Genomic DNA, 121,896 nt, shown 5'->3' with positions numbered 1-121,896 from the left:
GTGACGTTACCGAATGGCCACTGTGGATGCCATCATTTGAAATGCATCGCAGAATGTCTTGAGGGGGCAAGACGTGACATGATGTGACAGACAGTGTGGATTAGCGTCTCAAACATTTAAGATCAACTAGTTTTGCTCTTCGTATAAAAGCCAATTCGCACTGGCAGTCACGTCGTGTCAGGATGTATTTACACAGTCTGTCTTGTCACTTGACGTCAATTTGCTTAGCCCTGTATGGGATGAATGAAGTGAGGTTACTAGTCACCTTCTGTGACACAAAAAGTTGGAGTATAGGATCGGAATTGAGAAACTAACAACGATAAAATTCATTAACAGCCAAAGCAAACTTTATAACATATGTTCTTGATCTATTTTTTTTTTTTGTGGTAAAGAGCTCAGAATTGACATAACATTTCAAAGCATTGCAGTCATTTGATAGAGATAATATATACATATAAACACAGCAAACAATATCTATAAAGGAATAATCTGGCCTATTAAATTTTTTTTTTTACGTAGTTAATGACATGATAGACAGCTGCATTCTTCTCCCTCATTAGAGCTCTTTAACTTGAAATGTTATTTAGTGAGAATTACATTATCAAATCATGTTCTTATTTATATACAGTCTGGTCGTTAGATCTGTTCTGTTATTTTAAAACCTTATTACTTTTCCGCTTTCATATATCTGGTCTCTCTCATGGAAGAACACTCAGTGGAAAAAACAGCCCAATTAGCCCCGAAAGTAAAGTATAATAATATAAATAGAGCTTGAGAAGGCACTGAACCACGAAATACGACATGCGTGAGAAGGCGAAAATGGGGTAACTCTTGATGTCAACAGATGACAGCACCGTCAAAACTTACTGCCCGAGAAACTTTGACGTGACGTGACGTAACGGTCCGTGGACGGCCTATGTGAATGCCACCATTTAGAATGCATTGTGGAATATTCTGACGTGACGTAATGTGACGTCCAGTGTGAATTGACCGTAATTTCCAATTCTAGAACAAAAGCATTAACCTCCTGACGTATTTTGCGTATTTCCATTCAATAATGTCTTACGTAATAATTTTCTGAGGTAACTCACCACATAGAAAGTACTGATTGCACATGAGGGAGCAGTAAGAATAATATGTGGTGTTCATAAACACAGACGTCATGTTGCCAGCTCTTCACGGAGCTAGACATTGTAAGTGCGCCGTCACGATGCATATATTCGCTAATGAAATTCGTCATAAATAATCCATTACGATTTTCGGTGAATAGCGATATCCTCGCCTACAATTTCATAGGAAAAATGATCTTCATTAGCTTTCATTAAAGCTGTCGGTGGCTCAGAAACGAGTTCTATATGCAGTAGCGAAAATCTTTTATCATTTGCCCAATAACCCAAAATGTCTGACAGTCAGCAAATCAAATTTTAGATTTAACCTAAAATCATTTCTCCCGAACAACTCCTTCTGTTACAGGGACAAAATGCTGTTTAAAACTGGTAGCCAGGAAAAAGAACTAAAAACTATGTAATTCTAGTGTTTACAGTGTAGTGACTTCGGTAAGACTAAAAAAATGTTAACGCTAATCATGTACCTGTCTACATGTATTCCGTAACCTGATCCGTTCCACATGATTTCGATCAAGGAACATGGGACATGTAACTGACTAACTAATTGGCGTATGGTTTTCTAAACTAACTTTTTGGTTATTTCATTCGAATTATTTACTTGGCTTGTACTAATGACATGCTGGTCTGCATTTAGGAGGGGACTGATGACCACAGATGTTAAGTCCCATAGTGCTCAGAACCATTTGAACCATTTTCTGCATTTAGGATGTTGCTACATTTCAGAAAATTGTGTGTAGCGTAAAATCTTTGACGGTACGTGACGTCCATTTGTTGTAAATGGGGGTCAATGCTAGTTACTGGTTATCTTTGGTGTGAAGTTAATAGTGTTGGGGTAGGAAAAGTGTTTGTTTTCGCTTTTCGGGAACAAATATCGTAGCGTGTCGGAGAATTTTTTTCGTCTTCAGATACGGCTCAAAATAAGTAGCAGTACATTGCATTTAAGGTGTGTTATTGGAGTGTGTCTTCATTTGATGCATATTTCTGAAGCATGTGATTAAAGCAACGGATAGCTGCCTACTAAAATGTGTTTTGTTTGCTTTTAAGATTTTATGTCCATTGCATTGCTTATCATCGTGTTCGTAAATGTTCAGTGATATGGGCTTTATGTTGATAGTAAGCGACTGATTAACATAACGTCAGGTACATTTCTTTCTCAATATGTTACAGGCGAAGTGCAAGCTGTAAAAATGACGGTGACGAAGCAATACAGGCCCCGCTGTTTCTTCGATATCGAAGTTGGGGGGTTGCCCATGGGCAGAATTGTTTTCGAGTTATTCTCTGATACATGCCCAATAACATGCGAGAACTTCAGAGCCCTTTGCACCGGAGAAAAAGGTGAAGGAAAAACTACTGGCAAACCTTTACATTACAAGGGAATTATCTTTCACAGAGTAGTGAAAGATTTCATGATTCAGGGAGGTGATTTTACAGTCGGAAATGGTACCGGTGGCGAATCTATTTATGGAGGAACATTTGCAGGTAACATGTCACTATTAGAAAAATCACTACATGTAGTGTTACTTCCTGATGATCTAGATATTTGAAGCCCCACAATGAGTATTGTTATGGTTTTTCAGATGAAAATTTCGAGCTGAAACATGATAAGCCGTTCTTGCTGTCCATGGCAAACAGGGGTAAAGATACAAATGGGTCTCAGTTTTTCATGTGAGTATAATTGGTGAAAGAAATTGAAAATACCGGAATTGTCAGTGGATGCCATTTGTTAATGCATTATTTACTTCATAATACTTCACTGTATAAGAAATTGAAAATAGTTTTACGTTGGAATTGGAGCTGATAATGTGAAATATGACTTGCATTTACTCTAGACTGTAAGATGTGTAAGTAAGAAAATGAGAGATTGTTGTTAAAAAAGAAAAAGAAAGTGAGGGTTGTCTCAAGAGGGTGTTATTTTATGCTTTACATTTCTGAACTACAGATATTTGATGGGCATGAAATAACTAAAGAGCAGTATGTGTACCATCATCTGGAGTAAGATTGGCCCCCTTCTTTTTTACGTTCTTGTAGAATCAGTTTCTATTCATGCTGGTTTTTATCATTATTTAGTATTATTGTACATTTTTATACAAACACCCGTAGCACATTATGTATGTTACTTTTTGCATAGGGTAGTAGAATAAAAGTAATTGAAGGGGGTCAGAGTCTTTCCCATGATTTTGGGTTGCAGTGATTCCTCAGATTTGTTTTACTATAAACACGTGTAGAATGGTTCTGGGATAAACGTTGTGCAGTATGAGTATGGCAATTGTTACACTAATTTAATTGGTTTTAGTCACTGAATGGGTTTGCATGTTTGCGTTCCTGCGGGTGTTAAGATCGATGTTTTGGTCACAGTGTTGGATACGCTCAAAATTGGGGTTTTCAGCATGGTGATAATGCCATTGGTAAAAGTAGACGAGTGGTATTCCAGTCTCCAGTAATTCAACAAAGTAACACAACCTCATTAAAATGTGTGAATTTGAACACAAAGGAATCTGATGATAGGATTAACCATTTCTTCTGGGCCAAGAAAGTGTTTCCCAATTGAATTTATAAGCGGATATGTATGATATGCTTGATTTTTTGAACTACAATATTTTAAAAAAATTATTTTAATGTGTGTGAGTTCAGGTCAACAAATTCCATTGTAATGTATGACAATTTTTGTTTTCAAGAAGATATACATTGACCCACAAATGGAAAGAAAACGATGAAATTGACCCTGGGATCAATGTTGCACCAATGGGGTCAGACTCATCCCAGTTGACAGTACTGTACTTTATATTCAATGGGAAATGGTTTGGGAGTGTCTAGTGTATTGAATGTAAAACTATCATGTGAATGGATAGAAATTTGAAGTTTTCAGCTAGAGATTTTTAGATTAAAGTGTGGTATTGGACCATTTGCCCTCACCTGAAATTTTTGGTGTGGCTACAGACTGATCTGCATGACAATCTGAGGTATAGGCTAGTCTGCAAAGTGATGATTTCGTTGTGACTTAGCAAAACAAACAAATTTGATAGCCAAGTAAAAGTTGCAGTGACAGGTTAACTGATAGTGCAGCTTAATGTTTGTGTCAATGCCATACTAAAAATCGCAAGGAGAGGGAGTTTCCAGTACGCTTGTGTGTGTGTGTGTGTGTGTGTGTGTGTGTGTGTGTGTGTGTCAGCACAGCATTTGTCGTGTGGTTTAAAGTACTGTATTTGCATAGTGTCCCAGTATAATGTTAGAACAGAAAGGTTAATATTCACGTAATTCCACAATCTTGCCATTGCCATGTAGCTGTCTTTAATTTGATGAGGAAATTTGACTACACTGATATCAGAAATATGATACTGTATCATAATTATGCAGTGTGGGTGTGGGGAATGTTAAGTGCTCTCCCTCTCTGACATTTATTAAATTAAGAGTGCAAGTTTGTGCAATTAATGTATACAAGACTTATGGTTACTTTGCAATAAGATAATTTTTTTCTTTTTGAGATGAGAGCTCATGCTTTTGATAAATACTTATCACTCTCTAGTTATTCAGTTGAAAGACTACAAATTAACTTTTTTGAAAACTATACAACCAGTGAAACAACTTTTTAAAAAATTTATTGTATAAATTTTAAGTTTGCATTGTTTTTATGTGGTATTGTGTTGTGAATCTTGTCCATAGACATATGCACTGCTGAAAACATATGTTTGTAATTATCTGTTGATTACTTGTGACTTGTAGAAAAGTCTTCTTCAGTTAATATTGATGGACACATTAGTGAGTCTGGCCATTTTCATGTTATATTGTGAGACTCCTTTTTTAATGATTAAACTCATCACTTGCGCTGTTTCACAACTTGAATGGTTTTCAACATTTATAAGTGACGCTCGAATTTTGTCATTGCCAGTTACTGCTGGAGTTGGTTCTGATTAGAGATATGTAGCTACAGTGCCAGATGTGAACTGCTGTTTTGTTTCTGTGTAGTTGAGATGAGGGCGCCACTGCGGGACCCGTTAGCCGTGGCCGACTTCTTGCTCTTTAATCATGTTTTGTTCTAGTACGACACAACCGGCGCCTCATCTCGACGGGTAAGTTGAATGTAGTTCTGTAATTATACAAATTTCTCATAATGAATGAGAAGTATTTTGTAAAGTTACAGTAATGTTTTAGTGTTATCTATTTGGAGTGGCTTAAACCTAGTGATACCAGGTATTGTCTTTGACTTGTAGCATGATGGTGATGTGGAATGTTCTCATACATACACAGAAAGAGAGAACAGAACAGCGGCAGTATTTATTTTGCTTCTTTATTATTTTCTGAAACAAATGTGAAGATGGTGTTAGTTGTTGTGACATAATTATCTGTAGATTTTTATGATGTGAGGAGGCAAAGTCAATGGGTGGTATCTACAGATTCAATGTTTCCTCATTATATACATTCAACAACAAAAATAGACAAAATGGAACAAAAATAGGGCCATTCATTTCGAGGGACACTATTGAGAAAATTTAGAGAACCTGTATTTGAAGCTGACGGCAGATCAGTTCTACTGCTTCCATTGTACATTGTGCGTTAATACCACAAAGAAAAGATTGTGCCACAAGGAACAGATTTGCGGAACTGTATCGAACGCCTTTCGGAAGTCAAGGAAAATGGTATCCACCTGGGAGCCTTTATCTAATATTTTCTGGGTCTCGTGAACAAATGAAGCGAGTTGGGTTTCACACGATCGCTGTTTCCGGGATCCATGTTGATTCCTACAGAGTAGATTCTGGGTTTCCAGAAATGATACACGAGCAAAAAACATGTTCTAAAATTCTACAACAGATTGATGTCAGATATATAGGCCTATAGTGTTGCACATCTGCTCGGCGACCCTTCTTGAAAACTGGGACTACCTGTGCTCTTTTCCAATCATTTGGAACCTTCCGTTGCTCTAGAGACTTGCGGTACACGGCTGTTAAAAGGAGGGCAAGGTCTTTCGTGTACTCTGTGTAGAATCGAATTGGTATCCCGTCAGGTCCAGTGGACTTTCCTCTGTTGAGTGATTTCAGTTGCTTTTCTATTTCTTGGACAGTTATTTTGATGTCAGCAATTTTTTCGTTCGTGCGAGGATTTAGAGAAGGAACTGCAGTGTGGTCTTCCTCTGTGAAACAGCTTTGGAAAAAGGTGTTTGGTATTTCAGCTTTACGTGTGTCATCCTCTGCTTCAATGCCATCATCATCATCATCATCAACATCATCATCATCATCCCAGAGTGTCTGGATATGCTGTTTCGATCCAATTACTGATTTAACGTAAGACCAGAACTTCCTAAGATTTTCTGTCAACTCGGTACATAGAATTTTACTTTCGAATTCACTGAACGCTTCACGCGTAGCCCTCCTTACGCTTACTTTGACATCGTTTAGCTTCTGTTTGTCTGAGAGGTTTTGGCTGCATTTAAACTTGGAGTGAAGCTCTCTTTGCTTTCGCAGTAGTTTCCTAACTTTGTTGTTGAACCACGGTGGGTTTTTCCCGTCCCTCACAGTTGGCAAGTACCTGTCTAAAACGCATTTTACGATTGCCTTGAACTTTTTCCATAAACACTCAACATTGTCAGTGTCAGAACAGAAATTTTTGTTTTGATCTGTTAGGTAGTCGGAAATCTGCCTCCTATTACTCTTGCTAAACAGATAAACCTTCCTCCCTTTTTTTATATTCCTATTAACTTCCATATTCAGGGATGCTGCAACGGCCTTATGATCACTGATTCCCTGTTCTGCACTTACAATCGAAAAGTTTGGGTCTGTTTGTTATCAGTAGGTCCAAGGTGTTATCTCCATGAGTCGGTTCTCTGTTAAATTGCTTGAGGTAATTTTCGGATAGTGCACTCAGTATAATGTCACTCGATGCTCTGTAGCAAAGGTCATAGCTCATTTTGGTGTTTGTGAAAGGAGACTCAACAATGGAGGCCATATCCAGATCACTGAGACTTCTTGTGCTGTCAGGTGAGGCACTGTGCTCTTCCGGCACTATGCTTCACACAATACTCCGTGTGCTCTTGGAATGGTTGACAACTGCCTTGTTCTTGTGACCAATGTGACACAGAGCCTAGCTTGTGTGGGGGAGGACAACTTCTGGCTTAGTCTACAGTACTGGCAACATCTTTTGTGATGAACGAACACTTGTCTTCCAAGACTAGAGGGCTCTACAGCAGGCTGTATACGTGTTTGTGTCTGAAGATGATAGCCTGTGATTATGGTCGTATTCATTGTGTACGACGTAGAACGTTGTTTTTATATATTTGGTATTCACCTTTCATTTTGCACCTATGCATTAGTGAAATTAACTCCGAAAGAGAATATTTGTAGTGTCACACAATGAGAGTTCGTGAAAAAAAAGTTTTAAGTGGGTTGAGTAAAGTTCGCAGTACTGCTGTTCTGTTTTTAGCAGTTATGTAACTGTTGGTGCTTTCTGTGAAGTAAAGGCTGTGGTGATACTGATCAGTAGTATAGCCCAAGGTATCAGTTAGTTGGGAAGGTCAGAGTTCGGTTAAGAGGTGGCGTAATAGCAATCTGTTTTTTAAGTATTACATTTTGAAGCTGTCTTTACATCCCCATTGAAAACCCCGTTTTTCTCACTGTGGTCTCATATTATCAAGTTTGAAAGAAAGTGAAAGGCATTAATAAGTGTCCCCATTCAGAACCTCCATATTCTCGCAGGTGTTAGAGTACTTCGATACTTAACATAGGTACGAAAAAAAATAAGTACTGTCTCAGTAGCAGTTTCGGTTATGTAGTGCTAACAGGTAGTTGTCTTGTTGATAGCTTAATTGTTCGAAACAGACTGTATTGTCCTTGTAAGTTATATGGTTTTTCCTCAAAATTTAACGTCTTGAGGCTGATCAACAATTGTTAAAAATACTGTGTAAGATTGTGCACTAGAATGCGAGAGGTAGCTAATTCGCAAATTGTTGAAAATAAGTTACTGGTATATTTAGATAGTACTATTATACAGGGTGTCCACAATGAGACTCCAACATTTGAACTCATAAAATCTGAGAGAAAACACAATTTACTGTCGAACAAATACAGGCAAATCATACAGCAGCTCATCAAGTTTTCATACACAGGTGGACGGTTCAGTACACTTGAACATGGGCGCCACAGGTAGCGCGAAGAATATCAAGTCTATAATCGATTCCGTGCCATGTGTTGCGGAGCAACTGTTCTTTGACACAGTTGATGACAATTCTTATGCACTGTTTGAAGTCTTGCAGGTCCTTTACTGGTGTAGCATATACCTGGTCTTTCACATAACCCCACAAGAAAAAATCGAGGGGGGGGGGGTATGTCAGGCGAATGTGGTGGCCAAGGAATTGGACCTCCACGGCCAATCCATCGTTGCGGGAACGTGTCATTTAAAATTTTTCGGGCATCAAGGCTCCAATGGGCTGGTGTACCATCCTGTTGAAACATCACATTTGGCTGCAGGTCTTTTATATGTGGCACGGCAAATTGTTCCAACATGCACGGGTAGATGGCTCCATCCACAGCCGGCTCCTGAAAGAAAAACTGCCCAACAATGCGATTTATCATCAAACTACACCACACATTAACTTTCGGACTGTCGCGCATGTGTTCCCTAGGTGCATGTGGATTTTCGGACCCCCAGATGCGCACATTGTGACGATTGACAGCCCCTGACACGTGAAAGATTGGCTCGTCAGTAAACATCACGCGTGATAAAAAGTCTCGTCCGCGGCAATGCGATATAACATGACACGTGCAAATTCTACTCGATTTGTTCGATCATCAGGCTTGATTTCTTGCACAACCTACACTTTATAAGCATACAAATGTAATTGCTGATGAAGCACTTTGTGCACTGTTGAACGTTTCATACGAAGTTCTGGTGCTGCCTGTCGCACTGACTTCTGTGGAGTTTGTTCGAATGACCGCCGCACTTGTTCCACATGATGTTCGCTGATCCTAGGCTTACCACCACCGTGCCCTTTCGCAACACTCCCAGTAGCCAAAAACTGATCACAGCACTTCTTTCTAGTCTTTGTTATAAACCCGACGAAAGTTTCTTTGCACTTGGGTCGCCGATTTTGTCTCTGCATACCACCAGATCACTTGTGCACGCTCCTTCATATCCTCCATTTTGCTAAAACAGTTGATTGCAGCTCCACTACGGCCACTTGGCGTATCAAATTTGCGCGCCACAAACTTGTTGAGTTGCTCTGCCTGCCCCTTCAGGATTCACAGGTCCACCATCTGAAATGAGAAAGATATAGGACATTAAAATGTTGGAGTCTCATTGTGGACACCCTGTGTATTTATTTTCTCATAAGAAATGAATAATTATTAGCCACATTTACTCTTCCATTTTAGAATAGTTCTGAATTGCAATAAAACTCAAAATATCTGTTCCTCGTCTGTGTGGGTTGGTTCCCTCTTGAATTCCAGTCCTGGGATGCTGCAAAAGTTGACATTTATATAGATTAATGTTAAATGCCACACTGCTCTCAGTTGTAAAGCTGTCTCCAGCAAAGGAGCTTGTGTAGTTTTCACTGTTGCAGTTGATTTGTTTTCCGCTGTTAGATTATTGTGTTATGTTGTGTTGCAGAGTACACGTGGTCTTTGGCCACGTGCTATCTGGCCAGCACGTCGTCTCTCACATCGAGGGCCTGCCGGTCGACCGCATGTGCCGCCCCCTGCAGGACGCACGCGTCACAAACTGTGGAGAGCTTGTTTTGAAGATCAGAGGCAAAGGTGAGGCTCACAGAGGGAATATTTTCATTTCAGGATAGTTTCCAGCTCGTAAGTACTCGAAAGAATGAGAGTTTGATTTCCAATGTCAGCAATTTACTGCATTTGTCATCTCGAGAGGAAATGCTATTACCTACATCTAAACCCCAGTGAAGTGCTCGGCAGAGGGTACTTGACACTGCACCTGTTATTAGGGTTTCTTCCCTTTCCATTCACATACGGAGCAGAGGCAGCGTGACTGTGTAAGTATCTCTGTACCTAGTGTAATTAATCTGATCTCATCCTTGTGAATTGACCGTTACTGGTGTGTGCATAAACTTACAGTGTTTTGGGCATTTGAAGGATGCCTAGACAGCTGCAAGTTAAGATCAAGTTGACAGAGTTTGTGACTGCCTCCTATGTACTGCACAGAAGTCACTGCAGAGAATTGACCAGTTATTGCAGTTACTGTCATAAGCAGCGAGATACTCAGACTTCACCGTAAATATCTCGTGAAGAGGCATGTGCTTTGTGAGAATTATGACCATTACTGAACAGTGTGTGTATTTGCTTTAGAGCGTCATTATGAGTAATGCTACTGCATTTCGTTTATCTGGAATTATTTGTAAGCACAGTGTCCAGAGCATCAGAGCAACAGTGTTATCATTGATTCAGATGTGGCAGCCCAAAAGTGAAGGCTAAAAGGAATGTTTAGTATGCCTATTTTATCTCCACGAAGAGAACTACAACTTCTGACACTAAAGTTGGGTGAATGAAGTCAGAACAGTCGATTGGGCAATACTGGTGACTCGCAACGCTGCATCTGTGTAGCAGCCGGAGTTGACGACCTGTCCCCGCTGTAGTTCAGCTGAGCATCGTATGTATTCTGTGCTAGACCTGTTGGACAATGAATGGACAGGACAATGAATGAGCAAAGGATCAATTTAAAGTTTTGTTTTAAGTTTGGCAAGACTGAAAGAAACGCATGCTATGTTGCTGCATCTTTATGGGAATTGAGCACTGTCCATGAAGTGTGTGTACGAGGGGTTCTCCCATTTCGATGAGGCCGGGAAAGTGTTTTTGACAATCCCCGTTTTGGACAACTGGCGACTGCTGTCAGTGACAAAACGTTGAGAAAGTGAGGACATTAGTCGTGAATGACTGTCGATTAACTGTGTGCGAGATAGCCAATGAACTGTGAATCTGTGCGAAAAATCCTTACGCAGGAGTTCGGGAAGAGGAAGACGTGTTGTCTTGTGCCATATCACTCAATTGACAATCAGAAGCAGGCACATTTAGAGGCTTCACAGAATTTTGTCAAAACGGTTGGTGCAACACCCTACTTCTTGAACCGTGTTGTCACTGAGGATGAAACCTGGTGTCTCCGGTATGACCGTGAAATGAAACGGCAAAACATGGAATGGCGTTCTTCGACATCACCTCGTCGGAAATAGGTCATAGCCGAAAAATTGTGGATCAAAACAATGCTCGTCACTTTTTCTGATAGTAAGGTATTATCCTCGAGGAATTTCTGCCTGAGGGAACGACGTTGAACGCTGCGCAGTAAGTTGAAATTTTGACCTGTTTCATGCAACGTCTACACAGGGTATGGCCCCAGTATTCACAACAAGGTTCCTGGTTTTTTGTTTACAACACCACTTGCCCACACAGCAATATCGTCAAACAGTTCCTGGCAGAAAAGGGGATGATGCAATTGGAATATCCACCATACTTGCCAGATCTCAATCCTCCAGGCTTCTACTTATTCCCTCGACTCGCTTTGAAAGGGGAGAGATTTGACGATATTGCTGACATCTGACAAAATGTGATGCGACTTCTGAACACCATCCCAAAAGGAGACTTTGTGCAAAGTTTCCAGGATATGCATCACAGAGCTCAGCAGTGCATGGTTATGGGAGGTGACTATTTTGAAGGACAGTAAGGTAACTGTAGTTCGTAGTTCATCTATGTTAATGTTACAGGACTATTCACCGAACTTTGTCAGAGGTTGTATTATACGATATGTTGGGACATTGACTGTACCACAACTGGTAAGTGTTGGTGGGAGAGGGATAGAGGTACATTTTTCAGCAAGAACAGCCCCACTGCATCCACGTACGAAAGCCTGGAATAACCAAATTTTAATGCTCGCCAGGCACTTTCACTGCAGACAACACCTTCTGTGTGCAGACCTCCAGTTCCAGATGGTCGGATCTTTGAAATTTCTTCTTTTCACTTTTCATCGCAATCAGTGTTAGCACTTATGACTCAAAGTTTCTGTGCTTGAATTATCGAGACTCAAAGCTGCTAACGTTTACCAATACATCAGTGTATTCTTTCAGAAGATTTCCTAAAAGCGAGACTGCTACTCAGGTTGGTTGTATTTAGAGATTTGACAAATTCACGGTCGCAATAAATGCATTACGAGTGCATGTTTTCATCTTTTGGCATGTACGGCATTATGCCATAATAAAAAACCAAACATGAGAGAAGACAGTACTGGTACTCCACGAAAATTTACTTCCGAATCTGGACATACGGATCTGCACTTTAAACCGAATTACGCATTTTTAGCATGGTTCGCAAAATGCTGATGCTCTTGGAGTATACTCTAATGTCTTGTTTCTTTTATTACATAATGTAAGATTTTTAATGTTTTACACATAGTAACATACGGGCTTCCTGCATTGTCATATCTGCGCAAGTGCGGTGACGCCCCTTATCTGGTGCTCTCTGGCAACTGCTGAAACAAATGTATTTCTAACAGGTTGTAAGAAAATATTGCGAATGGTTGTTTGAAAATCGTTACTTTCAAAGTAAATTTCCTTTTACGCAAGATGAACGGTGTGTGAGAATGTACAATGAACTTCTAAAATCACAGAGCCTTTGACTCTCATTTAAAAAGCAACTTTGACGACAACCGTTAGAAGAATTTCGCACCCAGAAGATCAGACATTCATGTCGTTAAAAATTTTACTGGCATATTTGTGTGATGTATCTTGAAATGTAACACGCGCAAAAAAGATAAACATTATATGTAATCAACATTATATGTAATCATGAACCATTATATGTAATCCATGAACCATGGACCTTGCCGTTGGTGGGGAGGCTTGCGTGCCTCAGCGATACAGATGGCCGTACCGTAGGTGCAACCACAACGGAGGGGTTATCTGTTGAGAGGCCAGACAAACATGTGGTTCCTGAAGAGGGGCAGCAGCCTTTTCAGTAGTTGCAGGGGCAACAGTCTGGATGATAGACTGATCTGGCCTTGTAACATCAACCAAAACAGCCTTGTTGTGCTGGTACTGCGAACGGCTGAAAGCAAGGGGAAACTACAGCTGTAAATTTTCCCGAGGACATGCAGCTTTACTGTATGATTAAATGATGATGGCATCCTCTTGGGTAAAATATTCCGGAGGTAAAATAGTCCCCCATTCGGATCTCCGGGCGGGGACTACTCAAGAGGACGTCGTTATCAGGAGAAAGAAAACTGGCGTTCTATGGATCGGAGCGTGGAATGTCAGGTCCCTTAATCGGGCAGGTAGGTTAGAAAATTTAAAAAGGGAAGTGGATAGGTTAAAGTTAGATATAGTGGGAATTAGTGAAGTTCAGTGGCAGGAGGAACAAGACTTTTGGTCAGGTGATTACAGCGTTATAAATACAAAATCAAATAGGGGTAATGCAGGAGTAGGTTTAATAATGAATAAAAAAATAGGAGTGTGGGTTAGCTACTACAAACAGCATAGTGAACGCATTATTGTGGCCAAGATAGACACAAAGCCTATGCCTACTACAGTAGTACAAGTTTATATGCCAACTAGCTCTGCAGATGATGAAGAAATTGATGAAATGTATGACGAGATAAAAGAAATTATTCAGGTAGTGAAGGGAGACGAAAATTTAATAGTCATGGGTGACTGGAATTCGTCAGTAGGAAAAGGGAGAGAAGGAAACATAGTAGGTGAATATGGATTGGGGGTAAGAAATGAAAGAGGAAGCCTCCTTGTAGAATTTTGCACAGAGCATAACTTAATCATAGCTAACACTTGGTTCAAGAATCATAAAAGAAGGTTGTATACCTGGAAGAATCCTGGAGATACTAAAAGGTATCAGATAGATTATATAATGGTAAGACAGAGATTTAGGAACCAGGTTTTAAATTGTAAGACATTTCCAGGAGCAGATGTGGATTCTGACCACAATCTATTGGTTATGAACTGCAGATTGAAACTGAAGAAACTGCAAAAAGGTGGGAATTTAAGGAGATGGGACCTGCATAAACTGAAAGAACGAGAGGTTGTAGAGAGTTTAAGGGAGAGCATGAGGGAACAATTGACAGGAACGGGGGAAAGAAATACAGTAGAGGAAGAATGGGTAGCTCTGAGGGATGAAGTAGTGAAGGCAGCAGAGGATCAAGTAGGTAAAAAGACGAGGGCTAATAGAAATCCTTGAGTAACAGAAGAAATATTGAATTTAATTGATGAAAGGAGAAAATATAAAAATGCAGTAAATGAAGCAGGCAAAAAGGAATACAAACGTCTCAAAAATGAGATCGACAGGAAGTGCAAAATGGCTAAGCAGGGATGGCTAGAGGACAAATGTAAGGATGTAGAGGCTTGTCTCACTAGGGGTAAGATAGATACTGCCTACAGGAAAATTAAAGAGACCTTTGGAGAAAAGAGAACCACTTGTATGAATATCAAGAGCTCAGATGGCAACCCAGTTCTAAGCAAAGAAGGGAAGGCAGAAAGGTGGAAGGAGTATATAGAGGGTTTATACAAGGGCGATGTACTTGAGGACAATATTATGGAAATGGAAGAGGATGTAGATGGAGACGACATGGGAGATAAGATATTGCGTGAAGAATTTGACAGAGCACTGAAAGACCTGAGTCAAAACAAGGCCCCGGGAGTAGACAACATTCCATTAGAACTACTTATGGCCTTGGGAGAGCCAGTCATGACAAAACTCTACCATCTGGTGAGCAAGATGTATGAGACAGGCGAAATACCCACAGAGTTCAAGAAGAATATAATAATTCCAATCCTAAAGAAAGCAGGTGTTGACAGATGTGAAAATTACCGAACTATCAGTTTAATAAGTCACAGCTGCAAAATACTAATGCGAATTCTTTACAGACGAATGGAAAAACTGGTGGAAGCGGACCTCGGGGAAGATCAGTTTGGATTCCGTAGAAATACTGGAACACGTGAGGCAATACTGACCTTACGACTTATCTTAGAAGAAAGATTAAGGAAAGGCAAACCTACGTTTCTAGCATTTGTAGACTTAGAGAAAGCTTTTGACAACGTTAACTGGAATACTCTCTTTCAAATTCTGAAAGTGGCAGGGGTAAAATACAGGGAGCGAAAGGCTATTTACAATTTGTACAGAAACCAGATGGCAGTTATGAGAGTCGAGGGGCATGAAAGGGAAGCAGTGGTTGGGAAAGGAGTGAGACAGCGTTGTAGCCTCTCCCCGATGTTATTCAATCTGTATATTGAGCAAGCAGTAAAGGAAACAAAAGAAAAATTCAGAGTAGGTATTAAAATTCATGGAGAAGAAGTAAAAACTTTGAGGTTCGCCGATGACATTGTAATTCTGTCAGAGACAGCAAAGGACTTGGAAGAGCAGTTGAACGGAATGGACAGTGTCTTGAAAGGAGGATATAAGATGAACATCAACAAAAGCAAAACGAGGATAATGGAATGTAGTCAAATTAAATCGGGTGATGCTGAGGGGATTAGAGTAGGAAATGAGACACTTAAAGTAGTAAAGGAGTTTTGCTATTTAGGGAGCAAAATAACTGATGATGGTCGAAGTAGAGAGGATATAAAATGTAGACTGGCAATGGCAAGGAAATCGTTTCTGAAGAAGAGAAATTTGTTAACATCGAGTATAGATTGAAGTGTCAGGAAGTCGTTTCTGAAAGTATTTGTATGGAGTGTAGCCATGTATGGAAGTGAAACATGGATGGTAAATAGTTTGGACAAGAAGAGAATAGAAGCTTTCGAAATGTGGTGCTACAGAAGAATGCTGAAGATAAGGTGGGTAGATCACATAACTAATGAGGAGGTATTGAATAGGATTGGGGAGAAGAGAAGTTTGTGGCACAACTTGACTAGAAGAAGGGATCGGTTGGTAGGACATGTTCTGAGGCATCAAGGGATCACCAGTTTAGTATTGGAGGGCAGCGTGGAGGGTAAAAATCGTAGAGGGAGACCAAGACATGAATACACTAAGAAGATTCAGAAGGATGTAGGTTGCAGTAGGTACTGGGAGATGAAGGTTGCACAGGATAGAGTAGCATGGAGAGCTGCATCAAACCAGTCTCAGGACTGAAGACCACAACAACAACAACAACATGTAATCAACATTATATGTGAAAGCTTAGCTTCTATTGCAGCTTATTAATCTTGCAGACCAATATTATATGTGAAAGCTTTTCTTTTCTTGTAGCAACAGTATATATACTAATTTAAACCATTAACTTTCTCTGTTTGTGTGTTAGCGCTACTTCACAGTGATGATGCTTTTGGCTGACATCATCACATGTCCATATTCTCTGAGTATCCACTGTCATTGGCTGGTTGTATCATGTGACATGAACTATGACAGGGTTACAAAAGAGCATTGCAATCTCGATTTCAATGCTTTGGAAAGTAACATGTGGTGTTTGGAGGAATTTGAATTTATACTTTTGTAATACAAAAATATGTACTGGATGTGTTGCTGCACATCAAAGATCTTTCCAAAACGTGTTTTTTTCCCTGAGTTTTGTTTTCTAAAGTGCTGGGAAATTCTACACCAGTGTATAAAACCATAATCAAAGCATTGATATGTTTTACAGTTTCAAGGAAAAGTATACTGTCACTTGACACGGAAAAAGTGTTTTTTCACCTGGGAGGAAGTGTATTTTTAACCGGAAAATCTGGGAAAAAGACAGGAATTATTTTTTCTTGTCCACATATACACCCTGTTATTGCATTAAACAGTTTTTGATGTTGCTGAGCAACAGTCATACAGTAATTTTTAAATGAAAACACTACCATTTGACTGTATTGTTGTTTATTTAATTATGGCCCAGGTTTTAGCCTTTTACGCCATTTTCAAGAGATTGAGTTTATGTCATTAATGTATGTTACAGGACATAAAGCTTAAAATTGGCTCCCCACCAAATACCAGATGTAAAATCATCATCTTGTGAAAAGGTCAGTAAATAAAAAAAGAGATGATGATTTTACACCTGGCATTTCATGAGGAATGAATATTTTTCTTAATTCATGGCCAATTTTAAGCTTGATGTCCTGCAATATATGTAAATGACATAAACTCTGTCACTTGAAAATGGCATAAAAGACCGAAACCTGGGTTGTAATTAAATAAACAACAATACAGTCTTATTCTATTCGTGACTCGGTCTCAGAATGTGTTCTGTCAACTGATCCCTTCCTTAAATCAACTTGTCATTACTTTCTTTGATCGATTCAGTACCATCTCATTGGTTATTTGACCTGCCCATCTAATTGTCTGCAATTTCCTGTGGCTCCACATTTCACTTCTATATCAGACTACATTCTGGACAAATATATTCAGAAAAGACTTGCTAACTCTTAAATTTATATTAGAGTTTAACAAATTCCTCATTTTCAAAACCACTTTTGCACTATAGCTAGTCTGCATTTTATATTGTGTTGTCTACTTCGGCTGTCGTCAGTTATTTGGCTGCCCAAATAGCGAAACTTATCTTCTAATTTTAGCATTTTATTTTCTTATGTAAGTCTTTCAAAATTGCCTTATTTAGTTTGCCTACATTCCATTAGCCTCATTTTATTTTTGTCTGTGTTCACCTCCAGACCTCTTTCCTTCAATTGCTCTTCCAAGTACTTTGCTATCACTCACAGATTTACAATACCTAACCTCATTTGTTTTTATTTCCTCTCCCTGAACTTAAATTCCTTCAAATTAGACCTCAGTTGTTTTTTTTTCCTTTTTTTTTCTCAGTGTGCAGATGAACGTTGGGAATAGGCTATGATACTCTCAATCCCCTTCTCAGACACTGCTTCCCTTTCACGTCCTTGACTCTTATAAGTACAGTCTGGTTCCTGTTCAAGTTGTAAATAACCTTCACTCACTGTGTTTTATCCCTGCTGTCTTTTGTACCGAGCGAGGTGGCGCAGTGGTTAGCACACTGGACTCGCATTCGGGAGGACGACGGTTCAATCCCGTCTCCGGCCATCCTGATTTAGGTTTTCCGTGATTTCCCTAAATCATTTCAGGCAAATGCCGGGATGGTTCCTTTGAAAGGGCACGGCCGATTTCCTTCCCCATCCCGAGCTTGCGCTCCGTCTCTAATGACCTCGTTGTCGACGGGACGTTAAACACCACTAACCTAACCTGTTGTCTTTAAAATTTCAAAGAGTGTGGTGAAGTCAACATTGTTAAAGGCTTTCCCTGCCTTAAACATAGGTTTGCCTTTCTTCAACCTATATTTTAAGATAAGTTGTAGGGTCAGTATTGCCTTGTATGTACCAACATTTCTCTGGAGCCCAATCTGATTTATCAGTTTTCCCATTCTTCTGTAATAATTTGGTAGTATGCTGCAGCTGTGGCTTACAAAACCGATGGTTCACTAATTTACACACCTCTCATCAGCTGCCTTCTTTGCAGGTGGAATTGTGTGACTGTTCTTGAAGTCTGGTGGTATTCACCTGTCTTATGTGTGTTTCCTATCAGGTGGAATAGTTTAGTCATGGCTGGCTCTCCTGAGTACCTAGAAGATTCTATGGGATTGCTGTCAGCTTCACCAGCTTCCTTTCAACCGACTGTATCTCGAGACTCGTTTTCACATACTTCATCTTCCCTTTCTATAATATTGCCTCAGAGTCCCATTCGTTGCCCCGTAGTATAATTGTGATTGGTTCGTGTGAGTGCGAATCCAAAATTTGCACTTAAAGGGCAGGGGGAAGGTACCTGACAGAGTTTTGTGGGAGGGGATGGGTGGAGGAAATGTATTCCAGTTTCTTACAAAATGCAACTAAAAGCCAATGAAAGCTGTTCATTGATCGCCAAATGTACTAATTCTTTGTAATGGTACCAACTAATCTTCAAAGTACTTATTTGAGAGAATGTATTTTGTAGGAGATTTGCAAATATTACTTTGCTATCAGGCAGCTAATGTTCAGGTACACAGAACTGTTTTCTGTGTTCGCCTTTTTTAAAACTTTTTGACATTGGCTGGTAACGCGAGAAAAGCGTTGCAAACAGAATGTACGACTTTACCGGAAACTTTTAGAACAGAGGGTTACCGCGCATTTTCAGTCGCGAGGAGAGTACCAGTGGGTTGCGGAAGTTAGTGAGTTCGCGATCGTGTTCCGGGTTTGTTTGTTACTATCGAACACAGATATTGTGTTCCCTTTTTTCTAACTGATACCGAATTGATACATCTGTCTGTGCAGTGAAGCCGGATGCGAGTTTTTTGCACCATACAGTTAAGTTGTCTAACAGTCGATGTACTCGGACACGAGATCGAAAACCTTGTGTATGTACACACTTGCACAGAACTACATTATTTTGTGTGTCTGTGTGTTTCTGTTCAGTTTCATAATTCGAACCCAGACTTTTGAGTGCAGTATTAATAGCAAGTATTAATACACTCCTGGAAATGGAAAAAAGAACACAGTGACACCGGTGTGTCAGACCCACCATACTTGCTCCGGACACTGCGAGAGGGCCGTACAAGCAATGATCACACGCACGGCACAGCGGACACACCAGGAACCGCGGTGTTGGCCGTCGAATGGCGCTAGCTGCGCAGCATTTGTGCACCGCCGCCGTCAGTGTCAGCCAGTTTGCCGTGGCATACGGAGCTCCATCGCAGCCTTTAACACTGGTAGCATGCCGCGACAGCGTGGACGTGAACCGTATGTGCAGCTGACGGACTTTGAGCGAGGGCATATAGTGGGCATGCGGGAGGCCGGGTGGACGTACCGCCGAATTGCTCAACACGTGGGGCGTGAGGTCTCCACAGTACATCGATGTTGTCGCCAGTGGTCGGCGGAAGGTGCACGTGCCCGTCGACCTGGGACCGGACCACAGCGACGCACGGATGCACGCCAAGACCGTAGGATCCTACGCAGTGCCGTAGGGAACCGCACTGCCACTTCCCAGCAAATTAGGGACACTGTTGCTCCTGGGGTATCGGCGAGGACCATTCGCAACCGTCTCCATGAAGCTGGGCTACGGTCCCGCACACCGTTAGGCCGTCTTCCGCTCACGTCCCAACGTCGTGCAGCCCGCCTCCAGTGGTGTCGCGACAGGCGTGAATGGAGGGACGAATGGAGACGTGTCGTCTTCAGCGATGAGAGTCGCTTCTGCCTTGGTGCCAATGATGGTCGTATGCGTGTTTGGCGCCGTGCAGGTGAGCGCCACAATCAGGACTGCATACGACCGAGGCACACAGGGCCAACACCCGGCATCATGGTGTGGGGAGCGATCTCCTACACTGGCCGTACACCACTGGTGATCGTCGAGGGGACACTGAATAGTGCACGGTACATCCAAACCGTCATCGAACCCATCGTTCTACCATTCCTAGACCGGCAAGGGAACTTGCTGTTCCAACAGGACAATGCACGTCCGCATGTATCCCGTGCCACCCAACGTGCTCTAGAAGGTGTAAGTCAACTACCCTGGCCAGCAAGATCTCCGGATCTGTCCCCCATTGAGCATGTTTGGGACTGGATGAAGCGTCGTCTCACGCGGTCTGCACGTCCAGCACGAACGCTGGTCCAACTGAGGCGCCAGGTGGAAATGGCATGGCAAGCCGTTCCACAGGACTACATCCAGCATCTCTACGATCGTCTCCATGGGAGAATAGCAGCCTGCATTGCTGCGAAAGGTGGATATACACTGTACTAGTGCCGACATTGTGCATGCTCTGTTGCCTGTGTCTATGTGCCTGTGGTTCTGTCAGTGTGATCATGTGATGTATCTGACCCCAGGAATGTGTCAATAAAGTTTCCCCTTCCTGGGACAATGAATTCACGGTGTTCTTATTTCAATTTCCAGGAGTGTATTTGGAGTATTGTAAGCTCGGCTCTCGTCGCCCTGTCCTCTGTCGAAGTATTGCTACAATCTGAGTGACAGGAGGAGGGACGTCTACCCAACCTGTCACCTTCCCGTGCTCTCACAGCACTGCCCACTTGTGTGCACCTGTCTGCTGTGTACAACTGATTCACGTGGATTGCCAGATGCCTGCAACTCTGCTGTGGTAGCAACATGCTTCAATTCCGTTGTTTCTGTACATTTTCTGGCCTTTGTCATATCGGTTATCCCCTTGCCTAGGCACATGAGGTACGGAAACTAGTGTGTTATTTTTGGTAAATGTTTTGTGCAAAATTTACAGAAATAAAAAGTTACAAATTATTCCTTGTGAAATATTTTTCAAAAAGTGCCGTTTAAGATACAGTTTATGCTGACGTAAAAATGAAGTCGTTGGTGCTCATAACCTAATATTCTTTTCAATTTTAAGTTGCATGAGTTAATGTTATCAAGGTCGTAGTATGGGAGTATATAACCACTTTAATATTTCTGTCATGTAGAATATGCTATTTGTAACTTGTAACTATTGTAGGACTTATTTCCCAATTTTTGAGAAATTAATTGTACTTGTTTCTCTGCTGCAGAGAAGAAGAAAAGGAAGAAGGTGTCAAGTAGTTCTGCTGAAACAGGTAGTGATTCTGATGCAGATAAGAAGAAAAAGAAGAAGAAAAGAAAGAAGCAAAAGAAAGAGAAAAGGTAGAGCTTACAAATACTTAGTTGCGAATGTCTGATAGTCTATTTTTGTCATTGTACGAAGTCACTTTAACTTCAGTGCCATTGGCAAATTGAAAGGTGACGATCTTTCATAACCTTTATGAATATTGTCTTAATGCTAAACCAGAATAGATTCAGTTTGAAGAATATTTTGAAACACGTTAGTGGCTTTGATGTGTCTTTATTAGGTACGACTAGGTTACTTTTTCAAGGTACCATTTGTCATCATTGCTGACAGGTATAATTTAGTGAAAAATATGCAGTTTGGTAATGTTTGGTATCAGAGAAGACTCAAATGAAAGGACATTATTGTTGCAGTAGTGCTTCTATCATAGATAGCAGCTGATCAGGTAGAATATTAAACACAAACCTATCTGATTACACACACCCATAGGGAGAACATCTGAAGTAAAAGTTAATTCTAGCAAAGAAGAAAACAGCAATCAGCTATTTTAATAGCGTTATTTGTTTACTCAAATAGTGCTGTTACTGGATAATTTTTGTACAGTTGCTCACTTTTATATTCCGTTTATCAGCTTTTACATTAGTTGTTGGCTATTTTTAACCCTTTTGGCAAATTTTCATTGAGTGATGGAGCCCTACATCAAAAAGTATAGGAGAAGTATCCTACTTAACTGTAATGGTACTTAATAACGGGTGAAAACAATGTAAAAAAAAAATCTCCAAGCCAATGTTATTTGCAGTTTAGGTTGCTTTCATTAAAATTCCCACTTCATTATGTTGCACACTGTTGATTGCTTGTGTTCACGAAATAGTAAAAAATATATAACGCAATTTTTTATATATTTATATAGCAGTGCAACATGAAGAAATGGGGAATTTCAACATAAGTAACCTAAAATGACATCAGTTCTATCTTAGAAATTTGTTGAAGCTGTTTTATTTATCACTTACCGTTTCAGTTAAATAGGAAATTTCACATATAGTGTTTTACTATAGGGCACCATCACCCAAACTACCTTGTGCAACAAGGGAGGGAAAAATGCCCAAAAACTGAGGTGTAACATGTCACTTTGCTCTTTCAAACCAATGAACATTGTCTGTGATTTTTAAAAGAATTTTCGTTGTAGTTTAGTAGACATTTACTTTCTGTGTGTGCAGTTTTTTTTCTTCTCTGTACGTGCCCCTCGTGCTGAGGGGAACGCAGTGTATTTCTGAAATGGGTAAGGGGACGGTAATATTACGTTGTGTTTGCAGCACTTGTTGCTGCGTGCAATTACTGTGCCACTTATGTTCCGCCTAGGAGATATGCTGTGGTCTACACAGCCCTCAGGAGTTGGAGACATTTCTGTTGTCTTTATGAACAAAGTTAGCCATCTGTCGAGAGCCCTGATGTACGAGAGACGTTGTAAGAGGCTGATGTTGTATGACTTGGGATTGTAAGCAGTTATTAAAAATGCAATGTGCACATTGTAATGGGATTTAAATACATCTATTTCAAGGAAGAATAGCCAAACTCATTCAGTAATAGCTAGCCTTTCAAGTAACTTTTCTGGCTGATGCAGGCATTGCAGTGGATGAGAAGGATTCTGAGACCGAGATATCTGGGCCATCAATAATCGAACTAGCTGTGGCGCTGTTCGTGTAAATGAGTAGTATCGTTAACATTGGCTGCTTGCTGTTTCTTCTTTGCAACAATCGGCTTGTGTTTTTTATGCACCCACAGTTTCAAAACGTCAGTTTTCAACAAAATAGATTATCTGAGGTTTTGACAGAGTAGCTAGTACGATTTGAGTTCTGAGAAACTGTTGAATGGTGTTGTAACTTTATTACTTACATAGTCTGTGGGAGACTAGGTACGTTTCCATCATAAAACAGCAGACGAGGTTTAAGTAATTGTCACAGGGCTTAACTGAAAACCACGGTCTTCTGGTTTCCCTCTCAAAGATACAGCCAAGTGAAGTCACATATTGTATGATTGAAGGTGGAGGGGGAAAGGGAGGGAACTATTAACTGCATCGGGACTTCAGGCAGAATCGGCAGCGAGTGAGAATGTGTGCCAGACAGGGACTCTAGCTCGGGTTCTCGTGCTTACTGGGCAGTTGTGTTAAGCACTGCGCCATTCGGACAGTGTGTGTAGTGCAAATACACTCTCCCCGGTCAACCCACATTCCCACCGATTGTCACCTATCCACAGTCCCCGTCCACGCCCTCTGTGCTCACTAATTTAGATTCCCGGCGGAGGTCTAACAGTATTGTGCATCTGCACTGAAGGTTGTCAATTCATTGCCCATCAAGGCATGTCCGAAACTGCGGCTGTGATACATATTATGTACATTGAAGATACGGGCGGGGGGGGGGGGGGGGGGGTGGCGCAGGGGAGGTTGCGGAGAGCGGCGACATGCCTGAAAGGAGAGACACCACACAGTCGTATAATTGATTTACCTCGATGGGAAATGAATTGACAACATTCAGTGCAAATGATATCATTAGACATCTGCCGGGAATCTAAAAACTGTGGAGGACATGGTTAGGTGGCACTAGGTGGGAATGTGGGTCAGCTGGGGAGTGTTCAGAGATAGTCCATGCATTTGTGCTGAGCACGGTGTCCAGATGGTGCAGTGGTTAATGCAGCTGTCTAGTAAGAAAAAGATCCCAGATTAGAGTCCCAGTCTGGCTCACATTTTGACTTGTCACCACCAATTCTGCAAAAAATCCTGATTCAATTGATATTGCCAATTCCTCTACTTTTCTTTCCTTTCTACCTCTCCACTTTCAGTCTACTTATGACCGCTGCGGATTCCATGATGTCTATTCTTTTGGATGTGTCCGAAAGAATACACACCACGCATTCATATAAATGAAGTCGCGTAGTTGTTACGCTCCTGATTTGGCGAGTTTGTTCATCAGCAGTTTCTCCTAAATCACTTCACATTAATGCCTCAAAACATTAAAAATGACAATGAGGATTTCCAAAATTAGTGGGGTTCATACAAATTGCCTTTCTTGTTTAAGAGGGCAAAGTTCATAGACTCTGCTACATATAGAAATAAAATGCAGACATAACGAATATAGAAAGAAACAATGTTTTGAAGCACATTTGCTGTAGGGAATGCTGGGATGATTCCTTTGGAAGTCGTGGCAGATTTTTCGTTCCCATACTTTGTCAACCTGAGCTTGTGTTCATCTCTAACGACCTCATTGTCAGTGGGATGTTAAACCCTGTCTTCCTTATTAATAAGAAACAGTATTGTATATTGATGACCATAGATGTTAAGTCCCATAGTGCTCAGAGCCAGTATTGTATATTATGTGGATAACCTCTTATAATTGATACAGTTTGCTTGTATCATAATCTGTAAGTGACTTCTGTGGGCTTCATGTTATTTCTGAATTTTATATTTTGCTGGCTACCTGATTATTGTATGTTTGTACACATAGTTTGGGTAAAGTTTTATTGACTAAAATTGTTTCGTTGTTGCCTGTCTTAACAAATGACAGTTGTGGATGTAGCACCATTTGTATTCGGGCTTCGTGAGTTGTCGTTGACTGTTTGTGTGCACCCTCAGGAAGAGCCACAGTTCCAGTTCGGAGGACAGCGACGCCAGCGCAGAGAAAGATGACATCTCCAGCCCGGAGGGGCAGCCGCACCCTCTGGTCACACTCACGAAGATCGATCCCGACGAGATACCGGACGTGCCACGCAACAAGTTTTTGTTTCGTGGTGGCAACGTGGCCGCCGACAAGGACAAGAAGGACAAAGAGAAGGACAAGGATAGAGACCGCGACCGTGAGAGACGGCGACGGAAGGCGCGCATACGTGGTATTACCAAGAGTGGCCGTCTCATCAAAGGCCGTGGAGTATTTGTAAGTGGAATCTGTGTGGGCCTCACTTGCGAGACACGCGTTGCAGTTCTTAGGACTTTCTTCGATGTTGTGATTATTTTTCATTTAAGGACATCGTAGAGTACTACTCCTGGCATTAACATTTTGTGTGATTATGAAATATGATTTTCAGGTTATAATATGCACATTGCTGATGAAGGGTTTCATGATAATTCTTTCTCGTACTTCTACTACAACCTCAATTATGTGTATAAGGAAAAAAGTGAAATGACAGCAATTCATACAAAGCTGATATATGTTATCAAGAATCACTGTTTCTACAGTTAAGAATAAGTATATGCATCCAGACAAGGCCGTATCTCTCTAAAAGATAATGTGTGGGAAAGATGTCTCGAAATTGCGTCATAAAAAATCCACTGAGAAAGTGCAGCATTTGTAGTAGTGTGATATTCTGTTGCTTCTTTACTCTGATGTTGGGTGGTGATGTACAGTCAGATTGGGGGCTAAGACTTTGTATTATTCAATCTTGCTCACCTTATTACAGGGTGTATACGACCCGGGACAACTGCGAGATCCGGGAAAAACCCAGGAATTTTTTCATACGGGAGAAAACCGGGAAAAACCCAGTAATGTTTCATTGTTTTATTTTTCAGTTAAATTTTTGTGATTTTTGACTGGTAAGAACCAATACTCCAACAAAGTATATTACTTTATCTCGCGTCTGCAGGATAATACTGCAGCAACAAAACATTAACAAGAGGAAGAAAAAACGAAAATAAAACTTAAGTCGCAAAGAAAGTCTGCCATACAAACCAACAAAACATAGTGCTCATATAAGCGTCTGCCAACAGCAAAGTGTGTCAAAGGTTTTAGAAAGACTGTGCAATGATTCATAACAACAAATTGCCTCCAATGAGCGTGACGTGACAGCTGTTGACATTAGATTCGTTTGAGCAGTCGCGGGCGGACTCTTGTGCATGTGCAGTTGAGTCGCGTATGGATAGTTCCTTCTCCCACTGCTGGCTACGGATGTGTGGCTGGGCACCACTATCTAGTATTGCCCCAGTTCGGATATATCATAGATCGGGGGCTGATGCACAGAGTTGTAGTGGGGAGGTGGGTAGTCTCCACATTAAAAATCAACTCTCCACGTGACGTGTGCTTACGTTTTGTAGATTTTGCTGTTTCCTCTTCATTTATTACTCTCACATCAAATGAAAACAAAACGGTTAGGTTAGGTTAAGATTTCTATGGCCAGGAGCTATCAAATGAATTAAAATACATTCGCATAATTACGGAAGGCTAAAATATTATTTTCAGGTTTTATTTCCACCTTTGACTTAAAGCATTAGTCCCCTTGCAGAACAATGAAGTTATTTTTGTTGCTTTGCTAAAGAGATTTGGCTTTTATTAATCTTTTGCACTGAGGCAGTCAATTTATCTGAAACGAAGTGTTTAATTTCACACTGTTGGCTAGTTTCAACTGTTCGCTGCATTTCAAATGCACATTTTCCATTTTCTAGCTCGCATGGCATTATGCCATAATAAAGAACCAAACATGAGATAATCCAGTACTGCTCCTCAAGAAAATTTACATCCGAATCTGGACATACAAATGTGCACTTTGAGCTGAATTATGCATTTTACTATGGTTCACGAAATTCCGATTAACTTGAAGTGTCCTCTGATGTCTTGTTTCTTTTGTGACATAGTACAAGATCTTTTAATGTTTTACATGTATGAACATACGGGTTTCCCGTGTCATTGTAGCTGCGCAAGAGTGGTGGCGCCTGTTATTTGGCAGTCTCTGGAAACTGCTGAAACGAATCAGTTTCTAACAGGTCATGGGAAAAGATTGCGGATGGTGGTTTGAAAAGCGTTAATTTCAAAGTAAATTTCCTTTTACACAAGATGTACTATATTCGAGAATGTACGAAGAATTTCTTAAATCTCAGAGCGTTTGACTCTCAATTAAAAATCAACTCTTTGAGGTTGACCATCTAGAAGAATTTCGAGCCCAGAAGATCAGGCATTTACGTCGTTAGTAAAAATTTTACTGGCACATTTGTGTGATGTATCTTAAAGTGTAACATGCGCAAAATAGATCAACATTATATGTGGAAGCTTAGCTTCTCTTGCAGCTTATTAATCTTCGATACCACGATTATATGTGAAACCTTGTTTTTCTTGTAGCAGCACTATGTATATTAATTTAAACCATTAACTTTTCTTATTTATGTGTTCGCACTACTTAAGAGTGATCTTGCTATTGGCTGACTACATCTCGTGCCCTATGCTGTTATCAGCTGGCGAGATCACATGACATGAGCTATGACTGGCTTACAAAAGCACGTCACAATCTCGATTTCAATGCTTTGGAAAGTAACATGCAGTGTTTGGTGGAATTCGGATTTATATCATCGTAACACGAAAATATGCAGCGTACATGTTGCTGCTGCACGTCGAAGAGCTTTGGCTGAGAGTCTGACAGAAGCAATGACTTATTTTCTGTGAGTGTCAGGAAGATGTTTTGAATGAAATGTTGAAAATCATTCTTTCTCATTTTTCCAGTTAAGATTTTTGTAACTAAACAGCCAGTTTTCAATTTTTGGTCCTAAATCATCAAGGTTCCTGAAGACAGATATGAAGCTGTGGAAAGAGCGATCCACTCGTACATATCACTGACGAATGTGTCATAGCATATTAAGTGTGGTGTTCGTGCAGGTCTCTCGTGGAACCCAACTGATCGGCATTGTAAACAACAGTTACAGGGGTAGCAGCAAGCTTCATCTTCACACTGTGGTGCATTGTCTCTCACGAGCAGCCCTAAAGTTTTCAGACTTTCTCGAGTTTCATTTTGTCGCATATTTTTTTAATTTGTGTCACTCTTTGTAATTCATGGTTAGATTTTACGAAACAAAATTCTTTGCACACTGCTTAGCTTCAAGCGTTTTGTCCCTTCTTTGTCTAACCAAAAATTAACAGCTTTTCCTTTGTCACTGAAAGCCATTGAAATATGGGTTTGATTTGGGCTAGGAAGGTATGCCAAAGTCATTCGAATGAATGTCCAAGAAACTACTAAATGACACACATGTTGGTCTTAGAGTTGTTTTCACAATATTGAGGACATTCCACATAAGTGGAACGTAGACAAAGGCAGATGCTATCAACAGCCATTTATTACAAAAATGAAATGAATGTTAATTCATTTTTACAGTGTTTCAGTTGCTAGCTCAAAGAGCTACTAACAGTTATTGTGGATCTTAAATGAATTAGAAATTTAAGAGAGTAGTAACTGTGAAGAATAGTGTCGGAGAAATGTAAACTGGAACTAAATCTTGCATTACAAATGATGATCGGGTTGTGTCATGTTGTGTCATGTTTTCTGTTTACGGATGTACCATCTACAGAGGCTGTACGCCTGCCTTGCAGTGCGTGCATAATTACTAAGCCTCCAGCTGACAGATTACGAATTTGGCATTGTTTTTACAATATTTGCCGTGCGTCTTATGAGCTAAAATTTTGACAGTGCATTCCTTTCGAAGTATTCTTCCTGCATAAAAAATTTCATAGCATGTTTCAACATGTCAGATTGGGCCCTTCCCTTGTGGGTTCTACACAAACTGATAAGACCAAGTGCACTTGGTCACTGCCAAATCATTAAAATAACATCTCAATAATCCCTCCAGTACTTTGGTAAGTGTGTCCATCATCACTGATGTTACGGCAGTACAGATCTGGTGCTTCAACTCTTGCAGTTTCCATGGTGGAGCTGGTGCATAAACATTGACCTTAATGAAACCCCACAGGAAGAAGTTACAGGGCAACAGATTTGATGACAATGGAGGTTAGCTGAGAAGTGCTGCGTTAAGAGCTGTTAGATGACCAATCCAGAGGCTCGATAGTTTCATTCAGTTATTCACGCACTTGGCGACTTCATTGAGGAGGTGCTCTGTCTTGTTAAAAAATGAAGTTGTCCTCTTTTAGCTTCAGAAATGAACAGTGTTGTGACATAGCAAGATACTGCTGACTGTTAACTGGATTTCCCTCAAAGAAATATCTTTGGGTGAATCTCGTACATGTTAAGTGTGTGCATGGGGGGTTATGAAGGCTCCAAATTCAGACATTCTGTTTGTTTGCTTTCCTACTTAGGTGGAAAGGTGTTTCATCGCTGAACACAATGTGTTGTGCGAAATTACTGTCACTGTCAACAGCATTCTGGATCTCACCAGAAAATGTGACAAGTTCGTGTTTGTCGTCGTGACATAGAGGCTGTAACTTGTATGGTTTCATAACTGACCGATGTCTCAAAATGCACCAAATTGTTATTATACTCAGTTGTAACACCAGACTGGCACGAGGGATTGATTTTATACGGCTATGTTGGAAGGCGGTTTGAATTTGTGCTGACATTTTCATCGGAAACAGAGGGTGGGTAAGAATCTTTCCTTTACATACGCATTTTGTGTCTACAAATCTGTCAATTCCATCTATTCAGAGTATCGGTTTGGTACCTCAGACTAAAACATCTTTGTCATGTAATCGCAGAATTACACTTCAGACTTGAAAACACAAAAGTATTTCTGCTGCGGAGTAGCCGTTTTGCAACATTGTGATAGTAAGCGAGCGAACAGAAGAAAACTGACATCTAGTGGCAATGTATATAAACTAGGCACTGTGTCTGTTACATAAGCTGGGCCGGGGTGCAGTGGTAGGTAGTTTTGACAGTATAATGCTTTGTAATATGTATATTCATTTTGAAACATTCTGTACTCTAAATGTGATGTTAGATACCACTACTCAGTGGATTGTCTGTAGAGCTGTAGAGGGAAGTGAGATACAGTTCTTCAATGCGCTCTCTCTCTCTCTCTCTCTCTCTCTCTCTCTCTCTCTCTCTCTCTCTCTCTCTCACCCCCCTCCCCCCTCTCTCCCCCTCCCAGTATCTGCGTGTGTGTAAGCAAAAAAGTTCATATATAAATATGGATATTTTTCATTTTCTTTCTTACACACAGTTTATTTTTGTATTCCTTTTTGTATTCAGATCTCCAGCTGGGTTCTTATTTTCAAATATTGTTTCCTGATGGCTAAATGAAATGTGCGGAATGCCTACCATTAACTCTAACACAAGCTCCTGAATTCCACATTTTGGGTTGTCTTACTTGCTCCCGTACCCCAGATGTCTGCTGTGTCTACTGAAATCCTCCTCGAACATGTTGTCGAAGAACATGAACATTCATTGTAAGTCCTTTAACGCCCCCAAAAAATGAAGGATCAGTGGAGTTGAGATCAGGAGATGGACCAGGACAAGATGTTACTGCTCCAAGATCTATCTGTTTATCTGGGAAACACCGTGTGTGTGAACCGCACCTTCTCACATAAGTGAAGTGAGACATCTTCCAGCAAAACATTTAAACATTTGGTTAAAAATTAACTGTACAATGCTCCAGTAGGCATTCCACAAAAGGGAATGGTCCTGCTAATCCCATGTGCAGTCATGCGAGCCTGTGCATTAATGCTTCTGGTTTCAAAAAACTGCATTACGTAAAAAAATGAGATATATTTGTTAGCCCCCTGATGTATTTATCCATTGGGGATTGTGAAGAAAAAATTGAGATTAATGACAGCATGCACAGACAAATTTCAGCAGTCGCTCATCTTGTACTCTGTATGTGATTGCGGGGGGAAGCTATCCTGACGTGTGGTATCGTGCTGAGTACCCTCTACTGTGCATGTCACATTGTCTTTTAGAGTGTGTGTGTAGTTGTAGAATCATTCTGTGTGACCAGTACAGAATCTCAAACATTTTGTAGCAGCACGTGCAGAGACTATACGTTCAGTCCTCATCACGGAACTTCCCTTTCTGGCATTCCTTAGCTCGCTCGGTTCCTGTGTCTCAGCTAACTTGTAACATATACTTGCAGTGTTTTGTTAACTGATACTATATACTATTGTTCCTATGTTGGGTTTACTTGCCAGTTCTTGCAACTGTAGCGGTGCTTGGAGTCTCTTGTTAGAGTGGCTCTTCACAAATGTATATAAGAAATGGATATTAAATGTGTGTATCAGTAAAGGGGGCAAGCAGGTACATTCGACCTGGCAGTATTGGCCTTTATAATAGTATTTCTGTGGGCTCACATACAAGAACTTGTTTGGTATGTAGTCACTTGCTCTAAAGCTCAGTGCATTTAGCACCAAACTGAACCAATAATTTTACATTCCTATGGGAAGGATGTGTGAATATATGGTAAAGTGAAGTGTTTCTTGTTTCTTACAGTGTACTTTCACCAGTACGTAAGTTCCTAAAGCTTCTGGTGTTTGTTTTATTTATTTATTTGGAAGTAGCATTAAATGGAAGCTAATTATTTTTAATAAAAGGTTTTCATTAAAGTTTTATTTCTGAAAGCACATAAAAGTGTATAATTTTTTTTATTTTAATAAAAGGATTTTAGTAAAGTTATATTCCTGTATGCATGAACATTTGTATAATTTTTATTTATTAGCATTTCAAACAGCAACTACCTTTAGTTTGCACACCAACCACCACACAAGTTGATCAGCAAATGAGTTTGCGACTGCCTTTTACATAAAGCGTATGGAAGTTACTTTTAACAATGTTTCTATCTACTGTATTTGGTGTTAGCCAGGTATTTGCCTACACGATAAAATGGGACCCGTAAATTCTGTAATCTAAACTACATATGTATAGAGGACACTGCACACCATTATGATGTACTTAAGCTTATACAACTACAGTCTGTTACGATTTGTATGTGTCTCTTGTTGTAATGTATTCTTATGTTTTTAGCACTGAGGATAGCCACACTGTGGTTGAAGTAGATCTGCGATAGATTACTAGTAACTGACTGCTGTACTTTTTCTCGACTTTAAATATTTCTGTTCTTTTCAGCGTTACAGGACACCATCTAGAAGCAGATCAAGGAGTGTGACTCCACCACACTGGAAACAAGCCCAGAACAGAATTATTAAGTACAGTGAGTACGAGGTGAGTGGATGTCGACATAAAGGGTCAGCCATTTCTGTCCGCAGCTGTATTGAAACATTCAGATTTCTTACAAACTTTGTGCTACCGGTAGTACAATATTTGTTAAATGTCGTGGGATTAGTTGTGCTGATAAAAGGAATCTCATCTGGAAATGTTTGCTCGGTGTTTATTTCCCTAATGTGCATGTCAGGAATAAGTAGTAAAAAGAGTCCAGCAGTTGATCTGTAACTTACGTATCTTGTTACATTGAGATGTGGCACGTCATTCGTAGAACAAGATTTTCCATACCCTCAATATCTAATGGCCGACAGAAGCTGTTTGTGGGATAATGTAGTCAGTTAGTAGGAAACACCCCACTTTCGGGAGGTTTTTTGATGATTTGTGCACTTCCGAATTGTACTGATCTTGTGCTGTCAGCGATGTGAGCGACGTACTGGCACTTCTGCCTGACGGATGTTGACATTTGCCCTGTGGGGCCGTGAGGAAAAGGTATGGAACACATGTGACTTCTGTGACAACAAAGACATCACACGGTGTCTATGTTCTGTTTTTATCGTTCTGCGTCTCGTATGAGATGGTCACATGACAGCATCCAGCTGGAATGTAAAGCATCTGTAGTTGATTCATTAAGAGAAGTTAGACTTGAGCATAATAGGAAATAAATCAGAGCTCAACTTCTCTGAATGTGTTATTCTAGTGAAATAACACACTTAGAGAAGCTGAATGCAATGTATTTTCTATAAAGTGCAAGTCTAACTTCTCTTAATGAATCAGCTACACATGCATTACATTCTAGGAAGATGCTGTCATGCATCAGTCTCACATGAGAGTCAGAACAGAGTATCAATGCCGTGATGATTTCTTTGGCTCCATACCTTTCCCTCACAACCCCACAGAGCGAATGGCACCAACCAGCAGATAGAAGCACCTGTTGGCAGCTCGCATCGCCGATTGCAGAGGATTGGTACAATTCTCATCTGCACAAACTGTCCAAAAACCTCCCGATAGTGGGGTGCTTCCTACTAACTGACTACATTATCCCACAAACAGCTTCTGTCGGCCAATGTATATAATGTCTGTGGAACATCAGTGAATGACGTGTTACACCTCATATTCTCTCACTGAGATGAAAGACTTAATGCTCATAAAATTAGTTCTAAAAGTTCCACACAATTGCAATGAATATAAATTTTCAAACACTTGTGTAATTTTACTACTCTACAAAATATTAAGGTTGTTTACAGTTAGTTTCCCTCTAGGACTTTGCATAATGTTCCACTCAACTCGTCTCATTTTCAACAGTTACTTCCCATCATTACTTTACCCAACACCAAGTAACATACAGCTCCGGTCCCTACGGGTCTCTTGTACAGTTTCCTTTTTCATTACAGTCTTTATCACAGTATAATTTCACCTCTGCTCTTACTCGAGCTACATGATCTGTGTAATGTTGGCAGTTAGCCAACACTAACACACTAATTGAGAGAGGAGGCCAAAATGCACGCGTTAAACTCAAGCAGGCTGGCGTGAGGTCTGAAACAGGATACGTAATGAATGCTATAAAGAAAAGTACGTAGCTGCTGGAATACTTAACTTTAATCCATCATTTGTATACATCGTTCTTGACGGTACGTTATAAAGAATATAAACTGTTAATGGCGCCTTGCTAGGTCGTAGCCATTGACTTAGCTGAAGGCTATTCTAACCATCTTCTTTGCAAATAAGCGAGGCTTCGTCAGTGTTGCATTGCTATCTAAGTCGTCCGTACAACTGGGGCAAGTGCTAGTAAGTCTCTCGAGACCTGCCGTGTGGTGGCGCTCGGTCTGCGATCACTGACAGTGGCGACACGCGGGTCCGACATGTACTAATGGACCGCGGCCGATTTAAAGCTACCACCTGGCAAGTGTCTGGCGGTGACACCACATTCCTCCCCCGCAAATCGGCGAACAGTTGTGTTATCCGCCCGCCGTGGGGAGGACTCCATGTTGACGCATGCGATGAGGTGGGAAGCCTAACAACAGGCGAGGCTGTGCCACCTGCACCCTGCCATTCGGTCCGAGGGGAGCTAGGAAACGCCTGAAAACCTAGTCCAGGGTGCACGCCAACATGCGGTGTATGCGCCCGTAGAGAGACAGGAGGGGCCGAAGGGTCGACCTCCATCGCGCCGGGGTACCTGACGCGCGAAGACGCCATGTGGTCCGGAGCGGGCAAGAGTTCCATGGCGGAGGACTGCTGGTCACGGGAAGCGATCGGCGGCGCGTGACCCAGGGAGGCGCCAGGCGGTTGCAGCGACGTGTCCACTGCGGGCGGCGCCGGCGAGAGAACAGGCCACGACGGCGGCGCGTCGCCATGGGGCAAAATGGAAGGCAGCGTCGGTAACACCTGGGGATGAGGCGAGCCAGTAGATGGGTCCCCAGGGCGCTGACCGGACGGCACCGTCGCTGAAAGCAGACGGGGAGCGACAGAACCCGTGCGACGACAGAGGCGCAGCTGATTGAGATGCCGACGCACCTCACCAGAGGCCCTCAAAACCAAATACATCGCGCGGACGAGGCAGCGAAGAATGCGCCCTGCGAGCCAACGCCGTGAACCGCGATAGTTGCAATAGAATACAACGTTGCCTGGAGCAAAAGCAGGAGTCTGCCGCTGCACAGGAACCTGATGCGGCGGATGCAGCAAAGACATCAAGGTTCGATGATGCCGACCGTGGAGCAACTCAGCCGGCGAGCGACCATCTCGGGGCTGAGAGCGATACGAGGACAAAAAGAGCAACAACACGTCCTCCCGAGAATGCGACTCTTTCAACTTCAACATCTGTGACTTGAAAGTCCATACCAATCGTTCAGCGGCACCGTTTGACTGAGGCGAAAATGGCGCGAATGTCAGATGTTGAATACCATTGGCCTTGCAGAATGACTGAAATTCTGCGGACATGAATTGTGGGCCATTGTCGGAAACAATAGTCTGTGGAAGACCTTCAATGCAAAAGATAGCAGATAATGCTTGGATGGTGGCAGATGACGTCGTGGAAGACATCCGGACAACAAAAGGAAAATTACTGAAAGAATCGACCACAACCAACCATCGAGCATTCCAGAATGGACCAGCAAAATCGATGTGCAAGCGTTGCCAAGGGGAAGTGGCTTTTGGCCATGCAAAGAATTTCCACGGCAGTGCGGATTGTTGTTCGGCACACGCCATGCAAGAAGAGCACATATTCGTAATCGCAGCATCGATTCCGAACCAAGTACAGTGCTGACGAGCAAGTTGTTTCGTTCGCACTATACCCCAATGTCCTTGGTGGAGAAGCCGTAAGACAGAGGACTGTAACGAACGTGGGACCACGACTCTGGACTGATCATTATCAGAACGCAACAACAAAACACCACGTCGAACAAAAAGTCTCTCCTTGTGAGCAAAAAATCGGCGAACCATCGGATCCTCAATTCGTGACTTCGACAAGGGCCATTGCGTAGCAACAAAACGCAAAACGGTAGCAAGGACAGGGTCAGCAGCTGTGGCTGTAGCTACATGACGAAAATCAATCGGAAACGATTCGACCACGGCATCGGTTTCCGTATCAATGAACATGCAAGCAAGTTCGGAAGAATCGAATGCTCTATCCTCAGCAACAGGCAAACGGGACAACGCATCAGCGTTTCCGTGCGTAGCAGTGGACCGATACAAGATATCGTAGCGGTACTGCGAGAGGAAAATAGACCAGCGAATGAAATTCTGCGCTGTACGCGGAGGGACAGACTTGTTTGGATGAAAAAGTGATGTCAAAGGTTTGTGGTCTGTGATGATGGTAAAGTGACGACCATACAAGAAATCGTGAAACTTAGTAACACCAAACACGAGAGCCAAAGCTTCTCTCTCTATCTGTGAATAATTTCTTTGCGCAGATGAGAGCAATTTGGACGCAAAGGCAATAGGGCGATAATGCGATCCATCTTTGTTCGCAAGCACAGCTCCGATCCCGAAATCCGATGCATCTACCATCAACAGGAGGGGTTTCAGGGGATCGAATGGCGTAAGGCAAGTATTAGAAAGCAACGCCGATTTCAACTGGCGAAAGGTGCGTTCGCATTCCGTCGTCTAGACGAACGGAACACCTTTACGGCGTAAGCGATGAAGCGGAGCTGAAATGGAAGAGGCATGGGGAATATAGCGATGATAGTAATTAATTTTCACACTCTGTAGCTGCTTCAAATTCTGCGGCGAAGGCAAGTCCTGTATGGCACGGAGGTGCTCTGGACTCGGATGTATGCCTTGGGCATTGATTACATGTACCAAATTTGATAAGTCATGAGCAAAAAACACACATTTGTCCTTCCGCAAGCGAAGACCATTTTGTCGCAATACCTGAAATAATGTTCTAAGATAGGCTAAATGTTCTTCTCCCGTCTTTCCGGAGATCACAATATCGTCCAGAGAGTTCGCTGCAGTAGGGACCGACGCACAAACAGTTTGTAAATATTGCTGAAACAATGCAGGGGCGGATGCACACCCGAATGGTAGTCTTTTGAAGCGATACAAACCAAGATGCGTGTTAACCACCAAGACACGCTGGGATTCGTCGTCCACTGGTATTTGCAAGTACGCATCTGCTAGGTCCAACTTCGAAAAGTATTTACCCGGGCACAGTGTATCAAAAAGATCTTCCAGGTGGGGTAAAGGAAAAATGGCAATCACTAGTTGCGGATTCACTGTTGCCTTGAAGTCCACACAAAGTCTCAATTTTCCGGAAGGTTTTGGCAAAATTACTAAGGGTGAGGCCCAGAGAGAAGCCTGCACACGTTCAATTACATCTTGTGATTCTAAATTGTTTAATGTCCTTGCGACCTCATCACGCAATGCGTGGGGAACATTGCGCGCTCTGAAAAATTTCGGTTGCGCGTTTACTGTCAGTTCCAAATGTGCTTCATAGTGCGTAGCGCAACCAAGGCCCGGTGCAAAAATGTCTGCAAATTCTTCACATAGACGAGAAACACTGGCGGAAGGCACAGTATGGTTCACTGATAGGACCTGATTGACTATAGACAAGTTAAACAACTGAAATAAATCTAAACCAAACAAGTTCACTGCAGAAGAAGAACGAAGAACGTAAAATGACACAAGTTTTGTTTGTGCCTTGTATGTTGCAAGAAGGCTGCACTGTCCTAACACAGGGATATTCTGACCGGAATAGCTATTTAACGTAACATTTGCGGCACGCAACGGAGGTTTGCCCAGCTATTTGTACGTGTTGTGATTGATCAATGAAACTGCAGCTCTGGTATCGAGCTGGAATGGTATCACGTGGCCATGAAAGTCCAAGTCTACAAAAAGTTTATTGTCCTGCTGATGTCAAGAGCGACTTTCTCGTGCAACGCGAGCTGATACTGGTACAGAAGCACTTGCGACTTGACGGGATTTCCGGCGACGTCGACGCACTCTATTTGTGGGACGAACACAGTCACTGTTAGAGAAAGTGGCACTGGGCGGAGTGGAATTAACTACATGAATGTCCATGGGCGAAGGTTCACGAGCCTGAGTATTCTTGGTTCGATTCTGGCGCGAAGCAAAGGGCCTGGAATGGTTGTTAGTGTCCGATCTGAGCTTTTTCTGGCAAACACTCTGAACATGTCCTTTGTTATTACAGAAAAAGCAAATAGCTTGGCATGACGGGCAATTCTCACGCGAATGTCTAGTAGCACACCGCGGGCATGACTTCAGTACTGCATTTGCATGCTGGCGCGGGACACGTGGCTGCGCGGACATGCGCGAGGGCTGTTTACAGTTCCGTGCAACTCGCCCGGTGGGCCGGTTAATGTGACACACAGCTGGCGAAGTTTCAAAAGAGTCCTGAGCGAAGTCAAGTGTGTTTATCCAATATGTCTATCACTTGTTGAAGGGAGGGATTGACTAGTTTCAAAATTTGCTTCCGTATACGAACATCAGAAACGTTCTGTGCAATTGCATCACGTACCATAGTATCTGAATAAGGGAGTCCACATTCACACTTGAAAGCACAATCCCTTGTAAGACCTTGCAAAGTTGCAACCCACTCCCGATTAGTTTGACCGGCCGTACGCTTCGTACGAAAGAAAGTATACCTTTTTGCAACTACATTGACTGATTCCTTGAAATAGGCATCTAAAGCAGACAAAATTTCGTCGTAGGACAGAGTTGCTACGTTGCGTCGGGGAAACAATTTCACTATCACACGGTAGGTGGACACACCGACACAGGCCAAAAGAAAAGGCTGCTGCTCGTTACCTTGAATTCTGTAGGCGGCGAGATGGAATCCAAATTGGCGTGACCACTCCGTCCAGCTTTCCATCGCCGCATCAAATTGCCGAAATGGGGGTGCAACAGCATGTTGTGGCTGCGGTAGCGGTGAAGCGGCAGCCGCCGCATTGTTTTGCATTGCACGTTGACCCTGGACGAGCTGTCCAAGGGCATCCAATAACGCCTGCGTCTGCTGATTCTGCAAGCGATAAAATTCGGACAGTACATCTGGAGATTGTGGCGAAGCCATGACACAAGTAAATTAGTTATATATAAAGGAGACCGTTTGTATCCTCGTCGCCAAACATGTAGTGTTGGCAGTTAGCCAACACTACGCACACTAATTGAGAGAGGAGGCCGAAATGCACGCCTTAAACTCAAGCAGGCTGGCGTGAGGTCTGAAACAGGATACGTAATGAATGCTATAAAGAAAAGTACGTAGCTGCTGGAATACTTAACTTTAATCCATCATTTGTATACATCGTTCTTGACGGTACGTTATAAAGAATATAAACTGTTAATGGCGCCTTGCTAGGTCGTAGCCATTTACTTAGCTGAAGGCTATTCTAACTATCTTCTCTGCAAATAAGCGAGGCTTCGTCAGTGTTGCATCGCTAGCTAAGTCGTCCGTACAACTGGGGCGAGTGCTAGTAAGTCTCTCGAGACCTGCCGTGTGGTGGCGCTCGGTCTGCGATCACTGACAGTGGCGACACGCGGGTCCGACATGTACTAATGGACCGTGGCCGATTTAAAGCTACCACCTAGCAAGTGTGGTGTCTGGCGGTGACACCACAATCTGTAATTTCCTTAGGTATGGGCATTCCAACATGCACAAACATTTCTGTAAGTTTCCTGATATATTGCACCAGACTATCTATCTTGCTTTCTTTTCTGTATACAGCTGACACCAGTGTACTGTCATGTTCTCCAGGTCTTGGCAGAGATATTTGTATTATGTTTACTAACTTTTTTAAATTACTTCTCTTAATTCATTCATTTGCTTGAAGAGAGATTCTTGGATTGAAATAAACAATCTATTTAATTATTCTTAACCTCAGATACTTGCTTCCCTAAACCATAGTAGAAATGTACACATATTTATGAAGTTTAAGCAGCCTAGCTCATACCACACTACACTAGCCTGGAGAATGCGCCCATAACATCAGCATCCTTCTTGTGCACATTTACACCTCATTCTAAGGGCAGATACTTCTCAGTTATCATTCGATTTGAGATGTCAGTGTCCCTTTATAACTCCTTCATAAAAGCAGTACAGGTCCATTCTTTTTCAGATATATCCGACTGAAGGTGTAAGTCATTCTTTCTGTAGGTCCATTAACCCTTTATCTTCGTAACGTATTGCCTACGGGCGTACCACATCATCACTTTTCAATTCCTGTACGAAGTATCGTACCCTATCCTCTTCTGAGATGATGACGTTACTCCTGTCTTGACTCCAGTGATCATTACCTTGCATACATTCTCGCCTTTCTCAAGCCTTGCCTTACATAAATACTTATACCTCTTCACAGTAGACGTTAAATATCTTTGTTATATGCTTCTCCTCACGCAGTACCTTCTGCCAGTAACTCTATTCCACCTGTTTATCTTGGTCTGTGGTCATTGTATTTGAACTTCTTTTTCACCCTTTCCCTATTTTGAATCTAACTTGTTACAGGTACTTATCGGAATGAATACTAAGTGGCACATGTCTGCAGTTCTTCTGTGTTCCCACTGTTACCATAATTGATGTGTGATGTGTGCACATTCTTTCATCTCCTTTCCCGTTGATATGCTGTACGAACCCTTTCCCCGACAACATGTGATGTGACTAGCATGTGACACATTATTATCAGTCATAAAATTTTGTCATGATAGCTGGTATACCTTTTCAATATACATCAGTTATTGCACGTAAAAAAAAAAAAAAAAAAAAAAAAAAAAAAAAAAACCACATTCATACACAATATGAACACACAGATTTGAAATGACTCACAAGTTTTAACTAGTATAAATGTTATCCATATGTATATGAGGTATCATTTTATGAGTGAGTGATTGTGTGTACTCTTGTACACAACATACACACTCTGGTCTGAGTTGTGTGTTTCATACAATAGTTGGAACTTTAATAGTGGCAACTATTTCTTTACGGCTCGTACAAAAAGATACATGCTTTAAAGTTTTACTGACCTTAAAAATAGTCAACAGCATTGTGTATAACCTGTTGCCAGCGATGTGGAAGTCGTAGGATACTCTTAGTAGTGGCAGTTGTGTTGACAGTTTGAGCACCGCCGTCTATTGCTCGATGAATTTGTAGCAGTTCTGAAGTGAATGCTGTGAAGAGTTTCCTTCAGTTTAGAAATCAAGTTGAACTTGCAAGGGCTTAAGTCAGGGGAGTGCAGTAGGTGGTACAGCACTTAGCAGCCCCATCAGTCAAACAAATCAGTAACATCTCGCACTGTCCATTTTTGGAACACAACCTACAACCAGCTTAGAGACAGAAGTGATGACACTTTCCGCAGGTCCTGACCATCAGTTCGCAGGACAATGCTCAAGCACATACAGTGCAAGCTGTTACTGATTTGTTTGACCGATGGGGCTGCTAAGTGCTATACCACCTACTGCACTCTCCTGACTTAAGCCCTCGTAAGTTCAACTTTATTTCTAAACTGAAGGAAACACTTCACGGCATTTTCTTCAGAACTGATAAAAATGTGTTGGGCAATAGACCGCGCCGCTCGAACTGTCAACACAACTGGCACTGCTAAGAGTATCCTACAACTTCCACATCGCTGGCAACGGGTTATACACAATGCTGGTGACTATTTTTAAGGTCAGTAAAACTTTGAAACGCGTATATATTTTGTACGAGCTGTAAATAAATATTTGCCACTATTAAAGTTCCAGCCCTCGTATATCTAATTGTGGAATAGGATAGTTAAGATAATAACTTTCATAAGATTATAGGATAAAAAAAAAGAATCAAAAAGCTGTTTTACACTAAATGAAAGCATAAATAATAGAGCCGTTAACTCGGGGCCTGACAGACGTCACCCTGCTGAACTTGCTTAGAAAGCTGGTTTTCCTGAAGATTTAAATTGTTTTATTGTATAAATATTACATAGACCTTTATCTTGGCCTGTTGTTTGTCTACGAGATATACTGCTTTTGCATGTGTTATACTCAGTCTTGTACGGTCCACTCGTCTACCAGTATTTGCTTTTTGATTGTTTCCTAAAGTCTTCCCACAATTTAAAATCCTTGCAATTGACTTTTCCCTATTTCGCAGTGTCCCTGACTAAATAACTGAGTGCAGTATTTATTTTTCCATGCTGCATATATACAGTTTGGCACTTGAAGTACAGTAATATGTCTGTGCCACACTTTAACTTCCTACCCTGATAATGAGTGAGGTGCCATATTGGTTAAGACACTGGAGCAAGAATACAGCTAGCCTAAATATCTTAGTACTAGTGTGGGAACTGTTACTCAGCTCAGGTTCCCTGCTCATCCTTGATCAGTCCAATCTGTAGTGACGTAGTGATCAGCAGAATGTTAAACCTGGACCTTTCTTCCTTATTGCATTGACGTGAAGATAACAAGAGGACACTATTTGTACAGATTGCGGTGCTCTTATCATTAAAATTACATATGGTTAGCCATTTCAGTGACTTGATCAACAATTTCAAATTTCATGCACTTGTGTACTCTAGATGGCACATACATATTCCTCACAGCCCTTCCCCCACCTTTTTTATCCTTACACATCCACTGTATGGCTTATAGTTGGATGCTCAAAGAATTTCATTACTTTACTTCAGCAGTGGTACTGTTGAGCCTTCCTTCTTTTCCCCCAGTCCATATTCATCTGCCATTTTTCCTGCTCCTCATTTTCCTTATTCCACATTAGGCCATTAAAATACGTTAATGTGACATACACATTATACTGCAGGAATAAATGAAGTGAGATTGTCAGAGGAAGAATGTTTAAAGTCTTGATGATGTTGGGAAAATATTCGACACACGTACTAGAAGATTGTTTGGAAATCCGCAAAAGAATGAGGTGGTAGTAATTGCTGTACTTTCTAAAGTATAGCAATTGACAATGTTCAATAGCAGTCCACAAACTTAGTCATGAAAAGTTCTTATCTTCTGCTGAGAGGGTGGTGAATCCAGATTATGTTTCTTGCTTTACTCACTTTTTTCACTTACGTTACGCTATTAACATTTGCTTTGCTTTCTCCTTTGAACTCCGGAGCTGTTGTGACTGGCAGAGCAGTTAATTGTTGTATAGGACGACATGAAGTTTTTTAATAGCGTAACAGCATATGCCATTCTATTTTGAAAGGAGTTGTTGTTGTTGTTGTGGTGGTGGTGGTGGTGGTGGTGGTCTTCAGTCCAAAAACTGGGTTCATGCAGCTCTCCATGCTCCTCTATCCTGTGCAAACCTATCCATCTCCAAGTAACTACTGCAACCTTCATCCTTCTGAATCTGCTTAGTGTATTCATCTCTTGGTCTCCCTCTACGATTATGACCCCCCACGCTTCACTCCAGTACTAAACTGGTGATCCCTTTATGCCTCAGAATGTGTCCTACCCACTGATCCCTTCTTCTAGTCAAGTTGTGCCACAAATTCCTCTTCTCCCAATTTTATTGAGTAACTCCTCAATAGTTATGTGATCTACCCATCTAATCTTCAGCATTCCTCTGTAGTACCACAAGCTTGTATTTTCTTCTTGTCTAAACTGTTTATTGTCTTCATTTCACTTCCATACAGGGCTACACTCCGTACAATTACTTTTAGAAAGGACTTCTTGATGTTTACTTCTATGCTGGATGTTAAGAAATTTCTCTTCTTCAGAAACACTTTCCTTGCCATTACCAGCCTAAATTTTCTATCCTACCCACTTCAACCATAACCAGTTATTTTGCTTCCCAAATAACAAAACTACTTTAAGTGTTCCATTTCCTAATCTAATTCCTTCAACATCACCTGATTAAATTTGGCTACATTCCATTACCTTCATTCCGCTTTTGTTGAGGTTCATCTTATATCTTTCTTTAGACACTGTCCATTCCATTCAGCTGCTCTTCCAACTCCTTTGCTGTCGCTGTCAGAACTACAATGTCATCGGCAAACTTCCCCCTGGATTTCAATTCCTACTCCTTTTTTTTTTCCCTTTATTGTTCGCTCAAGATACAGGTTCAATAACATTGGGGATAGTCTGCAACCCTGTCTCACTCCCTTCTCAACCACTGCTTCCCTTTCATGCCCCTCGATTCTTATAACTGCCATCTGATTTCTGTACAAATTGTAAATAGCCTTTCGCGCTCTAAATTTTACCTCCTGCCACCTTTAGAATTTGAAGGACAGTATCCCGCTCAACATTATCAAAAGTTTTCTCTAAGTCTACAAATTCTATACATGTAGGTTTGGCTTTCCTTAACTTAATCTTCTGTGAGAAGTTGTAGGGTTGCTATTGCCTCACATGTTCCTACATTTCTACAGAGTCCAAACTATTCTTCCCTGAGGTGGCTTCTACCAGTTTTTCCATTCTTCTGTAATGGATTCGTGTTAGTATTTTGCGACTGTGACTTATGAAACTGATTGTTTGATAATTTTCAGCACCTGCTTTCTTTGGAATTGGAATTGTTATATTCTTCTTGAAGTCTGAGGGTATTTTGCCAGTCTTAGACAAGGTGTTCACCAGATGGAAGATTTTTGTCATGGCTGGCTCTCCTAAGGCTATCAGTAACTCTTGACGGAATGTTGTCTACTCCTGGGGCCTTGTTTTGACTTAGGTCTTTCGGTGTTTTATCAAATTCTTCACAAAGTTTCATATCTCCCTTATCATCCTCATCTATGTCCTCTTCCATTTCCAAATATTGCCTTTCTTTCTATAGACTCGCTATATACTCCTTCCACCTTTCTGCTTTCCCTTCTTTGTTTAGGACTGGTTTTCTATCTAAGCTCTTGGTATTCACGTAGCTGCTTCTCTTTTCTCCAAATGTCTCTTTAATTTTCCTGTAGGTAGCCTCTAGTGATGTATGCTGCTACATCCTGACATTCTTCCTCTAGCCATTCTTGCTTAGCCGTTTTACACTTCTTGTTGATCTCATTTTTTAGATGTTTATATTCCCTTTTGCCTGCTCCATTTATTGAATTTTTATATTTCCTCCTCTCATTGATTAAATTCATTATCCCTTGTGTTGCCAAAGTATTTCTACTAGCCTCGTCTTTTTACCTACTTGATCCTCTGCTGTCTTCACTATTTTATCTCTCAAAACTACCTATTCTTCTTCTACTGTATTCCATTCCCCTGTCCTTGACAGTAGTTCCCTAATGTTCCCTCTGAATGTCTCTACAATCTCCGGTTCTTTCAGATTATCCAGTTCCATCTTAAATTCCTACCTTTTTGCGGTTTCTTCAGTTTTAATCTGCAATTCATAACCAATAAATTGTGGTCAGTCCACATCTGCCCCTGGAAATGTCCTACAATTTAAAACCTGGTTCTAAAATGTGGCTTACCATTTTATAGTTGATATGAAACCTTCCAGAGTCTCCAGGTGTCTTACACATATACAACCTTCTTTCATGATACTTAAACCAAGTGTTAGCTATGATTAAATTATGCTCTACGCGTAAGTCTAGCAGGTGGCTTCCTCTTTCATTCCTTTTCCTCCAGTCCATATTCATCTTCCATTTTTCCTGCTCCTCATTTTCCTTCTATCGAATTCCAGTCCACCATGGCTATTAAATTTTTGTCTCTCTTAGCTATCTGAATAATGTCTTTGATCTCATCACACACATCCTCAACCTCGTCCTCATTTGCGGAGCTAGTTGGCATATAAACTTGTAGTACTGTGGTGGGTGTGGGCTTCATGTTTACCATGGCTGCTATAATGCATTCATTGTGCTGTTTGTAGTGCTTATCTGGAATCCTATTTTTTTTCTTTTTCTTTTTTTTTCTTTTTTTTTAAAAAAAAATGCATTATTAAACCTAATCGTGCATTACCCCTACTTGATTTTGTATTTATAACACCGTATTCACCTGACCAGAAGTCCTGTTCATCCTCCCATTGAACTTCGGTAGTTCCCACTATATCTAACTTTAGCCTATCCATTTCCCTTTTTAAATTTTCTAACCTACCTGCCCAATTAAGGGACATTGCACACTCCGATCCATAGAATGTCACTTTTGTTTCTCTCGATAACGACGTTCTTCTGAGTAGTCCCTGCCCAGAGATCCAAATGGGGGACTGTTAGGAATATTTTGCCCAAGAGGATGTCATCATCATTTAGTCATACAGTTGAGCTGCATGCCCCCAGAAAAAATATGACAGTAGTTTCCCTTGCTTCCAGCCGTTCGCAATACTAGCACAACAAGGCCATTTTGGTTGATGTTAAAAGACCGGATCAGTCAACCATTCAGACTGTTGCCCCTGCAAGTGCTGAAAAGGCTACTGCCCTTCTTCAGGAACTGCACGTTTGTCTAGCTTCTCAACAGATACCCTTCCATTGTGGTTGTATGGCCATCTGTATCACAGAGGCATGCAAGCTTTCCACCAATGGCAAGGTCCATGGTTCATGGGGTGGGGGGCATGTTACACTCCTGTTAATATACACTCATGTTCGGGGAGGGGCAGAATATCTTGAATGAATAGAGGTAAGGACTTTAATATTTACAGGACATGCACATTAGTATGTTCTGCGGAAATGATTGGCATTTGAACCATGTCGGCCCTTGGGTTGAAAGTGAACATAGATACTGTGGCACAAAAACACCTACTAGTAAAATATGCCTGTGGCTCTTGTTGTCACTATAAACCTAAGGTAATGGATCAGTCTGACTTCATCAGACATACAGGATGCCTCACAAATGTATGCGTGAAACGTACCATCAAATCATTGAGTTTGAAAGAGGGCACATTATTGGCACGAGGGCATATGACAGATCCATGGGATGAAGTGTTTTTGAAGTGCAACAAGTGTGCAGAACATTTCAGGGAAGGCTGTAGAACACCACGACATGGGTCAGTTCGCACCACCTAGACCGACTACCAAGAAGATAAACACCTCATCCAAGCGGCATCGCAGGACGTATCTGCATCTTACTCAGTTCTGTCACTTGTGGGACACTGCAACACATTGTACACTATCAGGGGTGACAGTCCGTTGCCATTTATTACAGCACGGGTTACATGCGCATTGTCCATTTCTCCGTCTACCTTTGACAAATGTGCTGAAACGTGCTAGACAGCAATGGAGTACTGAACGATGTCACTGGGGAGTGGAATGGCATCAAATAGCATTTCTGGCCGAATCCAGGTTCTATTTGTTTGAAAATAGTGGCCACATTTTGGTTCACCACTGACGGGGAGCGACATAACAGTGACTGCATTCACACAAGACATACAGTGGCAACTCCATGTCTTATGGTGTGGGGTGCTATTGGGTACAACTACAAATCATGGTTGGTGCATGACCAGGACACTGACCAGTGTGACTTATGCAAATGACATTGTGTGACACCTGTAGCCATATTCTTTCTGTACAACAACCCAGATGCTATTTTCCAGCCAGACAATGCACGGACACATGTGCTTTCTTGGTGGTGTCACAGGATGTCAGCCTTTTGCCCTGCCCCCCCCCCCCCCTCCTTCCAGATCACCAGTCATGTCACCAATCGAAAAAGTGTGGAATATGGTGAAACGACAGGTGCAGTGCTGTGCCCAATGTCAACCATGACAGATGATCTTTGGAAACCGGTGAATGCAGCATGGGCGGCTGTACCACAGGATGCCATTCACACCTTATACGCATTGGTACACTCACGTGGACCCTGTGCCTACTAGGCAACAGGACACATGCTGAACCGAGGTGACTGAAATGATAATCATTTCTGCTGAACATACTAATGTACATGTCCTGTGAAAATGATCATCATATCTCTAGTCGTTCAAGGTGTTCTGTTTTTGTCTGAACATGAGTGTATTTCAGAAGTGACAAATTTAAGGATTGCCCACATAAGTGAAATTTTTGTAAATGTTTAAACATTTGGAAGTGTTCAATTGTAGCTATTAAGCTTCTCAAATACCATAAAGAAATGAGTACATAATTTAATTTTATTTGTAGTTGTTAATATTGAAGCTGTGACTGAGTCACATTCATATAAAGGAGGGAAAAACTTCTGCCTTAAGATGATCTGCATTCCACACTTTAAAAAGTGCAATGTATTTTTTGAATGCTGAAGGCCACATTTAGATGCTTATCGTCACTGTCGTTATTATTTACACATAGCAATACTGGACAGTCAGTCGTATTAGTTGTACGGTCTCAAAGTGAGGGTAATCGCCACAGTAAACTGAAGATGGTGCACATTTTGTGGGTTTTTTACACGAGTCAATTATTTAAGTAGCTGCGTGTGAGACAATAATATAAAATTGCTGAAAGTGGAACCAGGGCAGTGGGAACGTCTACACATCGATAATGGCGCATAAGTGTCGAACATTTAAGGTGGGCCTACAGATCTTGAAATACACCTCACTTTTTAATAAGAACCACAATTTGTGACTGAGGTTGAAAGTTTTTCTTTGATATTTAATGAATAATCTTTTGGATTTAAAAGTATGTCTTCAACCATAAGAGGCAGTGTCAGTTAAGTAAAACATTTGCTGAAGTTATATTTCACTGCCCAGCCTCTGAACTCCTTTCCTCAGAGGTGTTCCTTAATTTCTGAAACTGCCATTTACAGGAAGCTTAAAACTTCACAGACCATCCCTGGCGACAGCCTGTGTTAGACTCATCAACTTTATTGTAAAACTACCATTACAGTGGAGCTCAGCAAAAGACTTCTTTCACGCATAATCCCACTCCATTCTGTCTGACAGGCATCAAAATTGGTGTTGTGAATGGCTGTTCAGATTCCCAATTTTCCTAAGTTGGTTAAAGTTCCTTTTAAAAGGCACAGTCGATTTCCTTCTCCAAATCAGTCTCTGACACTGTCATGGTGTCAAACAGTAATCTTCCTTCCTTCCTTATATCTGAATTGTTCCAAAGATTGTTAATACTCCATTGACAGGGGAATCTTTGATAGATATCATAATCTCCAAAATTACGATATTAATAGCACTTACAAATAACTGTGATAGATATTCAGTTTGTCTGTTTTCAGAAAATGGAGCAAGAACGTAAGAAGCGCGAGGAAGAGATCAAGCGACGTGAGGAAGAGAGGCGTAAGAGGCACATGGAGCGAGAGCAGAAAATCATGGAGGAGGAAGAGGAAGCAGGGTCTAGGAAGGTCCCATCGGCAGCAGCCTTCAGGTGCTGATAGAGAACAGTCTGGAATGTTTAGCACAAGTGTCAGATATAAGCTTTCTGTCATATTACATTTGTCTTGCCTTCATACTATATGTACTAAGAAGAAAGGTTGTCTTGAGGTCAACGAAAAACTTTCCCAGCCTGTTAGCGAAGACTGTATTTCTTTAGATGTAGTTTCCTGACCCGTACATGGTAAAACAATTATTACACTAACAGCAGTAGCATTCTTATTTTGCTTCCTCTGTGGTACCTTCGCTTCGTGTATCTCGTTGGTAATGTAAGAATACCTTTCAGAAATCTGGGAAGGTGCACAGTATCTGACAAATGGATAGTGAGAGGAAAAAGTTAGATGAGAGCAGATGTTCCCGAACTTTTTCCGATTCTTTGAAATGAGGTGGTGGTTGGTGTGGTAAAAAGGAAAGTGAGTATATGTGAAAAGTTTTTCCTCTCGATGTGTATTTTGTGTGAAAGGATGTCTAAAATAATGGCAAGGTCTTCTAAATCATTTGAGGCTGTTCAGGGGAACAGGAATATTGCAGGAAGTCAGCAATAAGTGTAGAAGACCCTGCAACAGGAGAAATGACACACATCCCCGGTTGCAGAAACGGTTCAGTAAGAGCTGCAGTAATGGGTGTCGAGTTCACACAGTCTTGTGAGAGTTCATGGGTGAGCGAGTGTCTGAAGTACGTGACATCTGTAAATGACACAGGTTGTATGCTTACCACACTTACTTCCAGCTTGAATCAGCAGTACTGCCTGAAAACATTAAAACCAAATTGTTTTGAATGTAAATAGTGATGTGCACTACTGACTGTAAGGGCAGATGAAATAGCACATAATTTCATGAAGCCTCCTTGCATTCTGTGAGCAGACTTTCAGTACGGAGTAAAAGTTGCGGCACATCTCGGGAAGAAAAGAAAATCCTGGACTTGAAGGTAACGAAGTCCATATTGTACGTTCTGCTCAGAAAGGCACACAGTTTTATTATAAGCTCTGAATGCTACAAATGTGACTGAATAGTACAAATAACATAGCTAGACATCGGCATTTCTGGCACATAAGCTGCTTTTATGGTAATATAGTTTTCTGTTCCTTTGTGGGTGGATTGTGGTGAGCCCCGAAACTATCGGAATGCTAGATTTCAGTGGCTGCCCTCGAACTCTGCCATCAGGGTGAATGCCAACCTCAATAACTCTTCCACTAGCAGCTATGCAGATACCTGCAGGATACAGACAACCACCATTGCCATTTGTAGCACAGACAGTTGTCCCCTTTATAACTTTTCACCTAGAACACTTCTTCGCACGGTCCATTGTTTTGGAGGTAATTAGTTCTCTTAGGTTAAAACAAAAACCTGTATATAATCTCTCTCTCTCTCTCTCTCTCTCTCTCTCTAGCATAAATGCTGGGATGCAGGGTTTGTATAATTTCTGTCCTTAATCGTTAGAAAAGTAATTTCAGCATGTATTTAAGGATAGCTTTTCACATCTTTTTGTTCATATTTGTCTGTTCATTAAAAATTCTGCAATTTTACGTTTTGGAAATGTATGAAGAAGTAGAACAGCAGGGAATACAGAATCTTCTTGATGAAGTAGTGCTTACTAAATGGCAGCAAGTTAAATTTTTCACCTAAAGGGCAGTAAAATATTTTTATTTGTGGTGCACATTTGATGTTGACCTGAAATCTAAGAAACATCATCTCCTCCATAGCTTTCATTTTTATAAGCCCCAAAATGACGCACACATGGCTGTCAGAGTAGGTTTGTCATATGCAAACTGTGCAACATCCTTGTGATATTTGTGTGTTTCCTTAACCTGTTTGTACTGTATAATTTTTAACTTTTTTGATGACTCCTGTGACAAAAATTGGATTGTATATTTTTAAAGGGGCTTAAGTCTACAGACACACTTTTGGGAAATTGAGAGAAATGTTTAATAATGTTATATGGTGATCTATATTGGCATTGTTATGTTGTATGATGAAAATGTGTTTGTCATGCAAGAGATTGAGTGTTTTTTTATGGTAATGAAATTAATCATTACAAGCTGGAAACTGAAAACTGATGTCTTGGGTTGTACAAGATACTGAAATCTCTCTCTCTCTCTCTCTCTCTCTCTCTCTCTCTCTCTCTCTCTCTCTCTCCCCCCCCCCCTCTTTTTTTTAAAAAATTGTGATATCGTCATGCAATAGAGCTCGCACAGTTGTACATTTCACAATACTAATCTATAAAAATCTATTCACTTGCCTTGGCTGTTATTCTATACAGGCTATTTCATAATTTCTTCATAGAAAGGTAGGTGTTTGTCAGGCAGATAACAGAGATTTTCAAAGTCCCGATTGTATTAGGCTTCATTGGAAACATTCCTGATGCACAAGCTAGTTTTCTAGCTCTTTCAACGTGTTGTGGAGGAATCTCAGACGGAATATCTGACTAATCAGTCCATTGTTGTAGAAATTGTAATAGAACCCTTTCTCGAGTTATCAAAACCAGAACGTGGAAAGCTATTGATAAACTTTCCTTCATCTTCAGTACTTCTGTAAAATGGCTGTTGTCATCACTTGAAGTCTTGTATTTTAGTAGCGGCAACCCCTCAAGGAGAAATTTGTGTGTTTAGAACTTGTAAGAATCACTTCTTTGGCACCATGCACAGTAAACAGTCTGCTCAGTTTCCTTAGTTTCCTTTTCTTAATGCCAAAATCTCTATCAGAGGGTAAAAAACCGCCTTCTCATTGGAAATGTCAAATTTCCCACAGTCACTTAATACAACAGAAATATGCTGAGGGTGTGATTCTTATTCTGAGCTTAGCAGTTGTCTGAGATTAGACCAAGTTTTATGTCTTCTTCTGCTGTACTCTTGGATGCATTCATCATATTACAAAAATATTCGGCAAACTCTACTGTCGACCCATATTGTAATGCACATTTAACTTTGTGGATAATAAAGACAACAGTCAAAACAATTACAGCACATTGTTTTTTTCTGAACAGTACTGATAACACTCTATAGGGTTGCGAACATTTGCAGCATCGTCAGTGCTATCAAAGTTTAGTTTTCAAAAGGACACGAGTTAACGACAGATACCTCTTTACTTTTGAAAGGGCACAAGTTGTGGACAGATGGCCCTATAAAAATACCATTGTTTTTCAGAATCCTACAGAATGTTGTACCCACTAATGGACCGATATCCTTTTAGTGTCAGTTTGTGCTGTTACAAATGTCATACCTGAAGCAATAGCAAACTCTCACGAAATTATGGACTGATCCCCATTTAAAAATATGATCAGTTTTCCTACACAGTAGACAATTTGAAAGTTGTCTTTTCCTTACCTTTATTTTTCTTAATAAATGTATTTGTGTGGGAAGTCTCACATAACTTGTTTCCAATCCTACCTTCAATCAAAATAGCCTCGAGGCTTAGTACTGTCTGCACACTCTGGGAAGATCCTCGACACAGTGCAGCTGGGAGCAGTCAGATCGACAGAAATTGGAAGGATATCGGCAGGTATCAATTGGTTTCTGGCCACTACCAATTTTAGCCATCAGACAATATTATGTTGAGATGACTAAGTCTAGCAAATGAGAAGTGACATGCCAAGCCGACAGTTGCCGAAATGTCATATGTAGTTGAGTTTGAACTGTTTTTAAACATATTATTTTTCTATCACTTATCTGATCCTTTGCTGACACGAGTCCCACTTTCAGTTGTCGGGAGCATTTATCGCAAATCAAACTTTACAGTATTTATGTATTTGTCACTAAGTTGCTTATTTATGTGCAGGCGAGAAGACAGAAAAGGGACTGCTTCAGATGAAGAAAGCCACACGCCTCCCCTGTCACAGCGGCGACGGCGGGATCCTCCATCGGAGCCGGAAGAAGGAGAGGTTGTAGCGGACGACGAGGGCCCGACGGCTCCGGATGAGGCTAACAGCGAGGTCCACAACGGCACGTCACCGTCTCGGCAGACGGGCAGCAGGGAAATGCGTACTGCTGGGCCTGTCGACTACAATGCCCTGGACTACGACGAGGGTGCAGGTTCTGAAGAGGAAGGCCAGAAGCGGCTCTCTTCTGTTGCGAGTAGCGTGAAGACTTCCGAGAAACCAAAGGAGTCTGCAGAAAGTAAGTGGAGTTGTTTTACATTTTTATTAGGGTTCAGTGAAAATGGAACCCTTATAGAGTAACTTTATTTTCTTTCAGTTAAGAATCCATTGTGTCAGGTATGAGTAGATGTATCAAGTTGAAAATCGAAAGATATGACGATTTGTCACACATTTTTAATGCTCACCGACTCACTCATCAAAAGCCATAGGGTTCTTGCTATTGACTTAAAATTGTGAAATTTTGCAAGAAGCAAGGTTTCACAGCACAAGTAAGGGGGAAAAATCCAAAAATTTAATTTGTAATTAAATCACACAAGAAAAATATTTTTTTGTCTTTAGTTATCCAACTGTCTGCAGCCTGTTAGGACCCCTTTCTCTCAAGAATAAATTGACATATCAAGTTGCAATTTGTTGTGTATTAAGGTCTACGGTGTAATAAATTTAAGGTTCTATGTCTATGCAATCAAGACGTACAGCTGTTTGTCACATATTTTGATATTTTGCAGTATCATTATCAATAACAGGCAGAAACTGTCGAGAGTCTCCATTCTCAGGATTTATGAACTATCTGTATACATAATTAAGTTTGTACAGAACCTTCGGTGTGCAAGTCCTACTAGCACTTACACGGATTTTTCGGTTTATTGCCATATTTATTTCAGGTCGCTGTGTGATCTTAGGACGTCAGTCTTGCATACCAGTTGGATAATTTTGCTGTCTCAAAAATTTTAATAATGCTGAAGGGTTGTTGTCTATTCTTGGGGCCTCATTTTCAAAGGTCTTTCAGTGCTTTATCAAATTATTCTTGCACATCTGATTTCTATTATTGAGTCTTCCTTTCCGTAACATTACATTTAAGTTACATTCTTCTGTCTAGTCCTTTCAGCATCCAGGCTTCCCTCTTTCGTTTAGTTATGAATTCTCAGTATTAATCCAAGCACCTCTCTATCCTCTATACTTTTCCTACAGATGACATCTGTCTTCCTGATGAGTCATACAGCTTTGGATTTCTTCTCCAGCCATTCCCATTTTGTTGTTTGTGCTCTCTGTGTCATTTTTTTGTGTCTGTATTCCTTTTTGCATGCTTCAGTTTCATATTTTCTCCTTTTGCCAATTAAATTCAATGTTGGTTGTGGTATCAGATTTCTCTAGGCCTCATTACTTTGTGCGCTCACACTACTGCATTCACTATTCTCACAGCTACCCATTAGTCTTCAGTTGACTCCTGTCCCCTGTTTGCCAGTCATTGTCTAACCGTGAAACTGTCAACAATAAGTGTTTCTATGTTTTAATCTGTAGTTCATGACCAGTAAATTATGGTCAGCCATCATTCATTGTTGGTATGTTTTTCAGTTTCACGTTTGATGTGGAATTCCCTATTTGACTGTTATATAAACTATCTGAAGTCCTTTGGTACCTCTTAGGTCTGTTTCATGTATACAACTTACGTTTTTGATTCGTCAAAGAAGTGTTAGTAATGATTAAATTGCACTCTGTGCAAAATTCAACCAGATTGCTTCTCTTTTCATTCCTTCCATTCAGTCCACGTACTCCTATTATTTTTTCTTATCTTATTTTGTGTACAATATAATTCGTGATTGACACATTGAATTTTTCATCCTTTGTAACAAACTAAATAATTTGAATATAATAGAGGGAAACATTCCACGTGGGAAAAATATATCTAAAAACAAAGAAGAAAACTAAATAATTTCTTTGATCTCATCATCCATTCTGTCAATGTCTTTGCAGCAGAGCTAGTGGGCATATAAACTAGTACTGTTGTGTTGGTTGTTACCTTTTTTGTCTGACTTGGCTACAGTAATGTGTTTACTGTGCTGTTCATAATAGCTAATCTGCATTCCTGTTTTCTCGTTGACAATTAATCCTACTTCTGGATTGGTGCTCATTGATTTTGTGTTCACAGCTGTACTCAAGTTACTAGGAGTTCTGTTCTTCCTGTCACTGCATTTCACTATTTCCCATTACATCCAACTTAAACATTTCCATTTTCCTTTCCCTTTTTAAATTCTCTCAACTACTACCCTGATAAAGATATTTAAAGTTCCACACTCGGGTGCATAGAATGCCAGATTTATTTTTTGTGACATTGTCCTGAGCAGTGCTCACCTAGAGATCCAAATGACAGGAGTATTTTACTTTCGGAATATTTTACCCAAACATATGCCTTCAGCTTGTACCCATATAGTAAAGCTGTACATCTGTGGAAGATATATGTTGTAGTTTTCCCTTGCTTTTAGCCATTTGCAGTACCTACATACTGAAGCAATTTTGGCTAATGGTACGAGTCAGTCATTCCTCTATGGTACGAGTCAGTCATACCTCTTTAGAACCACAAGTTTGTGCTGCCTCTTGACAGATATCCCTCTGTACAGGTGTCCGTATTGTCTAGTCATGCGAACTGCATAAGTAAGTCTCGTACAGTTATTCTCTGTTATAGCTTTGAGCTCCATTTTTCATATATTGTAAAATTGCCACTTGTTAATAAAACCTAGTGTAGGTTTGCTTCCTTCTTCGAAATTACCCACCTTGCAATTCTACACAACCAAGACATAGGGATGAAGACTTCAGAGGGGTAACAGCAGCAATCCCACCTACAGCACTACTGCTGTGCATGTGTCTGAATTAAAAAAATGTATTGCAGAGAATGCAAAAACACTTATTGTGAAGGCATAGCATTTTTAGGTCTTCACTTTGTAGTGTTTTTATCACTTACACTACTGGGAAGAGCGCCAGGCTCGCTGGCGTGGGGTGAAACACTTTCCCTGTTGCCTGGTCTGCACTAGCATGGACGGGGACACATTCACTGCCACAACCCCGTTACTTTTTTGTGGAAAATATCGAAGAAAAGTTCAGCGAAGTGGAGTCTCCAGTAAGATGCGGTCAGGTCGCCTGTTGATCAAAACTTCTTCTGCCACCCAGTCTGCAGCTCTTTGTCTTTGTGGTCATCTTGGCAACATCTTGGTGTCCTTAGCACCTCACCAGTCTTTCAGTATGGTCCAGGGAGTCATTTTCCATAGGTTCCTCGACGTTCAAACAGAAGAACTCCGGGTCAATCTGGAACGACGGAGTGGTCTTTCTTCGGCGTGCGCAGAAAGGTCGTAGGGACAATCACACTGATAGTGGCACCTTTAGTCTGGCTTTAGAGCGAGATGCCCTCCCAGAGAAGGTTAAGGTTGTGTGTCAACGGCGTGATGTGAAGCAATCTGTCCTGCTACCCGTGAGGTGCTTTCGGTGCTTGCTTTTCGGGCCAGTGTTCTTCCTGATGTATGGCAGACTCTCTATGTGGTGACTGTGGACATCCACTCCATGGGATGATGCCCTGTGTCCTGCCACCCGTGTATGTAAATTATCTTGACTGTCAATCTCCATGCTGACCAGATCGCCCGGCTTATAAGAAAGGAAAGAAGATACAAGAGTATAAGTCCACGGATCGTTTATCTTACATTGAGGCTTGTCAGAAATTTGACTTCTACTTTTTCCACTGTTAGTCCTTTCTCCCTCCTTCCTCTTCCTTACCCCAGTCCCGTCCCCCCTCTCTTCTCCCCCTCCCCTGTGGTTCTCACGCCCTCCCTTCCACGTGCCAGTCCACCTACCCAGCTGATGAAGTGCTCCCCTTCTTCAGAGCCAGTCGGCGATGGGGCTCCCTCCCAGAATCCCTCCTCCAGCACCACTCTGGCTGGAGGCCTACTACCACAACTTGGCCACATGGCACACATTTGTGCATCCAAAGATCACCTGCTGTCTTTTGCTTCCGGACCTTGCAGAAGCCTGCTCTCCCTCTGTGCACTGACCTCCTAAACTTACGAAAGAGGAGGAGGAGGAGGAGGAGGAGGAGGAGGAGAAACACAGGTTATAGGACAAGGCACCCCTAGCTCTTGTGGAGGTGCCACCTCTCCCATCACAACCTGAGTATGACATCTTATTTATGGATGTCACCCTGTTGTCGTTGACGGATGGTGACCCGACGGCATTATTGGCTCCAGTCTGTTTGGCTTGCATTGGGACACACGTTCTGTGATTATTTGATGGAACTCTAATAGATACTGCTATTACCCCCCAGAGACGCAATCCCTTATTGCGCCTTGTACTCAGCAGCTTCTGTCATTCTACAGGAATCTCCTTTTACTGATGCTCACTCAATGGCACTTCGTGGATTTCATGCTTTCCACTGGAACCGGGTCAGCCCTTTGAGGGCTTCCAGTAGTGTCTGGTCCATTCGGATCTTGTTCATACATGGATCACACTTATTGGAAGTGGTTGCCATTCGGGTCCATGTTGATTTTGCAATCTCTGTGTCCCTCCTGACAGGTCACCTACCACTGCTGCCCTAACTGTCCTTCATTAACTACTACTTTAGGTTCTGGGATCCCTCTCCTTTAGATTCAGTGGTCCCAGCTCCTGGTTTCCTATGCCATCATTTTATGCTCCTCCCCTGCTTATCCCTGCTAGTCTTTCCACAGCTTCGGGCTGTCGCCCATGTGCTGCCTGCCGTTGGGAGGGATTTACAGTTTGGGCTCCGCCTCACTTCCCTCTGCCGTGACTTCCACCTCCTGACCTTGTCCTTTTCCCCAAGTTATCTCCCGACCACCCCACATTGGTTAGTTCCTCAGCTACAAGTTCAGATAGATCTCTTCCAGGGTTCAAACACCTCAGTCACTCCAATAGTGTTCCGTCGTTTCTTCCAATTGCTCTTACAGGAGTTTCAGGAGGCCACTGTTTTTTACACGAATCACTGCAAATCCTATGATCGTGTGGGATATGCCTTCATGCATTTTGGTGGCACAGAACACAATCTCTTGCCTGCCACGTGTGAGGTGTTTACTGCGGAATTGATGGCTGTCTATCAGCCCTTTGTTTTACTTAACTGACCCATTGTTTTTTATTCCACACTGAGGTTCTACCACCAGCATCTAAGAGGTGATGCAAAAATAACATAAAAATACAAAACTCTGAAGTTGAGGAATCATTACTAGTAGCCCAATGTACAAAGTTTAGTGAATGCATGTAATGAAAAGTTTCTCGCAATAGTTGTTTTTCTCCTGTAGGTGGCACTGTAGTTATCCATTGCTATATAAACAGCTTTGGTTTATGGCGAACATATAAAACGAGGCAGACTGACTCTTAAACATTAACAGAAGAGGTATTTGCAAATGTAAGCAGAAATTTATACGCTTTGAACTGTTGCATGCCACTTCACAGGTGACTGACTCAGTGAAATGTCATACATTTCTGAAGAAAGGAAAACCTTGTGCTAATATTTTTCATTATTCGAGGAGGCGACGAAGACTCGTCTCCGTACGTAATTTTTCTGTGACAACAATATTGTTTAATAAGACATGTAACAGAGGAAATCTCGGTACTGTCTACTGACATGAATAAATGTACATACACTGTTGTAACTTTTGGGAGTAGTAGTTGTATTCTAGGGCAGGAGAGAGGAATAGAAGTGGAAGGGAGAAAAGGGGGGAGGGGCTCATCTGGGCTGAGTGAGCTGCACTTCCCTCTTGTCTGCCATAGAAAAGTACTACTATTCCCAAAAGCTATGTGACAATATTTGTGCTTTCATACATGTGAGCAGGCAGCACTTAAGTATAAATACCATCCACACAGTTATGCCTTATGACACACACACACACACACACACACACACACACACACACACACACACACACACACACACACACGCTCTCTCTCTCTTCTTTAACATTTCTGACATCAAATGTTTATACTAAACGTGTCAATTAATAACTATACTGTTTTTCTTCAGGTGATATCAGCAAGACAAAGGCTGAAAGGAAAACGGAAAAGGCGTCTCTTTCTGAAACAAAAGGTGTGAGTAAAAGTTTGCCTGCCCAGGATAATTTGAAACGATCTTCCAAAGTCCCACAGGATACGGACTCGAAGAAAACGAAAGAGAGTAGTAGAGACCGTGACGATTCCCACAACAGGTCAGTTCCTGCACACGTGGAACGTCATCATAAGAGCCAGAGAGAAAAGGAAAAAGACAGAGACAGGGAAAAGGAGAAGAAGGACAAGGAGGGTGGTAAAGACAGGATAAAGCAGAGAGAGAAGGAGAAAGAGAGAGAACGCGAAGACAGAGAGAAGTCGAGAGAGAAGCACAGGGAAAAGGACGAAGAAAAGAGGAGGAGAGAGAGAGAGAAGGGGGAGAAAGAGCGAGAGAGGAAGTCGAGGCGGTCCCGGTCGAGGTCTCGCCACCGTCACGGGGGATCTCCGCAGTCGAGGAGGAGAGATAGTGACCGCAGTAGACACGGCCACGAGAGGGACAGGGAAAAGAAAGAGGACAGAGAGAGGGAGAAAGATAAGGTGAAGGAGAGGAGGCCAGAAAAGCAGATAAAGGAAGAGAAGCAGATAAAGGAAGAAAAACAGATAAAGGAAGAGAAGCCGCAGGTTGCGAAGGACGCCGGAACCAACTCTGAGGGCGGAAACCGGGACAGGGGCAAGCGGTCGGAGCGGGAGCTGTCGAAGGAGGGGGTGCGTCCCATGGTGGTGACACCGACCCTGGCAAAGGCGTCCACGGCCGAGAAGGGTCCGGCGAAAGCTGGACGGGGGAGCGCGGCTGCCAGGAGCCGCAAGCGCTCCAGCAGTTCCAGCAGCAGTAGCTCCAGCAGCAGCTCCAGCAGCTCGAGCAGCAGTGGCAGCAGCAGCTCGTCATCATCGTCCGGTCCGTCTTCTTCGGGCTCGGACTCCAAGCGGTCTGCACGGGCCTCCCGCAAGAAGTAGTGCGGCACCCGTGCGAGTTTGCCGTCAGATGACTGTATCTGAATGTGTGGGACAGTTTTTCAGTTTTTAATTTTTCTTTTTTTACCACTAATGTTTACAGTGGCATTCTATTGACACGAGACAGCGACTGGACTAGAGCTCGTCGGCACTTATGGAAAAAATGTTGGTTCTGAGGAAAGTGTCCACTTAGAGATTCATTTCTTATATGAATCGTAGGTAAGAGAGGAAAGACGAGATACTTAACATGTTGAGAAAAAATTGTGCTCTGCGAACACCTGACACTATCGTCTGGGATGTGCTTCTGCCCCTTTAATTAATAGAGTTGCCTATTTCCGTAGCCACGTACGAGATTCGATTCCAAGTGTCTCTCTTGAAAATGGTAAAAAAAATGGGAGTCTGTAGAAAGTTTGACAAAACATGATGTACCATGTGAACTGTTCAGCATTGCAGTATGTATTTCAGCTGACTGCTTGATAAGTATTGCAAATCAACTAAGCAGATGTTTGTTTCTACAGACCAATTTACAAGTTTCAGCTAGACGTAGCTTTAAATTTGACACTTTCCAGAGGCATTTTAGATATACTTCTAGCTAAATATTGAGGATGTGACTAGATTTGAAAACTTTTGAGGCTAACGTACCACATGGAAAAAGGAGGGGTTTGACTCCTTGTATGCGTTTCATTTGTAAACGCCATTTCAGTACACTGCTTGACACAATCGAGCTCTCGAAAAGATTTTAATCGAATGTATTGGTTCTTAATCTTGTAAAACTAAAACCATCTGGTCATTTACCTCCATGCTGCGCTAAATATTTAGCGGTATGCGGCACTAGTGTACTTTCTGGCTTAGTGTGTATCTCCCATTACTTTTTCTATTGAGTCAAATACCGGGTGTTGCACATTTTTAGTGAGACTATAATCTTACTCATTTCAAGAGATGACATAGCAGTATGATGAGAATCTGAGGTACAAATCCCTAAGTACCCCATGTTTCATTTAATTCCTGTAACTTAGTTCACAAGTGATATCTAACACTCTGAAAGTTCTCCATAGTATTAAGTGGATTTAATTTTTTGGGTTTTGATATGTACATCCAACACTGTGCAAAAATATCCACAAGCAGTTATCTGGTAAGAGTGTGTAGTGTAAGATCTGAAAGAAAGAATGAATTACCTTTTAAGTGCAGTACCATAAAGGGATGTTTCAGTTTGATTTATATATTTACACTGTACTCTTGTTGCTAGCATTCTTCAAAGCGTCATTCATAAATAAACCAGAGAGTGCAGATTCACTATCTTGTTATGAAAACGTGACAGTTTATAACAATCATTGGCTCTAAAGACTGTTGTGTACTGTTGTTTTGAATTATGGCTATAGTTTGGAAGCAACAGTGTGTATAACAAGAATATAGTTTAAAGTGTCGTGATTGGAATATGTGCACATAATTGTAGAAATCTTGGAATGCCGTCTCATAGTTTGTAAACAATTTGAAGTGCTCTTAGAATTCTTAAACTAGCTAGTAATTTGTGAAACAGAGACTAAGTTTTTCAATAGTTTTACATTTGTCTGATTTGTACTAAATACTTCTGTTGAGTGAAACATTTGATAATGTGCAATATGTTGTCTTAATAAACTGAAGCTCCCAAATTGTTGTGTTGTTGTCAGAAGTACATCTTATTTTGCTTGCCAGATATGTAGTCGATTGTGTTTTAAACATTTACATGGATATACCAGTTGTAAAGTTTCATGTCTGTATGTTATTATCTTATCCATTTCCCCAATCACAGTTTCTTCTCTAATGCGCTACTTCTGTTACAATTCTCTCTCAAAATTTAACAGTACGTACACAGATAGCGTTCAACAAATATTGCAGTTAGCGTAAGTTACCTAAAGTCTTGCAACACAATTCTTCTCCTTCCCCTCTTCTGCTATCCGCTTTGGAAAAGATTTGAATATATCTGACATCAGTAAAATACACAATATTTTAGCTACTATAATACAGTTGCGGATAACTGAATGCCTTAGGGTAACTCACTCTATTTTTAGAAATGCGTATGTTCAGATCAAAATGCTTGTCTTTAGGTTATGATCAGTTACTCTTAAATTCTCAAATGCTGTGTCTTGAACTAATATTCAAACAAACTGTGTACTTGGCATTAATGAGGACACCACCATTGCAGTTGCGTGCTGGAATCGTAAACTTTGATCAATTCTCAACTTTCTACTAAATACAGTAATAGAAAGCATTTCTTCTGAAACACTGTTGTTCCTTCCATTATAACCCATGTGTATAGGGTAACACTTCACATACCATTAGTGTACATGCATTTATGACATTACATCAGTCCTTTCTGACATTAACGAATAACAATTCTGTCCAAATCTGACCGATAACTAAGCTTCATTTATCATCATTGGCGTAAGCACCACTGTGACGGGTCAATGGCCTGCCCTGTTACTCTGAACCGGGATGCCTCAGCAGGTACTGTGAAGCACATCATTGCACTCCGAAGAAGCTTGGCATCGCCATCTGTTTACGTGCTAGATCATTTGCTAATTAGATAGATGTTGGGTAATCACTCACTTTATCAAAGTGATATCTTAGACCACAGTACGTAGCACATGTCCTGTAATTGAGAGGTCACTGGCTAAATTCCCACTGGTTGTTATAACGACGAATCACATGAAAATCGAAAGTATTCAAAACAAAAATTTGGCACAAAAATGTGAAACCTTAAATAGAAAATAAAGTATTTTATCTCCAAAGATTGTGCAGTATTATTGATGTATTCTCGTTTAACACTGAGACATTTGCATGTCTAATGTCAAGTTTTATTTTGAATTAAAAATAAAAATTTTAATTGTATTACAAATTATATTTCTAAATTTGGTAATTAACTGTTCCATTTGGTAATAGCTGAATTCTTCCCCCAAACAACATTGTAACTGAAACCTTTGCCAGAAGCAAAGCTGAAATAGCATTCTGACACCCTGCATCTACTGTTGAAATTATTCCTGCCTCACACTATTTTTAGTGCCATTGACAAAACCACAGAACTGTTGTGGCAAACGATGGTAAGTGAAGGAATTGTGGGTGATGCACCGCATGTTGTGAGAATGAGCTGACTGATAAAAGCACTCAAATAAAGGAAGTAAGTGTAAAGTTAACATTTGTGATGAAAAGACAGTAATTGCAAGGTACTGAGGTGTAGCAGATGCCCTTATATACTGCCGGAAAATGGTCCTATTTCTGAAAAAATTGTTACATAATTGGATGAGTGGAAAAATGTAATCCTACGCGTAATGAAGAAATGTTTCTGATAGTTCACATAGGAAAAAAGTTCTGTGTGTTAAATATTTGCAGAGTTCTAATGTAGTAGAACACTTACTCAGAACTGGAATGTTTTGACCATAATGCCTATTTTTCATGGTGAGATCTACACCATATAACAAGGTGCAGCTCAATTGGAAATTTATGTTCTCAGTTACGACATCCAGACACAAGGCTTTCCAGTTCACTGGGATGGCTGATGTAAAGAGACTACAACAGATGAGAGTTCGTCTTGTCATTGTTCACTTATATATCATTGCACATAGAAATTGGTAAGATACACATTTGTCAAAAGACACTACATAATGCTTTGTGTGTTAACTTTGTGGCGGGCAAATTGTGATGAACAAATTAAAGAGAAATTCATGCCTCTAAGGGAAATAAGGAACACATTTTGACAGGCCTTGCAGAATTTGGATTGTAATAGAGACTTAATGAAGAAACAGACTGATTTGTTTCTGTAGCATGAAAGCTACTATTCAAAGTCCCCCCCCCCTTCATCAGTCTACTGACTGGTTTGATGCGGCCCGCCACGAATTCCTTTCCTGTGCTAACCTCTTCATCTCAGAGTAGCACTTGCAACCTACGTCCTCAATTATTTGCTTGACGTATTCCAATCTCTGTCTTCCTCTACAGTTTTTGCCCTCTACAGCTCCCTCTAGTACCATGGAAGTCATTCCCTCATGTCTTAGCAGATGTCCTATCATCCTGTCCCTTCTCCTTATCAGTGTTTTTCACATATTCCTTTCCTCTCCGATTCTGCGTAGACCCTCCTCATTCCTTACCTTATCAGTCCACCTAATTTTCAACATTTGTCTATAGCACCACATCTCAAATGCTTCGATTCTCTTCTGTTCCGGTTTTCCTACAGTCCATGTTTCACTACCGTACAATGCTGTACTCCAGACGTACATCCTCTGAAATTTCATCCTCAAATTAAGGCCGGTATTTGATATTAGTAGACTTCTCTTGGCCAGAAATGCCTTCTTTGCCATAGCGAGACTGCTTTTGATGTCCTCCTTGCTCCGTCCGTCATTGGTTATTTGACTGCCTAGGCAGCAGAATTCCTTAACTTCATTGACTTCGTGGCCATCAATCCTGATGTTCTCATTTCTACTACTTCTCATTACCTTCGTCTTTCTCCGATTTACTCTCAAACCATACTGTGTACTCATTAGACTGTTCATTCCGTTCAGCAGATCATTTAATTCTTCTTCACTTTCACTTAGGATAGCAATGTCATCAGCGAATCGTATCATTGGTATCCTTTCACCTTGTATTTTAATTCCACTCCTGAACCTTTCTTTTATTTCCATCATTGCTTCCTCGATGTACAGATTGAAGAGTAGGGGCGAAAGGCTACAGCCTTGTCTTACACCCTTCTTAATACGAGCACTTCGTTCTTGATCGTCCACTCTTATTATTCCCTCTTGGTTGTTGTACATATTGTATATGACCCGTCTCTCCCTATAGCTTACCCCTACTTTTTTCAGAATCTCGAACAGCTTGCACCATTTTATATTGTCGAACGCTTTTTCCAGGTCGATAAATCCTATGAAAGTGTCTTGACTTTTCTTTAGCCTTGCTTCCATTATTAGCCGTAACGTCAGAATTGCCTCTCTCGTCCCTTTACTTTTCCTAAAGCCAAACTGATCGTCACCTAGCGCATTCTCAATTTTGTTTTCCATTCTTCTGTATATTATTCTTGTAAGCAGCTTCGATGCATGAGCTGTTAAGCTGATTGTGCGATAATTCTCGCACTTGTCAGCTCTTGCCGTCTTCGGAATTGTGTGGATGATGCTTTTCTGAAAGTCAGATGGTATATCGCCAGACTCATATATTCTACACACCAACGTGAATAGTCGTTTTGTTGCCACTTCCCCCAATGATTTTAGAAATTCTGATGGAATGTTATCTATCCCTTCTGCCTTATTTGACCGTAAGTCCTCCAAAGCTCTTTTAAATTCCGATTCTAATACTGGATCCCCTATCTCTTCTAAATCGACTCCGGTTTCTTCTTCTATCACATCAGACAAATCTTCACCCTCGTAGAGGCTTTCAATGTATTCTTTCCACCTATCTGCTCTCTCCTCTGCAGTTAACAGTGGAATTCCCGTTGCACTCTTAATGTTACCACCGTTGCTTTTAATGTCACCAAAGGTTGTTTTGACTTTCCTGTATGCTGAGTCTGTCCTTCCGACAATCATATCTTTTTCGATGTCTTCACATTTTTCCTGCAGCCATTTCATCTCAGCTTCCCTGCACTTCCTATTTATTTCATTCCTCAGCGACTTGTATTTCTGTATTCCTGATTTTCCCGGAACATGTTTGTACTTCCTCCTTTCATCAATCAACTGAAGTATTTCTTCTGTTAGCCGTGGTTTCTTCGCAGCTACCTTCTTTGTACCTATGTTTTCCTTCCCAACTTCTGTGATGGCCCTTTTTAGAGATGTCCATTCCTCTTCAACTGTACTGCCTACTGCGCTATTCCTTATTGCTGTATCTATAGCGTTAGAGAACTTCAAACGTATCTCGTCATTCCTTAGTACTTCCGTATCCCACTTCTTTGCGTATTGATTCTTCCTGACTAATGTCTTGAACTTCAGCCTACTCTTCATCACTACTATATTGTGATCTGAGTCTATATCTGCTCCTGGATACACCTTACAATCCAGTATCTGATTTTGGAATCTCTGTCTGACCATGATGTAATCTAATTGAAATCTTCCCGTATCTCCCTGCCTTTTCCAAGTATACCTCCTCCTCTTGTGATTCTTGAACAGGGTATTCGCTATTACTAGCTGAAACTTGTTACAGAACTCAATTAGTCTTTCTCCTCTTTCATTCCTTGTCCCAAGCCCATATTCTCCTGTACATTTGTTCTACTCCTTCCCCTACAACTGCATTCCAGTCGCCCATGACTATTAGATTTTCGTCCACCTTTACATACTGCATTACCCTTTCAATATCCTCATACACTTTCTCTATCTGTTCATCTTCAGCTTGCGACATCGGCATGTATACCTGAACTATCATTGTCGGTGTTGGTCTGCTGTCGATTGTGATTAGAACAACCCGGTCACTGAACTGTTCACAGTAACACACCCTCTGCCCTACCTTCCTATTCATAACGAATCCTAGACCTGTTATACCATTTTCTGCTGCTGTTGATATTACCCGATACTCATCTGACCATAAATCCTTGTCTTCCTTCCACTTCACTTCACTGACCCCTACTATATCTAGATTGAGCCTTTGCATTTCCCTTTTCAGATTTTCTAGTTTCCGTACCACATTCCACGCCCCGACTCGTAGAACGTTATCCTTTCGTTGATTATTCAATATTTTTCTCATGGTAACCCCCCCCCCCCCCTTGGCAGTCCCTTCCCGGAGATCCGAATGGGGGACTATTACGGAATCTTTTGCCAATGGAGAGATCATCATGACACTTCTTCAGTTACAGGCCACATGTCCTGTGGATACATGTTACGTGTCTTTAATGCAGTGGTTTCCATTGCGTTCTGCATCCTCATGTTGTTGATCATTGCTGATTCTTCCGCCTTTAGGGGCAATTTCTCACCCCTAGGACAAGAGAGTGCCCTGAACCTCTATCCGCTCCTCCGCCCTCTTTGACAAGGCCGTTGGCAGAATGAGGCTGACTTCTTATGCCGGAAGTCTTCGGCCGCCAATGCTGATTATTTATCAAAATTTAGGCAGTGGCGGGCATCGAAACTGGGACCGAAGACGTTTTGATTATGAATCAAAGACGCTACCCCTAGACCACGGGTACACAATTCCAAGTATAAAAACCTCAATTGTTGTTTAATCTCAGATTAGGAATTCTGCAAAATGCCTGTACTTTTTCAGAAGTACATTGGACTAAATAACAGTGCAGAAATATTTTCAATAGAAACTTTACTTCAAAATGTCGTTTACCAAGGTTGAATGCATGCTCATATTGTCTGACTTTTTATTCAACAATGTAAGGAAAAGGCAGATTGCTACTTACCATAAAGATGACATGCTAAGTTGCAGATAGGCACAATTAAAAGATATTTACACACAAGTTTTCAGCCACAGTGTTCATCAGAAAAAGAAAGAAAAACACACACACACACACACACACACACATATTTAAAGAGGCAAGCACAGCTGAAGCACACGTGCCATCTTTCTCAGCTTGGGCCAGAATGCAACTGGCGGGTACTAGACTGCAAACAGGTGCAGCATGTGGGGCAGTGAGGTGGAGAACAGAGCAAAAATGGAGAGGAGTGGAGAAAAATGGGCTGGTATGTTGCCAAAGGGTGGCATGCAAAGAGGGTGGGAGACGAGAATAGGGTTTCACTTTGCCAATTATAACTCCTATACCTATAAATCCTGTCAGAGTGATCCCATCCTAGAAGCCCAACACAACCTCCAATCCCTGCTTAACCCCTTAGGCACTTCCCAGAACATCTCCCCTGAATCCAGTTTCCTTCTCATCCTTATGACACCCTGCACATCCGCCTTCTACATGTATACCAAATTCCACCAACTCAACAATCCTGGATGCCCCTCTGTGGCTGGTTATTGTACTTCCACTGAAAGAATTTTGGCCCTCATTGACCAACACTTCCAACCAATTGCCTGTAATTTTGCCTCCCATATCAAAGATATCAACCATTTTCTTCACCGACTCTGACTTCCCCAAGCCTTTACATCTTGGATCCCTATTTGTAACTGTTGACACCACCTCCCTCAACATCCTTCAGACTCCAAATCCACTACCTCATTCCTCATACACCCTAACACACTACTACTTCTTCTTTGAAGGGAAGATATACTAACAAATCTACAGCACAGCCATGAGCACCCGCATGGCACTCACCTATATCAGTCAGTTCATGGTCCACCTAGAGACCTTTCTGGCCTCCCAAATCCCTGAGTCTGGTTCAGTTTCCTTGATGATATGTTCATGATCTGGACTCAGAGCCAAGACACTTCAACTTCATTGCTTCAGTCTCAGCTCTCTCATCCACCACCTGGTCCTCCTCAATCCAGTGTGCCACATTCCTGCATGTTAACCTTCTTCTCTCCGATGGCTCCATCCACACCTCTGTCCCCATTAAACCCAACAACCAGCAACAGTACCAGCATTTTGATAGCTACAGTACCTCCCAAACCAAAAAATTTCTCCCATGTGGCCTGACCACCCAGGTATGGCATATCTGCAGTGACAAGAACTCCCTTGTCCAGTATGCTGAGGGCCTAACCAATGCCTTCACAGACAGGCACTATCCCCTCAGACCAACTCTGCAAACTGATCTCTCGCACCATTTCCCCTCACATCTCCAATTTTTCCATCACCCCCAAGGAGTGCCCCTTCCATCACCCAATACCACCCCGGACTGGAATAACTGAACTACTTCCTTCGCCCGGGCTTTGATTACCTATCATTGTGCCTTGATGTGACAGACATACTATCTAGTCCATTCCTATACATCTCCCATACGAGGTGATATCCAAAATTTCCAGGACTGGTGCTGCCATCTGTTGAAAACCTTATCTTTGGCCTATTGGTCACCATCACCCTTGAAGTAGTTCCCATCCGCATGTGCACACCAGTCCTAGTGCTTCTGCCACTGGTCAAACGTTTTCTGGCAGTCCTGTTCTTTGAGGGTGTTTATCACTGCCAGTGGTACTTCTTGAATCCTCTCTAGAGTGTCGAACCGACGGCCTTTCGGCTTGAGTTTCAGTTTTGGGAATAGAGCGAAGCAGCAAGGTGCCAAATCTGGCGAGTTCGGTGGGTGGGGTACAACAGCCATGTTGTTTTTTGCCAAGAAGGTCCTGGTGAGCAAGGACGTGTGACAGGGCACGTTGTCGTGATGCAGCAGCCAGTTCCCTTGAGGCCAAAGTTCGGGCCGTCGTCACCACACGTTTTCACGCAGCCGTCACAAAAGGTCACAGTACTACGTGGAATTCACTGTTTGGTTGGGTGGGACGAAGTCCTTGTGCACAATTCCCTTGGTATCAAAGAAAACAATGATCATGCTCTTCACCTGTTTCGCTTGTTTTGGTCTAGGACAGCCCGGGCTTGTCTACTGAGACGATTGTTGCTTTGTCTCTGGGTCATAACTGTAAAACCAGCTCTTGTCGCCGAAGACAACCCATGACAAGAAGGTTGGATCATCAGATGCGGTCTGACGAAGGTCCGTGTACACTTTAACACATCGTAAAATCGCCACACACCAAACAGAGTATTACGGAAATCACTGTGGGCATGCAACACGTCCTCCCAGCTGAATGCCACTCCGCACACTGACTCATCAGATACGCAGCTCTCGCCACCTAGCGGTGCAAAGATATACTACTCCTACTTTCCAGATGGCAGCACCAGTCCCGAAAATTTTGGATTCCACCTCTTAATATGGGCACTACCACTCCATTCTTGCGTCTTTGGCATAAAAGCATGAGATGTTACCATCTCAGGGTGGGTCACATTGGAATCTCTCTATAGATATATTAGTAGTCCGATGCTTAAAAACTATTCTGCCCGAGTTCATCTTATGTGGCTCATAGGCATAGTAAGTTCCACTACCTTCTTCACAGAGATCGTACCTGACCACAACTCTGTTGTATCCAAAGATTAGTAAAATTGTAAGCGTAGGCTTCCGCGGCCGTTGTCTTCTTCAAAAAAATTCTTCAGGGTATCAGACCAGGGTCTGATACCCTGAAGAATTTTATTGAAGAATTAGTAAAATTGTTATTTAGAAAAGTTTACTGCGCTCCAGCGGTCGAATTGTGGGCACTGAATAGTATAAATGCTCCAGAAAAAATGATCTTTTGCGTAATTACGTGAGTTAAAATCAAAGAGCTGCTCCTATTCGTTTATCCGTTACTACGCAAACCAAGGATGGCTGTTAACGCCAACATCCAAAAGCACAAATATCTCCGGTAAGCGTATTTAAATTCTCAAATGCTGGAAATTATATAATTTGTGTTCAATTTAGAAGCCTCTTCACTAATAAAGCTAAAATTGTTTCACTGATATACCCTGTCAGATCAATGTGGTTTGAAATTCTTTCCTAGATTCACAGTTTATGTAACTTGTCGTAAACTCGATAACTCAGAGATTAAACACGACTTCCTTTTCGCATCACAAGGTATACAAACTTTCATTCAGTAAGAATCACACACAAAACTTAGTATAAATAAATACACTACAGGCCATTAAAATTGCTACACCAAGAAGAAATGCAGATGATAAACGGGTATTCATTGGACAAATATATTATACTAGAACTGACATCTGATAACATTTTCACGCAATTTGGGTGCATAAATTCTGAGAAATCAGTACCCAGAACAACCACCCCTGGCCGTAATAACGGCCTTGATACGCCTGGGCATTGAGTCAAACAGAGTTTGGATGGCGTGTAGAGGTATAGCTGCCCATGGAACTTCAACACGATACCACAGTTCATCAAGAGTAGTGACTGGCGTATTGTAACGAGCCAGTTGCTTGGCCACCATTGACCAGACGTTTTCAATTGGTGACAGATCTGGAGAATGTGCTGGCCAGGGCAGCAGTCGAACATTTTCTGTATCCAGAAAGGCCCGTACAGGACCTGCAACATGCGGTCGTGCATTATCCTGCTGAAATGTAGGGTTTTGCAGGGATCGAATGAAGGGTAGAGCCACGGGTGGTAACACATCTGAAATGTAACGTCCACTGTTCAAAGTGCCGTCAGTGCGAACAAGAGGTGACCGAGACGTGTAACCAATGGCACTCCATACCATCACGCCGGGTGATAGGCCAGTATGGCGATGACGAATACACGCTTCCAATGTGCGTTCACCGCGATGTCGCCAAACACGGATGCGACCATTGTGATACTGTAAACAGAACCTGAATTCATCCGAAAAAATTACGTTTCGCCATTCGTGCACCCAGGTTCATCGTCGAGTACACCATCGCAGGCGCTCCTGTCTGTGATGGAGCGTCAAGAGTCTCCGAGCTGATAGTCCATGCTGCTGCAAACGTCGACGAACTGTCCGTGCAGATGGTTGTTGAAACGTCCTGGCAGATTAAAACTGTGTGCCGGACTGAGACTCGAAATCGGGACCTTTGCCTTTCGCGGGCAAGTGCTCTACCGACTGAGCTACCCAAGCACGACTCACGCCCCGTCCTCACAGCTTTACTTCTGCCAGTACCTCGTCTCCTACCTTCCAAACTTTACAGAAGCTCTCCTGCGAACCTCTTTCTTTCAGGAGTGCTAGTTCTGCTAGGTTCGCAGGAGAGCTTCTGTAAAGTTTGGAAGGTAGGAGACGAGGTACTGGCAGAAGTAAAGCTGTGAGGACGGGGCGTGAGTCGTGCTTGGGTAGCTCAGTCGGTAGAGCACTTGCCCGCGAAAGGCAAAGGTCCCGATTTCGAGTCTCGGTCCGGCACACAGTTTTAATCTGCCAGGAAGTTTCATATAAGCGCACACTCCGCTGTAGAGTGAAAAATTCATTCCAGATGGTTTTTGTCTTGCAAACGTCCCCATCTGTTGACTCAGGGATCGAGACGTGGCTGCACGATCTGTTACAGCCGTGCGGATAAGATGCCTGTCATCTCGACTGCTAGTGATACGAGGCCATTGAGATCCAGCACGGCGTTCCGTATTACCCTCCTGAACCCACCGATTCCATATTCTGCTAACAGTCATTGGATCTCGACCAACGCGAGCAGCAGTGTCGCGATACGATAAACCGCAATCGCGATAGGCTACAATCCGACCTTTATCAGAGTTGGAAACGTGATGATACGCATTTCTCCTCCTTACACGAGGCATCATAACAACGTTTCACCAGGCAACGCCGCTCAACTGCTGTTTGTGTATGAGAAATCGCTTGGAAACTTTCTTCATGTCAGCACGTTGTAGGTGTCGCCACCGGCACCAACCTTGTGTGAATGCTCTGAAAAGCTAATCATTTGCATATCACAGCATCTCCTTCCTGTCGGTTAAATTTCGCGTCTGTAGCACGTCATCTTCGTGGTGTAGCAATTTTAATGTCCAGTAGTGTAATTTTCAAAGTAATTAAATCTTTAACACTTTTCTTTTTAGAAGACAAAAACCGTTTAATTGTGTAACACCGTAGACAGATGACATGTATGGGTGCCATCAGAACAGCTAACATCGACATCTCAAACAGAACTCTAGTTACAACATTACATTTTCGTTTATGAAACATAACTTCATTGTTAAAAACATAGGCCACAGCATATAAGGGAAGCTTCTGGCAGCTTCTTCCGGTACGCGGTCGGCGGCTGTCTGACATTTGCGTCCGGCAACTTGAGCATTCTTGTGCAGGTAGAGGATTCCTTCCGCTGCCTCTTAGGTGCTGCGCCGCTCATGAAACATAAGAAGCAACAAACATACACATTTGTAGGTTTCAAAAACAGAGATTAACATTATTTATACAAACATTGTCTATGTTATACAGTACTGACCATGAATAAATTCAGGCGGACACTTGCCATATGTCATTGCTGCGATAACTGATACGGTAAAAAGCCCTATACCATCACACAGGCCACCCTCAGCTCAACGACATACGGCAGTAGTTATTTTCATTCCTTACTAAATCTAGTGTTACTAACAAGATACCAATTTCCATTTACTCTTTGGTTATGATCTCTCTATGTTCGATACTGTTTAAGACACTATAGTCTACACATATATAACATAACATGTGTTTGTTTTTCTTTTACAGTTCTGTCACAGTGAAACTAACATTTTAGCTTACATGTCACCAGCATTTAATCATTTCCTTTTGTTGCAAACCTTCTCAGTCTCGTGCTCTTAGAATAAACGGAGATTTACATGCAAATAAAAATGACATATTTATCTATACACTGAGAGATGAACTTTTGTCACTCTTTTGTTTTTTAAATTAAGTAAAAAATGAACCTATCGTCTACTGTTTCACTGTCTCTAAGATAAGCAGGTTGCTCTTATACATCATCAGTTACTTTAGATCAATTACATTTTGTACTAGTTCCAGAGCACTTTGGTTTACAACCCAGTTGAGTTGCCTTAAACTTTATAGGTATTATTACTTATGGCTAATTATGTTGGCACTTGGATCTATGTGTTCAACATTCACATACGAGAAGCTAGTACATTTGCTAACAATGTCTTCCCTCTTACTTGTACGACTATGTTCCTTTTAATTACACCTCTATAATAATAGATTGGCACATGTAATTGACACCCTCTTAAACATTTTCCAATGACATATATTATGTACTAAAAAAACCTTATTATGTACCATTTATTTTGCGTTTCTATAGTGAACTGCATTTTACTCTTGTGATCCATACAGTATCTTTGCTGAATGTTTGCTGCTTCATCGAAGCAGTTAGGTGCATACTGTTAACTTACACCTCAAATTATTTGTTCTCTGTAAAATTTGGCTTCTAGGAAATCGTTGCAGGACGCCCAGAGCCTTAGGGGTAGTAGATTATATGGTTCTAATTATCACATTCAATTAACTTTTTCCATTATTAATGGAGTGTGACATTGCAATTCTTAAGCTATCTTTAGGCACACTAATTATAGTAATATTTTGGTTAGTGAACCACAATATCGTCTTCTCATTAATGACTATTAACGTTTGCATCTAGTTATTTTTAACTGCTAACACATATGGCCTTTATAGTCTTTCATGACTCTTTACGAATTTCTTTGTCTATGTTACAAGTTTACAATAAACTTAATTTACCATAATTAATTGTTCTGGGGTCAACTGTTTGACCACTGCTCAGACACTTCCTGTCCACACTAAGCATTTTGTTCAGCAAAACATCACTTATCGGAATCGCTTATCTGCAACATTCCCACAACTAATACCAATATCTGACTACAGTGAGAAACGTTTTCTGCACTTAACCACTAAAATACATAAAGTCAGAACTGAATGAGATGGTTCTAAATCAATCTTCGAAAAAATTGTAACGTAGGCTGATCTCTTTGGCCATATTGTTCACAGCTAAACTATACACAACTATTTATCATGCTTACACGGTACTATAGATCCACCCCTAGGTTGGAGATTGTACACACCCATCATCTGCATTGCTATTAATTAGGGAATATCCCCCAAGCGAATTCATAAATTATTTCCGGCATTTGCATTATTGTCTAATCTTTTTGTAGCCTGTTCTTTATGTTCCTTCTTATAGAGTTGATCTTTACCAACAATTATCACAAGCAGGATTATGTGTCCACTTCCTTTATTTCAGTAACTGATACTGCTAATTTTTTTCTTAAATTTTCTGAAAACCCAGATCAATTTTATCTGTTCTCTTTTTCTTTTAATGTGTAAATCTGAATATGCACCATGAGCTTTTCTTAGTTGGCGTTTGCGTGGTCTACTGCACTGCTTATAATACCGTGATTTGTATATGTTCTTATCTGATGACATAAACCCCTTGTTTTTATATCTTTTACATCTTTTCCGAATTTTGCAATAATAGACCCCACTAATCTCATGTATGTTAAAAGTACCATTAAAATTAGTTATCTATTACTAACTTTCCTATTTTCTTTACAATTACTTTAATCATTTCTCGCTTCTTTTGCAGTAATTGACATTTATATAAATACTTTATATTATACAGGGTGTCTCACCTAACTGTGCCACCTAAAATATCTCTGGAACAACAACAGATATTCAAAAACGGTTTTCAACAGCATGAACGTACGACAGGGGATTAGGAAACCAAATAGTATGCGAAATTTTAAAACGTAAACAAATACTATTTTCAACACAAATTTGTGTATTTTTAAATGGACACCCCTACTATTTCGTATGCAATCAATAGCATGAAAAATCACAAAAATAATGGTGTTGGTTGCATTGCATTGTGGATGATGTGAACCTTACATACAGAAAGAAAGGATATGGAAGGAGATGGAGATGTGAAAAAAAAGAAGTGTGTTTCGAGTCTACCTAAGTGAAATAAATATATTTATTTGTTCTGTAAATAACCTTACTTAACCTTCATCAGTTCCTCACGAGGTGATTTGTATATTGGTTCACATGTTTCTGTAATAAAATGGAACATGGGGACTCGATAACTATGTTGCAAGCTGGAAATCTCTTTCGCCTGTTGCTGAAAACCTTAACATAGTCATGAGATGAACTTTGGCAGAAATAACATTCACGGTTTAAACAACGAAATTTTGCACGTATTTTAGCACGGTGCTTTGCGAGAATTTATTTTCACGACCAAGTACAGATATTTACATAGTTATTTTATGTGACGTTTCGGAAAGTCGGACAAAAGAAATGTCCGACTGCAGAAACCATAAAACACGACTACACGCTAGACAGGCAGACCAAGACACACACAGACACCGCATAAAATATCTATGTGAATATTTCCTTTCGGTAATGAGAACAAATTCTCGAAAAGCGTCATATTAAGCATGAAAAAAATACGTAACTAAAGCGGTGTTTCATTATTTAAATCATAAATGACACTGGAGGCCTTCAGTCACAACTTTTCCTGTTTTATTAAGTACACGATGCGTTTCGGATCCTGTGTGTCCATCATCAGGTATAATTTGTCTTAATACATGCTTTATTTTTTTCTCTTGAATGAGGTGAAATGTATATTCCTATCACGAAAAGGTTTGATATTAGGTTATAAATTTCGTAAGTGAAAAGCGAACTTCATAACCTAATATCAAACCTTTTCGTGACAGGAATGCACATTTCACCTCATTCAAGAGAAAAAATAAAGCATGTATTAAGACAAATTACACCTGATGATGGACCCACAGGGTACGAAATGCATCGTGTACTTAATAAAACACGAAAAGTTGTGACGGAAGGCGCTTTCTAATTTATACCTCCAGTGCATCTAATACAGTCACATTTGAAGCTGCAAAATATGGATAAAACTAAAAAAAAAAAAAAAAAATATAAAAAAAATGACGCGATTGCAGGCTTTCCACAAGCACTGATTATGGCGAATGAAATTAAGAAATGTAACATTTCTTAAATGAGTATTCGGTATGCAAGTCTCATGAACCACTTTCAAAAATGCAAATCGAAATGTTCATTGTCGCCGGCCTGAGTGACCGAGCGGTTCTAGTCGCTACAGTCTGGAACCGCGCGACCGCTACGGTCGCAGGTTCGAATCCTGCCTCGGGCATGGATGTGTGTGATGTCCTTAGGTTAGTTAGGTTTAAGTAGTTCTAAGTTCTAGGGGACTGATGACCACAGCAGTTAAGTCCCATAGTGCTCAGAGCCATTTGAACCATTTTTTGTTCATTGTCAATTTTGAAATAATTTTCGTTGTTCTTTATGTCCTCGCACTGTAGCTCACGCAGCCAATTCTGGTGAACTCTTCCAGCTTCTCCTCTCGCTGTCCACAGTTTGGCCCACTATCGTTTGCATTACCCTTTCTGTTCGAGCAGTGCACTCACCACCAACATATTCCGTCGTTACCTGTTCGGCACCCGTTCTCGAACAGCCACGACGGAACATTTTACGATCATGTAATAGCTCCAGTGGAGTACTTCGGTCAAAGAAGTCTGACGAAACCTTTGACAAAGCGTGCGTCTGTGTCGGCCGGCCGTAACGCTACATTGCTGACGTCACACAACGTGCACGCAGGCCCATATTTCTCGCTGGCCACGCGCTTCACCAGTGTGACGTCACACATGGATGAGGTGGTTAGGGCCGCGCGCTGCGCTGGTGGGCACGCCTTATCAAAAGCCGGAAACCCATTATCCACGACCCTCGACCCCGACCCGGGAGCGTCTCAGTGCTTTCCGTACAGATAATCACTCACTGATCAAACAACCTCCGATATTGCCGCTAAATGATTCAGTTACCGTTCTTCTAAGAATGGAGCTCTGCTACAGGGGAAAAACAGTCAAGGAACACATTGTCTGGTTATCTGATGATGTATTAGGTCTACAACTTTGCTTCCGCCGTTTTGCAGTAGACGGCATTAGTGGAAAGTAGTGGTGCAAGTCGTAGGTCGAAAATGTACACTACTGGCCATTAAAATTGCTACACCATGAAGATGAGGTGCTACAGACGCGAAATTTAACCGACAGTAAGAAGATGATGTGTTATGCAACTGATTAGCTTTTCAGAGCATTCACACAAGGTTGGCGCCGGTGGCGACACCTACAACGTGCTGACACGAGGAAAGTTTCCAACCAATTTCTCATACACAAACAGCAGTTGAGCGGCGTTGCCTGGTGAAACGTTGTTGTGTTGCCTCGTGTAAGGAGGAGAAATGCGTACCATCACATATCCGACTTTGGTAAAGGTCGGATTCTAGCCTATCGCGATTGAGGTTTATCGTATCGCGACATTGCTGCTCGCGTTAGTCTAAATCCAATGACTGTTAGCAGAATATGGAATCGGTGGGTAGAGGAGGGTAATACGGAACGTCGTGCTCTATCCCAACGGCCTCGTATCACTAGCAGTCGAGATGACAGGCATCGTATCCGCATGGCTGTAACGGATCGTGCAGCCACGTCTCGATCCCTGAGTCAACAGATGGGGACGTTTGCAAGACAACAACCGTCTGCACGAAGAGTTCGACGACGTTTGCAGCAGCACAGACTATCAGCCCGGAGACCGTGGGTGCGGTTACCCTTGACGCTGCATCACAGACAGGAGCGCCTGCGATGGTGTACTCGACGACGAACCTGGATGCACGAATGGCAAAACGTCATTTTCGGATGAATCCAGGTTCTGTTTACAGCATCGTGATGGTCGCATCCGTGTTTGGCGACATCGCGGTGAACGCACACTGGAAGCCATACTGACGTATCACCCGGCGTGATGGTATGGGGTGCCATTGGTTACACGTCTCGGTCACCTCTTGTTCGCATTGACGGCACTTTGAACAGTGGACGTTACATTTCAGATGTGTTACGACCCGCGGCTCTACCCTTCATTCGATCCCTGCAAAACCCTACATTTCAGCAGGATAATGTACAACCGCATGTTGCAGCTCCTGTTTTGGCCTTTCTGGATACAGAAAATGTTCGACTGCTGCCCTGGTCAGCATATTCTCCAGATCTCTCACCAATTGAAAACGTCTTGTCAATGGTGGCCGAGCAACCAGCTCGTCACAATACGCCAGTCACTACTCTTGATGAATTGTGGTATCGCGTTGAAGCTGCATGGGCAGCTGTAACCGGGACACGCCATCCAAGCTCTTTTTAACTCAATGCCGAGGCGTATCAAGGCCGTTATTACGGCCAGATGTGGTTGTTCTGGGTACTGATTTCTCAGGATCTACGCATCCAAATTGCGTGAAAATGTAATCACACTGGGTGTTGTGTGCTGTCCTTAGGTTAGTTAGGTTTAAGTAGTTCTAAGTTCTAGGGGACTGATGACCATAGATGTTAAGTCCCATAGTGCTCAGAGCCATTTGAACCATTTTTTTTGTAATCACATGTCAGTTCTAGTATAATATATTTGTCCAATGAATACCCGTTTATCATCTGCATTTCTTCTTGGTGTAGCAATTTTAATGAACTGTAGTGTAATACAGTAAGCTTAAGCATGTGAGAACATAACGCCATCAAAATATTAGTCGATTTTTGATTCCATCTTGAAGTTATTCTCGGCTATGTCAACTTACGAACCAAATTCTCGTCATCTGCGTGAGGTTTTAATTTTCTGCTTTGATATGAAGAAATCTGCGGCTGAGGCAATAAAAAGCTGGGTAAGAGCTATGATGAGACTCCTGTTAGTGACAGAACTTTGCAGGAACTGCTTTCCATGCTTCAAGAACGGTGACCGACATGGTTGTCAAAGGGAGAAAGCTTTCGATGCGACTGCAACCGACGGGAACAATCACAGGAGATCGTTATCGAAAGCAAAAAATGGTTCAACTGGCTCTGAGCACTATGGGACTTAACATCTATGATCATCAGTCCCCTAGAAGTTAGAACTACTTAAACCTAACTAACCTAAGGACATCACACAACACCCAGTCATCACAAGGCAGAGAAAATCCCTGATCCCGCCGGGAATCGAACCCGGGAACCCGGGCGTGGGAAGCGAGAACGCTACCGCACGACCACGAGCTGCGGACTATCGAAAGCAACTGAAGTGCTATCACTGAAGGACAAACGGCCACAATACAGCCATAGGCATGAAAAGGTGATTTTGCAGCATGACAATGCTCGATCGCATGTCGCAAAACCCGCCAAAACATACTTGGTAACGTTGAAATGGGATGTCCTACCCCACCCGCCGTATTCTCCAGACATTGTTCCCTTTGACTGCCAACTTCTTAGATCAATGGCACACGACCTGGCTGCCCAGCGCTTCTTGTCATATGAAAAATGGCAAAATTGGCTCGATGCATGGATCTTTTCGAAAGACGCCCAGTTCTTCCGCCGCGGGATCCGTATGCTGTCCGAAAGATGTGAGAAAGTAGTGCCCAGCGATGGCCAATACTTTGAAACGTAAATTTTTTGTAAGATGCTCACAATAGAGCTTCGAAACGGCGGAAGCAAAGTTGTAGCCCCAGCATTTACCGCACTGCTGTAACTTCATCGCTTTCATTCAACATATTAACCTTATCCGTTTATGAAAATTTAATTTATTTTACTCAGATACCAGGACATGTTTCCAGATTCGTGAAGTTCAGCTAGTCATATTATTACCTGTAAAAGTTTTATAGCAAAATTACCGAAATTTTAATTCCTACAAATTTTATTTTGTGCAAATAAGGCTTCCAGCTACAATAGATTAAACTAAGCTAAAAGTTCAGCACGGTTGGAATGTGACAATTACACGGCTATAGACAAGAGCGGGATGAAAATCTTGGAAAATAATAAATATATAGACGTAGACGAAACGGTAAATTGTTCAGCAAACGTTCTTACGCAAGGAGAAAAAATGTGGCAAGCATAAATACGGCAAAAAGAAACTTGTGTTGTCTGTTGAAGAACATACGAATATGTCAGGCTATGCAGCACTCGTAACCAAGCACAGTGGCGTCATGGATTCCATCCCACCCTAAGAGATTAAAATCAAATCTAATTTACACGTAGAATAGACTCTAACCTAACCTAACTTCCTTGACTCTGCCAAAATTGACGACGGATATCGGACGCACTATGACCACGCCGTCGGCTCATGTTATCGGGCGACCTCTGGCGACCGTGTCTGACGACCGTAGTCGGTGCCACTGTGAACGCGGCCTTACACGTCACGCCTCGTTAAGGTGAAAAATTATTTGCCCGGTGTCAGGGTCAGAAAGGCCGCTGAGGGGAATGCCTTGTGGTGGACGGTACGTGATCGTGATGGAGTAGGGTCAGCAGCAGCCCACAAGAAGAGGAAAGTGCAACCGCCGTATTGTCACGTGCCTCTTGTGTCTGTGGTGTGTGGTGTGTGTCACTGATATAACACTTAACTCGAGAAGTGATTTTTCTGTAACGTATACCACGAGGTGCGGTCTCTGGGAACCCAATGTTTACATCGAGATTTAAGACAAAAATCATATGAAATTTTAAATTTATGCTATACAATATTAATTTTTTACAATAGAATCAGTCGTTTTGAAAAGGACAAGAGTCCACAAGAAGCAACTTCGGGAAATCGATTGAAACTGTTTTTCAAAAAAGGTTTGTGATTTATATTTTTTAAGAATTTTTCATTAATGTATATATTTAACATCTATTGTGCACTTAAATTGCAAGTGATTATCTTTTTTTGTTTTCGAAAAAAATTTTTAAAGTAAGTAGACTTATACACTTTTCAAATCATCATCATCATTTAAGACTGATTATGCCTTTCAGCGTTCAGTCTGGAGCATAGTCCCCCTTATAAAATTCCTCCATGATCCCCTATTCAGTGCTAACATTGGTGCCTCTTCTGATGTTAAGCCTATTACTTCAAAATCATTCTTAACCGAATCCAGGTACCTTCTCCTTCGTCTATCCCGACTCCTACCCTCTACTGCTGAACCCATGAGTCTCTTGGGTAACCTTGCTTCTCCTATGCGTGTAACATGACCCCACCATCTAAGCCTGTTCGTCCTGACTGCTACATCTATAGAGTTCATTCCCAGTTTTTCTTTGATTTCTTCATTGTGGACACCCTCCTGCCATTGTTCCCATCTACTAGTACCTGCAATCATCCTAGCTACTTTCATATCCGTAACCTCAACCTTATTGATAAGGTAACCTGAGTCCACCCAGCTTTCGCTCCCATACAACAAAGTTGGTCGAAAGATTGAACGGTGCACAGATAACTTAGTCTTGGTACTGACTTCCTTCTTGTAGAAGAGAGTAGATCGTAGCTGAGCGCTCACTGCATTAGCTTTGCTACACCTCACGTCCAGTTCTTTCACTATGTTGCCATCCTGTGAGAATATGCATCCTAAGTACTTGAAACCGTCCACCTGTTCTAACTTTGTTCCTCCTATTTGGCACTCAATCCGTTTATATCTCTTTGCCACTGACATTACTTTCGTTTTGGAGATGCTAATCTTCATACCATAGTCCTTACATTTCTGATCTAGCTCTGAAAAATTACTTTGCAAACTTTCAATCGAATCTGCCATCACAACTAAGTTATCCGCATTTGCGAGACTGCTTGTTTTGTGTTCACATATCTTAATCTCACCCAGCCAGTCTATTGTTTTCAAGATATGATCCATAAATAATATGAACAACAGTGGAGACAGGTTGCCGCCTTGTCTTACCCATGAAACTACTCTGATAAAAAAAAAAGAAAAAGGAAATTTGAATAATAGCACTTTCTAAGAAAATGTGTTTTTATTTAATGTTGAACTTCAATATGTTAACATTGTATCAAAAATCATTACTTATTTGGATTAACAATAAAAAATAGCAAAATAAGTGCATTTTAAGGTTATTTTTAATATTCAGTCATCATTGAGTTCTTTGTTTTGTGTCGGCCATTCGCATATTTCTCCATAAAAGGGGAGATGCTCCTGAGGAATGTATTTTACCAACTTTTCAATATCTTCGACTTTCTTTTGGTTGATTGGGCACTTGTTATGGGAAGCCCCCTCTGTTTGTGAGGAAATGTTCCCTGCATTAGCCAGAGTAAAGTGGTATACTTTCAACCCATCAACATGTTCATAAGTATTATATTTTTCACACTGCAACATGAAATAATTTGATATATTAAAATCAATTTTGTCCTTTTTGGGCACCCTATTTCCCAAAGCCCCCCTTGAACCATGGACCTTGCCGTTGGTGGGGAGGCTTGCGTGCCTCAGCGATACAGATAGCCGTACCGTAGGTACAACCACAACGGAGGGGTATCTGTTGAGAGGCCAGACAAACGTGTGGTTCCTGAAGAGGGGCAGCAGCCTTTTCAGTAGTTGCAAGGGCAACAGTCTGGATGATTGACTGATCTGGCCTTGTAACAATAACCAAAACGGCCTTGCTGTGCTGGTACTGCGAACGGCTGAAAGCAAGGGGAAACTACGGCCGTAATTTTTCCCGAGGGCATGCAGCTTTACTGTATGATTAAATGATGATGGCGTCCTCTTGGGTAAAATATTCCGGAGGTAAAATAGTCCCCCATTCGGATCTCCGGGCGGGGACTACTCAAGAGGATGTCGTTATCAGGAGAAAGAAAACTGGCGTTCTACGGATCGGAGCGTGGAATGTCAGGTCCCTTAATCGGGCAGGTAGGTTAGAAAATTTGAAAAGGGAAATGGATAGGTTAAAGTTAGATGTAGTGGGAATTAGTGAAGTTCGGTGGCAGGAGGAACAAGACTTCTGGTCAGGTGATTACAGGGTTATAAACACAAAGTCAAATAGGGGTAATGCAGGAGTAGGTTTAATAATGAATAGGAAAATAGGAACGCGGGTAAGCTACTACAAACAGCTTAGTGAACGCATTATTGTGGCCAAGATAGATACGAAGCCCACACCTACTACAGTAGTACAAGTTTATATGCCAACTAGCTCTGCAGATGACGAAGAAATTGAAGAAATGTATGATGAAATAAAAGAAATTATTCAGATAGTGAAGGGAGACGAAAATTTAATAGTAATGGGTGACTGGAATTCGAGTGTAGGGAAAGGGAGAGAAGGAAACGTAGTAGGTGAATATGGATTGGGGCTAAGAAATGAAAGAGGAAGCCGCCTGGTAGAATTTTGCACAGAGCACAACTTAATCATAGCTAATACTTGGTTTAAGAATCATGATAGAAGGTTGTATACATGGAAGAACCCTGGAGATACTAAAAGGTATCAGATAGATTATATAATGGTAAGACAGAGATTTAGGAACCAGGTTTTAAATTGTAAGACATTTCCAGGGGCAGATGTGGACTCTGACCACAATCTATTGGTTATGACCTGTAGATTAAAACTGAAGAAACTGCAAAAAGGTGGGAATTTAAGGAGATGGGACCTGGATAAACTGAAAGAACCAGAGGTTGTACAGAGTTTCAGGGAGAGCATAAGGGAACAATTGACGGGAATGGGGGAAAGAAATACAGTAGAAGAAGAATGGGTAGCTTTGAGGGATGAAGTAGTGAAGGCAGCAGAGGATCAAGTAGGTAAAAAGACGAGGGCTAGTAGAAATCCTTGGGTAACAGAAGAAATATTGAATTTAATTGATGAAAGGAGAAAATATAAAAATGCAGTAAATGAAGCAGGCAAAAAGGAATACAAACGTCTCAAAAATGAGATCGACAGGAAGTGCAAAATGGCTAAGCAGGGATGGCTAGAGGACAAATGTAAGGATGTAGAGGCTTATCTCACTAGGGGTAAGATAGATACTGCCTACAGGAAAATTAAAGAGACCTTTGGAGATAAGAGAACCACTTGTATGAACATCAAGAGCTCAGATGGAAACCCAGTTCTAAGCAAAGAAGGGAAAGCAGAAAGGTGGAAGGAGTATATAGAGGGTCTATACAAGGGCGATGTACTTGAGGACAATATTATGGAAATGGAAGAGGATGTAGATGAAGATGAAATGGGAGATACGATACTGCGTGAAGAATTTGACAGAGCACTGAAAGACCTGAGTCGAAACAAGGCCCCCGGAGTAGACAACATTCCATTGGAACTACTGACGGCTTTGGGAGAGCCAGCCCTGACGAAACTCTACCATCTGGTAAGCAAGATGTATGAAACAGGCGAAATACCCTCAGACTTCAAGAAGAATATAATAATTCCAATTCCAAAGAAAGCAGGTGTTGACAGATGTGAGAATTACCGGACAATCAGTTTAATAAGCCACAGCTGCAAAATACTAACACGAATTCTTTACAGACGAATGGAAAAACTAGTAGAAGCCGACCTCGGGGAAGATCAGTTTGGATTCCGTAGAAATACTGGAACACGTGAGGCAATACTGACCTTACGACTTATCTTAGAAGAAAGATTAAGGAAAGGCAAACCTACGTTTCTAGCATTTGTAGACTTAGAGAAAGCTTTTGACAATGTTGACTGGAATACTCTCTTTCAAATTCTAAAGGTGGCAGGGGTAAAATACAGGGAGCGAAAGGCTATTTACAATTTGTACAGAAACCAGATGGCGGTTATAAGAGTCGAGGGGCATGAAAGGGAAGCAGTGGTTGGGAAGGGAGTAAGACAGGGTTGTAGCCTCTCCCCGATGTTATTCAATCTGTATATTGAGCAAGCAGTAAAGGAAACAAAAGAAAAATTCGGAGTAGGTATTAAAATCCATGGAGAAGAAATAAAAACTTTGAGGTTCGCCGATGACATTGTAATTCTGTCAGAGACAGCAAAGGACTTGGAAGAGCAGTTGAACGGAATGGACAGTGTCTTGAAAGGAGGGTATAAGATGAACATCAACAAAAGCAAAACGAGGATAATGGAATGTAGTCGAATTAAGTCGGGTGATGTTGAAGGTATTAGATTAGGAAATGAGACACTTAAAGTAGTAAAGGAGTTTTGCTATTTGGGGAGCAAAATAACTGATGATGGACGAAGTAGAGAGGATATAAAATGTAGAGTGGCAATGGCAAGGAAAGCGTTTCTGAAGAAGAGAAATTTGTTAACATCGAGTATAGATTTAAGTGTCAGGAAGTCTTTTCTGAAAGTATTTGTATGGAGTGTAGCCATGTATGGAAGTGAAACATGGACGATAAATAGTTTGGACAAGAAGAGAATAGAAGCTTTCGAAATGTGGTGCTACAGAAGAATGCTGAAGATTAGATGGGTAGATCACATAACTAATGAGGAGGTACTGAATAGGATTGGGGAGAAGAGGAGTTTGTGGCACAACTTGACCAGAAGAAGGGATCGGTTGGTAGGACATGTTCTGAGGCATCAAGGGATCACCAATTTAGTATTGGAGGGCAGCGTGGAGGGTAAAAATCGTAGGGGGAGACCAAGAGATGCATACACTAAGCAGATTCAGAAGGATGTAGGTTGCAGTAGGTACTGGGAGATAAAGAAGCTTGCACAGGATAGAGTAGCATGGAGAGCTGCATCAAACCAGTCTCAGGACTGAAGACCACAACAACAACAACATTTCCCAAAGATTCAGTCGACGTATTTGTCTTTTTGTGAAATTTTGCCCACCAATCTTTATAATCAATAGTGAACGATTTTTCATGCGGTACTTTAGTAAATTCACATTTTGAACTTGATTCTGCTACTTTCATTGCATACTCTGTAGGCGAGTACACACGATCACTCCGCTTTATATATCTTGTAATTACTCCAAAGTCACGGTCACAGGGGAGGAAAGAGCGCCCCCGTGTAGGATAATATTGTACAATTTTGTTGAATCTTCCTGTTGCGACCAGACTCATGATAAAGCGTGTGATTGTGTGGTTTCGGTTTTGACCATCACAGGAATCTGAAAATAAATGAAGCTCCTTGGTGCTGTTAAGTATGTTATTACAAAATGGTTCAAATGGCTCTGAGCACTATGGGACTTAACATGTTAGGTCATCAGTCCCCTACAACTTAGAACTACTTAAACCTAACTAACCTAAGGACATCACACACATTCATGCCCGAGGCAGGATTCGAACCTGCGACCGTAGCAGTCGCGCTTCTGGACTGAAGCGCCTAAAACCGCTCGACCACCATGGCCGGCTATGTTATTACATATGTGATGATTAAGAAGTGAGCACACTTCATTGGGTCCTTTTATGCCCAAGCCCTCATGATGTAAATGATGCACTGAGGTTCCCTTTTTCAAATCATGGATGCAAAACAAGTACACCCATAGTTCTCATGTAAAATACCTCTTGCACTGGAATGTGCGGCGAGGCAGATTCTGCATGTAATCAAAACAAACACATGCCACGTCATCTAGTTCAACACAATTTGCTGTTACTTGCTTCATTTTGTTGTAGAACTTTTGTGATCTACGCTTATCTACCAACAGCCCTGCGGCTGCAACACGCTTAGCGTTCTCATGCAGAAAATTTCTTTTAAGTTTTTGACCGTGCTCCTCGCAAGTAGCCCACACATCTTTTTGCGACTTTCCAAATACATATCCGAAGTTCTCCTTTTAATACTTCAAATAAATGATTAAGTAACTTTCTTACTTTTTGCAAAAGAGTGCATGCATGATTTTTACTCTTAGCTCGGCATTCAAATACTTGATATTTCGATTTGCATAATGTTTCTGTTGTGGCGTAACAAGCTAGTCACGCCACACTGAGGAGGAAGCCGAAAGGCAGGCGTACACACACGCCGACTGGCGTCAAGTCTGGAACAGGATACGTATTGAATACTATAAAGAAAATACGTATCTTTGGAATATACTTAACTTTTAATCAATCCTTGTGATACATCTCTCTTGACTATACAAACGAGACTCGTAAGATACATGCACTGTGACAATTGGCGCCTTGCTAAGTCGTTGCCATTAACTTAGCTGAAGGCTATTCTAACTGTCTCTCGGCAAATGAGAGCAAGGGCTTCGTCAGTATATTCGCTAGCAACGTCGCCGTACAACTGGGGCGAGTTCTCGTACGTCTCTCGAGACCTGCCGTGTGATGGCGCTCGGTCTGCGATCACACAGTGGCGACACGCGGGTCCGACATGTACTAATGGACCGCGGCCGATTTAAGCTACCACCTAGCAAGTGTGGTGTCTGGCAGTGACACCGCAGTTTCCTTTACTGGGAAAGAGGAAATACGCTCATTTATTTTTTCACAAACTGCTCCTGCTACAGAATTGCTTCTAGCGTTTCCTGATTTTCCTCGATTTTCTTTTGGAGACTCCCCTGCAGCAATCAACAAGTCTTCTCACTCTATTTTCGGATATTCCATACAGACTGACGAACGCATGTCTGTTACCTGCAAGAGTAATTCTGTACGAAACATTGTGGGGTCTGCCCTTTGGAGTATCCTTCCATGGTCTACGGTGATAAACATCAGATAAAGTCAGCTGGCCTGGTGAGAAAATATCTTGCTCCATTTTAGTTTCAAATTCATGGAAATTTTTCAAAATTATCTTATCTAGGTCACTGAATTTCGTAAAACACTGCATACTGCATCTGAAAAGAAACAAATGCTACTAGTTTTGGCTTTAGTGTTTTGTAATGGGTATTTAGGCCAACTGTGTTAGCTGCATAAATCCGTGGAAATATAAATTTAGCACTGTAGATTTTTAATTTATTTGAGCTTACATACACGTGAGACTGTATTTATGCTATGTGAATGAAGATCAATAATTACAGTGAAATTCATTGATTCATCCCAGTAAACACAATAAGCCTACATTAAAATTTTGATTATTTATTTTATAGATTTTCATTAGTGAAGATGAAGTGAATGTTTGACCCATGCAAATGTGATTTTTATTGTTCTGCTGACCATTATGTTGAAAGTTCATTTTGTATTAGATTGTATTTTTAATAAGATATAACCTACAGAAAAGTTACGTTAGAAACTTACCTGCAATCGGGTCTTTCTGCAATGACTTTCGCCGAATAGCTGACGTGTTCATTTCCCTTTACTTTACACCTTTTATTCTGTTTATATTCTTCAGGGTTTCGTTGGCCATTTTTGCGTTTTCGAGGTGATTCGGTAGTATCACTGTCCACGTTTGCACGCAAATCAACAATAAAACTACACTGAACCAGCTGCTTGAAGAGTTTACCAAAAGGGTCACCAGATAGCAGCACCGTAGTTGTTTTGAAAGGGTAATGAGTCCATGACTAATGACCTTTTCAAAACATTCAACAAACTCATTGCCTTCCCCTGCCTATGTTATGCATTGGACTGACGCCGTTTTCACACAAGACGATGTATCTATCTCTAAGGATACCGAATCCAAGCATAACTGAATATGGCAAAAAAATGTGACTCGTACCCTTTGCAAAATAACTGACTCAATTATTTAAGTGTCGTTTAAATGCTCCAAGTTTTTTATTGCTATAAACAAAGGTTGCAGCATTTTACTGTTTACAACACAAAAGCACATACTTCTGTGTGGTTCTTTCAAATAGTACCCATAAATGGACTAGTAGAGTACAGAATTTCAAATTCTGAAAAATTATTTAATCTCTGTAGCAAATAAATTTCCAAATAAATTTAAATTCCATGGTTTAAATTCGCGCATCGAAATTCCACCCGATAGATACAAAAAGCAAGTCTGTCTAACTGACATTCATTGATAGGAAATACATTTTTCTTCTCACCACTCAAAATTCATTCGATTTTAACAGGCACTTTACGTATTTCATTGAAGAAACAGACAGATCCACATCATAACTTTCCTGATTTTCTTCCTCTGAATGATAATCTTGTTCGATAGCAGAACTGTGATCACTGGCTAATGTAAAATCGTCGTCTTTTTCGTTTATTTCTTCATCGATATCACTGACATCTTCCTCCAGAGACCGACTCACTGTTTAATCAAACTCGAGAAAGTTAAAACTGATACATTCGTGCGATCACATTTTGAGCTATACGGTACCGTACAGAAGAAAACAGGTACGTAGTTCAAGTTCAAGTTGCTCTTAGCACTATTGGACTTAACAAAAAAAAATTGTTCAAATGGCTCTGAGCACTATGGGACTCAACTGCTGAGGTCATTAGTCCCCTAGAACTTAGAACTAGTTAAACCTAACTAACCTAAGGACATCACAAACATCCATGCCCGAGGCAGGATTCGAACCTGCGACCGTAGCGGTCTTGCGGTTCCAGACTGCAGCGCCTTTAACCGCACGGCCACTTCGGCCGGCTGGACTTAACATCTGAGGCCATCAGTCCCCTAGACCTAGAACCATTTAAACCTAACTAACCTAAGGACAGCACACAAATCCATGCCCGAGGCAGGATTCGAACCTGCGACCGTAGCGGTCGCGCGGTTCCGGACTGAAGCTCCTAGAACCGCTCGGCTATAACGGCCGGCTAGGTACGTAGTTCACTAGACTCCAACACCTATCAATAACACGTGTCAACAATAAACACAGTAGGTGATAACGTAACCGACAACTAAACATCGTAGGCTCGCCAATGTAGGGAGGGTAGGAGTAGCATAGAAGCATTGCACCACAACTGGCCTTGGGGAACGAGTTCGAAGATTTTCGCGCGGTCTGAGAGATCACACCTCGTGTGTTAAGGAATAAGTATCAACTGCATGGTGATCGTTAAATAACTGCTAGTTGTTTTGTAAGGTCGTTATCATTTTTTCTTGTGTATTGTTTGAAAATATTGTAGAGGTAGGGCTGGAAGAGAGGCACTGGCGAAATGTTGGCTATTGGGTGTCTGATTGTAAATTGTAAACTTTCACTGCCATAGTTGTCAGAATTAATAAAATATTCCGGGCTATTATGCTGATTTCACGGTAAAACCGAACGTTTCGTCCCCATCTGCGTAGAACATTTTCGAGGGGAATCGTAGCGTCTTTGAATGACCCTGGCTCGCTACTGACTACAGCAAAATTTCCGATTCCGCGTAGTGGCGTAACGTAACATGCTTTGAAACGAGGCCTCTTTGAAAGCGAGAGCGCAATGCGCGTTGTCGGACTGCTGTTGCTTCCCATGGTTAAAGACTGGTGCACATCTTCTTCAGCACCGGAATCCAAATTTCATTCAATTTCACGCCCTCCTCCTTCGTACTGAAGTTCCTGGGGTGATTCACAATCTGTGTAAGTAGGCTGTTTAGGTTTTTTTTGGTAACGCCACCTCTGTATGAAAATCACTGGCTGTGCTGTGTGCAGTCTGTGGCTGCTTTGCATTGTTGTAATACTCGCCATTGTAGTGTTAGGCAGCTGGCTGTGAACAGCGCGTAGCGTTGGCAGTTGGAGGTGAGCCGCCAGCAGTGGTGGATGTGGGGAGAGAGATGGCGGAATTTTGAAATTTGTCATGAACTGCTCTCTCTCTCTCTCTCTCTCTCTCTCTCTCTCTCTCTATATATATATATATATATATATATATATATATATATGATATCAAGGTAAATACATTGTTTGTTCTCTATTAATATCTTTCATTTGCTAACTATCCCTATCTGTAGTTAGTGCCTTCCATAGTTTGAATCTTTTATTTAACTGGCAGTAGTGGCGCTTGCTGTATTGCAGTAGCTTGAGTAGCGAAGATTTTTGTGAGGTAAGTGATTTGTGAAACGTATAGGTTAATGTTAGTCAGGGCCATTCTTTTGTATGGATTTTTGAAAGTCAGATTGTGTTGCGCTAAAAAATATTGTGTGTCAGTTTAAGCACAGTCGTGTATAAATTTTAAAAGGGGACGTTTCATATGGCGACCCTGCCAGGATTCGAACCTGCAATCTTCGGATTTTTTTCTTGTAGTTTGTGTAATTAGTGTAGCTTTTGTTTATTGCTAGCACGTAATTATAGAGAGAATTTCCTTTGTAGTTGTAGTTTTTCATTGTTGTACAGTAAAGCAGTTGTGGCATGCATGTAGATTTGCAGCAAGTATTTCGCAGCTGAGCTTGCAATTAACTAGATATTATTTTCAGTGCTATGTTAATGTGTTCCCCTATTTTTGCTCTTCAAATTGTGTTTTCCTGTGTTGTCGTGTGAAATACTGTGACAATAATGGCGTGTGAAAAACGTAATACTAGGCTCCAAAGTAAACTGAGAAATGACAGTGAAAACGAAAGCAGTGTGTTAGCGCCACCGAGTAATGAATTAACTGATGTTCAAAGTAGTAATTTGGTAATTGTGCATAGGGAAATGGAGCGGGCGGCAAACAATGGCGTGGACAGTGAAACAATTAGTGAAGAGGGAAGCATTATCGATCGATAGGTCGGCAACAGCTCGCCTCAGGAATCGGGAATGACAGGACACAATTTTTCAAATATTGTAGACTCAGGTTTTGGGTCCTCACCGTTTTCTGAAATGAGTCAAGACACATTTTCTGCTTGTCAAAATGTGAATGTTGACGGTGAAAATGCACTGCAAAAAAGCATAGAGAAACAGATTCCAGACACTAATACATTATTATTGCAATTAATGCAACAAATGGGACAAAATCTTCGAAAGTTAGACACAGTGGAACAAAATCAGAGACAAACACAGCAAAAGCTTCAAAAGTTAGACACAATGGAACAAAATCTTAAAAAGTTAGACTCATTGGAGCAAACTCTTGAACAAACACGTGAGGATTTAACTACTGAGTTACATCACATTGAATCGAAATGTCAAAAAGTCTGTAATGACGTAAAAACACAAATTTGTGAGCATTTCCAACCTATTTTTTCGCGTCATGAAAATGCACTACAGAATCACGAAGCAGCCATAAAAGAACTGCAAACTACTGTTCATGAAAATCATGAGACCTTGCAAGCTAAATTTGACTCAGTTGCATCTACCGATTCGGTTACGCAACTTGCAAAAACTCAGGAAAACTTGAAGGACACAGTAGATTCGATTTCAACACAAATGGACACTCTGAAACTTGGTTCAGAAAAACACACTGAGGAAATGTGTTCACTATCGGAGAAAGTAGCCGAACTTTCGGATCAGGTCACTAACTTATCTACAAAGGTAGATGATGATCTGAATGACACAAGACCTGTAGCCTTCACTGACACAGAAGAGTATGAACAAATTAGAAAATTCAAACAAAATCAAAATCAAATCAATACACAGTACAAAAGAGAAATCCGGGAAGTACAAGATCATTTGGCACAAGTAATACAAGAATTACATATTTCAGAGGACACTCGCGCTCCAGTACGGGAAGAGGGGCATAGAAATACGGAACAGACACAAAATAACAACACAGGGCACTTCGGAAATTATGAAAGAAATTGGCAAGGTACATCGAATTTTGAGATGGAACCGCCGAAACGACGTAACAATGACCGACATGCGACTTGCCGACATGATGATTTTGACTATAAGCTGTTCTACTACACGTAAATTCAAAACATTCAAGAATTCTGGCAACAACATTCATCCACAAGCATGGCTCCATCAATTCTCTCATTGTTTTCCTTCCAACTGGTCGTTAGAACACAGATTAGAATTTATGTGTGGCTACTTAGAAAATGAACCAGCTGTAAGAATGCGATCGGTCATTCACGATTGCCACAGTGAAGGAGAATTTTACCATGCCTTCCTCTCAGCATATTGGTCTCAAGCCACACAAGACTGAGTAAAACATGGCATCATAATGATGAAACATTTCGAACAATCTGAATTCTCCAGTCTTGTGAAATATTTTGAAGACATGTTGCACAAGAATCAGTACCTGTCAAACCCATACAGCCCCTCAGAACTCATCCACATTTGCTTAATCAAATTACCTGAACATTTACGACATATTATTTTAGCAGGACGTTGCAAAGAAGACATTGAGGCTTTTCAGGGACTGTTACAAGAACTGGAAATTGACACTGACAATCGGGGAACGCGGGAACAGGAGCACAACAATTACAGGTCACATCTGTCACAATTCCGCGATGACAGAAATAATACACGACAAGGCTATTCTTATAACGTAAATCGTGACCAAAACAGACACCACCCGTATGACAACCATTGGCAGAGTAGTAATAATTACAGGGAAAGATCACCTCTCCGCGGTAATGACTATTACAGAGACAATCAGAGAAACAGACAATATGGGAACCAAAATAATTGTTATTACGGGAGACAGAATAACTTTAGACGCAACGGTCCAGCGCGCAGTTATGATTCAGGGAGAAATTCTCCACCACTTAACCGACAAGAAAGAAACTACAGGAACTACCAACATGACGACAGACGATGTGATCGTAACGACAGACCTGAATTGCATCAGAACTGGCGGGATTTAAACAGGGCAGGGCCCTTTCGTCACGGTGAATTTGTAGAAGTTAGGTCTCCAAATCCCAATAACGACGCGCGCCAACAAAGAGACAATAGGCAATGACTCATACTGCAGGCAGCCACAAAAAACACGTATGAAACGTCCCCTTTTAAAATTTATACACGACTGTGCTTAAACTGACACACAATATTTTTTAGCGCAACGCAATCTGACTTTCAAAAATCCATACAAAAGAATGGTCCTGACTAACATTAACCTATACGTTTCACAAATCACTTACCTCACAAAAATCTTCGCTACTCAAGCTACTGCAATACAGCAAGCGCCACTACTGCCAGTTAAATAAAAGATTCAAACTATGGAAGGCACTAACTACAGATAGGGATAGTTACCAAATGAAAGATATTAATAGAGAACAAACAATGTATTTACCTTGATATATATATATATATATATATATATATATATATATATATATATATATATAGCAGTTCATGACAAATTTCAAAATTCCGCCATCTCTCTCCCCACATCCACCACTGCTGGCGGCTCACCTCCAACTGCCAACGCTACGCGCTGTTCACAGCCAGCTGCCTAACACTACAATGGCGAGTATTACAACAATGCAAAGCAGCCACAGACTGCACACAGCACAGTCAGTGATTTTCATACAGAGGTGGCGTTACCAAAAAAAACCTAAACAGCCTACTTACATACTATGTCATGTTTAGATATATGTTTTTTTTTATTTGCTGCTGCTGTTTGCCAGGCATAGTGCTACTGAATTTTAATTTCTGTTACTCTTCTAAGCCAGTTTACTACTGATTTATTTTTCTTGTGTGCTGCACATTGCCTTATATTAGTTGTAATATTGCAATTGCTTTGCTAATTTCTATAATGCTGCTTGCTTCGCAAATCTGCATTTTTTTTCATTGCTGTTTGCGTTAATTCTTTTGTGCTGCTGCATTGCCTCGTCCCTTAGTTTAGCATCTGAGCTCAGTAGATTTAAGATAGCTTAAGAGGGGTAGACTATATAAGAAACTGACTATGAAGAATAGGGAAAGAATGCATTGAGAAGTTATATGAAAAAGATTTGGGCCAAAATGAGTATTGTACAATGAGAAATAATTATTTTGAAAGAAATATGAATAGAATACAGGAAGGAGGTATAGATAGGACTTTTTGGGAATAGTGATGAATGAAGGGAGATCTCCAAGAAGTAAAGAAAGTTTTGTTTGCAAAATACTGCAGTAAAACAAACCCTGTCCTTTCCCCCTGTGTTATTCTGGTATGTGTTTGTGTACTCTTGTATATTTGTGTTTTTCCTGTCTTTATGTGTTTAGCTAATAAGAGTTATGTTGTAGAATTTTTCTGATAATATGTTATTTTCTTTGTAAAGATGTTTAGACATTATTTATTCTGTTTTGTTTCAATGCTCATGTGTGAAGTTGATGTTTCGAAAGTTATTCTGATCTTTTATGTATGTACTCATGTCATAATTCCTGTAACACTGACGTATATGTTATTTCGATTCTTTTGTAAAGCCTGTATTACTAATGTTCTCTGTATTGTTATGTTCTTTAATGATGTATTTTGTACCTTTGTAATTGTATTCTCATGTTATAATATTGTAATTGACACCAGTTCTTCAAATTAAGTATCATTTCACTGGACACGTTTCTGTTGGTCATAGTATATGGACAATATGTGAGAAGTAGGGACTGTTAGTGTTTGCACGTGTGTTAATAATTCAGCAAGGGACTGAATAACAGCATTGCTGGTTCTAAGGACAATTCCCAAAACTTTGTGAGTGCACAAGTGGTGGTTATGGACTTACTATGTTATCCGCAAGACTCTTCAATTGTGATTGTGCACCTGCACAGTCACAACAGATGGCTGCTGGCCGTCTCTACAAGGACTACAGTGGGTCTGCATCGTTGATGACCCACCAGTACCATTATCTCTACAAGGACTACAGTGGGTCTACATCTTTGATGATCCATCAATACCATTATTTCTACAAGGACTGCAGTGGGTCTGCACCTCTGGTGGCCCACCAATACCGTAATCTCTACCAGGACTACAGTGGGTCTGCTCTGTGATGACCTACCCACCAATACTCTTCAAAACTTCGACTGACTCCGCTGTGGGTTTGCTCTGTTGTGGCCCATTACCTGTCAGCATGTCAAGAGTCAGCACTGTCTTTCCGTTGGAAGGACAACGCTACTTCTTCAAGACTGCATGGAAATCCACTACTTCCGTGTGCATTTTCTTTTACTGCTCAGACTTTGAGAAAAACACTGCAATGTGATGAATGATCAGGACTGTCTTTATGGACTGTGAGAAAATTTTAGCTTTTGACCAACATTGTATCAATAAGTGTGTGCATTTGATTTCTTTGTTATTGTAATTACGATTATGAAAAATTTTAACAAATATGTATTGGCCACTGCCCAAACCACTTTGTAAAATTTTTTGTGGGGAGCATGGGGGCTATGTAAGTAGGCTGTTTAGGTTTTTTTTGGTAACGCCACCTCTGTATGAAAATCACTGGCTGTGCTGTGTGCAGTCTGTGGCTGCTTTGCATTGTTGTAATACTCGCCATTGTAGTGTTAGGCAGCTGGCTGTGAACAGCGCGTAGCGTTGGCAGTTGGAGGTGAGCCGCCAGCAGTGGTGGATGTGGGGAGAGAGATGGCGGAATTTTGAAATTTGTCATGAACTGCTATATATATATATATATATATATATATATATATATATATATATATATATATATCAAGGTAAATACATTGTTCTCTATTAATATCTTTCATTTGCTAACTATCCATATCCGTAGTTAGTGCCTTCCATAGTTTGAATCTTTTATTTAACTGGCAGTAGTGGCGCTTGCTGTATTGCAGTAGCTTGAGTAGCGAAGATTTTTGTGAGGTAAGTGATTTGTGAAACGTATAGGTTAATGTTAGCCAGGGCCATTCTTTTGTATGGATTTTTGAAAGTCAGATTGCGTTTCGCTAAAAAATATTGTGTGTCAGTTTAAGCACAGTCGTGTATAAATTTTAAAAGGGGACGTTTCATCTGTATGGCCTCTCTGTATAGCCATTCGTTGTATCCGCTTGTGGTTGCTAATACTTGAGTCCTATCAAAATGGATCTGTCAGTTTCCCCTCTTCTGCAATTGCCCTTGTGCTCTTCGAGCCGTTTTTGACAGTTGACTTTGTAGTACCCACGTACTCCTCCCTACAACTGCACGGGACCCTATAAATTCCAGCTTTTTCCAGCGGTTGGCTAGCACCTTTGGCCGATTGTAAGTGATCTCTCTTCCTTATGGGTGTGTAAATTGCCGCGATGTTCCGCTTTTCCAGGATTTTTCCTGTGCGGTCAGTAACATCCTTAAGGAGTGGTAGGAAAATTTTCGATTTCTCCGGCGCTTGAGCATCGCTACGATTTCTAGGCTGTGGTCTTAATGCTTTTTTCACCTCAGCGAACGATTAACATTCTTGGGCAATGCAGTGGTGAGATGTTTTACTTCTGCGTCAAGCAGCTCTGGTTCGCAGGTTTTCCTTGCTCTATCCTTTAACGTTTTTGTGATACCGCTCTTTTGCTGTCGGTGGTGGTTCGAATTCCGGTGTAGGAAACGCTCTGTGGGCGTGGGTTTTCGATAAACCGTGTGGCCCAAGCAACCGTCTTCATCCTTGAAAACTAGCACACCAAGAAAATTTAATCTTCCGCCTGCCTTCTCGTCCTCGGTAAACTGAATGTTTGGATTGGTACCGTTCGTCGTCGGCTGAAACTCGTATCCGAGTTTTCGTTTCTCTCCTGAGATTTCCTTAGTCACAGTTCAGGCGTGCAAATATCTTTGATGGCTTATAGTCCAATCCTAGCATGGAACATGCGAGCACAGAAATTACAAATAATGGAAGGTGGGGGACGTGGCTGGGCCTGGAGGAGTTTGTCTCTGGAGTTTGTCATTCTCCAGTTTTCGACGTTAAAGTTGTGATGAGCATTTGAGGTAGTTGAGCGCCAGCGACTGCGGTTTTCTACTATGGTGGATCAGTTGCCTGGATCGATGTTCAAGGTTTATAGATTTTCCAGAATGAGATTTTCACTCTGCAGCGGAGTGTGCGCTGATGTGAAACTCACTGGCAGATTAAAACTGTGTGCCGGACCGAGACTCGAACTCGGGACCTTTCCCTTTCTTGGGGAAGTGCTCTACCATCTGAGCTATCCAAGCACGACTCACGCCCCGTCCTCACAGCCTTTTTGGAAGTTAGGAGACGAGTTACTGGCAGAAGTAAAGCTGTGAGGACGTGGCGTGAGTCGTGCTTGGGTAGCTCAGATGGTGCAGCACTTGCCCAAGAAAGGCAAAGGTCTCGAGTTCGAGTCTCGGTCCGGCACACAGTTTTAATCTGCCAGGAAGTTTCTTTTATAGATTTTTCTTGCACTGATCCTTATAGCGTTTAAAATGGGCACCTCGCGGCCTTTTAGCTGTGCTCACTTCACTGTACAGCATTTGACGTGGAAGTCTGTCATCTCTCATCCGCTGGACATGCCCAACCCATCTTAGCTGGTGCCGAATAATAAGAGCTTCTGTACTATTCGCTTTCTCAAGAACGGCGGTATTCGATATAAAGTCATCCCATTTCATGGTCATGATGTATCTTAGCTTCTGGTGGTTGAAGCGTTTTAGTTTCTTCAGGTCGCGGCGGTATAATGTCCAGGTTTCGCAACCATAGAGCAGCGTTGAGATGACAACAGCTTTATACACAATCAGTTTGGTGTATAGTGCTAGGCCTTTATTCAGGAAGACACGTTTTCTCAGACGACCAAATGCTACATGAGGAGCACGTATTCTGTTCTCCACGTCTTTTTCAGATGAGCAATTAGATGGCAATATGCTTCCTAGATAAAGGAAATGGTCCACTTGTTCCAAGGATGTATCAGAAATGGGTATGCCGAAATCGGGAAGGGAAGAGCCAGGAGCTGGCTGTGCTAGCAGCTTTGGCTTTTGAATATTGATGGAAAGACCAAATCGTTTGCATGCCTTGCTGAAACAATTAACAGACTGCAGTTCTGCTATCCGAGTGATACTTGGGAACTTTTTTTGAGTGGATTGGTTAAATAATCCTCCACCGAACCTGTACTTTAGTTCTACCCCAGCCTTTTTCACAGACGTCTCATAAAGCATTGCTGCCAGGTAAAAGGCAAATAATGTTGGTGCAAGAACGCACCCTTGTTTGAGCCCACTCGTTATTTGGAATTCATTAGATGTTTTATTCCGGCAGATGACCTGCCCAGTGTTGTCATCATGGAGAGCTTTAATCAGCTCAACAAAATGTCCAGGGCAGACCATCCACATGGCTTCTCTAGGAACTGTATCAAAGGCCTTTTCTAGGTCGTAAAAAACTAATAGTAAAGGCTTTCGTCGTCCTCTGCATTTCTCCTGCAGTCGTTGTGCACAGAAAATCCTGTCAATTGTCCCTCTTGATTGGCGAAATCCGCATTGAGACTCAGGAAGCACAGTCTCTGCAAGTGCCTGAAGGCGATTTAAAAGGATTCTGGTAAACATTTTACCAGCTACAGAGGGTAAGGATATTCCACGGTAGCTGCTACAGATGCTTCAATCGCCTTTCTTGAAGTTGGTGACAATTGTGAAGTTCTTCATGTCGGCTGGTGCCTTGTGGGTTTCCCACATTGAAAGTATGAGTGAGAAGAGCCTAGTTTTTAGAGGCAAGCCGCCAACCTGTAACTTCCAACGGGATGTTGTCAGGCCCAAAGGTTTCATACTATACAGGGTGGTCCATTGACAGTGACCTGGCCAAATATCTCACGAAATAAGCATCAAACGAAAAAACTACAAAGAACGAAACTCGTCTAGCTTGAAGGGGGAAACCACTTGGTGCTATGGTTGTCCCACTAGATGGCGCTGCCATAGGTCAAACGGAAATCAACTGCGTTTTTTTAAAATAGGAACACCCATTTTTGTTACATGTTCGTGTAGTGCGTAAAGAAATACGAATGTTTTAGTTGGCCCACTTTTTTCGCTTTGTGATAGATGGCGCTGTAATAGTCACAAACGTATAAGTACGTGGTATCACGTAACATTCCGCCAGTGCGGACTGTATTTGCTTCGTGATACATTACCCGTGTTAAAATGGACCAATTGTGGAAAACGTCGATGTCGTGTTGATGTATGGCTATTGTGATCAAAATGCCCAACGGGCGTGTGCAATGTATGCTGCTCGGTATCCTGGACGACATCATCCAAGTGTCGGGACAGTTCGCAGGATAGTTACGTTATTTAATGAAACAGGAACTATTCAGCCATGTGTGAAACGCCAACCAGGACCTGCAACAAACGATGATGCCCAAGTAGGTGTTTTAGCTGCTGTCGCGGCTAATCCGCACATCAATAGCAGACAAGTTGCTTGAGAATCGGGAATCTCAAAAACGTCGGTGTTGAAAATGCTACATCAACATCGATTGCACCCGTACCATATTTCTATGCACCAGGAATTGCATGGCAACGACTTTGAACGACGTGTACAGTTCTGCCACTGGGCACAAGAGAAATTACGGGACGATGACAGATTTTTTGCACGCGTTCTATTTAGTGACGAAGTGTTTCACCAACAGCGGTAACGTAAACCGGCATAATATGCACTATTGGGCAACGGTAAACTCACGATGGCTGCGACAAGTGGAACATCAGCGACCTTGGTGGGTTAATGTATGGTGCGGCATTATGGGAGGAAGAATAATTGGCCCCCATTTTATCGATGGCAATCTAAATGGTGCAATGTATGCTGATTTCCTGCGTAATGTTCTACCGATGTTACTACGAGATGTTTCACTGCATGACAGAATGGCGATGTACTTCCAACATGATGGATGTCCGGCACATAGCTCGCGTGCGGTTGAAGCGGTATTGAATGGGATATTTCATGACAGGTGGATTGGTCGTCGAAGCCCCATACCATAGCCCGCACGTTCACCGGATCTGACGTCCCCAGATTTCTTTCTGTGGGGAAAGTTGAAGGATATTTGCTATCGTGATCCACCCACAACGCCTGACAACATGCGTCAGCGCATTGTCAATGCATGTGCGAACATTACAGAAGGCGAACTACTCGCTGTTGAGAGGAATGTCATTACACGTATTGCCAAATGCATTGAGGCTGACGGACATCAATTTGAGTATTTATTCCATTAATGTGGTATTTACAGGTTATCACTCTGTAACAGCATGCGTTCTTAGAAATGATAAGTTCACAAAGGTACATGTATCACATTGGAACAACCGAAATAAAATGTTCAAATGTACCTACGATCTGTATTTTAATTTAAAAAACCTACCTGTTACCAACTGTTCGTGTAAAATTGTGAGCCATATGTTTGTGACTATTACAGCGCGATCTATCACAAAGCGAAAAAAGTGGTCCAACTAAAACATTCATATTTCTTTACATACTACACGAATGTGTAATAAAAAATTGGGGTTCCTGTTTAAAAAAAACGCAGTTGATATCCGTTTGACCTGTGACAGCGCCACCGAGCGAGGTGGCGCAGTGGTTAGACACTGGAGGACAACGGTTCAATCCCGCGTCCGGCCATCCTGATTTAGGTTTTCCGTGATTTCCTTAAATCACTCCAGGCAAATGCCGGGATGGTTCCTCTGAAAGGGCACGGCCGACTTCCTTCCCCATCCTTCCCTAATTCGATGAGACCGATGACCACGCTGTCTGGTCTCCTTCCCCAAACAACCAAAATATGACAGTGCCATCTAGCGGGCAAACCATAGCGCCATCTGGTTTCCCCCTTCAAGCTAGCCAAGTTTCGTTCTTTGTAGTTTTTTCGTTTGTCATTTATTTCGTGAGATATTTGGGCCGGTCACGATCAATGGACCACCCTGTAGAGTGCCTTGCTGAATTCTTGAAAAGTTGGAGGATCAACCATCCAGGATTGTGGAAGATGCTGTGGGACATGTTTGAGAAAGTCTCCAGCGGCAGTAGAAGTGCAATTCAACAGTGCTTTTTCCAACGATTTAAGATGTCCATCCCGTTCAGATGTCTGTGAAAACGATCCAGTTCCTCCCTGCTGTGATGCCACAAAGCAAACGTATCGTCCACGTAACGGAACCAAATATTCGGTTTCTTGTTCACAGTTTTCAATGACGGTTCCTCGAATTTTTCCATAAAGAAATTCGCTATAACGAGGCTTATGGTGATCCCCATAGCGACACCATCAGTCCGTTCATACAACTCTTCGTTCTATTTGATATATGTGGTTGTGGGGCAATTTTAGACAATCCTGCAACATCGGGGTTCTAAAGTGAAATCGCTTCGAGCACGGCATAATAGACTGGAATATTTTATTAATTGTATCGGGTGTCTACAGCCAAGCAACATCCTGAGAGGAAGAGAGATTGCATCGAACTGGAGCTGTTCGCTGGAGGCGGATACGATAGCAAATTCACACTATGCATTAACTTTTAAAATGGTTAGAGCGCTGTCCCAGAAAATGATTCAAATGGCTCTGAGCACTATGGGACTTAACATGTTAGGTCATCAGTCCCCTAGAACTTAGAACTACTTAAACCTAACTAACCTAAGGACATCACACATCCATGCCACTCCGGCCGGCCCCAGAAGTGTTTAACATGGTTCTAATGGGAAGTACAATTTTGACGAGAGTATAATAACATTATCTGATCTTGGATGTCTGTTAACTCAGACAGAGTCGGGCTTGATTGTTCGAGGTTGTTAAGTCAACGGGATGGATTCATTGCTGGTGGATATCGTAGTTCAATAACAGTACTGCAGCCGCCTTCGAAAGATAGTAGGACAGGAACACGGGGGTACATGAAGAGTTTGGTTCAACGGCGAGTCGCAGGTGGATGGAGCTGGAGATGCTCGTTAATGCGATGCTATTTAGAAGGTTTGAATGAGTCGTTGAATGCGGGGAGGGACTGTATGTTGACTGTTGTACATCAACAAATCAGCTCTTTGCGGATATTTCGTGTGATGACCATTCGGAAAGTGGTTCCGATTTTGTTCCGGGCTATTATACAGGGTGTTTCAAAAAGAATACACGTATTTCGAATGCATATATTTATCAAACTTTAAGAGATACGAATATGAAACTTAACACACATATTTACGAACCTCTCAAGTTCAGATTACAGATGTTCAATATGTCCTCCATCAGCGACACGAACAGTATCACATCGACGCTCAAATTCCTCCCATACTCGGGCAAGCATGTCCTTAGTCACTGATGCTACGGCAGTATGGATCCGGTTCTTCTACTCTTCCAGGTTCTGTGGGAGTAGAGGTACATAAGCGTTGTCTTTAACGAAACTCCACAGGAAGAAGTCAGAGGGTGTCAAATCAGGTGACCGTGGAGCCCAGCTGAGACATACCAAGTCGCCAGCTCCTTGAGAACCAATCCAACGGTTCGGTAGAGTTTCGTTCAGATATCCACGCACTTGGCAACTCCAGTGAGGGGGTGCCCCGTCTTGTTGAAAAATAAAGTTGTCTTCGTGCAGCCTCGGAAACAACCAGTTTTGTAACATAGCGAGATACTGCTGACCATTAACCGTGTTTCCATCAAAGAAGAATGGTAACATGTTGTTTTGTAGGGCGGGCAACCACAGCCAAACCTCGACATTTTTCAAAGAAATTTCCGCACTGGCTGTATGAATGATTTTTATTTAATGTTCAGTACCCCCCCCCCCCCCCTCCACACACACACACACACTCTTCACACCTAGTACACGGCCTCTGCCGATCCTCGCGCTGTTCCTCCCTGCTTGCACGGTATGTTCTGATATGTTTACATGGCCCTAATTCCGCTGTTTGTTCATGCTAATGTTCCGCTCTTCGTCGTTCGTATTTAACAGTTGCATACCAGTGGGTGGGGTCAGTAACTGACCCCAAAGAAGTTTTTAGGCTAAAACTACTGTCGTGTTCAGTAGTTTATTTAATAAATACACGACATTTATCGTAATTATAATTGCTACAATCGACAAAAAGAACAGCTTTCGGTTTACACTCACTGTTGAGTTATAGCGATTGTTATAACTGAAGGTGTAGCGGGTCAACAATCACCACTCGCAGTCAACCGGTAAACAGTGTGGTGAGTGTAAGGTAATGTCTTTGTGGCATTTGACACAATGTACAAGAAGATGAGATTGACAGATGACGAAATTAAAAATTTGCTTGAGAGTTCAGACAATGAATTTAGTGGTGAACTATACGAAACCTCAGAGAGTTCTGCAAGAAAGAAGTACCTGTCCGCAGCTCGTGGTCGTGCGGTAGCGTTCTCGCTTCCCGCGCCCGGGTTCCCGGGTTCGAGTCCCGGCGGGGTCAGGGATTTTCTCTGCCTCGTGATGACTGGGTGTTGTTTGATGTCTTTAGGTTAGTTAGGTTTAAGTAATTCTAGGTTCTAGGGGACTGATGACCATAGATGTTAAGTCCCATGGTGCTCAGAGCCATTTGAACCATTTGAAAGAAGTACCTGAAAGATCTTGCTCGTGAACTTTGTGACCTTAACATGAAAAGATGCGCTGAAAATGCTGTAGGACCACACTCAAAATACACTACAGCGTTATCAACTTTTGGGTATGAAGGTGCTGTGAGCCTAGGAAACAACGTTACGGGGCCGCGACGGAAAGTAACACGTGCAGCTGTGCATAATCTGCCAGAAGCAAAGACCGTAAGTACATGAAGGCTTGCACTTCTTGCAGGAAGTATATATGCCCTGCACACACCAAGAAGGAAGTAGTTCGTATTGTAAAGTGTTCTGGATGTGAATCTGAGTATTCCTTGTAATTGTGAAATTAATACAAATAAATGTAAAAAACTATTTATTTTTTACTAAAAATGACACAGAAACCCTTTCCCAGTAATAATAATCAACATTTTAATCTTCTAATCTGGCAAAATTATGGAAATACATAAGTAATGTGATTTATCCTAGATAGAGAATGTGTGATGGTTGTGGGGTCAGTCGCTGACCCCTCCCATTGGCATTGGCCAGTGCAACATACATCATTGGTATGCAACTGTTAAGGGAGGTTTATTAGTATCGTATTTTATTTTTATTTTCGAGGTCATTGCCGCTCCCATCATTTAAAACTTTTTTAAAAAAGATTTTTAAATTTTAATTACCGCTTTCACCAGATGACGGTATATTTGACGTGAATGGTGAGGAGTGGCTACAGGGCAATGTTAAACGTTACTATGTTATAAATATGTATGGGAGTACTTTCTTGTTTCATTCAAAAACTGGCTGTTTAAAAGTTTAATTTACACCTCAGAATTGGGGGATCGAATAGTTTATATGAGCTCTTCTTATATTTTGTACAGATTGCCTGAGGATGCACCGATAAGTGGTGCGAAACCGGTCGCAGATTTAATAAAAATAATTCATACAGCCAGTGCGGAATTTTCTTTGAAAAAATGAAGAATGGGCCATAAACAGATGATCGGGACATCGCACAAAACACATTGTCTTTGGGCGAATCTCGTACATGTTCAATGGCTGCATGTGGGTTCTGTAGGTCCCAAATTAGGACACTGAGTTTGTTTACATGGAAAGTCGCTTCATCACTGAACACGGTGCGTTGTGTGAAAGTGTTATCAGGAACACGAGGGCGGCCAGAACTCTTTCTTCTACATACACATCCTGTATCTACGAATCTTCCACCCATTCGGAGGATCAATTTAGTACCTCAACCTGACGTCTTTGCACTGTAATCACGGAATTGCACTTCGCAAACTCGAGAACGTAAAATTATTTATGCTGCGGAGTAGCCATTTTAAACTTATGACGGTTACCAAGCAAAACAGAAGAAAACTGACATCTAGCGGCTATTAATATCAACTCGACTATGTATTCGTTTGTTCAATAGCCGAGCCGAGGCGCAGCGATCGTATGTTTGGACAAAATAATAGTTTGTAATACGTATATTCTTTTTGAAACACCCAATACTAGTGGGCCCATGCCGAAGCCTTTCGTGAGGAAGAGTAGCTGTTTATTGTGTTTGAAATTGGTTGGCGAATTGCATTGAGATCGTGTGGTAGAGCCCGGTGAGACTTGTTGCACAGCGAGAGATCTTAAAGTAATGATTCGACCAGGTAATACAAATTCTCCAGTTACTGGTCAGAGTTCAGTGTTACCATACTCTCAAATGAGCACTGTTGTTGTTGTTGTGGTCTTCAGTCCTGAGACTGGTTTGATGCAGCTCTCCATGCTACTCTATCCTGTGCAAGCTCCTTCATCTCCCAGTACCTACTGCAACCTACATCCTTCTGAATCTGTTTAGTGTATTCATCTCTTGGTCTCCCTCTACGATTTTTACCCTCCACGCTGCCCTCCAATACTAAACTGGTGATCCCTTGATGCCTCAGAATATGTCCTACCAACCGATCCCTTCTTCTAGTCAAGTTGTGCCACAAACTTCTCTCCTCCCCAATCCTATTCAATACTTCCTCATTAGTTATGTGATCTACCCATCTAATCTTCAGCATTCTTCTGTAGCACCACATTTCAAAAGCTTCTATTCTCTTCTTGTCCAAACTATTTATCGTCCACGTTTCACTTCCATACATAGCTACACTCCATACAAATACTTTCAGAAACGACTTCCTGACACAAATCTATACTCGATGTTAACAAATTTCTCTTCCTCAGAAATGCTTTCCTTGCCACTGCCAGTCTACATTTGATATCCTCTCTACTTCGACTATCATCAGTTATTTTGCTCCCCAAATAACAAAACTCCTTTACTACTTTAAGTGTCTCATTTCCTAATCTAATTCCCTCAGCATCATCCGACTTAATTCGAGTACATTCCATTATCCTCGTTTTGCTTTTGTTGATGTTCATCTTATATCCTCCTTTCAAGACCCTCTCCATTCCGTTCAACTGCTGTTCCAAGTCCTTTGCTGTCTCTGACAGAATTACAATGTCAACGGCAAACCTCAAAGTTTTTACTTCTTCTCCATGAATTTTAATACCTACTCCAATTTTTTCTTTTGTTTCCTTTACTGCTTGCTCAATATACAGATTGAATAACATCGGGGACAGGCTACAACCCTGTCTCACTCCCTTCCCAACCACTGCTTCCCTTTCATGTCCCTCGACTCTTATAACTGCCATCTGGTTTCTGTACAAATTGTAAATATCCTTTCGCTCCCTGTATTTTACCCCTCCCACCTTCAGAATTTGAAAGAGTATTCTAGTCAACATTGTCAAAAGCTTTCTCTAAGTCTTTCCTTAATCTAGCTTCTACGATAAGTCGTAGGGTCAGTATTGCCTCACGTGTTCCGATATTTCTACGGAATCCAAACTGATCTTCACCGAGGTCGGCTTCTACTAGTTTTTCCATTCGTCTGTAAAGAATTCGCGTTAGTATTTTGCAGCCGTGACTTATTAAACTGATAGTTCGGTAATTTTCACATCTGTCAACACCTGCTTTCTTTGGAATTGGAATTATTATATTCTTCTAGAAGTATGAGGGTATTTCACCTGTCTCATACATCTTGCTCACCATATGGTAAAGTTTTGTCAGGACTGGCTCTCCCAAGGCTGTCAGTAGTTCCAATGGAATGTTGCCTACTCCCGGGGCTTTGTTTCGACGCAGGTCTTTGTGCTCTGTCAAACTCTTCACGCAGTATCTTCCATTTCGTCTTCATCTACATCCTCTTCCATTTCCAAAATATTAAGTACATTGCCCTTGTATAGACCCTCTATATACTCCTTCCACCTTTCTGCTTTCTCTTCTTTACTTGGAACTGGGTTTCCATCTGAGCTCTTGATATTCATACAAGTGGTTCTCTTATCTCCAAAGGTCTCTTTAATTTTCCTGTAGGCAGTATCTATCTTACTCCTAGTGAGATAAGCCTCTACATCCTTACATTTGTCCTCTAGCCATCCCTGCTTAGCCATTTTGCACTTCCTGTCGATCTCATTTTTGAGACGTTTGTATTCCTTTGTGACTGCTTCATATACTGCATTTTTATATTTTCTCCTTTCATCAATTAAATTCAATATTTCTACTGTTACCCAAGGATTTCTATTAGCCCTCGTCTTTTTACCTGCTTGATCCTCTGCTGCCTTCACTAGTTCAGCCCTCAAAGCTACCCATTCTTCTTCTACTGTATTTCTTCCCCCCCATTCTTGTCAATTGTTCCCTTATGCTCTCCCTGAAACTCTCTACAACCTCTGGTTCTTTCAGTTTATCCAGGTCCCATCTCCTTAAATTCCCACCTTTTTGCAGTTTCTTTAGTTTTAATGTACTGACCACTACATACTGTAATATAGACCTATAGCGATAGCTGGCCGCCAAAACCTGAATAGCTTAGTTGGCACATTTTTAATGTTAGGTTAAAAGTGGCGATAGAACTATTAATTTTTTTTCTTTCTGGCCTGTCAGATTTGTTTGTTAGTTTGGGTTACACTGGCCCTCGTTCACAGCAGCTGCGCTATGTACAGACCTATAAAATGGGTCGACAGAAGCGTCAGATCCAACGCGTCGGCTTTGACCCGGGACGTAAGGGTGTTGTCGTGTGTGACGTCATGACGGCGCGGAGTTTGGTTTGAGTGTGGCTGTCTCCAGTTCCGTTTTATCTTATTTTGTTTACTTTTCTGATCTGTTCGTTCCATCCCATGAGATTTTTTTTTAAAAAGACAAAAAACACTAATCAGCTACTGAAGCATCTTTATCTTCTATGGGTTGCAGGGGTTACGACCCCTGGGGTGGTGGGTGGGTATTCATGCATGGCTGTCTTCACTTACACGTTGTAGCTACGCAAGGCGTCTAAATTTGTTTATATTTAGTTTGCCCCCCACCCAAAACACCCCATTTCCCGCGCTTGTCCCGTTAGTGTCATTAGGCTTCTTGTGGAAAGTGTGTGTGTTTGTTTTTGTTTCCGCCATATTTGTGACGTAATGGTTCAAAGCAGACGTGTGGGATCGGACGCTTCCGTATTTCCCTATAAAATTTCATGAATATACCTTTGTTACATAAAAGTCAAAATTTAGATCCCGGCTTTTCATTTTATATCGTACTTAATCCGAATGGTTTGTGACCAGTATTAAAGCAAAGTTCGTAATTGCATGAAGAGAAAAGATAAACTTTTATTAGCTCCATTATTACTTAATATGTTTAGAAGAAAAACGTAGATTATTTCTAACATTAAATTTAATTTTATCGTCAAGATAGCATACATTGATGTACCTGTTTTTCTACAGTACCTTAAAGAACGAAAAAATTTAATATTTTTGAATCTTTTCCCTATAAAAATCATTATTAAAAAAAGTAAGCAAAAGAAGGAAGGGAAAGTAAAGAAAAAAATATTTACCGTACTTAGTAATAGATTAACGGATTGCAAAATTGTATAGCTCAAGTTGCAATTAGATAGATCTCTGCTTTCTTGATAGCAACAGTGCAGAAAAAAATAGGCAAGTAAGAGTTTTGACTTTAGTCATCGAGTGACGACTTAATTACTATAGTAGACTTATGTCTACGATAACCATTTCATTTGGTAATAAAACTATAGTGTTTAAGAAGGAAAAACGCAGAAAAATGTAACTACAAATCAAAGCCAAAGATGTAATTATTGTTTTGGTACGCTTAAGCGACGTAATGTTTTGAGTTCAGGACCTGTAAATGAGCAGTAAAAGTATTTATTTTTCCATTTCCTGGGGCGATCAGACTTCAAAGTTCGTAGTGGTGCATATGTATTAGTAAATGTATTTAACTGATCTAGGCTTATGAAGTACACAGCGATGAAGTAAAAGCTGCAATCTCTTGAACTACGTAGTTGCTCTTACTGTATATTACAGAGCTATAATAATCATCGGAGTTAACAGCCAGTGTAGCTGATGTTACATTAACGTATAAAAAGCAGTGAATGTTATTATATGCTTACAGGTTTTACCGTATTTACGTGAACTGTGTTGGCCCATATTACATTGCAATACAGTGTATCTATACACTTCGACGTTAATTTACTTTTAATAGGACTAGATAAAGTAATACACGTAAAAGCAATCTCTTAAAAGTAACCTGAAATTTATTTCGTACATGTACGCATCAGACGTTATTTTGCTTAAGATTGCCTGTCCGTGCAGTAATTAAAATTTATATTGGGAAGAAGGGGAGTCGTTTTCAACACACAGGGCATATCTTGCGACACAGTAAACGTCATGGAGCAGTACGTTGGACGTCAGACGTGTGCAAACATTACGGTATCAGGGGGTTCTGGAGCAGGGGGAGACTGAGGACAGAGTCCAGCCCAGCCGCCTCCACGATAAGACGGTCTGGAGTTCAGAGACAGTACTGGAGAGGCTGCTACGGCGTGAACCGGGACGTGTTTGGTAAGTCTCTACGTATTTCTTCCGTCACCGTGCGGTGTGCTGCGCATACACTTTTCTCAAAGTGACAGTCTCCTGTTCTCAGTGTTACTAATTCATAAAAATGTTTGAGAAAACTAGTGAAACGAAGTTTTCCTTTCCTTTTCTCAACTATTTTCCGCGACATGTAGCACGCATTGCTGTATCGGTTCGCGTCATCTCTGCGTTTTAGCAGACTACTGCTCCTTACAGCATAATTTAATAATAGCGCGGTTAAAGGCGCTGCAGTCTGGAACCGCAAGACCGCTACGGTCGCAGGTTCGAATCGTGCCTCGGGCATGGATGTTTGTGATGTCCTTAGGTTAGTTAGGTTTAACTAGTTCTAAGTTCTAGGGGACTAATGACCTCAGCAGTTGAGTCCCATAGTACTCAGAGCCATTTGAACCATTTAATAATAGCGCTACTAGTAGTAATTACATCTACATGGTTACTCTGCAGTTCACACTTAAGTGCCTGGCAGAGGGTGCATCGAACCGTTTTCATACTACTTCTCTACCATTCCACAATCAAATGGCGCGTGGGAAAAAGGAACACGTAAATCTTTCCGTTCGAGCTCTGATTTATCTTATTTTATTATCATGATCATTTCTCCCTACGTAGTTGGTGGCTGTCAACAAATTATTTTCGGATTCGAAAGAGAAAGTTTGTGATTGAAATGTCGTAAATAGATCTCGCCGCAAAGAAAACCGCCTTTGTATCAGTGACTGCCACCCCAACTCGTGTATCATATCAGTGACACTCTCACCCCTATTGCGCGATAACACGAAACGGGCTGCCCATCTTTGCACTTTTTCGATGTCCTCCGTCAATCCTACCTGGTAAGGATCCCATACCGCGCAGCAATATTCCAGCACAGGACGGACATGTGTAATGTAGTCTGTCTCTTTAGTGGGTTTGTCGCATCTTCTAACTGTTATGCCAACAAAGCGCAGTCTTTGTTTCGCCTTCCGCACAATATTATCTAAGTGGTTTTTCCAATTTAAGTTGCTCGTAATTGTAATTCCTAGGCATTTAGTCGAATTGACAACCCTTAGATTTGTGCGATTTATCGTATACCCAAAATTTGTCGGATTTCTTCTAGTACCCATGTGGATGACCTCGCACTTTTCTTTGTTTAGTGTCAATTGCCACTTTTCGCATCATACAGAAATTCTCTCTAGATCATTTTGTAATTGGAATTGATCGTCTGATGATTTATTATTGCTGTATGTTGTATGTATTTGAAACAGGTTCCTGGAAGAATGCTGTTATTGCAGGAAGCTTGTCAGATCCGAATGGCAATGGCAGCAGTGCAGACTTGTTGGAAATCTTTGAATTGGCAATATACGTTAGCCTCATATGCCAGTTGGCAGAACTTTAGATACGCAGGGAACACCAATATTTTTTTCTAGACTAACAAGAGGAGCCCACGACGTTTGGACCACGGATTTACTGCAAACTTCGCAAACTCGTAGTACTCCATGAGGACAACAAAATGTGTAAGCAGTAGCGCTGGCCGGCCGGAGTGGCCGAGCGGTTAAAGGCGCTACAGTCTGGAACCGCACGACCGCTACGGTCGCAGGTTCGAATCCTGCCTCGGGCATGGATGTTTGTGCTGTCCGTAGGTTAGTTAGGTTTAAGTAGTTCTAAGTTCTAGGGGACTTATGACCACAGCAGTTGAGTCCCATAGTGCTCAGAGCCATTTTTGCAGTAGCGCTTACTTCTCAAGCGTTATTGAGAAAATCGCAAGATAATTTCGGTCGACCAATATATATACCTGTGCGTGGCCATTTTTACCATGAAGCGGCGGCAGCCGAGTGGTTAGCGTTCAAGTCCCGTAATCGATGGATCGAGTCCCGTTCGTCAGTTTTTTTTATTTCTAACACAGTTATTTTCTTTACTATTTATATTACAATTGATATAATCCGAAAAATACGTGTAACTTTTATTAAATTTACAATCTTATTTGGCAGTCTAACAATTTTAATCATCACAAATAATATAATGTTCATAACTATCGACTAAGAAACGACCAAACGCATAAAGTGATACTGAAAATGAATGCTTGTCCGCGTCTTCAGAATTGTTCGTATTGAATCAAAAGAGATCGAGAAATTGCTTCTCGTGAAGACTCTATTAAAATACAGTCGATACTGCACGACCAATCATCAGCGCCGATATTTAAGGAAATGCTGCGTTATGCATGGTTTGCTTCCAAATTACCATCTGAAAGAGATGTTTTTGAAAATGTTAGCGAGGTTTTGTTTTTCCAAGGAAAACCTCAAAACGCTACGGTCGCAAGTTCGAATCCTGCCTCGGGCATGGGTGTGTGTGATGTCCTTAGGTTAGTTAGGTTTAAGTAGTTCTAGGTTCTAGGGGACTGATGACCTTAGAAGTTGAGTCCCATTGTGCTCAGAGCCATTTGAACCATTTTTGAAAACCTCAAAAGACCTTGTGAATGCGGAAAAATAGTATTTATTCAGCTGGTGTCGTTTATGTTTTCCATGTTTTTACGAAAAATATCATCTGAAACTTGTAATGTCGAAAGCGACGATTAATTGTACATCTTTCGAAAGCAGTCCGTGCCAGTCAAAACTTGGAGGTAACAAGTCGTTTAGGGCTCCATCCAGGTATAAGGGATTTCTCAAATCACGGACAAGCATATATTTTCAGTATCACTTTATACGTTTGGTTGTTTCTTAATCGATAGTTATGAAAATTATATTGTTTGTGATAATTAAAGTGTTTAGATTGCCAAATAAAATTGTAAATTTAATAAAAGTTCATCCGATTACACATATTTTTCCCATTATATCAATTGTAATATAAATAGTAAAGATAATAACTGTGTTAGAAATAAAAGCCGGCCGGAGTGGCCGAGCGCTTCTAGGTGCTACAGTCTGGAACCGCGTGACCGCTACGGTCGCAGGTTCGAATCCTGCCTCGGGCATGGGTGTGTGTGATGTCCTTAGGTTAGTTACGTTTAAGTAGTTCTAAGTTCTAGGGGACTGATGACCTTAGAAGTTAAGTCCCATAGTGCTCAGAGCCATCTGAACCAGAAAAAAAAAAAAAACTGACGAACGGGACTCGATCCATCGATTACGGGGCTTGAACGCTAACCACTCGGTTGCCACCGATTCATGGTAAAAATGGCCACGCACATGTATATATATTGGGCGACCGAAATTATTTTATGCTACTGCTTATACATTCTGTTATCCTCATGGAGTACTAAGAGTGTGACCTCCCCTTGTAAGTAAGAATGTGGAGGAAATTTGGACGTACAATTTCTTTCTTTCACGCGATACATTGCAAGTCGAAAACTACAAAAAAGAGAGTGTAGGAAGGATTCACATGTAATAGAATGTCGCATGGCAGACAGAAAAATAGTATGTACTATTCTCTCCCGATCACGATGATTGTTCTAGGCAGCAGGTCCCTGTTTGTCAATCTTCCAGGGCCTCTAGACCTCTTGCACCTTTACAGCCACTGACAACTTGTACACATTTATGCAGCCTCCGCGTCAGGAAAGTGAACCTACCGGGGTGTTGGAAGGGTTAAGGGACACGTTAACAGAAGACAGGAAACTCACAGAAATATCACTATACTGCTTAATGCTTTCACGCTCGTGGCATCTAAATTTAATCGAGTAAATCGGAGAGAATGCGGCTACTATGGAAAAAGATGCAGCCACCTCAGTTACACCAGACAGCTGTTCTGCCAGTATCTCGTCTCCTACCTTCTAAACTTCACAGAAGCTGTCCTGCGAACCTTGCAGTTCTGGGCAGATACTGGCAGAAGTAAAGCTATGAGTACCGGACGTGAGTCGTGCTTCGGTAGCTCAGATGGTACAGCGCTTGCCCGCCAAAGGCAAAGGTCCCGAGTTCGAGTCTCGGTCGGGCACACAGTTTTAATCTGCCAGGAAGTTTCATATCAGCGCACACTCCGCTGCAGAGTGAAAATCTCATTCTGGAAACATCCCCCAGGCTGTGGCTAAGCCATGTCTCCGCAGTATCCTTTCTTTCAGGAGTGCTAGTTCTGCAAGGTTCGCAGGAGAGCTTCTGTAAAGTTTGGAAGGTAGGAGACGAGATCCTGGCAGAAGTAAAGCTGTGAGGACCGGACGTGAGTCGTGCTTCGGTAGCTCAGTTGGTAGAGCGCTTGCCCGCGAAAGCCAAAGGTCCCGAGTTCGAGTCTCGGTCGGGCACACAGTTTTAATCTGCCAGGAAGTTTCATATCAGCGCACACTCCGCTGCAGAGTGAAAATCTCATTCTGGAAACATCCCCCAGGCTGTGGCTAAGCCATGTCTCCGCAGTATCCTTTCTTTCAGGAGTGCTAGTTCTGCAAGGTTCGCAGGACAGCTTCTGTAAAGTTTGGAAGGTAGGAGACGAGATACTGGCAGAAGTAAAGCTGTGAGTACCGGACGTGAGTCGTGCTTCGGTAGCTCAGTTGGTAGAGCCCTTGCCCGCGAAAGGCAAAGGTCTCGAGTTCGAGTCTCGGTCGGGCACACAGTTTTAATCTGCCAGGAAGTTTCATATCAGCGCACACTCCGCTGCAGAGTGAAAATCTCATTCTGGAAACATCCCCCAGGCTGTGGCTAAGCCATGTCTCCGCAGTATCCTTTCTTTCAGGAGTGCTAGTTCTGCAAGGTTCGCAGGACAGCTTCTGTAAAGTTTGGAAGGTAGGAGACGAGATACTGGCAGAAGTAAAGCTGTGAGTACCGGACGTGAGTCGTGCTTCGGTAGCTTAGTTGGTAGAGCCCTTGCCCGCGAAAGGCAAAGGTCTCGAGTTCGAGTCTCGGTCGGGCACACAGTTTTAATCTGCCAGGAAGTTTCATATCAGCGCACACTCCGCTGCAGAGTGAAAATCTCATTCAGACAGCTGTTGTTTTTCTGCTATTGAAAGCTTAAAATTTGCTTCCCTTCAGTGTTCTTTTCTCAAAACCGATATTTAGCAACACCTGTAAAAACTGAGTGCTATTGGTAGCACGCTGCTACGTATCAAGCAACATTTCAGCGAATGCTGCTACTACTAATGTAACTGACGCAGCTTTTTAATTCTTGAATATAGACATCCGACAGCATGTAGAACGGCTGGCTCATGAAAAGTGTTTTGAAATTGTGGTAGCGTTTCCCAGTTCTCTGGTTTTTGTTAGACGGAAAAATGTTGAAAATTTTCTGACTAGAATTCTTAACTCTATTCTGAGCCGTGGACGAGGAATCAAACTCCAGATGAACATAATTTTTTTGTGTCTTGTGCTGTCATTGTGTAAATCGCAAATCAGCTGATACCGCCTTTTATTGCTAGTGACAGCTGTGGGGAAGGCTAACGAAAGACTGCGTTTTATTGGCAGGACACTTAGAACATGTAACAGATCTACTAAGGAGACTGCCTACACTACGCTTGTCCGTCTTTAGAATACTGCTGCGTGGTGTGGGATCCTTACCAGACAGGGCTGACGGAGTACATCACAAAAGTTCAAAGAAGGGCAGCACGTTTTGTGTTATAGCGAAATATGGGAGAGAGTGTCACAGAAATGATACAGGATTTGGGCTGGACACCATTAAAAGAAACGCGGTTTTCGTTGCGACAGAATCTTCTCACGAAATTTCAATCACCAACTTTCTCCTCCGAATGCGAAAATATTTTGTTGACACCGACCTACATAGGGAGAAACGATCACCACGATAAAAATAAGGGAAATCAGAGCTCGTACGGAAAGATATAGGTGTTTGTTCTTTCCGCTTTGTACGAGATTGGTCGCATTCGGGAGGACGACGGTTCAATCCCGCGTCCGGCCATCGTGATTTAGGTTTTCCGTGATTTCATATCAGCGCACACTCCGCTGCAGAGTGAAAATCTCATTCTGGAAACATCCCCCAGGCTGTGGCTAATCCATGTCTCCGCAATATCCTTTCTTTCAGCAGTGCTAATTCTGCAAGGTTCGCAGGAGAGCTTCTGTAAAGTTTGGAAGGTAGGAGACGAGATACTGGCAGAAGTAAAGCTGTGAGGACCGGGCGTGAGTCGTGCTTCGGTAGCTCAGATGGTAGAGCACTTGCCCGCGAAAGGCAAAGGTCCCGAGTTCGAGTCTCGGTCGGGCACACAGTTTTAATCTGCCAGGAAGTTTCATATCAGCGCACACTCCGCTGCAGAGTGAAAATCTCATTCTGGAAACATTTCCGTGATTTCCCTAAATCGATCCAGGCAAATGCCGGGATGGTTCCTTTGAAAGGGCACAGCCGACTTCCTTCCCCGTCCTTGCCTAATCCGATGAGACCGATGACCTCGCTGTCTGGTCTCTTCCCCCAAACAACCCAACCCCCTATACGAGACTGGAATAACAGAGAATTGTGAAGGTGGTTCGATGAACCCTCTGCCAGGCACTTAAATGTGATTTGCAGGGTATCGTTGTAGATGTAGACACAAACCATTAAGCAGTAAAGATGTTGGAAAGTGAGCAAGAATTCCAGCAACCACAAAAGAATTCTACGGTCTTCTAAATAAACACTTCATTTACTTTAACCCTCGCAATACCAAGCCATTTTCAGTAACGTGTACTGCCAAGGGGGTGGGGATTACTTTGTGCCCATCATAAATATATTTAAAAAATAAATAAAATTATTTAATTGTTCTTGAATTACATTAATAACATACTTTTGAAAGATCTGTTGGTGCATAACCAGGATCCAGAACCTGAATATTTCTTTTAAAACTGTTTTCAGAAATGCATTTAATATCTTTCACTCACTTCGTCATTTAAGTTTAGTAAGTCTAATTATCTTGAAAAAAATGAGTAGTCAGAGTCGTTATAGTACTGTTGCTATAGTTAAAAAATATTACAAGAACTTGAGGTAATATAAAAATAGCATATGTACATAAGATAGTTTTGTTAGAAGAATTATTCACCACTTTCTTCGGAATCTACTTCACACTTGGAACGTACAACAGTTTTTTTGCTGTTATTACCACATGTGTATCTCTTACACAACTGTTGCCGATTATTGTGGTTTTGTTCACAGTGTTGTACTTTCCTGCTTTTGAACGTTTTCACTAACACACAAATGACGTCTGTCTTTACCTCCATGAGCTTCCTTTGCACCGAAATTCTGCTTGATCTTCCGTTCGAGAATACCTTCCATACTTGAAACTGCAAGCTTTGGTAGCCCTCAAATATTCGCAGCCCTTTCTTCAATGTATGGTTTCGTGAGCTGCAGTCCCAACTCTTGAAGAAATAGTCGTCGCTTATTAGGTGTTCGTGCGACAGTTTAAACGATGAAACACGGTACGATCTTCCTTAGTGAAACGACTTTGGAAATAACAGTGTTTAGTATTTCGACCCTCTTCTTCTCTCTCACACTCTTTCTTTTGCTTTATTTATTTATTTTAACTGGCACTAGGCCATCACCATAGATCCATCCATCACATTTTCAAAGTATCTTTCTTAATGGTTATTCTACTACACAATTCGTGAATTGTGTGGTGTCACAGCCAGACACCACACGTCCTAGGTGGTAGCTTAAATCGGCCGCGGTCCTGTAGTACATGTCGGACCCGCGTGTCGCCACTGTGTGATCGCAAACCTAGCGCCACCACAAGGCAGGTCTCGAGAGACTGACTCGAACTCAGCCCAGTTGTACGGACGACAGAGCTAGCGACTAGACGTACGAAGCCTTTCTCTCTCATTAGCCGAGAGACAGAATAGCCTTCAGCTAAGTTAATGGCTACGAACTAGCCAGGCGCCATTAGCCTTACAGTGATTGTAATTAGAGTCTCACTTGTGTTCACCATAGAGATGTACAAGAAGAAATTAAAGATAAGTATATGAGAAGCTCCGTTCTTTTCTTCATAGCATTAATTACGTATCCTGTTCCAGTACTTCACGCCCGCCTGCGTTAGTCTCGCGTGCCCTTTAAGCCACCTCTATCTACAAGGTGTTGGCCCCGCTGCCGACACATCAAATTGCTATTCACAAAAGCATTTAGGATATGAATAAATGGTTGAAACATGTCAATCAATGAAGTACTCATAAAATAATTATACCCAAATAATAAAAACGGAAAACATAACTTATAAAAATCCACACATCATGTACACAGTGTTTGTATAGGTAGGTCACACGTATTTGAGTGACTGAACATCACACTTAAAACCAGTGCACTATCTTGCGTTGACAACAACACTACAGTCGACTTTGAAAGGGGAATATTTTCGTTAACCAACGCGTTAATAAAGGACTTTAGTTGTGTCTTGCACCTGGCACAGGAGAACAGTAGATGGTTCCCGTTCCTTCTTCATTGCACTAATCACATAACGGAGTTCCTTCAATTCTTTTAGGAACAGGTGGGTTGCGAATTAGCCACGATTTAAGCGCATGCACAAAATTGCTATGAAGCGTCCTGCCACAGTCAGTAAGCCGAGGAGAGAACACTATTTTAGGTTCCATCTGGCCATATTCTCGTTTTGATATCATGGTCGAATCCCATTGCGTCTGCCTGTCGTTCCTAACATTTCGTTGATTAAGCTCAGTATTTACATTGGTAAGGCAGTATCTGATGTAGGATGTCGCCTAAGTTCATTGGCCGCTTCGCTAAGCTGTCTACTGTTTCGTTTCGAAAGATGCCACTGTGCCCTGGAATCAACAAGAAATTTGTTACTACTCCTGTTCGTTTATTTGTAAGACTTCTGTAATAATGTCTATAATTATAGGCGACACACTTTTGCTCCATTTTGGTTTTTTAATCCTCTCTCTTGTCATCCGTTTCGATGCCATTATCGTCGCAAAGTGTCTGGACAGATGGTTTCAATCCGTATACTGATCTAATATAAGACGAAATTTTCTTAGGGTCATGTTAGTATATGAATTTTTTTCTTGAATTCGTTGAACCTCACAGTTTAGCCACATTTGTCCATAGATCTCTTAGAAAGTAGACGATTTATTTTCTCTTCATCCTGAAATAACTTTCTTTTTTCAAACTATTTAACTCTATTCTGTCAGAGTATAAACCTTCGTATTTCCTTGTTTTCGAGTGGATTCACGAATTTACGTATAAGAAAGCAGTCGGTTTCAAAGAGATAAATCGTAAGCTCTAAACATTATTTGCATTAAACTGTCACCTTGTCCTCTGGAAACAGTGTCTGGACGTACTGAGACCAGAAAATGAGAGACAGGGTGGGCAAACGTATGACCTGCACCAGCGGTTGGTTCGCCTTTGTGTGTCTTGGAGAATGGTCTTTCACCAGTGTTTTAAATAATGCACTTGCATACACGTACGAAACTAAGAGGGTAAGTCCATTATTATCCGCAATTTAGTTATATTTTTGTTTGTTTTAGTAGTACCGTCGTTTTACGTTGATGACGCATGCTTTGTTTATTTGTTGTTATATCTTTGCAGTTTTCAAGCTGCTAGGTTAGACCGCGAGGGGTTAGCCGCGCGGTCTGAGGCGCTGCAGTCATGGACTGTGCGGCTCGCCCCGGCGGAGGTTCGAGTCCTCCCTCGGGCATGGGTGTGTGTGTTTGTCCTTAGGATAATTTAGTTTAAGCAGTGTGTAACCTTAGGGACTGAAGACCTTAGCAGTTAAGTCCCATAAGATTTCACACACATTTTTTTGCTAGGTTAGTTTCGTCATCGCTGCCGTGCTGTTAATCATGGCTGCTCCGCTGTCCATTTGCACCGAAGAAGAGCAACGTTCAGTGACCCGTTTTTTGTGCTCGGAAGGCATATCAGGGGCCTAAATTCATCGAAAACTTTCGGTACAATACGCGAACAGTGTTTTGCCATAACGGAGTGTCTACGAATGGATTGAAAAATTCCGAAATGGTCGCACAAGTGTTACGCACGATGAAGGAGCCGGACGACCGTTTACCGCCACAAATGAAGAAACCATTCAGCGTTCACGTGAAATGATTCTCTTACACAGACGATTAACTACTGACGAAGTGGCACATCGTCTGCAAATTAGTCACGGTTCTGCCTACGAAATCATCCAAAACAGACATGGGTTTCATAAAGTTTGCCGGCCAGTGTAGCCGAGCGGTTCTAGATGCTTCAGTCTGGAACCGCGCGGACGCTACGGTCGCAGGTTCGAATCCTGCCTCGGGCATGGATGTGTGTCATGTCCTTAGGTTAGTTAGGTTTAAGTAGTTCTAGGGGACTGATGGTAGCAGTTAAGTCCCATAGTGCTCAGAGCCATTTGAGCCATAAAGTTTGTGCAAGATGGGTCCCAAAACAATTCACACACTTGCATAAACAAACGAGCTTCGACACCCGCAAAAAACATTTGGATCGCTATGGTAAGGAATGGGACAACTTCTTAGACAGGATCACTACTGGTGACGAAACATGGATCCACCATTACGAGCCGGAGAATCAACGGCAAAGTATGGAACATCCAAATTCGCCGTGCCAGAAAAACCGTCCGCAGGAAAACCGATGCTTACGGTTTTTTGGGACGCACAAGGTCCAGTTCTGGAACATTATGGGGAAAGGGGCACAACAGTAAACAGTGTACGTTACAGTGAGATGATTACTGCCAGGCTAAAGCCTGCAATTCTAAGTAAACGCCGAGGATTACTGTCGAAAGGTGTGTTCAAATGGTTCAAATGGCTCTGATTACTATGGGACTTAACATCTGAGGTCATCAGTCCCCTAGAACTTAGAACTACTTAAACCTAACTAAGCTAAGGACATCACACACATCCATGCCCGAGGCAGGGTTCGAACCTGCGACCGTAGCGGTCGCGCGGGTTCAGACTGAAGCGCCTAGAACCGCTCGGCTACACTGGCCGGCGGTGTTGTGTTGTTGCACGACAATGCCCGTCCGCATACTGCTGCCCATACTGCTGAAACGCTCCAGAAACTCAAATTTGAAGTACTGGATCATCCTCCACATAGTCCCGGCATTAAGAGGCCGTCGCCTTGCCACGGACGAGCGGTGGAAGAAGGGGTGCATTCCTCGCTCGGAGCTCAACAGAGAACCTTCTTTTATGAGGGCAGCCGCGCGGGATTAGCCGAGCGGTCTCAGGCGCTGCAGTCATGGTCTGTGTCTGGTCCCGGCGGAGGTTCGAGTCCTCCCTCGGGCATGGGTGTGTATGTTTGTCCTTAGGATAATTTAGGTTAAGTAGTGTGTCAGCTTAGGGACTGATGACCTCAGCAGTTAAGTCCCATACGATTTCACACACATTTGAATATTTCATGAGGGCATTAGGAAGCTTGTACAATGATGGACCAAGTGCGTTGAAACGCAAGGAGACAATGTAGAAAAATGATGTTCTTGTAAGTTTCCTATTTGATTATAATAAAATTTTATAACTACTGTGCGGTAATAATTGACTTACTCTCGTATCTATAGGCCTAATAATTTATAGACAGGTTAGCGAACTGTTGAAAATTGGATTGAATAGATAAATACGATAAGGCTAATAATGTTGACTGAGACGATAGGACTATAATCCTAAAATTCATATTTAACGACATTACTGAAGGAAGCATCAGCGAATGGCGACCTCATGTATGCCTGAGCTCAGTTGAATTATGCGAAGTGTAACGTTTTACACAAAGAGGAAGTTGGTGTTAACTCGTGCGTCTGACCTGCCGACTAGACAGCCAACAATATTCACTGGAACGGCTCACCAAGAAAGAAAGCTGCCGAACCCGCTCGAGATAGCACGAAAATCCGTAAGACGCAAGGGACATGTGCACGCCAATATGCGGCCATAAATACTCCCTGAAGTACCAGTGAATCCAAGTGTAATGCTCACCAGCATTCAGAATTAAAGCTATTCCCTCATGCATGCATTGCATTAAAATAATCTTGTATTCATCACAGTCCTTCTGTTGCATCACAAGATACAAACTACGCGATAGTGTGTAACATATTAAAACAAGCGCTACCAGGTGATAAAAAAATCAGTATAAATTTGAAAACTGAATAAATCACGGAATAATGTAGATAGAGGTACAAATTGACACTCATGCTTGGAATGACATGAGGTTTTATTAGAACCAAAAAATA

At 41.6% G+C, this 121,896-nt stretch overlaps 1 protein-coding gene across 3 annotated transcripts; it reads left to right on the top strand.

Annotated features, from left to right (window-relative positions):
* Positions 1–1,926: 1,926 nt before the first annotated feature.
* Positions 1,927–62,726, top strand: LOC126215029 (peptidyl-prolyl cis-trans isomerase G). Of its 3 annotated transcripts, XM_049941656.1 has the most exons (11): positions 1,927–2,070; positions 2,295–2,606; positions 2,705–2,792; positions 5,165–5,194; positions 9,720–9,865; positions 21,532–21,643; positions 25,192–25,489; positions 32,376–32,471; positions 48,924–49,072; positions 52,851–53,188; positions 58,961–62,726. In XM_049941656.1, the coding sequence occupies exons 2-11, from the start codon at positions 2,315–2,317 to the stop codon at positions 59,932–59,934; spliced, it is 2,523 nt and encodes an 840-aa protein (XP_049797613.1). In that variant the 5' UTR covers positions 1,927–2,070; positions 2,295–2,314; the 3' UTR covers positions 59,935–62,726. The 3 variants fall into 3 exon arrangements, with proteins under 3 accessions (XP_049797613.1, XP_049797614.1, XP_049797615.1); XM_049941657.1 differs by lacking the exon at positions 5,165–5,194; XM_049941658.1 differs by lacking the exons at positions 1,927–2,070; positions 2,295–2,606 and having other exon boundaries at positions 2,721–2,792; positions 5,091–5,194.
* The last annotated feature ends 59,170 nt before the right edge of the window (positions 62,727–121,896 follow it).

Source organism: Schistocerca nitens, chromosome 12 (assembly GCF_023898315.1).
Source record: "Schistocerca nitens isolate TAMUIC-IGC-003100 chromosome 12, iqSchNite1.1, whole genome shotgun sequence".
Lineage (NCBI taxonomy): Eukaryota > Metazoa > Arthropoda > Insecta > Orthoptera > Acrididae > Schistocerca > Schistocerca nitens.
Note: the sequence above shows the minus strand (reverse complement) of the source record. Positions and strands in the feature narration are given on the sequence as shown.

What these genes read in the sequence shown, in the direction of transcription:
- LOC126215029 (XM_049941656.1), top strand. Translation starts at nt 2,315, where the DNA reads ATGACGGTGACGAAGCAATACAGGCCCCGCTGTTTCTTCGATATCGAA. An exon ending in CCGGCGCCTCATCTCGACGG is followed by an intron (nt 5,195 to 9,719) that starts GTAAGTTGAATG and finishes GTTGTGTTGCAG; the next exon opens with AGTACACGTGGTCTTTGGCC. An exon ending in ACCAAAGGAGTCTGCAGAAA is followed by an intron (nt 53,189 to 58,960) that starts GTAAGTGGAGTT and finishes GTTTTTCTTCAG; the next exon opens with GTGATATCAGCAAGACAAAG.